This window comes from Lycium ferocissimum, chromosome 5 (assembly GCF_029784015.1).
Source record: "Lycium ferocissimum isolate CSIRO_LF1 chromosome 5, AGI_CSIRO_Lferr_CH_V1, whole genome shotgun sequence".
NCBI classification, from domain to species: Eukaryota; Viridiplantae; Streptophyta; class Magnoliopsida; order Solanales; family Solanaceae; genus Lycium; species Lycium ferocissimum.
The window spans coordinates 1,670,435-1,783,203 of NC_081346.1; the positions used below are offsets into that span (position 1 = coordinate 1,670,435).

General features: G+C 33.5%; 8 protein-coding genes and 2 pseudogenes across 9 annotated transcripts; 6 read left to right on the top strand and 4 right to left on the bottom strand.

The window, feature by feature from the left end:
- The first annotated feature begins 8,288 nt into the window (after positions 1–8,288).
- On the top strand, positions 8,289–21,544 carry LOC132055348 (WD-40 repeat-containing protein MSI4-like). Its single transcript, XM_059447122.1, has 15 exons — positions 8,289–8,444; positions 11,590–11,653; positions 12,243–12,329; positions 12,427–12,489; positions 14,375–14,440; positions 14,578–14,652; positions 14,734–14,809; positions 15,564–15,759; positions 16,170–16,251; positions 17,591–17,664; positions 17,871–17,982; positions 18,089–18,163; positions 18,598–18,677; positions 20,631–20,733; positions 21,116–21,544. The coding sequence occupies exons 1-15, from the start codon at positions 8,317–8,319 to the stop codon at positions 21,206–21,208; spliced, it is 1,374 nt and encodes a 457-aa protein (XP_059303105.1). The 5' UTR covers positions 8,289–8,316; the 3' UTR covers positions 21,209–21,544.
- Positions 18,690–20,072, bottom strand: LOC132055349 (5-amino-6-(5-phospho-D-ribitylamino)uracil phosphatase, chloroplastic-like; annotated as a pseudogene).
- Positions 21,545–22,645: 1,101 nt separating the features above from the next.
- Positions 22,646–26,793, top strand: LOC132055347 (transmembrane 9 superfamily member 7-like). Its single transcript, XM_059447121.1, has 7 exons — positions 22,646–22,753; positions 23,827–23,991; positions 24,096–24,205; positions 24,737–24,845; positions 24,931–25,043; positions 25,116–25,266; positions 25,363–26,793. Exons 1-7 carry the CDS (start codon positions 22,646–22,648, stop codon positions 26,518–26,520), a joined length of 1,914 nt encoding a protein of 637 aa, XP_059303104.1. The 3' UTR covers positions 26,521–26,793.
- A 1,317-nt stretch (positions 26,794–28,110) lies between these two features.
- On the bottom strand, positions 28,111–33,163 carry LOC132055350 (uncharacterized). Its single transcript, XM_059447123.1, has 6 exons — positions 32,409–33,163; positions 29,724–29,776; positions 29,017–29,104; positions 28,820–28,918; positions 28,504–28,631; positions 28,111–28,416 (listed from the first exon to the last, which is right to left on the bottom strand). The coding sequence occupies exons 1-6, from the start codon at positions 33,069–33,071 to the stop codon at positions 28,380–28,382; spliced, it is 1,068 nt and encodes a 355-aa protein (XP_059303106.1). The 5' UTR covers positions 33,072–33,163; the 3' UTR covers positions 28,111–28,379.
- An 11,031-nt stretch (positions 33,164–44,194) lies between these two features.
- Positions 44,195–46,413, top strand: LOC132055351 (peptide-N4-(N-acetyl-beta-glucosaminyl)asparagine amidase A-like; annotated as a pseudogene).
- A 603-nt stretch (positions 46,414–47,016) lies between these two features.
- On the bottom strand, positions 47,017–53,683 carry LOC132055352 (beta-galactosidase). The gene is made up of 19 exons (XM_059447125.1): positions 53,302–53,683; positions 52,894–52,989; positions 52,700–52,812; positions 52,533–52,599; positions 52,327–52,419; positions 52,039–52,182; positions 51,400–51,488; positions 51,167–51,272; positions 50,985–51,072; positions 50,535–50,653; positions 50,283–50,447; positions 49,754–49,926; positions 49,521–49,630; positions 49,179–49,288; positions 48,976–49,086; positions 48,780–48,890; positions 48,077–48,282; positions 47,660–47,996; positions 47,017–47,373 (listed from the first exon to the last, which is right to left on the bottom strand). Exons 1-19 carry the CDS (start codon positions 53,464–53,466, stop codon positions 47,263–47,265), a joined length of 2,514 nt encoding a protein of 837 aa, XP_059303108.1. The 5' UTR covers positions 53,467–53,683; the 3' UTR covers positions 47,017–47,262.
- A 25,233-nt stretch (positions 53,684–78,916) lies between these two features.
- On the bottom strand, positions 78,917–86,974 carry LOC132055354 (uncharacterized). 2 transcript variants are annotated; one of them, XM_059447126.1, is made up of 8 exons: positions 86,668–86,974; positions 85,709–85,830; positions 84,599–84,688; positions 83,924–83,976; positions 81,337–81,439; positions 81,008–81,113; positions 79,431–79,477; positions 78,917–79,168 (listed from the first exon to the last, which is right to left on the bottom strand). In XM_059447126.1, the coding sequence occupies exons 1-8, from the start codon at positions 86,858–86,860 to the stop codon at positions 79,112–79,114; spliced, it is 771 nt and encodes a 256-aa protein (XP_059303109.1). In that variant the 5' UTR covers positions 86,861–86,974; the 3' UTR covers positions 78,917–79,111. The 2 variants fall into 2 exon arrangements, with proteins under 2 accessions (XP_059303109.1, XP_059303110.1); XM_059447127.1 differs by lacking the exon at positions 79,431–79,477 and having other exon boundaries at positions 86,668–86,972.
- A 1,218-nt stretch (positions 86,975–88,192) lies between these two features.
- Positions 88,193–91,916, top strand: LOC132055355 (uncharacterized). Its single transcript, XM_059447128.1, has 3 exons — positions 88,193–88,407; positions 88,480–88,650; positions 91,347–91,916. The coding sequence occupies exons 1-3, from the start codon at positions 88,365–88,367 to the stop codon at positions 91,664–91,666; spliced, it is 534 nt and encodes a 177-aa protein (XP_059303111.1). The 5' UTR covers positions 88,193–88,364; the 3' UTR covers positions 91,667–91,916.
- Positions 91,917–95,253: 3,337 nt separating this feature from the next.
- On the top strand, positions 95,254–100,503 carry LOC132058064 (cytochrome P450 90D2). Its single transcript, XM_059450630.1, has 8 exons — positions 95,254–95,652; positions 96,237–96,561; positions 97,403–97,552; positions 98,105–98,353; positions 99,186–99,275; positions 99,382–99,567; positions 99,670–99,791; positions 100,379–100,503. Exons 1-8 carry the CDS (start codon positions 95,402–95,404, stop codon positions 100,467–100,469), a joined length of 1,464 nt encoding a protein of 487 aa, XP_059306613.1. The 5' UTR covers positions 95,254–95,401; the 3' UTR covers positions 100,470–100,503.
- Positions 100,504–107,811: 7,308 nt separating this feature from the next.
- LOC132058607 (eukaryotic initiation factor 4A-11-like) lies at positions 107,812–111,369 on the top strand. Its single transcript, XM_059451064.1, has 5 exons — positions 107,812–108,075; positions 109,108–109,652; positions 109,778–109,845; positions 110,028–110,464; positions 110,994–111,369. Exons 2-5 carry the CDS (start codon positions 109,132–109,134, stop codon positions 111,144–111,146), a joined length of 1,179 nt encoding a protein of 392 aa, XP_059307047.1. The 5' UTR covers positions 107,812–108,075; positions 109,108–109,131; the 3' UTR covers positions 111,147–111,369.
- The last annotated feature ends 1,400 nt before the right edge of the window (positions 111,370–112,769 follow it).

Here is a 112,769-nt window from a genome sequence, read left to right on the forward strand (position 1 = left end):
TGCAACTTGCTAATGCAGCAACTTAGGATATTATGATAATTTGTTTATGAACTATAATTTGCTCATTTCGTAAGATTGTATAAAAGTTAAGAAAATTTTGATAATTTTCACAAATTATAGGATTTTCATGTTTTCACAGTTGTTACAAAAAATAAATAAAAAAATACAACTTTTGAAATTCAAATGATACGTCGGAACAAAATTCTAACTTCAAATCAACATTTGCCCAAATTATGATTTCAAGTTCATACTAAATATGTTAGAATTTCAAATTAATGTCCAGACAAAATTTTAACTTTAAATCAACCTCTGCCCAAATTAATTATGATTTCAAAATCATGCTAAATATGTCAGAATTTCAAATTCATATCCAAACAAAATTTGAACTTCAAATAAACCTCTACCCATATCATGATTGTATAATTTCAAAATCATAACCAAAAGCCTACTAGTACTAAATACGGCAAGGAGAAAAAAATTCAAGCCGAGCATGAATAAACCTGTTAACTGGTTTGAACCGGACCGGACCGGTAACCGGGTAACAAACCGGCCGGTTTCCGGTTAAAAAATCGGAACCGGCCACCGGTTCTGGTTTAACCGATTCCGATTTACAGGTTAAAAACCCGAAATCGGAACCGGTCCGGTTCAAACACGTCCAAAACCTCTTCTTTTTTTTTGTACAGTACATATATATATATATATATATATATATTATAGTATTTATTAATTTATTGTAGGTATATTTACATAGGTTATATAAGTTTATAAGTAAAGTTTATATATTTATCGACTAACGCAACAAAGAAGGAAAGAATACAACATATATATATATATATATATATATATTAAGTTATATGCTTAAGTTATACATATATCTAAAATATAGTAAGAATATACTTATATATATTAATATACTTAGGTTATATATATATATATATATATATATATATATATATATATATATATATATATATATATATGTTTAAGTTATATGTATATATATATAGTTATAAGTTATATATATATACACACTTATAACTTATATATATATATATATGTGTTTAAATATACTATATATACTATAACTTATATATTATAACTTAAGTTATTTATAGCTTATATATAAATTCGTATATACGTATATATATATTAAGTTATATGCTTAAGTTATATTATATATCTAAAATATATATTATATATATCAATATACTTAGGTTATATAACTTACATATATATATATATATATATATATATATATAATAAGTTATATGTATACTATATATTATAAGTATATTCTTAGTGTATTTTAATTATTTTTCAAGTATATAACTTTCTAATTTTTAATTTAAGTAGATGTATATTATAAGTATATTATTAGTATATTTTAGGTATATTCCTAACTTAATATAAGTAAAAATATGAACACAAGTAAATAGAAGAAAGCTTAATGAGCCATATATTTTATTCATTCTTGGATAACATTTATTTGCAAGTTGTAGTTTTTTTTTTAACTTGCAAATAATACATGAGTTGCAAAGAAATAGTAGAATAATAAAATCACCAATTCTCAATCATTTGGTTAATTTCCCCCATATCATATTCGGCCATGGAGATATCTTCAAAGTCTTCCATTTGGTCCGGTCCACTTGCTATCAAATCTTCAATCTCTTCCTCTTCGCCTTCCTCCGCTTCTAAGTTTTGGCTGCGTCACTCCCATCTAATCCAATCGCGAATGCACACTAGTACTTGCAAGCTAAAGCCGGATAATGAGTGTCTATGGTCTCCAATTTGTTGTCTTCCTTGGCTAAATGCCCTTTCCGAAGCCACGATTGATACTTGAACCGTAAGGATATCTCGAGCCATTCTTGAGAGTATCAGATGACTTGCCTTGTATTTCTTCCACCATGCTAAGACGTCCAACTCATCTAGTTCCTTGATATCCACATTTGGTTGCATCAAATAAAAGTTATATTCATAAAAGTTTGCACTACGAGAAGGAGTTGGCTGTGAATGTAAAACTTTTAAATGCGACAAACCCGACAAGCCCTTTTTGCTACTTTGAGAAGTAGTAGGGCGTGAGTAACGGTGTAGCATGTTCTTCCAAATTAGAATAATGAGTAAAAACTTTTCTAAACTCGTCATCAATAGCGAGTTCAAAGAAAAGATGGTTGAACTCCCTCTTCAATTTATAAAAATGTATAAATTTGACCAACCAATGCTTTAGTATAAGACACTTTTAAACAAGGATTTAAAAGAGAACCAATATAAATAAAGTTGAGATGGAAAAAAAAAAACTTCTTAAATTTGATTATCATATCAAAAATAGCCGCTTGATAAAACATTTATATTTATACTCTTGTAAATCTCTAGCTATTTTAACAAGTAGGCTAAAATTCCGGTATACCAAGATAAAGAGAAAAAGCAAGAGTTGCATTATAAAAAATTTCTAAGAGTTCAACACATTCCTTAACATTTGCCCAAATTATGATTTCAAGTTCATACTAAATATGTTAGAATTTCAAATTAATGTCCAGACAAAATTTTAACTTTAAATCAACCTCGATCCATATTAATTATGATTTCAAAATCATGCTAAATATGTCGAAATTTCAAATTCATATCCAAACAAAATTTGAACTTCAAATAAACCTCTACCCATATCATATATATGTATAATTTCAAAATCATAACCAAAAGCCTACTAGTACTAAATACGGAAGGAGAAAAAAATTCAAGCCGAGCATGAATATACTTGTAATACAAAATGGTTTGAACCGGACCCGACCCATATAATATAGTTATAACAAACCGGCATTTCCGATTAAAAAATCGGAACCGCACTGGATCGGTTTTAACCGATTCATTTATGTTAAAAACAAATTTAATATTACGGAAACACGTCCAAAACCTCTTTTTTTTTTTTTTTTGTATAGTACATATATATATATATATTATAGTATTTATTAATTTATTGTAGGTATATTTACATAGGTTATATAAGTTTATAAGTAAAGTTTATATATTTGACTAACGGTAGAAGTGCCTCCATATATATATATATATATATATATATATATATATATATATATATATATATATATATATATATATATATAGGGATAATAGTCAAAATACCCCCCAACGTTTGACCAAAATTCCAACTACACACGTAACCTTGATCCCTACCCCCCGGACAAATTTTTTCGGTATTAAAATGTGTTTTTTGCATGTCAGAAAGTGAATACACCGCCCGCGGCGCGTGATGGCTTCAAAATTCTCATGTCGTCATCGAAATTTTGACTCCAACCTTAATGATGGAATCATAGATATATTTAAATTCCCTCCATTTTTACACCCAATTCTCATTTTTTAGCAACTTCATCATTTTTTCTCAATCACAACATATCATCCCTAAACACAAAACCCATTTTCCTTTCATACCAAACACTCTAGTTTGGAAATAATCCCGTTTTCTTACCGATTCTTTGCATAGGAAATTAAAGATCGTTATGAGTTTGAAGTGTAAGTTGCAAAGTGAAGATTTGGATGTTTTGGTATCCATCTCCATTTTTTTTGTCAAAATAATATCCATTATAAACAAAAATCGTTATGAAAATCCATATATAATTCCCAACAACTTGTTAAAGAACAACTTTCCACCATAAACGAAAATGCGAAGGAAAAAAAAAACGAAAAATCAAGAAAAAAAAAGGAAAAATTTTGAAAAAAAAAAAAGTTGAAAAATCTAATGTTGTTAAAGAAAATCGATTGGAAGTTGCTTGTTTGGAGTTGCTACTTGTTGCTTGGTTGGAGTTATTTAAGCACTAATTCTTTGAGTTGATATTGGGAGAAAATTAAACTCCATTGCTAGGAATTTGGAGAAAGTTATGAAGAACACCAAATGGATTTATTTAAATTCTTCATTGTTTGATCAAATTAATGGATGAACTTTGTTCTATTAGGTGTTAGGAAGCTTCCTTTCATATTTGGATTTGTTTGGATTAGATTTGAGGAAGTTGGTGTGATTTTTTTTTTTTTCAACTTCTAATGAAATGATGATGATGATGATGATAATGTTGATGAAGATGAAGGAGAATTGGTTATGTTTTTGGATCCTTTCTAAAAATAGAGTATGAAAAATTGAGAGATTTTTTTTTTGAGTTGATTTGGTGTGATTTTTTTTTCCAACTCCTAATGAAGACGATGATGACGTGGCAGTGGGCCGGCCGTGTATACAAGCGCCCAGTAACAACTTAAGTTATCATATTAAACTTTCCAAAAAAGGCAATTTTGATAATGAAAAAATTTGTTCGGGTTTTTAAATATGGACCCATACGCAAAGGTATCACAATTGTAGTTGGGATTTTGGTCAAACGTTGGGGGTATTTTGACTATTATCCCTATATATATATATTAAGTTATATGCTTAAGTTATACTACATATATCTAAAATATAGTAAGAATATACTTATATATATTAATATACTTAGGTTATATAACTTTTATATATATATATATATATATATATATATATATATATATATATATATATATATATATGTTTAAGTTATATGTATACTATATATAGTTATAAGTTATATATATATACACACTTATAACTTATATATATATATATATGTGTTTAAATATACTATATATACTTATAACTTATATATTATAACTTAAGTTATTTATAGCTTAATTTTTTTCTAAGTTTATAAATTCGTATATACGTATATATATATTAAGTTATATGCTTAAGTTATATTACATATATCTAAAATATAGTAAGAATATACTTATATATATCAATATACTTAGGTTATATAACTTACACATATATATATATATATATATATATATATGTTTAAGTTATATGTATACTATATATTATAAGTATATTCTTAGTGTATTTTAATTATTTTTCAACTATATAACTTGACTAATTTTTAATTTAAGTAGATGTATATTATAAGTATATTATTAGTATATTTTAGGTATATATATTAATATAAGTAAAAATATGAACACAAGTAAATAGAAGAAAGCAATCTCTTATATTTTATTCATTCTTGGATAACTCTTATTTGCAAGTTGTAGTTTTTTTTAACTTGCAAATAATACATGAGTTGCAAATAAATATAGAATATATAAAATCACCAATTCTCAATTATTTGGTTAATTTCCCCCATATCATATTGGCCAACCATGGAGATATCTTCAAAGTCTTCCATTTGGTCCGGTCCACTTGCTATCAAATCTTCAATCTCTTCCTCTTCGCCTTCCTCCAAGTTTTGGTATCTTGCCACTCCCATCTAATCCATCCAATAACGCAATGCACACTAGTACTTAAAACAAAAAATCGGATAATGAGTGTCTATGGTCTCCAATTTGTTGTCTTCCTTGGCTAAATGCCCTTTCCGAATTTACGATTGATACTTGAACCGTAAGGATATCTCGAGCCATTCTTGAATTGATCGATGACTTGCCTTGTATTTCTTCCACCATGCTAAGACGTCCAACTCATCTAGTTCCTTGATATCCACATTTGGTTGCATCAAATAAAAGTTATATTCATAAAAGTTTGCACTACGAGAAGGAGTTGGCTGTGAATGTAAAACTTTCTTTAAATGCGACAAACCCGACAAGCCCTTTTTGCTACTTTGAGAAGTAGTAGGGCGTGGAGCAACGGTGTAGCATGTTCTTCCAAATTAGAATAATGAGTAAAAACTTTTCTAAACTCGTCATCAATAGCGAGTTCGGCTTCAGCTAAAGATGGTTGAACTCCCTCTTCAATTTATAAAAATGTATAAATTTGACCAACCAATGCTTTAGTATAAGACACTTTTAAACAAGGATTTAAAAGAGAATCAATATAAATAAAGTTGAGATGGAAAAAAAAAAACTTCTTAAATTTGATTATCATATCAAAAATAGCCGCTTGATAACCGGGTTTATATTTATACTCTTGTAAATCTCTAGCTATTTTCGCTAAGTAGGCTAAAATTCCGGTTACCGTGAGATAGAATTGTTTAGAAAAAGCAAGAGTTGCATTATAAAAAATTTCTAAGAGTTCAACACATTCCTTAACATCTTCCCAATGTGTAAAATTTAACCAATCATTATTATTAATATTATATTTGTTGTGAACTTGTTGTATGGGAATCCTATACTCATATGCTTGTTGTAGCATAATGTAAGTGTAGTTCCACCTAGTCTCAATTTCTACTTGAATTTTCCTAGGTCTAAGGTTATTTTCCACACAAGCATTCTTAAAATCTCTAAGTCTTCCCCTATTAGCATTACAAAAAAGAAACACAACCGCATCTCTAACTTTTTGAATAGAATCGTCAAAACACACAAGACCATCTTTAACAATTAAGTTTAAAATGTGACAACTACATCTCACATGAAAAATATTTTTTAGCGGAGGGTTTAATTCTCTTTTTAAAAAACCAATCGCCTTTGTATTATTAGAAGCATTATCTAAAGCAATACAAAGTGTTTTTCTATAAATGTTAAAAAATCTCATAATAGTAGACATTGAATCCGCTAAAATTTTTCCATCGTGACGACCTTTTCTTTCATCATATAAAAAAGTTATAATTCTTTTTTGCATAACCCAATTGTCATCAACCCAATGACATGTAATAGCAAAAAAATCTAACTTGTTAAGACTAAGACCCAAATCAGCGGTAAGAGAAACATTACAATTTAAAGAATTAAATACATGGCGTAAATAAAATCTATATTTTTTATACAAATCTATAACATCCGCTCTACAAGTACTTCTAGGAATACCCTCAAATAACGGATTATAACAACGTTGAATGTAAGTAACAAACCCCAAACCCGAAGGAAAGGAAAATGGTAAACAATCATAAGCTACTATTTTAGCTATTTCTACACGCTCTTTTTTCTTGTCATACTTAAAATTTTTACCGGTTCGTGGGTCTATCGTCATTTGAATACCCCCCACATTTGAACCCATTTGCTCTCCCCAAATATCCATATGTTTTTTTCTCATATGACCATTTAGTGTACCCGTTCCACCATCCTTACTAGTTTATTACCTAAAAGCAAATACTTGTCCACATAGGGTACATTTAGCTGTTTGGTTTTCCCCATCCTTAGTCATAAATTTTCAAATTTTAGCGGTTGGCTTACGAGTTCTAGGCGGTTTGTCTTGTGTATGTGATTGTGCAGGACATGTATCTCCTATGGAATTTTCGGGGGCTTGTGTTTCATCATCATCATCATCAATTTCATTAAAAGTGTCGGTATAATATTATTGCATTACCTCATGACCTAAAAGTGGATTATTTCTACCAACATCAATACCTAAATTAGGTGTTTCTTCCACAAATGTTTCCTCATTAAGCCCACCCCTAACAATACCACTACTACCGGCACCACGTCTAAATCTCTTCGCCATTATTAAATAGAATTAATTTAAATCACACTCAAATAAATCACAAGAAAATAAATTGCAACAAATTAAATTGCGAAAAATAAAGATAGAGTTGGAACAAAGGTACCAAATTGCGGGACTAATTTTTAAAAAAGTGAAGGCGGCTAGAATTGCAAATCCACCAAAGCTACTTCGGATTGTTGCAAAATCACCAACTCCACTATAATTGCAAAATTAATAATTGAAACTATAATAAGACTTTATAATATTTATTTGAGAGAAATTTAAAGTGGCTAATTGTTGCAAAGTAACTATAATTGAGAGATTGAGATTTGAGAGAAAGAGAAGAGTGAATTGATGTGGATTAAAATGGAAATGGAGAGGGGTTTATATAGGGGTGGGGGATGGGTTAAAGTGTTAAAAAAAAAGTTTGAGGGGTTGGGGGGGGGGGCAAAAAATGAGTTTGGGACCGTTTGGCAACGGCCATTTTTGCAAATGGACCGTTGGTCAATGGTCCAACAGAGCAGCCCAACGGCTCTATTTTTTTTTTTTTTTAATTCCACCGGTTTAACCGGTTCGGTTCCGGTTCCAAAAAAATCGAAACCGGACCGGTATGTAATAAACGGTTAATCGAAACCGGTTGAACTGGTTCTGATTTTACCGGTCGGGTTACCAGTTTGAACCGGTTAACCCGAACCGGTTGACGGGTTTAACAATGAATAGGAAAACCTAGGTACAATTTTCTTTTTGTTCTTCCTAAATGAAGCTACAAAATTAAGTGGAATGCTAAGAGGCATAGAGACACTGTTCCGCGTGTTGTCCTTTCTCATTCTACTAATACATAGCAGTACTAAACTGTGTCTCTGTGCAAAGCAAAGAGGCGGGAAAAAGGCGAGTAGAAAGAGATGAAGGAGAAAGGCGTTGGAGAAGAGGTGTCAGTGGACGAACGGTACACGCAATGGAAGTCACTTGTTCCTGTTCTTTACGATTGGCTTGCTAACCACAACCTTGTTTGGCCTTCACTCTCTTGTCGGTCAGTATACATTCCCATCACTCTCTAGGGTTTTATTTAACTGTTTTTGTTAACTTACACTCCCTATTCTTCCCTGCATTTAGTGTTTTCAGCTGCTTATTGTTAATACACTTAGTAGTAACTGGTTTCATTAATGCCATCGCTGAGTATTATATACTCACATTCCCTTACTTCTATCACTCCTAGGGTTTTGTTAACTTCTTTTTGTTAACTGCATTTAGCGTTTTGAGCTGCACATTTGTTTATACTCTTGCTCTGTAGTCAATATTTGTGTTTTTTTTTTTTTTTTTTTGGGTATGAAGTGCTAATTTGTTTCTTTAATGGCATGGATATGCAAATAAGTTACAAAATGTAGAAGCTAAAAGCAAACAGCCCTCTTATCTTAAGACCGGGGAGCTAACAAAGTTCAGGAGAATCTACCCGGGCTACATTGGCCAAACTATACACACACACACACACAAAAAAAAGAAAAGAGGCGTTTAGCTTTAAGAAAGAGGTTCGAGTTAATACTCTTGCTCTGTAGTGAAAAATATGTGTTTTTTTGTATGATGTACTAATTTGTTTCATTAATGACATCAAGGAGACTCAAAGTTACAAAATATAGAAGCTTTGTTAATACTCTTGCTCTGTAGTGAAAAATTGTTGTTCCTTTTTTGTATTTTTATATGAAGTAATTGGTTTGGTTAATGGCATGGAGATGCAAATAAGTCAAATATAGAAGCTAAAAGCAAAAAAACTGTCAGTCAGTGTTGTCAAAGGCCCCCTTAAAGCGCGCTTAAGCCCTGAAGTGAGGCTCAAAACATGTTGAGCGCTTCGCCTCGCTTTTTTTGCGCTTCAGTGCATCAACAAGGCTCTAAGACATAGTTTTCCTTGACAATGAGCCTCTCTTGAAGAGGTGCACTAGATAATTGATATTTCACTTTATCGCAATGTTTTTACAATTTCTTTGTCAATATATTTGTTGTTCATGCTTATTATTACTAGTCTTGGACTAAACATATATATATTTGTGTTTTTTCACCATTGCGCCTTTTTTTTATTAAAGCCCGCGCTTTATTTGTGCTTTGCGCTTAAAGCCCCAGCGGACCTTAGAACTTTTTTGCGCTTTTCGCTTTTAATAACACTGCTGTCAGTTACTCTTAGAAAAGGCTATCTTAAGACCAGTGAGCTAACATAGTTCAAAAAATTGTGAGGAGAATAGACAGGGGATACATTGTCCTTCCCTCTCTTGTCTGTTCTTATTGTTCGGTGCATTTAGGTTTTTGAACTTCTCATTGTTAGTTAGCGCAGTTGTTTATACTCTTGCTCTGTAGTGAAATTATCGTGTTATTTTTTCTGATGAAGTAATTGGTTTCATTAAGGCCATCTATACAAATATGTTCCTCCATCTGTTTCAATTTGTTTGTCTTACTTTGCTTTTTAGTCTGTTTAAAAGGAATGTCTCTTTCCTAGTTTGGCAACTCTTTAGTTCTAACTTTCCACATGGCATGTTTAAAAACACAAGACTAAAGGGAATTTTTGTAGATTCTACATATCTTTTGGTTTAATAACACAAGATTCAAAAGTCTACTTTACTTTCTTAAACTCCGTGCCAAGTCAAAACCAGACAAACAGATTGAAACGGAGGGAGTACCATGGAGTACCAAGTATAGAAGCAAAAAGCAAAATACTACCTGTTAGCTCATTTTACAAAAGGATATCTTAAGACTCAGGAGCTATCAAAGTTCAAAAACTTGTGAGGAGAATCTACATTGGCCGAAATATATAGAAACAAGAGGCATTTAGCTTTAAGAAAGTGGTTTTGAGTTGATGGTACATCAAAACGTCTTCTAATCCTTTCATTCCATATGCTCCATAAAATACCAGTAGGTATTGACTTCCAGATTTTCTTGATGGTACTGTCAACTTTCCAGCTGCTCCAACTCTGTTGCAACTGAACAGTGCAGAGATAAGTGACTATTGGTTTCTGCATCCTCATGGCACATATATGTTAACTATCTGAAAGTTTGTTTCATTAAGGCTGTCCAGGCTTAGGCATGCCTCATAGAGTGCACTCCAGCTGAAGCAGATGATTGTAGCTAGTAGCTTAGTCTTCCAGAATAATTTCCAGGGCCAGTGATAAGTGATTTTAATGTGAGCTCTTGATAGCTTGTATCTTGCCCAGACTGAATACATGCCACACTGCCCCATTTGAACTTGTCTGCTGCCAGTCCAGTCAATGAGAAGCCATTTAGTGAACTAGCAGCCTGACCAAGTCGTCAAACTCCCAATCCTGTCCAAGTCAGCAGACATAATCTTTTTTTTTTTTTTTTTTCTTCTTGAATATCTTGAGTGGCTGTATGACAATTTTCCTTGGGAATATTAAGCTGTGAAAAAATTCTTTAAAGAGATTGACTAGCGAAAGGTTGAAGTTTAATTCGGTGGTGTTGTTTTCTCAACTTATATTGGTTTCTTTTTTCTTCTTGAATTGCACCTTCTCTTTCCACCATTATTGTTTTCAGAAGCAGTTTTTGAGCGATGTACATGCATGATTATTTGTATGTTGTTATGATCTAGAGTTTCTGCTTTTCCCCCTCTTTCCATTTACGGGTGTTTTAGGTGTGTGTGAGTGCATGGAGGGAAGTAGTGCTTCGTGAAGCTACTTCTTGAGAAACTCGAGTTTAAAGATGTCCTGTCAACCTAGACATCCATGTGAAAATCATAATTAAGGGTCTACAAATTATACACTTGGATTTTACTAACTTATCCACGTAGTCTTCTCTACATCTGTTTTGTGCGAGTACAGGAGCGTATGTGCATAGACACCAGTGATTCCAGTATTTTCACATTGTTTGTTAAGTGACATATCAAATTAATCAAACTCAGCCAACAATTATGTTACTAAGTTTGACAGTGGAGGGTGCTCGCAGAATATTGGTTCATCTATTGTTGGGGGATGCAGGTTGTCTGGTGTATTTGATTGCAGATTCTTTGGCCATTGGTTTATAGTTTTATATTTTTCTCTTTATTTATGTGTCCATTTTGGTCTCTTTAGAGATTCAACTGTTTTATTGACGCGGCAGCCCCTTCATGTTGATGATATTGCTTCTTTGCTTGTTTATCTATGGATACTAATAAATGAAAATTACTGATTTCTCTCTTTCAGATGGGGGCCCCAGTTTGAGCAAGCAACTTACAAAAACCGCCAGCGCCTCTACCTTTCCGAGCAGGCAAGATGATCATTTCATGTGCTTTAATTTTAGAATTGCTTTCAGTTTGTATCCACTATGCACCGATAGGCTTCTTTCTTTGGGTATGGTATTGAAGTGCATAATGATCTTTCAGTGGCAAAAGTTTGCTAGTGTGTCAAAGTATGTTTCACTACCATGAGGGAAATTTTTCCATGTTGATGGTAGTTCATAGAACATTGGAGAGAAGGACTGATTAGTCTTATTCACGCAAAAAATTTGAAGAAAACTCAGCAAATTTGAACAAGAATTTGGAAGTCAAGACGTAGTCATGCCTGAAAAAATGTGAATCAAACAGGGCAGTTTCTATTTGACATTTATATGTTACGTTTTTATGATGGTAAACATGTTAGATTAGCGTTGATAAATGTTCATTTAAGGTTGCTAGTAAAGAGCTTGGAAGTATCAAGAATATTTGTTTGTTCAGTTTTTGTTTAAAATTCCTTAGTGATTGGTAGTTATTGTTATCATCCTTCCAGTTCAGTCATCTCATTATTCTCTTACTTCAATGGTAAATCAACTTTCTCAGAATTCTTTTTTTTTTTTTTAATCTGTTTTCCTCTCCCTACAGACTGACGGCAGCGTTCCAAATACGCTTGTCATAGCTAATTGTGAAGTTGTAAAACCTAGGGTTGCAGCAGCACAACACATATCTCAGGTGTTCTCTATGTGCATAGCTGCAAGCTTTTTCCTATGTCTTCCTGTTGTTCTTTCCACTTTTTCACTTTTTATGATATTGGTTGCCTATTTTTCAGTTCAACGAAGAAGCACGTTCGCCTTTTGTAAAGAAGTTCAAAACTATTATTCATCCTGGCGAGGTACATCTTTCTTTGCCATATCTTACTATGGGATCCAAACATGACTTTTTCTCTTTTTGGTTTCTTTCATAATTAGAGCATCTTGTTGAGATTTTGTGTTACTTTAGAATACAGGCGATGCATTAGTGTTCAGTTAGTAGAATTTCCTGAATGGTTATTTTCAACCGGTAGCTTGTCTCATCACTAATGCACCTGGAGCGTTTAATGCATTTTGTTTTGTCATCTAAAATCACAGTTTAACCCTCTATAACAGCCTAGTTTGTCCGGAACATTTTTGCCTGTTATAGTGATTGGCTGTTATACACCTATAACATCATTACATTTAGATCTTATTTGGCTGTTATAGAGAAAATAACTCAAAACTCATACCTTTCAACAATTGTATCTTATAAAACATTAGAAAAATTATTTAAATCTAAAATTTCAGAAGATATTCAAGTTCACAAGAGGGAATTACAAAATTAATTGTCTCCAATAAAAATAAAATATAATTTATAGATTATTTTTTTGTTATTATTAGATAATAAATATAACGGAAAAGGGCCAAAATTGCCCCTGAACTTTAGAAAATAGTTCATTCATACCCTTCGTTATACTTTAGGGCCAATTATACCCTTACTGTTATACTATGGGGTCAATTATACCCTTATGTCTAATGGCTGCCACGTGGCATCATCCCAACCCTTCAAAATTATTTTACCCTCAAATAATTTTTTACCCACTAAAATAACCCAACCCAACCCGACCCTTTTTTTTTTCCAGCCAAACTAATACGGATTTTTTTTTTTTTTTTTTGCTGGAAAAATTATCCGTATTAGTTTTGTTGGAAAAAAAAATTCGGGTTGGGTTGGGTTATTTTAGTGGGTAAAAAATTATTTGAGGGTAAAATAATTTTGAAGGGCTGGGATGATGCCACGTGGCAGCCGTTAGACATAAGGGTATAATTGACCCCATAGTATAACGGTAAGGGTATAATTGGCCCTAAAGTATAACGAAGGGTATGGATGAACTATTTTTCAAAGTTCAGGGGTAATTTTGGCCCTTTTCCATAAATATAATATATAAATATGGGAGTAAGGATGCTATAGAGAGGTAATTTTTCAAAGGGTGTACCGTTACAATGATGGATGTTACTGTTATACGTAATAAACTGTCATAGAGGTAAAATATAACATAAAAATTCAGATCCAAAGAGAACCTACGTGTTATAGTGAAGCGTTGTAATATAGGGTGGTTGTTATTGGGAGGTTTGACTTTACCAGAATATTTGAATTGATCTTTAGGTGCTTATATTGAATTTTCACATGGTTTCATACTTAAATTCCTGCTCTAGGCTCTGCATAATGGCTTTATTTGTTTAACGCTGTGGAACTGTGACTTACTCACTCTTGCATAGTTATCTTTGGACGAAAAATAGATGAAACATATTGTATAAAGCCAAATAAAATAGCAACATATTTTATAAAGCCAAACCAGGTGTCATTTCCCAATAGGGATTTGGACTTGGAAGAGATTCAATAGGAAGTACTGGGCTTATAAGCCCCAATTTCTGGTTACATTAATTAAACTTCTACCAGTACCTTTTTTCCCTCATTTAGTGGGAAAATAATTTTCCACATAGATTGTTTCCAATGTACTTGCAGCTGTTTCATTCGTCATGATTCTTTCGGTGTCAGTGGAACTTTCTCCTGTGAAGATGAATTGATTCATTCAATCTGGCTGAATCCTTTCAATTATACTAATTGTTCTCCTTCCTTATTCTCACTATACGAATTGGAATTGCTGGACCTGTGTTGCTTAAGAACATCAATTACAGAAGCACTCATAACATGGAATATGTACTTGAAAGACTATAATCTGCTGTCATTCTACAATATGATTTCAGGTGAATCGAATTAGGGAACTGCCTCAGGATAGCAAGATAGTGGCCACACACACTGACAGTCCTGATGTAAGTGTCTGCTTCTAAATATTTCAATTATCATACACGTTTGTTTCCTCCCTGGTGGCTGCTGTTTCTTTTTTGGCGTCCGTATCAGTATTTAGTTTCCATTGAAATCTGGTGACCTTGGAAAATTTTGGAATCAGGTTCTTATTTGGAATGTTGAGTCTCAGCCTAATCGTCAGGTTGCCTTGGGAGCAAATAATTCTCGACCAGACTTGGTGGGTTTCTAAACAACAGGTTCAGTTTGCCAACTTTTGTATTCTTGTAAGTAGTAACTGATAGTCTATATTTACTTGCAGATATTGACTGGACATCAAGACAATGCTGAATTTGCGCTCGCAATGTGCCCTTCTGAGCCTTTTGTGCTCTCTGGAGGTTGACCAACCAGTCATTGAATGTTCTCTTCTTTCAAGGATTTTGTGATTACTTTAATTCCAATTAGCAGCTCATGGTTAACTGTACGTTTATTAATGGATGATGTATCACTTCATAACTGGTAACCAGTTGATCACACTTACAACGGAGTCTTCAGAAAATTTCTAGTTCTTTTTAGCTTTCCCCTTAGTGACATGGTTCTGATTGTTGGTGGCGGGTGGTGTCATATGTTTTTGGAGCTTATTCCTTGGATAACAATTTTCAGCTAACTGGGTAATCCATATTATTCATTACAAAACAATTCCTTCTTTTTGGCGCCTGACTGGATTTAGTGTTGTATTCCTTCTGGCTAGGTAAAATGACACCAGTTATAATGAACACTTTCAACCCCATAGTCGTTTCAAAAGTAACAATATATGGCACAACCTAGTTGGCACAAAATCTAATCAGGGTAGTTGTTGATAAGTTAGTTTGACGAAGAACATCACACGATGGTTTAAAGTCGAATTATTAAATGAAATTCTGTAGTTTCTGAAGATTTTAAGAGTTATATGGTATATATTTCCTTCTAGAAGTGTGTCGCATGAACTGTGTGTTGGAGGGTAACTTTTGGAACGCATCAGAGTTCAGCCTCTTACTATCGCTATGCCTGCAGTCAATTATTATTACCTCCTTTAGTTCTTACCTCAGATATGTTAACTTTTCCGAGCTTGTGTGCAATAAAGTTAATGCAATCATGGATTAATTCTTGCAGGGAAGGACAAATCAGTTGTTCTGTGGAGCATTCATGATCACATGTCTACTTTGGCAGCAGATCAGGGAGATACAAAGTCTCCTGGATCTGGAGGAAGTAATCCGAAACCTTCTGCAGAAGGCCCTACTGTTCAAGCTCGAGGTATTTTCCAAGGACACGATGATACTGTAGAAGATGTTCAGTTTTGCCCTTCCAGGTAGCTTTCACATCTCCCACATTGTATAAGATGTTGAGTTTAGTCCTTCAATTTTTTTTTTTTAGGAGTTGTGATACTTGATGCTGTTTGGGGTTAACACTGTCAAAACCTTCGTGTAACGTGAGCTTGATTGAAGATGAGCTAATGCTTGTATGAGCTGTCATGTTGCATGTCAAACTTCTTATTTTCTGAATTATATCTTAGAAATGTCAATGTGAAACCACTCTATTCCTTTTGCCCTCTTTTTTTGCCTGGATGAAGTAGCTTTCTGACCACTTTTCGAATAAAAGATAAAGAGAAAAAAAATGAAGAAGACCGAAGAAAGAAGGAAAAGTAATTTGTTCATCGCTAATCCTGGCGTAACACGTCCTTACTGGATTCCTTTTTTTTTTTTTTTTTTTGGGATAAAGTGCACAGGAGTTTTGCAGTGTTGGAGATGATTCTTGCCTAATACTGTGGGATGCAAGAACTGGTTCTTCTCCTGCTGTCAAGGTTGTATATATTTCTTTTATTCAAGCATTTGATAACTTATCTTGTTTTCTACCTTTTCTCTTTGTGGATAAGTGGAGGACTTATCTTGATTTGCGCTTATATAAAAATGACCTCTCCTTATTTATAGTGAAATCTGGCCTCTGTGTGTGTGTGTGGAGGTCCGGAGGGGGTTTTCTGTGATATTGCCTGTTCTTCATATTGTAGTTTGTATATCAGGTACATAAGTAGTAAATGTTTTAGTTTGCAACACAGACACTTATTGAAATATTAGAGGTGGGGAGAGAATGAGGAAATTTGACCTCCGATGTATTTTCTTCAACCGGAAAATCAGCAATCCTATCTGCTTGCTATGGCAAAATGCTTTTGTAATTTCTTGTCTTTGAAGTTATAGTTTGCTTGCTTCTGGTCATTTTTCCTTTGATATTTTTGTGGCACATTTATGAGAAAAAACTTGTTTTCTGAACCATCTTCCTGAGTTTATTAAGCTTGAGTAGAGTATATCTTGGAGATATATGGCAGTGAATAAAAGCAGGATTTAGGAAAAATGGTGATGGATAATTGTTAATTATGAGGGGTGGTGATAATTCTTAGATACACTTTTTGTGTATTGCCCTTCCAGAAGAAAACCATATACTGCCAAAGCAAGGCACTTGTTGCTTTCTGATATTGGCTTTTCTTACAAAAGAAAAAAAAAAAAAAAAAGACACTTGTTGCCTTCTGGATTCTACTCCATCCGTCCCAATGTAATAGTTAGTTTGACTTCGCACACTTGTCAACTGAAGAGTTGAAAGTACGAGTTTAGTATTTGATAGGAGAACATGTTGGCCTATCCATTAGAGTTTGGTCTTTTTGGAGAGTATTGAATAGAGAAAATGTCATATTGCAAACAATGCAAAGACCATAATTGGACCCGCCTAACTTTTTTGGTATAGAAAAGGTATTAAATCTTAAGGAGAGAGAATACCAATTCGGGAAGATTAAAATGGCCCCCTAGCTTTTTGGTATAAAAATGTATGAAAACTTTAGCTATTATGAAGACAGCCCACTCTGGGGCTATCTTTCTGTGACTGAAGGATTGTTAACTTTTGTAATAGGTAAATGAAGTCTTACCCCGAAAAAAACTCTCCAAAGTAGATGCATACCATGCAGTTCTTGACTCTGCCACTTGTCATCACTCTTTTCATTAATTATGTATCTATTTGTCATGCATTCCTTGAAATATCTCCTTTCTTTTTCTTATCCTTTCTATTTCTACAATCATTACTATATTATTTGCTGTTTCTTCTGGTCATAGTCATGTCTCTGATTGGACTTTGAGATCTGATAATTTTCCCTGCAGGTAGAAAAGGCTCATAAAGCTGATCTTCATTGTGTTGATTGGAATCCGCACGATGTAAATTATATTTTGACTGGGTAATTTATTGTAACTGTTCTTCATGTTGAACTCAATAAAGATGTTTAAGTAGGTTGATCCTTGGACAGTGCATTAAGCTTTCTGTAATATTTGTGTGGTGTTTATCCTTGTCTTTTTCCCTTTCTGTGAATGTTTGGTTCCATGATTCCATGGATGCTTTTCAATTTTTGTAGAAGCCTTATGATTATGGCTATGCCTCCTTCAGGTCGGCAGACAACACTGTTCGCATGTTTGATCGACGAAACCTCACTTCTGGGGGAGTGGGATCGCCTGTACATATCTTTGAGGGCCATAGTGCTGCTGTGCTTTGTGTACAGGTCTGAGAGTTACTGACATGTTTACTTGTTTTTGCTGTCCACCCTTCTTTATGTTGATAAGGGTAACCTATTTGCATGAGTGTTTGATAAAAATTGTCTGTTCCAGTGGTCCCCGGATAAATCATCAGTATTTGGAAGTTCGGCAGAAGATGGTATCCTAAACATCTGGGATCATGAAAAGGTTAGAGATCCTTATCTTGTTATTTCTTTCTTGTTTTTCCTTTCCTCATGGACCATATGCTGAGGAAGTTCTTCTAATTGACGATGAAAATTAAGTTGTTGACTCTTTAAAAGATCACTTTCATGACTTGCTGAAAGTAATATATTTATATTAACCTATGATTTAGATAATAGATAACCAGAGTTTTTATTCGTAAAACCAAGAGGCTCTAAGTTGATTGCTATTTTGTGGTACTATTGTTGTTCCAAGTAAGGCATCATTATTTGTCAGGCTTCACGATATTAGTAAGCCCTTTCTTTGATCTATCTATTGACTGACATTGTTAACAAGGTTATAGCTTATCATTTGCTTCACTCAGGTGGTGACATTGTTATGCTGTAATTTTTTCGTTCTTATTTAACGGTTAGTAGTTTCAATGAATTATTTTCTCCCAGGTTGGTAAGATGGCGGACTCTGCTGGTAGAAAAGCTCCAAAATCTCCTCCTGGCTTATTCTTTCGTCACGCTGGACATAGGTATAATTGCAGTTTGATTATTTTATACTAAATTTTGTTTGCATGGTTCTAGTTCTCTTTTCCTTCTGGCTTTAATGCGTTAGCGGAGATGCTTCTGACTGATTTATTATTAAAGCCCCCACTCTGTGCCTCCAAAGATAACCAAAAAGAGAAAATGGGTGGGACGGTGGGGGTTGGGTGGCAAGTCCAGAATAAAGAAAATAAAAGAGTAACATCCATGCCAATGATATTTGCTATTGTTGTATCTGTCATCAGATCGTTTCATTGGTGTCAAATTTTTATGGTTGTATATGTAGTATAGAACTATAGATGATGTGCTGCATAAACAAGCATCTCCAGATCAGGATTTCCACCATTAACATCCTCTGTAGCTACTATGACACAAAATCTCTTCCATGCCAATAGTATCAATGGCATCCTCGACATATTTTCTCGGTGTAGACATTAAAGCCATTGGCACTGTATAGAGCATCAGGGTATTGACAAACTCCTGCGATCCAGGTTGGAAGCTATAAGTCCCTCCGCAAGGCTCGATAAATCCCCCCCTTCCAAGAAGTTATTCTGTTCACTTGAAAGGATCTCTTGACCAGAAGTTCGTAACTTGCTCATTCTTCATTCGTTCGATTCTTTTCAAAATAAAAGCTGGAGCAGTTGATTTTCCTCCTCCTTGGGACAGAGCTAACACCTTCTTCTCACGATTGGGATTTGTCTTCAATCAACGCACCTTCCTATTCAAATATAACTGCTAACCATTGACCACCAATCCTTGCTTGTCTAGGGAATGGATTATGAGGAGCTGGATTATTGGTGGCCATAACCCTGGTTTTCTATCCACATCAGTCTCAATAGATAATTGGAAATCCTGAGGTAGTCTGGCCTCGTATCTATATGAATATGCCTCTTTGGTCAATTCCATAGCCTGGCCGCTAATTAATGAAATCCTTACACAATCAGCTCTTAATCACAACCAGAAACAAGCTTTAGCCGAGAAAATCAGCATAGGGCAACTGACATACATCATTGATCATTTTGCTCCCGTTTATTCAACATATATTTGCTATAATAGCCTCCCAATACCAGCATACACCATAAAAAAGTGATTTTCCTACCAATTGATTCAATTAATCCAACAAATCCAGTTGAACTTTTGAAGTTTCCCTAAATCACTACAGAAGTAAAGAGACAAAGGGAACAAAGAGGCGACACATTTTTCAACTGTGGAATATGGATCTGTATCATTAGAATTGGCTGGCAATGAGGCTGAGGGGTTAACAAATGTCTTGACAGTTATTGTATTAGGAATAAAACCAACACCTTCTGCAGCTATACATTGTGATTACCAAACTTCAAATAGCGGTTGTAAAAAAATAAAGCCTTCAGTGGTATAATTAGACACATTTGTTTGATGCATAATGGGATAAATCAGCTGTTTAGATATAGAATCATTTCCGTAATTTATGTATAGTACGTAAATATGGCCACTTTGGTTGAACATTTGTGAAGGTCTAAAACATCGAGGGGTGAAACTTTTGTCTGTCTGAGTCTATGAGATATCAATAATGATAGTTACCTGCCTATGCGAATGGTGACTCATGACTTAGGTTCATATGGCTAAATAATTGGCCATTAGTTGATATGTTGTGCACTATTAAGTTATATTCCTTCTGTTGAGGGGTGCAAAACCTTTGTCGGTTTGAGATATCAATAATGATGGTTGCCGAAATTATGCGATTGGCGATCCCATGACTTACGTTCATATGGGTAATAACTAATAACAAGTCATTAGTTGATCTTTTCCGCACCACTAAATCATTTTCTTCATGTGGTGTGTATAGTGTCTGCTTATTAAAAAAAGGAAAAGCATGTATATTTATGCCTTTGAAGTTAAGCAGAGAGCATCTAGATCTCACTTGTCCCATGTATCGAGTACTGAATTTGTGTGGATGAAAATAGGGATAAGGTGGTTGACTTCCACTGGAATGCAGCAGATCCATGGACTATTGTTAGTGTCTCAGATGACGGTAGTGAAAATACTGGCGGAGGCGGTACATTACAGGTAACATCCAAATTCGTATATTATGCTGGTTTCTTTCTTTATTCACCATACTAAATCCACCTACAGATACATTAAAAAATGCTCTGTATCTGATTAAACTAAAATTTTATTTACACTGTTCCCAGTTCACCTAGAATTCTATGTCGTGTTTACTAAACTATAAGCCTGATAAAGTTGGGATGACGCTGAAAAATGTGTTACTACGGTTTTTGATCTTTTCTTCACCTAAAGGCCCTTCATGAGTTCACAGTTACTACTGAAAGGCCTTGATTTTACCTCATTGTTGATTTTTCCTACTATGTAAAGCCCAAACATAATATGTGCTAGTGCATTAACATCTTTAGTTGACATTTTTTAAACCTCATGGTCCAATCTTTTGCAGATATGGCGAATGATTGATCTCATTTACAGACCAGATGATGAGGTACTAAATGAACTGGAGAAGTTCAAGTCTCACCTGCTTACTTGTTCTTAATGTCTCCACATAGGCGACGGCACTGATGTTCAAGCCATGTTTTGAATTTGCTGACTCGATCAAATGGCTGGCTTTTGATGTTTATGTATTGAATCCCAAATTTAATCTTTTCATAGACTTTAAAGCTTCTAGGGTATAACATATTAAGGGACTTTTAGGGGTTTATTTGGTGCTTGCTTGAAAGAGAATGCCATGTATCTATCTTTCCACTGTTTCAATCCAAAAGTTAAGGCCTAAGAGGTAGAAGTGTGGGATTTCAATGGCTAAAAAAACATTGAAAACTAGTTACCTTATCTCAGAGAAACAGAGTTGAAGCTGTTAGTGTTTTCGACCTAATTCTTATCTCTTCAATCCTTTTACTAGATTTTCCGAAAAGAACATATATCTTGGTAAAACCTCGTAAAATTATGTGGTGTTGTCGATATTAGATTTGATGTTGCATACATCTTAAGCTTTTTAATTGCATAAACTCTTGTAACGATTACTGACTTTTTTTTTTTCTCAACAAAAGGGCATTTGACTGCATTCAGTTGCCCAAAATTAAGATATGACAAATATGCCAAAGATCTGCATAGGAACTTTTTGCTTCTGTAGAAAGAAGATCAAACTGGTAAAAATGTTTCTATTTACGCTCGACAGTTATTGACTTAGTATAATGTCTTTTAAAAATAGTTGCTGCACTAGGCCAGCTTAGCTGGGTTAAAATTCAGTGTACACCTTTCCCTGATTTGGGAACTCGGATTAGAAGTTATTATCAATATATCTTGCAAGATTTAATAATGCAAATGCCAAATGTGGTTACTTAAAAGTTTCACATAGCAATGTTGAAGATGTTAATTTAATTCGTATATATTATACTCCCTCTGTTTACTTTTGCGTCACGTTTTGCTTTTCGAGAGTTAATGTAACCGATCTTCATAGCTAAATTGAATTAGATTAATTTAATATTTTAAAATTAAAATTTAGATGTTAAAAAACTATACAAAAAATACTATAAGTTATAATTCTTCTTATTTTAATATGATAAAAAAAAAAAATCTTAAAATGTTGATAAAAGTTCATGTAGTTTGACTCTGCAAATTGTAACAAGTATACGCGAACGGAGAGGGAGTATTACTTTAAATATTAAAGATATGATTAAAAAAAGGTTACTCCATTATATTAAAGTTTAAGATCTAATTTAAATAGTCAACAGACTTTTATTTATTTGTAGAAGTTACAGGAGGCGTATAAAATAAATGTATTAATGGAAAAATGTTAAATTATTTGATGACATATCAAAATGGAAAGAGTGTGATAAAGGGGTAGAGTAATAGAGAAAAAGAGAATTAAATGGTAGTCGTCAAAAAAAGGAGGTGGAAATAAGAAAGCGTTGTCGTGCATAATAAAAGAAAAAGAAAGAAAGAAAAGGATCCTGGTGTTGAGTGGAATTGGAAGATGGATAAAGGAAGATGGCTGTGGTGGCTCATTGCGATCTTCATTTATCTCGTATCTTGTGCTCATTCGTTCTATCTTCCTGGTGTTGCTCCTCGCGATTTTCAAACTGTATGCTCCCCTTACACCTTCCTTTTTCTTCCTAAATGAATTAGATGGATTCCTCATTTCTTTGAATCATTTAAAATCTTGGGCTTTTACTAATTTCTCTAGTCTGGCTGACAAGGGTTTGGATCTGTTTATTTTGACCAACTGGTCAAATTTTGAGAGAGAGCGTTTTTTTTTTTTTTTTTTTTAATCATGGGGTTTTGTGTGTGTTTTCACCGTTTTGATCTGGTTTTTGTTTTTTTCCCCACTTGGTAATGGGTATGATCTATGATGGATGTATCTGTTTTTGTTGATGGACCAATCCTATTTCGGCAATCAAAGTGATTTGACTGAATACATTAAGCATGAATGATACCTAATATGTGTTTTCCAGCTTAGGTGAACTAAACAGAGCACATGTAGTGTATGTTTATCTCTGAATTGTCATTTCTACAGAGGAAGATGCTATGAGGATCTTATTGATCATCCCTAGTGTTGACTCCAAGACTGAAGTTGTTTGACCTAATTTTCTATTTTGATTCTATAAATATTCAAGTTTCATTTTCAGTTTCAAAAACAAAAAAAGTGTTAAGAGTTTCATTTTTGAATCAAGTTAGACGATACGATTCTAATTAGTAGTTTGATAGTTTAGACAAGAGTTACTAGTCCGACCACAATGACCGAATTTATTATGTACATGCATAAGGATACTAGATTACCTAGTAGACTAGGTTGAAAAATCATCCCAAACCTCCATTATTTCTTTTCTATTGCAATTTATGGATTATTATATTATGGTTTAAGCATAGAATGTTATGGAAATCGTATATAAGTAATTATTGTGCTATCTCTTTCTTAACACTTTGGACTGGTTGCATGGGGTAGAAAAATCAGAAAAGAGTATCAGTTGAAATACACAATTTTGCTACATTTGATTATCTCTCTTTCGGATTTCTATCTACTGTTTGATTGTTCCCCCTTCTTAAGAGAAAAAAAAATAAAAAAATAAAAAAACTTTTCTGCTGGTGCTTCCTCTGTCATGTTTGATTGTTTCTCGCTAGCTTTCTTTTTTGACCTTTTTCTTCTTTTTCTAACAGGGCGATCCTCTTAATATCAAAGTGAACAAGCTGTCATCTACAAAAACACAACTTCCCTATGACTACTACTTCTTGAAGTACTGCAGACCTACCAAGATTTTAAACAGTGCAGAGAATTTGGGGGAGGTTCTTCGAGGTGACCGCATAGAGAATTCAGTTTTTACTGTAAGGATATTTTTCCTTCTAACTAGTCTGAAAGTCTTTTTTTGTCTAATATGTGCTTAGTGTAAACTTGCTGAGTGAATCTATATTTGTGAATTATTTTACAGTTCCAAATGAGACAAGAAATACCATGCCAAGTGGTTTGTAAGCAAAAACTCGATGCTGAATCTGCAAAGAATTTCAAGGAAAAGATTGATGATGAATACAGAGTTAACATGTAAGATTAAATTTAGTTTGCTCTTGCCCCTTAAATTTAGTTTAATCCTCCTGATCATGATATGTGACTCATATTTTATCAATCAATTAAGGCACAAGTTGATAAGTAAGACTAAATTTAGTTTTACTTTTGTCCCCTGAGAATTTAGGGGTCGTTTGGTTGCTCGTTAGAGTTATGTAGGTATTAGTAATACAGGGATTAGTTATGTAAGGTGTAGTTATAGATGTATTAGTTACTCCATCTTCTACCCTGCATAAATTATACATAGATTCCATCATAACTTATACATGTATTAGTTATGTGGGATTGGAAGTTGGTAACCGAATGCTATACTTGGTGTGCTGTATTTATACATAGCAACTAAAATGCTAACAAACGTGGTACTAGTTATGCTGGTTTTAATACATGAATAATTCACTTCCTAACCAGCAACAAACGACGCCTTAGTTTATTCCTACCATGCATGATTTCTTCCTCATGCTTTCACGCCTGAATTAGAATTCAACATTGAATGTTCATCTGATGATGCAGGATTCTGGATAACCTTCCGGTTGCAGTTCTTAGACAAAGGCGAGATGGAATTCAATCAACTACTTACGAGCATGGTTTCCGTGTTGGGTTCAAGGGGAACTATGCTGGGGTTTGTGCTGTGCTTGAATTTCTAGACTGATGGCTTAGTCCTCACAAATTTTAGTCTAACTGTTTTTGCATTCACTTTATGATAGAGCAAAGAGGAGAAATATTTCATCAACAACCACTTGAGCTTCCGAGTCATGTACCACAAGGATCCTGAAACTGATACTGCTCGCATCGTTGGGTTTGAAGTGACACCAATCAGGTTTCATTGCTTTACACCTATACCTTGTGCCTTTCTTTTCCTTTCCTTTTTCTGACGTGATTTTGTTGATAGCATCAATCATGAGTACAAGGAGTGGGATGACAAGAACCCTCAGGTGACCACGTGCAACGAGAACACAAAAAAATTAGTTCCAGGTAGCACTGTTCCCCAAGAAGTAGATACAGATAAGGAGGTTGTATTCACCTATGACGTATCGTTCCAGGTATTCTCTTATTGAACTCTTTTCCTTCCAACGTCAGGCTTGAAGCAGTTATTCTTTGTCTGCGGATATCTTAGTTACTTTATTTTTCTTCCTTAGGAAAGCAATGTCAAATGGGCTTCTCGTTGGGATACATACCTGCTCATGAATGATGATCAGATTCACTGGTTTTCCATCATAAATTCCCTTATGATTGTTCTATTCCTTTCTGGTATGGTTGCGATGATCATGATGAGAACTTTGTACAGAGATATTGCAAACTATAATCAATTGGAAACGCAAGATGAGGCTCAGGAAGAAACGGGATGGAAGCTTGTTCATGGGGATGTTTTCCGTACTCCAACTAATTCCGGGTTACTGTGTGTTTATGTCGGAACTGGTGTCCAAATATTTGGAATGACACTTGTGACGATGATTTTTGCTCTGCTTGGTTTCTTATCACCTTCTAACCGTGGTGGGCTTATGACTGCTATGGTTCTACTATGGGTTTTCATGGGCTTGTTAGCTGGCTATTCTTCCGCTCGTTTCTACAAAATGTTTAAAGGAACAGAGTGGAAAAGGATTACCTTGAAAACTGCTTTCATGTTCCCCGGAATACTTTTTGCCGTCTTCTTCGTGCTGAATGCTCTTATCTGGGAAGAGCATTCTTCTGGAGCGTTGCCATTTGGAACTATGTTAGCTCTAGTGTGCTTATGGTTCGGGATTTCAGTACCTTTAGTATTTGTTGGAAGCTACCTTGGTTACAAAAAACCAGCCATTGAAGACCCTGTCAAGACAAACAAAATTCCTAGGCAAGTACCAGAACAAGCATGGTATATGAAACCGGCTTTTTCAATACTTATCGGAGGCATTCTCCCATTTGGAGCTGTTTTCATCGAGCTGTTCTTCATCTTGACATCGATATGGCTGAACCAGTTCTACTACATCTTTGGCTTTCTCTTCATAGTTTTCCTGATCTTGATAATCACATGTGCAGAGATAACTGTTGTGCTCTGCTACTTCCAGTTGTGCAGTGAAGACTATAATTGGTGGTGGAGAGCTTATTTGACTGCTGGATCCTCCGCGTTATACCTGTTTCTCTACTCCATTTTCTATTTCTTCACCAAGTTGGAGATCACCAAGATGGTTTCGGGCATATTGTATTTTGGTTATATGTTGATCGCATCATATGCCTTCTTTGTGTTAACAGGAACAATTGGCTTCTATGCTTCCTTCTGGTTTGTTAGGAAGATCTACTCCTCAGTGAAGATTGATTGATCAAACGAGAGAGCTCATAGTTTGTGATATTAGTTATAGTGAAAAGGGTCTGTATTCTGAGTTCTGATGATGCTGAGATTAGGAAAAAAGCAGTAAAAGATCAATTGCCAAAGAGTAAGTTTAGGGGTTGGCTTGTAACTTTTCCATCTTTTTTTCCCTTTACACTGTTGTTATATTTCTAATTGTACTTTTTAGAAATGCATGTGGTAGATCCTGGTAAAAGCAGTTTTACTCAGTTTTAAGATCATAGATTGATAAGTTTTCTCAACAAAATCTCATATTACACTTGTCTTTTCACATGGTAGAGAAGCTAATGTAAGGTCAGAGACAGTTTCACTATGTAAAATTTTGCAACGGACCACACATAAAACTTTGATCAACTTAGAAGGTTAATTAATATGCGAGAACATTTATAACACAATTCAATTCTCATGTTTTGATTTTGAACAACTTAAACACGTTCATATTAATATTTAAAAGAAAAAATATTTTCTATAACTTTCTCAATACTCTTAGTACTATTCTGTTGTCAGAAGCTACTTTGGAAGCCACTCCTATTTTAAACAATGCTCGAAATTGTCAAAAGGTTAGCTCTCTAATTCAATTCTAGTAAAATAATGCTCTCTATGCCAATAAGTACATCCTGTCAGATATGCTCCATTATTGAGTCAATTAATTCCAAAAGATATAAGTATTATTTTGAGTTTGGTAAAAGTAGTTACAACTATGGTTTTAAATGGGGAAAAAAAATCAAATTGTCCGTTGGTCAGATACCAGATCAATTTTGAAATTGTGTATAGTAGTCACTTCAGAATAATTTGGGATTTAAGTCTTTTAGGACTGAAACAAAAGTATCCAAACTAAATTCAACTCCTATATAAAGTTTTATTTATCATGTGGGAGTTGTCTTCCTGATGCAAAACCTTTAGTATTTGTTAATAGCAGATTTTTATAGGGACCACTTCCAATAACATGTAGGCTTCAAACTTGATGGCATTCAACGTTAGAACCAAACCTGGGCCAGGGTTTAGTGATGGGTTGGAATCCTAATTTACTACTAGCATATAATTCACAGATATGCAACTGGCACCTAAATGACTGGGGGATACACATCCGTATTTACACCAATTCAATAAAGATCCAAATCTACCTCTAAATTATCAAATTGGTATGAATACATAAATAATTTGAAATATGGCCCTGAAAATTTGAGAAGGTCCAAATAAACCCCTAAATACTTAAAAAGATCCAAATATACCTGTGTTACTTGACCAAAAATTTTCACGCTGAAACTGTTACTGGGGGGGCATATTTGAAACAAAAGATAACAATAAAAGCTCCTATGAGCCGAAAGGTGAAGAGCATATATAAGACAAATCATAAGTGTTTGGGACATACTTTGACCTTTTCCCTCCGATAAATATATAATATGTGCCCTTTACATACACTTTATCATTAAACCTCATTACTTAACATATATTTCATGCCAATTTGTCACTGACCATTATAAAATTAATAAACTCTGGAGTAAACACGAGTATGGATATGTTTTTTTCTTCTCATAACTAGGAAAGGGAAAGAAGAAAGATGAGCTATAACTGTCGTTAGCATATATCAGACCCTCAAAGGCCATAAGTACTGCATACGACCCAGATATTTATCATATGCGGGGCGCATTAGTTTCCATGGAGAGTACCTAGAAATAACACAAAATGTTAATGGCTATTATTCGACCCAAAATCAACCCACAAGCACAGGCACCTAATAAAAAAAATTCCTGTAGTAGGTATGACTTTGGTATCAAGATGTACATACTGCCATTAGTCAAAATCCACCAACTAAAGCTAAAAAATAAATCCTCAGCCGGAGTATATTTTCGTTCTCCCATTCCTCTGCCTGCAATTCAAAATGATATATATCTAGTTAGCAGTCTTCAAGAAAATGAAATGTAGGAACAGTTGATGAAGAGAAGATAGCACTGACCAAAAAGCATCTTTCTTTTCTTGTGCTAATAACTCTTCAAAAGAAATATCGGGCAATTCAGGATCTGTGTTTTCGACTAGTTCACTTGATTTTGCTTTTATTTCCATATCAGCACCAATTTCAAGCATCTTCAAGAAGGAAAGAAAAGGTCAATACAAAGTGGAAAGTACATACTCAAGGAATGAACTTTGCAAGAAGAGATTCTAAGACGACGCAAGGGGAAAAAGAACAAAATGTGGAGATCGAAAGTTTGTCAATTATAGGGATAGAATTTTCATGTTGAATTCGCAACGTGATGTATGGTATGATGTTATACCTTCTTGTATGCTGGTGAGAGCTTCAGCTGTTGTTGTAGCCAATTGTATACAAAAGCATCCTCTTCCAATCGCTTCTGTTCCAATTCTAGCTTGTATATCTTGAAGTCATAAAATTCAGTTATTATTTCTTATTGGGAATCAGTGAATAACAAATTTCCAACTCAAGCAAAATCGATAAAGGGGAGATGTCCACTACCTGCTGCCGCAGGCGAACAAAGGAAGACCTGTCAGCCTTAAAGAGTAAGGCCTTTGTTATTGTGAATCTTCGTTGAATGACCTCAGACCTGTTGAGGAAGAATTTTAATTACTAGTACAGAGGAGCGTTTCACTCACTCTCTCTCTATTCCTCTTTTTTTTTTTTTTTTCTTTTGTGGAGGAAGTTTTTTGTGTGTGGGGGTGGGGTGGGGGGAGCAGGAATGTGATAAGAAAGTTTAGGATGAGAAGGCAAAGAAGTCCAAAATATTGAATACAAGCACATTTCTTTCCTGCACAAGGAAAAGTACAAATATGACATAAAACTCATAGCAAGACTCTTCATCCAGGTGACAATGTTGTCTAGAGGACCAATGGACGCATTAAAAGTAGGTGCTTTGGAAGGTCAGGACTCATTTGATATAATTTGAAATCATTGAATTACAACCCAATAGGAAACAAAAGGCCTGGAATAGAAAGGGCGAGGGTGGCAAAATAAGATATCGTCAACAAAGGTAGAAGATGCATGTGTGACTGTAAAGGCCAATTCAGAACTGGAAAACACTCCAAGAAAAGTTACAAATTCAGTAGTTACACCTTATAAGAGAATCATGCTATTGATTCTGGTAACAGTCATGTTGAAAAGGAACTATCCAACATATTTGTACTTATCCAAGTAAAAAAAAAAAATGAAAGAAATAGTCAACATACTTGTGCTGTAGCTCATTCCTTGCTTCAACCAAACAATTAACAAATTGACCAACCTGCATCATAGTACAACAATTTATGAATCTCAAAAATCTGCACGAGAAAAGCCAACCCAGATATTAAACGAAAGAATGAAAATCCTAAAATGAATTGGGAGAATGACACTTAATAAAGCTTGATTATATTCCATTATTTGTTTCTTAATGAAATAAATTTTTAACTTTGCATTTGAATTGATAGAAGTAGGAGATCAATCATAAATAAAGTTATGTCCTTCAATATATAACTGTACAAAATCCCAAATGGAAACTTCTTCCTCTAGATGTACACATCATATTATTAGAATACCAGGATAGCTATGCCAATAGATTCCTCATGAGTTGCAACTTTAATGCACTAACTACTATGAAGTTCTATCTTCCCAGAAGCGTTCATGGCCTAGACAGATTTAGGCAGAATACGCCACAAGAAGGTTTGACGCCACAGAGTATCTTTCTCTCTCATTTACTTGGAACAAAAAGGGAGCAGACTGCCAAGTCTAAACCGACCCATTTTGTCTACCTTAATGGTGTCACTGTGGTCAAAAGATGTTTGACTCCAGTAATCCATCCAATGGAAAAATCAGATGATTGACCAAAGTTACATCTCAGAAACTTCATCTAATGAATGTTTCTCTGTTTTTTCTTTTTTTATCAAGGTCTAATGAATGTTTTTTAAGCCAGCCTGTTAAGCAATTACCCTACTGTGCATACGGCAAATCAGTTAAGAGAGAAGCATGGATCATCAGTGCCACCCATAAATATGATCACATGCAACCAAGGAGCCTTGACTGAAGTTTATACTTCCAGATCAGTTAACTAACTACATAATTTATTTTCTGCTTCATTGATCACCTCCAAGATTAATTTTCCTCCATGTGCTGATATGTCTCGGATCGAACACAACATATTTACTAGCTGATAGTTGATAAAAGTGTGGGCAAAATAAAAGTGTTCTTGCCGAGCACTTGCTGCATATCTTAAATTCCTAATAAACCAGTGAAAAGCTAATACTCAACAAAGTTTCAAGTAGTCAATTTCTTGAATCCTACTTAAAGTGGATACTCACTCAATGCATAGACACCGGAAAATATTGAGGTAATTTTATTAACAATCAACACCAAGGCAGTACTGACAGATAACCCAAAAAGTGTGGATCTGCCCCCTTTTATAGGTTAGGTATGATCGGGGATTTGCACACTTTGTAATTTTTAATACATTGCCTTGGTGATGTCATACCATTTATAAAATATCATTTACTTAAAAAAAAAAAAAAAAAGACTATTATATGTGTTACATCATCCAAAACTTCGTTTCTGACCAAAATTGTCCAGATGATAAATAATGGAATCGTCCTCAAGCTTTGACTCTCGATCTTATATATTCTGTGTCTTTTTCAGCTGTCGATTTGTTATTTCAAGTCTACTGGTTTGGAACACTTGACTCCAAAAATACTCATAAACATTGACCAAATTTTTTGAATCAATATTCTTTTCCAACTAATTAATTCACTCAGTACACCTAAACAACTCCTTTCATCTACTTCCTCAAATTAATATTTTCCTTCCAACTAATTATGTCAGACGTGTCTTAAGGAAAACAAACTGATCAGCCCAAAAACTATTATTCTTGAAACAGGCTGGAGTAGCTTCAAACAACATATACTACCCTGGATAATCTTTAGTTCCTGTCTTAAGAACAAGACAAAGAAATGGTTAAAAAGGGGAGGAAGCCTACTACCTAACTGTTATGGAGGCAAACAATTTTCAGAAAATGTTTTCCAATTTTCCAATGTTCAGTTGGTCAAATTTTTTGAAAAATATTTTCCGTAGGAAAACAAGTTCTTTAAAATATGCAAAATGGCTTCCCCCGTGGAAGTAGAGAAAACAAGTTCTACAAGTGTCATTTCATATTGATTGTGTCCTTCCCACCCTCCAACACATCTCATCTTCACCTTCACACCCCCACCTCCCATAGTATTTGTCTAGATTATATACAAATGATTTTAGAATAATATTTTTTGCTTATGTATCGAACACAAAAATAAGTAAGAAACCCACTTATTTTCCCAGAAAACATTCGTTTTACACTTTTACCTAGTCCACAATGTATGACAAGATTTAGCCCTATGGAGAGTTAAAATTAAGCCGAACCGATTGTCCAGCTCTGCAGCTCATGCAACCTTAAGGAAAATGCTACTCGTGTTAAAAGTTTGAAGTGCAGATTTTCTTCATGCTGGAGGTTGAACTTGAACATAGAACAAAGGCACAATACATCGATAGTCCCTTAAACTTGCCAATCAATCTCATTTAGACACTCGAACTACTACTTGTTTCAATTGAACACCCGAACACATGATAAATTAGACACTTTCGATTCAAATTTTGGAAATTTTTTGCACGTGTTCTCAAGCATCTGTTAGGTTGTTAAGTTAACCACAGTAAATATGTGATTTCCTTTAATTATAATCAGAATCTCAGCAGAGACATCACAGGCAGATAAGTATGTACCTTTTAGTCATACATACAAAGGAAAGCCTTGTAATGCAACAAACACCACATCAAGACTCAACCTTTACTAAACTCAAACATTGGATATATGTTATACACAATTATAATCAACAAAAAGAGAAAAGGATAGAAAGAAAAACCTGAGCCAAAGTCAATCCATTAGACTCATGAGACTTAACAAGCTCATCATAATGTTGCTTAATTTTCCTTTGAGTTGCACTCGAAGACTTAGTAAAAGGATATAAACAAACCAACTCCTCTTTCTCCTTCACAACCCCACAATCTTTTTTCCCTTCTTCTTCACTATTCGAATCGGATCTTTTCTTCTTGACCCGTTTCTTTTTCTTCACCTTTTCCTTAACAGTTTCCTCATCAAGACCCGATTCAATCTTATTCGGGTCATTAGTAAACAGTTTAGCCCATTCAGGTGAATTAGAAGGTAAGATCTGAAGAAGAATAGAATGGGTCAAATGGGTCGGGTTCGGGTCAGGTTGATGTTGTTTAATCTCTTCAACAAGTTGTTGTTGTTGTTCATCATTAGACAAGTCTTGTTGAACTTTAATTAGGTGTTGATGGGTGTTGTTAATTTTCTTTTTAGTGAGTTTAGAGTAAAGAGAAAAAATGAGAATGGTGAGTGAACAAAATGAGAAAGTGAAGAAGAAAAGTAAAAAAGGAGATAACACTGATTCTTGATGTTGTTTTTGCTGTTGTTGTTGATGAATGTGACAACATGGTGGAGAAAATGGATTATTAGAATGAGAGAAAAAGAAGAAAGAAAAGAGAAAATTAGAAGTAGCCGCCATGGGAATGCATTTACAGAAGAAAAAAAACACAGTAGTACTTGAGAGTTTTGTATATATAGAGAAAGACTAACACCAGTTTCTTCTACACACTGACTCCATACTTTTTAGTCTATCTATCTATTCTATTTTATCTGTTTTGTTATTATTACCACTTTCACTTATTCTATTCTTATTTTTATCTTTTTAAATTTAAAAGCATTGTTTGTAATTTTTTATTTCCAGTACCTTTGGGACTCAATTAATTCGGATTCGCACGGAAAAACAGAGGCGAATGAACATAAATGTACTATTAAAGAAATGAGAAAAAAATGCTTAAGTGAGAATTGATCCTTGTTCTCTTGATCAGCAACTAAAATTTTAACCAAGTTTACAATAAGTCTTTTTGTAAAATGAGTTCCATTAGGTAATATTAGATTAATTCAAAAAAAAAAAAAAAAAAATATATATATATATATAAATATTTAGTTTTGCATAAAGATCATTGGTTCACGTGTCCCAAAATTAACCCTTACAAATGCTCCTGCTGAAAAGTCCCAATTGAGCTCCCTAACAAAGCCAATTCCATACCTAGAACTCGAATCAAAAACCTCTGGGATGGAGGAACTTAATCACCTCGCCACAATCTTTGTTGGTAAAGCATGGTTTGTAATTCTGTGACTACTTCAAAAACCAACAAAAAAAAAAAAAAAAAAAAAACCTGCAGCTTTTGTTTTTAGTTCTGAGGTCTTCTTTTTTATTTAATTTAAGGTTCTTTTTTTGTTTGTGACGTATTATTATTAGCACATTCACTAATTCTACTCTACTGCATTACTTTTTATCTTTTTAATTCAAAGGTATTGTTTGTAATTCGGTAACTACTTGACAACCCGAAGAAAAGGTTTTGGTTCTGCAGCTTTTGTTTTTTAGTTCTGAGGTCTTCTTTTTATTTAATTTAAGTGAAGTCCTTTTTTTAAATAGGAGAGGTAATTGGCCAATTGGGGATCTAGGTAAGATGTTATGTTAACATAATGGGAAAATAAAGATACTCAACTTACAATGCACTTATTAATGTGACTTTAATTAGTAAAAGGTTAATTGACTTCCGACTTGTGATATTACTCAACAGACTTTCTTAAGCTTTAAAGAAAATTAATCATAAGAGAAGAGATTAAACTTTAAATAAAAAAGAAAAAAGAATAAAGAGATTTTTAAACTTAAAAAGGAAGATTTTCTTTTACAGAAAAAAGCAAGACAAAACCCTCTTTGACCGCAACGTATTCAAATTCTTTATCATTTGAAATCACTCAATAGATTACAAAACAATTTTTTTGAAAAATTAGGTGAGGGCAGTAAATGTTCAGTCCTCTAAAATTGTTAAATTTGAAATATGTCAGCAGAAAAGGGTGAATTCAATGCCCTTTAATGTAATCTTGTCGATGTGAATATGACATGGAGTATTTAAAAAGAAGTAAAGCTTCCTAGGAGTATTTATTTCAAGATCATCTTTAGTGAAAATTGAGAAAAGGCCAAATTAACACATTAATGTATCAACAGTTAATTGTTCTAACGGGTTATTTTACATATGATTATTTAACGTATCCAATATACTACCTCCTCATTTTAACTATCGTTTTACCTTTAAAAAAAAAAAAAAAAAAAAAAAAAAAAAAAAAACTATCCAAATAATTGTTACTTTAAGAATTCAAGATTAAATTGACAATTGTTTCCAACCATACTCTTAACATTAATAAAGTAGTTTTTTTAATACTACTTAACTCTCAAAAAGCATATTTAACTATATAATAAGAGTGAGTCTACAGGTACGACGAAGGGCATTCTCGTAAATACTTCTATATTTTGAGGGCAATGGTAATTTAATTCTCACTTGTGACACGTCTGCTATCGATTCTTCCAGAACTTTTGGCTCCAACTCTATACATCAATGGGAGCTCAAAATTAAGACCCACTGTAAATTGAACCTTTGGGTTTCCCCATGACAACCTACTGTAAATTGACACCTCCTTCGGGCTATATCCCTTTGTACCGGCATGATCTACCGGCCGCCGATGAGCTTCATTTGGATATCTTTTTTTTGGTTTGACATTTCTTTGAAATTTGCAATTTTGTTTGCTATTTGGGTTGTAGCCATGTTGCATGACTGAATTTTAGCACTCTTGGCTGTTGACATTACTTATATTGTGTTCTCATCATTCTTTTCGTCTTCCCGTTTTTATTTATAAAATCTTTTGTTCTTGACAGGGTCTTTTGTTTTCAATTTTGTTGGTTTCTCATGTGATAGCATTACAATTACTTAGAGGTAAAAGAACAGTAATTGAAAAAGATGAGATATTGGGAAGGAGCAAAAATCTATTCATTTGCCGGAGAAATTACATTGCAGCTGTATTGCAGGTATCCAGAACTTAATTTAAGTTTTAATAACCTATTTATCCTTTACTATGTGTTTATCATATTTAATTTTGGTCATGTGCTGTTATTGTTTTATAACAGTTGTGTTCATATCGAAATAAAGCTTTATTTCTTGATAGGGAGCCTTAAAACTACCGATCTATTTAGATTTTTCAGAGTAGACTTTAACATTGCTCTAAAAATAGCGAGGACAAATTTAACGTTTTCGAGTAGTCCAAATTTGGACTACACTGAATAATTTGATATTGACAACGGTTGGAGAAAACAATAGCAGTTGCTCTGCCCGCTTCTTTTTTATAACGTGCGCACCAGTGTTAGTCGCAACCTCACTTTACTAGACCTTTATATTTCCCTCGTCTCTCTAAATGTTCAACGATGAAATTCTTATACCATGTCGGGATAACACGCGGATAGACTTATATTAAATAGGTCTTGATCGTGAAAGGAGATTTAAAAGGGGTCTGATGGACTGAGATTTTTACAGTGGACACATATTCCATCTCTTTTGTTAACTTTTTTAAAGGATTCTACACATACATCTATTCGATTCAACCAAAAAAGTATTGGGATTATGATCCCTTACTGTTCGATGGGCGTATTGATTTACTGATTTGTTTAGTTTACACATGAATACTTTTAAGGCTATACGGATGAATTTAATATTTTTTGTCTGTTGATATGTCGTATAACGAGCAAGATGATTTCAAGGTGATACGAAAATTAAGAGAGGAGAATACAACGGCCTATTTCAGGGAATACACTTTTAGTAATGATGAAAAATGCATCATAAAATCCTTAGGCCAGTGAGAAGAGAAAGGTTGGTCTTTTACTTCTTTGCTTTGTAATATTTTCATAATCAATTCTTGTGTTATCAGCTTCTCAGAGTTGACAAGTTACTCATTGTGGGTTGTGGAATTTTATAGTCATTGTGCAACCCTTTACGAGGCTTGAAGATTGAAATCCATACATTTCTATCAAAAAAATGAAATGAACTTTTGTTTCATTTGTCTGTAGAGGTCAGAATCAGCTGGATATATTGGAAATGAAGAATACTTTTAGGACTGAAAGTCAGCATGGTCTACAATTTAAGACTGAAATCGAGAAAAAGATGAAATGAACATGATGGCAATAGAATATTAAGGGGTTCTTTCAGCCATATTGATTTCAGCTTTTACTGGCGTCTTAGAAGTGCAGTCAGTGGTGTGTTGTTAATCATGGTATAAGTGGTCTAATATAGTAGTTTTGAAAGTTATATTCAAGCTTCCCTCCTGTTTGATTCTAGGTATACTTTTGTACTTAGTTTTCTTCTTTCATGTCACCATATGCTTTAGAGTTGAGCGGTTGAGCAAAAGTCAATGCCTATCGTTCTAAAGAGAACTCTTATCCTAATCTTGGATAAAATTCAACACTTCTATAGCCTATTGATCACCTATTTATTGATGATCGATTCATAAAATCTGAGAAATCATTTGATTATTTGTCAGGAGAATCAATCCAAGATTTTGTAGTGAATGCAGACTTTAAATATAGTAATAGTAAATCATGATGGTAGAATTTAGTAAAAGATTTTAATAGATGTTTATCGTTCTTCATTTCTAGGAAATCTTGGTGGTTCATCATCAGAGTCATGTGTTTTTTTAGTAGTTTAATGTACTTATGCTATTTAGAAGTTTTAACTTTTAAATCCCATTGAGCAGACTATATGAGGACGTACAGTGAGCAATCTCAAGCCTTCTGAGCATGTCTGCACTCTGCTCTAAAGAGCCACAAAGAGCCTATGCAGAAAGTCCCAAACTTGTAATGTATGTTACTGGAGAATTATGCAGAGCTAATTCTGATTTTGTTGTTAATACAATTTTAACTAAATTTTGTTAATTTCAGAATTTGGAGTGTAATTTAGTTTCATCAGTCTTTGTTTCTTGCTGCTTCATCTTTCTTCTCTTACAATGGTTTCTTCTTATGCATGTCCCCCCCTTTTTTTGCAATGGATTAATATTTGCTGATATGTAAGTTCCCCTTCTCTTTTTTCTAATCCTTTGTAGTGAATTTTCCAGCAGAAGCATGATAGGAATTGGTTCAAGGATTAGATTAGAGTCAAGTGGTTGTTCTTGATATTACATATGGGTAAGAGGATGCTATGCATGTAGCAGATAGGCATTCCTCCAGTCAATACATGGAGCTTCCTAAAGGAAATAAAATTTGAAGTTTTACTACATACACCAGTAGGAAGAGGATCATGATATAAAAACAACAGGTACGAGCATATGTTTGCCATTTCTGGTTGTCTTTGTATATATGATTTAACCATGTGCTTTTGAATTTACTTGTTCATTGCATGTTGATACCCCCTCTAGGTTAGTTTGACATTTTTCACTCTGATTTTCATTGTCAGATTAAAATTCCAAGCCAGTTCCGAAAGGGAAATCATCAATAATGCAAGTCCAAATTAAGAGAAGTAAAACAAAGGTCAGTGTATCTATTTATTACATAAATTTACATGTATGAAGTCAATGAGTAAAATGTATTTATTCCCATTTATGTGGGCATGCTTTGATCCTTCATTACTCTATTGTGTACTACTCTGTATTACACTAATAATAACACACGGCCTGCTTAACCTATTAGTTAACCAGTTGAACTTTCGCTGAAGTTAAGAGGAATATGTGTTTAAATCATAATATAATGCCTTATCCTAGGTTTATTCTTATTTTCTACTCTTGCATTAGCTTGTTTAGTTTTGTAACAATGGGTTCGGACACTTTTATTGAATATTACCGTAAAGGCTAGTGGAATAATAGTATTTCAAAAGGGCCGCACATACACCACACACACACACACTCACACACACACACATACATATATATATATATATATATATATATATATATATATATATATATATATATATATATTTATAAAGTCGGCAAGTTAGCTATAGTTGTTCAGTTTCCTAGAGTGTTCTATGTTGCAAGTACATTCTTATAATTTGTGTTGCTTCATATTTACTTTGACTAGAGAGAAAAGAGAGCAGGAAAAAGGAAAGGAGCAACATGCTACTACTTCATTGCTCAAGATCAGTTCTATCTAAGCTGACATTGAATAAAGCACAACAACAGAAACATCTATAATTGCTTACAATGAAACCATTTTGCAATCCTTTCTTCAACCCCACTCAAATTGCTTATGGTCAATTTTTTTCTCCCCTCTAATTTTGCTACTTCTTTGTCACAGGCGAATGAAGGTTTTGAAATTTTGATTTCGTATTAATGAGACGCTTCTTCTACTTGGACTGAGGTCCTCCTCTACGTGCTAGACTCCTGAATTGGCTTTTGTATTAGTTGGAACGCCAGAACATGAACAATCTAACTACCCTTAAATGTTTATGGTACTACCGGAAACTTTGTTCAAGACTAAATTGTACAACTTTGTTATGCAAATGAGTGTATATGCTATGAACCAAAATATTTAGTCAGTTTGATGATGCTTCCTTCTTTGAGATAATCTTATTGACAATTAAAACAACTTTGAACCTTTTGGTAAACCGATTTCTAGCACATGGGGTTTCGAGGATTATAACGGCGAGATACAAAACAAGGTAATATTAGATTGTGTTTTCTTTTGGATTTCGAAGGGTCGGCACAGTTTGATTTTTCAGAGAAAGTCTTATGAATTCAAGAAGTTCTTTCCGCAAAGACTCATTCTGCGATTTGTGGGTGTAATTGTTTAAATTTAATGTCTTTTGTTTCATTTAGTCGGAATATAATGGCCGCTCAATTTTGATTAACGGATTTTGAAGAAAGTCCACCACTTTAACTATGAAGAGGTAATTTGTGTGTTCTGTTCACACTGTTGAACCATGAATAGCTCATGCTGTGTGTTTCTCCGGATAGTCATATGCCTTACTGATAGTTTTGCATGTACCTTTGAAAGTATCACCATTTTGTTCCTATCATTGTTGAACTTTTTTTTTTGTGCTGATGTTATATGCTCCACTATGACGCTAAATAGTTGTAATTGATATTTCATGCTATATCGTATCAGATGTATTTTGTGAAACACTTGGAAACTGGTGTCTAACAATAAAAGAAAGGTGGATAGCAACACTAGAATTGGAATGCATAGAAGCTTTTGGGGGACTTATAATACAAATTCTATTGAAAACAGCTATCTCCAGAGAGTCGTATAAAAAGCAGATTCCGAGTACCAAAACATACCATTTAATACCTTCGGAACAATGAACATCATCTATCTGACTGTTTATTTAGTTATTGTTTATGATATCCAGGCCTCTTTACTGGACAAGTGATACCATTTTGTACCGGTAAGCACAATGTAGTGTGTCTTTGTTCCTGCTATCATATACCTCTATAATTTTGATCTATTTGTCTGTTGTTATGTAGTATGAAGATGGTGTATAGCTTGATTACTTGCAAAATTGCCGAGGATTCTGTTTGGGGGGGCAAGAATGTTCATGCCAAAGGAAACTCTCCTGTTAACCAGGAGTCAATCCACAAGAAATTTTAGACACCCAAACTCACAGCTTTGGCAACTCAATTTATTTTGTTATTCCGTCTTTTACGAGGGATCTGATGCTCACTCATTGCATGCTTGCTTCGAAAATGAGAGGAAATAAGGTACCAATTTTTTGGCGTTTCAATGGTCTTTGCGCAAGCAAAATTACTTCATTTGTAAAATAGTACCTCAGATGTTCTGTAAAGAATTGTGTAAAAGTGGAGACCGAGTAATTTTACCCACTTCCTAATAAGAAAAATAATAAGCTTAACATTTTATATTCCTACTACCACATTTTCAAGTCCTTAAACTTTTCGCATGATTGTTCTTTTTTGTTCCCTAAACTTTAGTTTCTGAACATGTGATGGTGCTGCTTTTAGTTCTCAATGAAGTGCCTTCATGTACAATAGACACAATGTAGGGAAGAAGATCTATTTTTCTCTTTTTAAAGGTCTAAGCCAGCGATACTAACATTTGCAATACAATTAAATGAAACTTGGATGGCATAATGATAAGCCTGCAAGATCTGCTGTCTATATCCTTCTATATTTTTCTTTTCTATTGCTTTGTAAATGTTATATTGGTTTCAGTTATGTTGAAAAGCCAAGAAAGTCGTCATATGCATGTGGGTTTCTGTTTTGAGATCTATATAAAGTGGTAAAAGTTATTGATTTCTTGATGGAAAATGGGTAATTTCCATTTCTTGGATACAAATAATTAGATCAGACGAACTGGATCTGTTGTGGAGTTATTCTGCAATGAATTTCACTTGATCTACCGTCTGATTCCTTTTCAAAAGGCTTTGAATGGGGTACAATAGTTTTGTGATTTATCAGTATTTTAAAATATATTAAAAAGAAAAAGAAGAAAGCTTTCTTTTCTGTTGGAAATTGGAAACGGATATGTCCTCCGTAAAACTTCTTGGATTTTTGGGTACTGGTTTATACTGAATATTGTACTTTACATCCTCTTATATTATCTTGTTGTCGTAAGAAGGATAAAATATATTTTTGGCTCTCTTCTATCTATGTTTCAATATCTTTTAATTGATTGGTGTTTACTTTCTATCCAGTCTGCAACTACTGTGCTCTAACAAAACAAACAAACCAGATACGTATGTATATGTTTGTTATCGGTTGTTTAAAGCTGCAGATGGTATTGCCGGAACTGAAAAGATGTGCAGACTACCGCTTGAAGAAGAAGATTTTTCTGAAAACTTTGATAGGCATTCACTTGAGATCAAAGTGAAACCCCATGAAAATACCAGAATTTAAGCTCAGAAACTAATGTAGAATTTTGTTCCTAAATCCAAGAAAAACTATGAAGTGTTAATATGTTGTACACATTTTGCCGAAGTTTCCTTTTTTAGTGTTTTGATATTGAATTTCTTTTTATCAATCTTGTGAAGTGCTAATAATACAAACTTACAAAGGATAGTGTCGGGCATAGGCCCGTGCCTTGCACGGGCACCAATCATCTAGTTGAGCTTAAATTTGTGGCTTGTACTCACTTGCATCATTAGATATGACTGTACCTTTTCTTTTTTACTTGGCCGTTGGATTTGACCGGTTAAGTCCTTTAACGCATGATTTTCATGCGTTATTGGATCTGTTTTTTTTTTTTTTTTTTCTTTTTTTCTTTTCTTTCTTTCTTTCCTTTTTCCTTTCTTTCACACTTTTTTACATACTTTAGCCGTTGATTAATCATGCTTCGAGACTCCAAAACTTGAATATTTTGTATAGAACCTGATATTTTTTTTTGCGTACAATAATGTAGGCACAATACATCAAGGATACATAGACGTTCGGATAGTAATTTTAGGGGTTGAAAAGGTACCCGAAGTAAGTTTTGTTTGAAAAAATTTAGTGTTTTTTCCATACTTTGACCAACGATTAGTCGTGTGTCAAGATTCCGAAAAGTCAACATTTTATATAGAACCTGATATTTTTTTTTTTCATATAATAATGTAGGCGTACATCAAGGATACGTAGACGTTCGGATAGTCATTTTAGGGGTTAAAAAGGTGCGAAGTAAGTTTTGTTTGAAAAAACTTAGTGTTTTTTTCATACTTTGACCAACGATTAGTCATGTGTCAAGACTCAAACGTCAATATTTTATATAGAACACGATATTTTTTTGCGTACAATAATGTAGGTCCCGATACATCAAGGATACGTAGACGTTCGGATAGTCATTTTAGGGGTTGAAAAGGTGCCCGAAGTAAGTTTTGTTTGAAAAAAATTAGTATTTTTTTCATACTTTGACCAACGATTAGTCGTGTGTCAGGACTCCGAAACGTCAACATTTTATATAGAACCTGATATTTTTTTCTGCGTACAATAATGTAGGCCCAATACATCAAGGATACGTAGACGTTCGGATAGTCATTTTAGGGGTTGAAAAGGTGCAGAAGTAAGTTTTGTTTGAAAAAAGTTTAGTGTTTTTTCCATACTTTGACCAACGATTAGTCATGTGTCAAGACTTCGAAACGTCAACATTTTATATAGAACCTGATATTTTTTTCTGCGTACAATAATGTAGGCCCATACATCAAGGATACGTAGACGTTCGGATAGTCATTTTAGGGGTTGAAAAGGTGCCGAAGTAAGTTTTTGTTTGAAAAAAATTAGTGTTTTCCATACTTTGACCAACGATTAGTCGTGTGTCAAGACTCACGAAAGCGTCAACATTTTATATAGAACACGATATTTTTTTTTGCGTACAATAATGTAGGCCCGATACATCAAGGATACGTAGACGTTCGGATAGTCATTTTAGGGGTTGAAAAGGTGCCCGAAGTAAGTTTTGTTTGAAAAAACTTAGTGTTTTCCATACTTTGACCAACGATTAGTCGTGTGTCGGGACTCCCGCGTCAACATTTTATATAGAACACGATATTTTTTTACAGCGTACAATAATGTAGGCCCATACATCAAGGATACGTAGACGTTCGGATAGTCATTTTAGGGGTTGAAAAGGTGCCCGAAGTAAGTTTTGTTTGAAAAAAACTTAGTGTTTTTTTTTTTCACTTTGACTGACGATTAATCGTGTGTCAAGACTAGAAACGTCAACATTTTATATAGAACACGATATTTTTTTTTAACGTACAATAATGTAGGCGATAAATCAAGGATACGTAGACGTTCGAATAGTCATTTTAGGGGTTGAAAAAGGTGCAAAGTAAGTTTTGTTTGAAAAAAACTTAGTGTTTTTAATCTTTGACCAATGATTAATCGTGTGTTCGTTGGTCAAATTATGGAAAAAAAAAAGTTTTCAAACAAAACTTTTACTGTGCACCTTTTCAACCTCTAAAATGACTATCCGAACGCCTATATATCATTGATGTATTGGGCCTACATTATCAGACTTAAAAAATGTCGAGGTTTATACAAAATATTCAAGTTTGGAGTACCGAGCATGATTAATCAACCCAATTTTAAAGTATGTAAAAAAGTGTGAAAGAAAGGAAAAAAAGGAAAGAAAGAAAGAAAGAAAGAAAGAAAGAAAAGAAAAAAAAAAAAAAAACGATCCGATAACGCATGAAAATCATGCGTTAAAGGACTGCTAATCTGATCCTCTCCGTTAAGTCCTTTAACGCATATTTTTGCATGCGTCATAACTCTTTGTACTGCTTTTTTTTTAACATATTTTGGTTCATACCCTTTTTTTTTGGGTTATTTTGGTTCCGGACTCAATATTTGAACCAACCCCTTGCGTCCACGGTACAGGGCAAATGTCTAATGAGAAGAAGAAAATAGACTAGAAGATATATGGTGGCCGACATACCTTTATTAATTAGACATTTGTCACCTTTTGATACTTTGATTAAAGGAAAGAAGATATTTTTGTGTGAATATAAAAAGCTCCAAGTTTCATTGACTTTCACAAAATTATCAAATAATCTATGGCCTATATCTTAATCCCTCCGTTCCAAAAAAAAATCGCCTTTTTTTTTATTACTTTATTACAAAAGAAATGATATATTTTTTAAATTTAAAAATAATTTAATTTTATAAAATGATAAATATTTTAAATCACGCATTTTAAAAATCTTTTTTAATTATCAAGTCAAGCTAAAGATAATATTTTGGGACGGAGGAATTATCTTACTCGGGGACATGTTTTATTAATATTTTATAAAGTGGAGATGAATGAAAATTGAGAAAGATTGCAATCTCCAAATTTCACAATCTTCTCTGCATCTTCTCGCATTTACAACAATCAATCTTGACCTCTATACATTCCTCCATCATGGCAAATCTCCTCTTCCTCCTCTTCATCATCATCAGTTTAACTAATGCTTCACTTTCTTCTTCCCTTGAACACCATTCCCACTTCATCAAACATAGTCTTCACCACAACACTTCTTCAAAGAAATACACAGAAATAACTCGTCCATTACCCTTCGCTAACCTCACTCCTTCCTGCACTCTTCCTATCCTCAAACACCGCTTCAGAAATACGATCGGTCTTCCACCTGTCTCCGTCCCTTATGCTCCTCCAGCGAATTGCTCCTGGACACATGTGGTTCTCCAATTCAACGCTTCTTGCAAAGGATTACAGTATGACCGTATAGCTGCTGTTTGGCTTGACGGTACTGAGCTCTTCCGTACCAGCACCGTCGAGCCTACTGAAAACGGTGTTTTCTGGACCGTTACTAAGGATGTTACCAGGTATTCGTCCGTACTCGTTAAGGAGAATATTTCTCTTTCTGTTATGCTGGAAAATTCGGTCAACCAAGTTTATACAGGTGTTTATCATGTTAATGTTACTTTCTTGTACTATGATGTTGAGAACATGAATAATGTTCCATTATCAAGTAGTACTAATCAGAAAGTGAGACTGGTTGATGATGCGTTCGTGGATAATCCCACAAAAACCAGCAGATTTGATAATTCCAATTTCGGATAATGGAGGTAAAGGATTTTGGTTCCGAATTCAAAGCGATTCGGACTTGCACGGGAAGAGTGTTATCATACCAAAGAACACGTACAAAGCTGTGATGGAAATTTACGTATCATCTCACAGTTACGATGAGTTTTGGTACTCAAATCCGCCAGATTCTTACATACGGATAAATAATTTGACTAGCCAGAGAGGCCACGGAGCGTATAGGGAAGTTTTGTTGAATATAGACATGAATTTGGTAGGATCAGTGGTTCCATTCCCTGTTATTTTACCAGGTGGAATTAATCCTCAGTACTGGGATCCAATTGTTTCAATTGGGGCCTTTGATTTTCCTTCTTACGATATCGAATTAACTCCATTTTTGGGGCTTTTACTTGACGGTGAATCCCATTTTCTGCGCCTTAGGGTGTTGGATAGCCTCCCTTATTGGCTTGTGGATGCGAATTTGCACCTATGGGTAGATAAAAAATGTACAGGTGATTGTGAAGTGCAGGCTAAAGTTATTGATTACAAAACTCCAGAGTTCGAGATGGAGCGATCTTCAGACTTTGAGGGGCTGGATGGATCATATGAGATCGAGATGAAGAGGGAGAGCAAGTATTCCGGGTGGGTGAATTCATCAGCAGGCAATTTGACAACTACAGTTTCACGAGAAATTAAGTTCAAGAACAAGATAAAGTTTCATGACAAGGGAAATGAAAAAAAGGTAAAGCAGAAAGTGAAAGAAGAGATTGAAGTTAAAGTAGAGTCTGAAACAGGTACTGAGATTTCTAAGACCAAAGTGAAGAGGAAGTTCCCGCTAACTATAACCACAAAGACTAAGTCATCAAGAGAGGATGGTACAAATTTGATGAGTTCTGAATTAGAACATGAATGGAAAGAGAAGAAGAAGTGGAGTGTTGGAGATTCAAATTCTTTTTCAAGCAGTTTGAAAAATGAGCAAAAATGTGAAGGGTGGATGGCTGTTCAAGATCACATTGTTCTACAAAGTGGAGCAACCACGGAACAGAATTATTCTTATAAGGGTGAAACTAGTAGCTATTCTCGGGAAATTGCAGCTACCAATGGCAAGCTTATGAATGACGATGCAAACTACTTGAAGTTTGCTTCACTTTCTGATATGTAACACCTTTCTGATATGTAACACCTTTTTGAAGTGAATGGCAGCCCCGGAGCATAAAGTATCCCGCATTAGCAGGACTCAAGGAAGGGCTGCATTTCAAGGGGTGTGATGTAGACAGTCAACCCTAATGCGATAGTGGTTTCTTCGACGATTTGAACCTATAGGTCACATGGAGACAACTTTATTGTTGCTCCTAGGCTCCCCTTTTGTAACACCGTTTTGAAGTATCCTTGTTAAATAATGCTCCCTTCTCCCAACTCTTTTTAGTCCTACAAGGATATCTGTGTATTGTGTGGCATTAGAGCAGATTTGATATTGGGAAAAATACATAGTTTGGTCCTAAGCTTGAGGCGAGTGAACAATAAATTTTTTGTATCTAAAGTTTTATATGGATGCCACGTGTCTAGTAATAAATAGGGGCAAAAGAGCTAAAACGTTAAAAAAGGACGGAGGGAGTAACAAATAAAATCACAAAAATATTATTTATTACATTAAAGTAATATAAGATTAACCACTATAACAGTAAAGTCACAATTATATTGTCACATTTAAAGTAGTTTAACTTTACCCATTTAGCAGCATGGTCATAAAAACCTGGCAATGTAATAGTTGAGTAGTTGTGGTTATAGTTAATGATTTTTGCAACATGTCAGCAAAGAATGTCAGACAAGAAAACTAAATCAGACAGCAACGCTGAAGAACAAGATCTAGAAAACATCTATTAAAGAGACTCTGATGTTATTTCACATCATCATAGTAGCATTTTTGCAGATACAAAGCAATGGAAAGATTGCTATTTTTACATAGATGGAGTAATAAAATACTGATAAGACTTGAAACCTCTTAACAGTAAGAATAACTGCACATGGACTAATCAAGAATCAATGTCGATGTGGGATGCTAAACAGTACTTAAGGCAGACTCAATTATTTCTCCAGAACCTGCTACCTCCAACCAGCAGAGTCTCTATGCACTTGAACCATACTATTGTTTTACAGTTGCAAACCAACACCAACTTGATAGTAACCAACATATGTACAGAATCTTGGGCCATTGAAATTCATATGGGCTTCAAATGAAAAGGTGTGTTGCATATCTGTACAACTTCACCCCCCTCCAAAGCCAACTTTTTGATATACAGTGGCTCTTCAAAAATATCTTCAGAAAGTGAACACTTAAATTCCTATACAGTACTTGAGACAACTAACTGAAAACCACTTTATTTGTTTATCCTTAGTGTCATCAACTGCAAATAACCTCAACTGAGAGTTTCTTCATAACATGTGGACATGGATCGCCTCCAAATATCTCGGGTGTCACAGGTACTGCACATGAATTTTGCCCGATGCAATACTGGAAAAATAAAAAAGAGAGTAGTTCAATCAGGTCTCTACAGAAACGTGAAACACGTTCGTCTAACAGGATAAGAAGATGGAATTATTTCATTTTTGGACTATCGGCTGAAATTAATTATGGGTCCTCGCCGGAATGTACAAAACCTATACATTGATTATGTATATTATATGTATATTTATATTTTTAATATAAAAAACGTATACACTATTTTGTAAATTAGATCACCAAAAGGTCTATTCTACTAGAAATATGGTGGCGTAATGAAGAGTAAGATTTTACATACCCTTTGAAAAGCATCATATGAGTGGAAGGCGTGGCAGCTTCCTTCCCGGAAGCTTCCACAGACACCCTGTGGTGTTCCAAAGCTTGCAAATTTGATTGAAGTAATCTTCTGACCAGCAGCACACGAGAGGTGAGCTTTAGGCCTGAGTGGTCTGTCGACTTTACCAGATGCTTGCATTTGCCAATTCACCAACTGTGGTTGCCATTCGTTTATATCTGCACAAACACTTGCGACTTCTCTTTTTACCAAAGAGATTCCATGAGGTTCTCCTCCCGATTCCTCAAATAGAACTAACAAATTTCCAGTAGGATGCAGCCAAGACCGTGGAACATGATACCTGAATTATAATTCCCAGTTAAATTAGCTCGAGATTCTTGTTACATCAGAGAAAACACCACGAGGTTTCCAATTACTTACCATCTTTGTGAGGCCTCTCCACAGTTACTTAGGCATTTTTTCTCATCAAACCAGCCTGCATAGTTACAGGCACCGCAGTTACCAGATGCTTTATATCCAGGCCAGTAGCGTCCGAGGCTTTGACCGTTTATCCACACTTGGCCTTTGCCCATGGTATTCATGTCTAAAGCCAAAGGCTCATTTCCAGCTGGAGCATTGAAAGTGCTCTGTGTACACAACACGATGATTCAATATTAATTTTAGTCTTTTTAAGCCCACAAACTCAAATTACTTGATAAAATTGTGTTTAGGTGAAGAACACCTCAACACGGAGCTTGTTTGGCCAACCTTTTGGGAAGCAAAAAGTGCTTATTTTAGAAAGTTGAGGTGTTTGGCTAAGCTTTTGGGGAAAAAATAAGTGTTTCTGAGCAGTAGCAAAAGCAGAAGCAGTTTTCCAATGGCTAGAAAAAGTAGCTTTTCCCCGGAAGCACTATTGGAACATTGGCCAAGCACAAAGTACTGCTCTAATATTGACAAAAGAGTTTTTCAAATTGATTAGCCAAACACCAACTGTTATTCTCCAAAATCACTTTTTCGAAAAGCACTTATGACAAAAAGCACTTTTCGAAATAAGTTGGCTTTGGAAGCTTGGCCTAACAGACTATTAATGTCAAAATATACAGCTAAGTTGGTACAGAAGAAGGTTTAAGTATGAGGTACGCACCTTGTACCATGTGAGTGGCTGTCTCTGAGCCACAAAAGAGCCCTCGACCCACTCAACCGACGAGCTACCACTGAGTGAATGAAGACCCAAGGCTTCTCCTTTCATACCAACCTGGTAAAGCAAAAAAGTGAAAGCTTAGATAACCATGCAATGAAGCATCCGGGTTCTATTTTTGGAACATTTTATAAAGACAAACCTTGTAGGACCATTTCTGCCATGTTAAATCTCTTTTCCCCTCGTCAAGACCACTGAGTGAAACTGGACCAAGAACACCAGCATTCCATGTCTCAAAATGTGGACCAATATTCTGCAGTTGAGCACACGAGGAAGGAGGCCAAGTAAGCACATATCAATATGCATATATAATAAAGTAAGAGGCGACAGTGAGAGAGAACACACCGGAAGTCCAACAGCAATACTCAGCAGAGAAATCTTGTTGACACCAGCTCTCAGATTTACAGCTTTACTGAAAGTCAGTTTCGGTTTTTCTAAACTTCCATATGCAGTTCCTGCATGAAATTTGAACAAAGAGAGATGTAAATAACAAAACCGCCACTATGCGTCAGGGTGATGGGGGCTTTAGTTTTTTATTATTACACAAACTGTTTCACTTCATTGTATTTGCTTGATAAGACCAGATAACCTTCAGCTTTTGATTTGTTTTATAAGAAAGAAAAACATATAAGAAGGAACTTAAACTGAAATCATGTCACGTCAAATACAAATAATTATGTCACGTACCGGCTAATTGACCATTCACAAAAACATGCAATGCATGGCCAGCTGACATGATTGTAAGCCAAGGCCATTTTCCGCCATTCAAAAACTTTTCTCTTGAATCAATCTTGACTCTGAGGATAAACAAAAAATCATAAACATGCGGCGGATCCAACGTAATTCAAGTGTGTGTGTGTGTTTTTCTAAATCTAATATGTGAAGAGGCTGGCAGAAGCTACATTGGCATAGGCACTTACTCAGTTGAATACCACAAATAATCAGACGCATCTCTTGTGGTATTTATCTGCTCCAATAACCCAACCACTGTAAAACTACTGTCTTCATAAGATGCTGTCTCTTCATTGAATGACTGCCAGGCAAATCCTCTGCTCACTGGAGTCATCTTCATCTGAGCGCTTTGAGCACCAATCTTCACATAGAATCGAGAATGCTATCAGTATATTGTTTGGGTTGTTAGGTAAGAGGCAAACTAAAAGACTAAAAGTCATGAATATTTTCTTTGAACCATAAGGGAATTTCTCTTTGTTATGCCCTAAACAGCATAATTATTTGGGTTTTTTCCTTTTATGACCCGTCGGCTGAAATTCTTTACTGGCGCTGGCCAAACATATACACTGATTATGTATATTATATGCATATTTATACTTAAATATGCAAAACCTATACATTTTCTGGCTATTTCGTAAATTAGATCAACGAAAGGTATTGGACTGTAATTATCTCTAATTATTTATTTCAGGTAGAAAGTGTATCCTTTCTTCTTACCCTTGCTGTATTAAATACAGTGTTCTTGCAGTTGGGAAGAATGCTGATTGACCATGGTGGCAAGTTGTAATGCCTGTTTGCAAATGCGACAGTAGCAAAAGAGTGTTGGTTGTAGTTTGCAAGGAATGCAGCACAAGAGCCAGACTTCGACCTAAAGACATGGGCCTGTATAAGAAACAATGAAGATCCAGTTACTTTCATTGCGAACTTTGAAATGGTGACTGATTAAAGAAGAATTCAGTTAAATCTCACCTCCTGCTGGTGTCCAAGTGCTGTCACAGTTGGATCTCCAGAAACTAAAGCTGGCTCACAAAGCTTTATTGCTCTATGCAGATCTTTCAGGTGACCCCATTTAGGTTGTCGCAATAAACCTAAAGACCAGATGGAAATTTTTTAAACTAGGCTAAACAATACGTTTCTTCAGCCGCACTTTTTTAGTAAGGGAATTCTTTAAGAGATACATTTCTACCAAGTTTAAGTGTCTATCTAGTGACTGACTAAGTTTTAGTGACTAATGACCATCTTACAAAACGTGCTTGAGAAACAAACAAACAAGGAGTTGACCAATAAAGTTCTGCTTTGGCGCTTCTCACTTTTCAAATTCAAGTGGTTATAGGAAATAAAAGTGGGATTCTCATTTTTAACCTTCTGCTAGCATTAAGAAACTCAATCTAAACCAGATTTCAAGAAAAAGGTGTATACCATATTCATCAAGAGGTGCATCATAGTCATAACTAGTAGCAATAAATGGGCCACCAGCAGTCCTTCCAAAGTTTGTTCCTCCGTGATACTACAAAGCAAAAGGAAATGAAACTCATAAACAACATAATTTTCTTGGCATCAGAAGAAGCACTAACTCTTGAATATCAGAGACGATAAAATACCATGTAATAATTGATGAAGGAACCTCCCTTCTGTATAAATTTTGCAACAGCAAATGCTAAGTCCTCAGCAGGACGGTAAGGAACTGGATTCCCAAAACCAGTAAACCTGCAAAAAAAATTACAACAGAAATTTATCCCAACATGTACTCTAGTTTATCCCAACATTTACTCTAGTTTATCATAAAACTAGAAATTTTATTTATTTAATGCTTTGGAAAGATATATGTACTTACCATGCAGTCCAAGCTTCAGTCCATATCTTTGGTTTGTAATTCTTATTTGGAGAAAAGTAGTCACAGTAGAAACCATTGCAAGCATTAATCTGAATAGGTGAAAACGTATATCAAAGTAGGAAACTGAAAGGAAATGATAAGGAATAAGAAAAAAGTTAACCACCTAGATATTTTAACAACATTGACAAAATAGAGAATTCAGAGACAAATATCTCAAAGTACTGAGCAAGATTAAACATATCAAGACTATTATAATTATGCTCCAAAGAGTGATGAATAATACATTATTTTGCAGAACACTAGCAGGGGAAATTTGGCAGGGTGCATTAGAGATCAAGAGAAAAGAAGATCATTAGTGGGTGATTAATTACAAGAGTCAAACTCCATTTAATACTTGATGAAAAGTCAGGAAACAGATAGTAGTTGGAAAAAAAAGTAACCCATATGCAGAGTAACTGAGTAAGCCTTGCAATTCTTGACCATCAAGGGGGACGACGATTAACCCCACTAGGAACGGAAACATAGCATGAAAGCAATCAACAACTACGACTCAATCCACACATTTCACTCCAATTAAGCTCATCTCAGACCAATATTATACAAAATAAAATATGACAATGTTTAGAGAAAAATACTTACAATAGGATCAGGGGCATCGTCTTGCTTGCACATGATCCATGGGACACCAGTGTTAAGACCCACAGCCATTTTGGCTGCCCACTGTGCATAAGATTTACCGGGTGCTCCCAATTCCCACTCCATGGGTCCATATTCATTCTCAATCTGTCAAAAAGTTTCAAATAAAGAAACTTTCATCAATTCCCCCTAAGTTTTTTTGGAAAATCCTAACCTCTAAACAACCAACAAACTCGACAAGATTACTGAAATGAAGCAAACAGAAAAGGAGAGTGAGCATATTTGAACAACCTGAGATAGAATTATTGGGCCGCCTTGAGTTTCATACAAACGTTCTGCTTTCATCATATTGACAATCTTGGTAGTGAATTTTTGCATTGCAGCCTAAGGTACAATATTTTGAACATGAAAGTGCACAGTAAAAAGATTAGAAACCAATCACATCAAAGAAAGAAACTTTTTTGATAAAACATCAAAGAAAGAAACTTTTGTCTAACCTTGAAAGGCCCATTATCTGTTCTGAAACTGATACCTTTTACATATTTGAGCCACACAGGAAACCCTCTGGAATTGAAACGGGTAAGGTGAGCAAGAAAGAACTTAACGTAATGCTAAAATTGGTATCAATCTTTTTGCAGATAAAAAATGTAATTTTGAGGAATACCCAAAATTCCATTCAGCACAAGCATAAGGTCCAACTCTGAGATGGACATAAAGTCCTGCTTGATGCACCAGCTTAATGAACTTCACTAAATCATATCTCCCTTCAAAATAATACTGGCAACAGAAAGAAAAAATCAACAAAATATCCAGAACTGATATAAAATATAATAAAAAAAAGAGTCTAATTTAACTCACTTTTCCTTGTTGAGGCTCATGCCCATTCCAGAAAACATAAGTCTGAATAACATCCACACCTCCTTCTTTGGCCTTTTGTATAATACCTGGCCACATCTGTATAACCAAAAAACAAAGGAGCAACAACATAAATTCGGAAAAAATCCATTTTGCTTAAAAAGACTCAATTTTTAATATTTAACACACTCATTTATGCAAGGAAAAAGTTTTTCAAGAAAACATGGGACATCTCTGTAGCCCCAAATGAAGGAGCAAGAACATAACCTTTAGAAGAAAAAAAAAAACATTTTGCTAAAAAAGACTCAATTTTAACATTTAACACACCCATTTTGCAGAAGAAAAACAGAATTTTTTGAAACATGGGACATAACATATTAAACTTGTGAAGTACATTTGACATGAACATACCTCAGGAGTGCTTCTTGGATAATGAACAGAACCAGAAATAAGTATTCTCCTTTGTCCATTTACAATGATAGCCTTATGGTCATATGAAACTGAAGCTGTTCCACAAAAAACCCATGAACCCAATAACAACAATAATACATTCAACATTATTAGCTTCCAACCCATGTTGTAATTTTAGCTCAAGATTGTGCCTTTTCAAGGCAAAATGAACTTTGTTTCCACTAACTTTTTTCCCTTCTTTCAAATTGCACTTTATTCTATACTTGATTCTTTTACCATTTGTGTTGTAGTACAAAAAATATAGAGAAAAAAATGATGAAATTATAGAGAATACTGAGAGTGAGTAATAAGTGTGAATAAATGTGTAATTGGGACTTGCAAAATATTGGTACTTTGCAGCTGCATTTAAATACACACGAGTATGGATTATTTGAAAGTGAGTGTGGGGTCCCTTTTTAGAAAGTGGGACCCACTTACGCGGAGTATCATCCAACAAATTAATTTTGAATGAATTTCAGTTTTTCACGAAAAAAGAAACTTTAATTAGAACAGTGCATTTAAAGTCCCTGTTTGGCTATTGCTAGAAAAGTGAATTATAGTATTTAATTAACGTGGGTTTTTTCTCGAGGCTGATGTACAAAGATTCTTTACGGTTTGGTTTCCTGTTTTTGGGCAATAGCGTTAAGGTTGTTGTTCTCGTGGGTGAAACTAACAGTGCGTGTAGTGTATTCGCGAGAATATATCACGCGTATTGGAAAGTGAATTTCACGTGCTTGGGTGGAGCGTAGAGTAGAACCTCTCTTGGTAATTACGGCCGTAATTGTGATTAAATTTTCTATTGGACCACTTTTTGACTGTGTTGTTTTCTCTGCGCAGCCTCACGGGTTAGGTTTAGCGTAGCTTTAATTACCTCTTCAAAATTTCGAAGTATTTCTATATTCCTATTTCTCATTTTCTTTTCAGATTTTCCAATGTAAGAAAAGAAATTTAAAAAGAAAAAATCCTCACTTTAATGACCAAAATACCCCTATAATGATGTAGTAACAAGTTTACCTCTTTTTATGGAATTCTGTAAAACTGAACTTAGAGGAATTCCGAATGCAAATCACATGATATTAGTTCTTGAATTGTTTAGTTCAAACTACTTACCAGTTTTTTCTGGAAATAAGGGACATCGTTTACGGTGAAAAAAAAAATCCTAGTAATAAGGAATTAAATTAACAAATTTATGATACTGGCGTTAGTCGTGTTATTATGGCTAATTTATCACGCACTGAATATCCTTTAACGTTCCCAAGTATATTGATTCTATCGCATGATATTTATGTGATTTATAATTAAAGCGTGAAAAAAGAATTCCACTGAATTACAGTTTTAACAACATTAAATTTATATTCATCTCTGAACGTATTTGTTATAATATGGTAGATTCGTTATCTGATTAAACTCGTTTAGTCTATTAGTCCTACTACAAGTATCTCAAAGTGAAATGGTTTATTCTTCTCTAATCTAATTAGACATTCTTTAAATTAAACATTATTAAGCTTAGTCCATGACCCAAAGAACAAAATTAGGAAACATTCGAAAAGTTGGGCTCTATTTACGTATAATGCTCTCAATTGTTTATAAAAATCAGTAGTAAAACAAGCAACTGACACTACTTTTTACACGGAATCAGACTTCAACCACAAGAAAGGTTAAATTTTGATCTACTTCTTTATTTTGGGTACACAAATCTTAATCTAGTAAATATCATAAGTAGAACCTAAAACATAAATGTTCCCTATATTTTTGCAGCATGGACATATTGATAAGTATTTGTCTCCACCGATGGTTTACATCAAATCAAATAATTTTATTTAATAGTAGTGAATTAAGAATCAAAGTGACAAATGCATATGTGTATGCTTGAAAGACACAGGTTTTACATTTATTGGTTTTGGTGCAAAAAAATTTATCAGGCATATCCTATATATATCCCTCTCTTCCTTTGCCAGCACAATTGATCATGTCACCTAGAATTCTATTTATAGTTTAACTTTTTTATTAATTTATATTTGTTATCACCAAATAAGTAGCAAATATGGTTATACTTTATACCCCTGTTAACTTAAAATTCAAGTTCTTCCTCTATTTTTCCTTTTGGTTTATATAATGCTTTTTGTACGTGACACACAATTATATTGTTGTTATTAATAAAATAAAGTACTTGAACTGTGCATGTTGAATGTTAGCGTGTGAAGGTAATCAAAGGAAAATGCGAAATCTTTCACTTTCAGTAATCAAAAAAAGAAAGAATTCTGTTATAGTTGTTTACTTGCCGGGAAGAGAAAGGAAAAGGGAAAACCAAATTAAGGGAAATCAGTTTTCCTTTCTGTTTTCCGTTAAACAAAGCAATGGGTTTGCACGCACTTCTCCACTACTCACTGCCATGCATCATTGCACACACCAAACCCCATTCCATTTTCCCTTTAAATATTCCTTTTTCTGTTTGTTTCCTTCTTTTTAAAATGTTATCTATACGAGTCGTTTAATTATGGTGTAAGTTTAAGTCAACAAAATCATGTGAAATCACTCGGTATATGGTGAATGGATGAAATTTCTTCACTCTTAAATAAATATTTTGTGTTCGAGCATTGGAAAAGAGAGAGTTCTAGCAAAGAGCGTTTCTTTTTTAATGGGTCATACGCTGCACAAATCCAAACTAATCGAATGGCCAGTAATGCTGAACACCAAACGATTTTAAAAAATCAAAAATAAATTTATGCGAAAACATCATTTCCTTTCAATTATAATCTTATGGTTTTGCCAGACGATTGTGTAAAGAATGATCTTGGGCCTAACTGAAAAGGCCATCAGATGATGCTAGTTCTACTAGAATATGTGTCAAACTAATAAATGTGTCATTCTTTTTAGATGCGTTTTCATCAGTTTACCACGGTCGATCAAGTTTTAATCAAAATCATAGAAAATTAAATATTAGAATAAATATTTTAAAGTTCGTAAAAAGGAGTTTCGATTAAAGAGTAAATGTGAAACCATTATATAACACATTAAAAGGATATATTGTAAAGCATTACTCATACAAGTAATTATTTTATTAATTGTAAAATACTATCTATAGAGGAACTAATTTGTTAATTGTTCAATACTTACTCCACAATGATGGTTCCAAACAATAACAATGGAAGCTATCCAAATTTCCCGCTACGAACCTTCTCTCTCTTGTGAAATTCGATTTCTCATTGCAATTGGATGAATAATGGAAATGATCATGTTGATCAAATGATGTTTGAAACTGCCCAAATAATGGAAAATAATTAGGATTATTATAATTAGTTTATACGGATCGTGGGAAGTTCAAAATTTTGTGTTATTATGATACTAATCACAAAGTCCAATAATAATGTTCTGGGGGGTTCGTCCTTCTGGAGAACACATTATATCTCACTGTAATGCCCGATTAGGAGGTGCTTTATTTATTTGAAAATTAATTCTGGAAATTTTAATATTCTAAAATTGTGTTACTTGATTGGGTCGTGCGACTTTAAAATTTGTAATTATGTGATTCAAAACACCTGGTCATTGGATATTTCTTTATTTAACTCTATTCGTTGCAAGCAGTGATGTGAATGAAGAATTAGAGTCAACTTATTAGTTGATCAGTGAAACGTATTCATTAATATATTACTAACAATAAGCTAGCTAAGAGAATGTTACACCACGTTTCCCGCACCATTCATAGAATTATAATTCCAGTTCAAAAATAATATTGAGATTTTGGACAACTCTACATATTCTTAACTAATTTTATATCATAATGCTATCTTCCAAAAAATCATCTATTTTATATTTTGTCTCCCTTCGTCAGTTCTTTGCATTATAGAGAATTGAAATTCCAACTTAACATGACTGGCAAAAGTAAACACAATTAGGTATTGATAAGAAAAGAAAACGAAAACGTAATAACGAAGTGATTGTAATGTGCAACGCAATCTGCAGCCTGCTGGTGAGTGGGACTGCTTCCAGGCCCATACAGCTTATTTTGATTTGAGATTTAATCATGACCATCAACTAATGTACTCAATCAAATATTGGACACAAAATTAAAGAATACAAAGAAGATGTTTTAATTTTATAGTTATAAATTAACGATGCCTATGACATACCAAAAATTCAGGATAAAATAAAAATACTGAGACTGGAAATTTATTAAATATAAAGGTGATACTTTTTTTGAAACACACTAAAAATGAAATTCTAAAAATGAAATCTAAACAGTTTTTGTTCAATTTTTGTCTAGTTCTTTTGTTTAGTTTGCTGAAAAAATATACTAATTTGCAATTGTAAATAGTTCAATATACATGCAATTCTGATTTCTGAAGATCGAGATAAGGCTTTTTCTTCCAGAATAATTAAGAAACAAGCTTTAAAAGGGGATATATTAAATCAGGAGGTCCACGGGATAGGGATATAATTGGACCAGCTTGCCACTGACAGCAATTTGGCACTAAAAATTAAACGAAGGGCATATTTATCTTGTTTTTAATAATGCACCAAGACTAATTAGTCCCTTTCCATAAAAAGAAGGGCAAAAAACATATATGTACATGGTAGAATATATTTACGAATTTAGCGATATTTTTCGGTTTACAAAATATATCAATAAAGCTTCACAATATCTATACGAATTAGGTAAATTAAAAAGAAGCAAATAAAACACATTAAATAAGGTAAGGAAATCATTTTTACTTATTTTATCTACTTTTCTCTCTCCATTAAAATTTTAGAGATATAGTTCCCTGATTTTTTCCAACTTTTGTTTCCTTATTTCATCCACTTTTCTCTCCCCATTCAAAATTAAGAGATATTGTTACCTAATTTTCTCCAACTTTTAATCAAAAAGTCCATTATAATCGGTAATTTTTATGTACAACGTTCATACACTAAAAAACATATATGTCTAATTTTCGTATGCAATATGTATAACTGTATAGGTTCTTATAATTTTTATATATGAAATATGTATAAAAATTGTATATGTATTTTGATTATTATAACGTACATATAAATTGTATAAAATCTAATCAAAGTATGTATAAATTTTGAGAAAAATATGCATAATAAACTTGTAATTGATACAAACCAGATTCCATACAAAGTTCATACACCAGAAAATAAATATATATTAATTTTTGTATGCAATATGTATAAATGTATAAATTCGTTTTAATTTCTATGTATGAACTATGTATAAAAGTTGTATGTATATTGTGATTATGATAAAGTACATATAAATTGTATAAAATCTGATCAAAGTATGTATAGATTATGAGAAAGTATATATGTATAATAAGTTTTCTGATTGATACAAACCAAATTCCATCCACTTTTCATACACATATAAGTTTTCAACATTTTTAAGACTAATTGATATCGAATTTGTTCGCATTTCATACACATTGTGCCACATATATCTAAAAATGACATATAACGTACTCATACACATCTCATACATATATTAGTTTTCAACATTTTTTAAAACTACAGTTTATATAATTTATACAGATTTCAAAACACACAATGATCATATATATCTCAAAACGATACAAATTAAAATTTATATACAATTAATACACAAGTTAGTAATAAAAAATACTTTGTACTATTGGTTTGAAATTTTATATTAGGAGAAAAGCTGGATTTTAGGTATGAAAATGGTGTCTATCATAGAGGGGGAGAGAGAGAGAGAATATTTAAAAAAAAAAAAAAAAAAAGTTGAATGGTAACTATCCTAGAGTTAAGTCCACACTTAAAATCAAATTTTCTTCCCTAAAAAAAGCCTAAAATCGTGGGTATCCCATTAAGCCCAAATCTGGTATACTTTGTAATTTTATTGGTATGTTTTGTAAATAAGAAAAAGTATCCTTATATTTTGTAATATAGAGTCTTAAATAGGTATTATTAGGTCATTTTCCCTAAAAAGAATGTACACGTTTACTGTAATTTAAACCGATGGCCCAATCATGGAACGCAAGAATTCAGAAGCTTATGTGTTTTAGCCTTGGCTTAATACATATGAAGCCTCCTAAACTTGTAATTTTTTTTCATTTTGGCACTTCAACTAAGTGTTGTTCCTATTGAACTCCTGAACTTGGCCTCAAGTGTGCCAATTAAACACAATCCAACTTACATAATAACATATATGGTAAGTTTCATTTTCTTTAGCGTGAACGTCAATCGCATCCTACATGAAAAATTCAACCAATTAAAATCCCTTACGCATTTTAATTATACAGATCATTAAAATATGTGTATAACGACCTTTTTTTCAAGAACCAAGCAATTCGGCCAACCAAGAATTGAAGACCAGCCTTTTGAGATTGATTTTGAAGCTTTTTGGGGATTTTGGAATAACATAATAGGATCTTGTGTTGCTTAATATTTTTGGCTTCTTATTTTCCAGTTTTGGTTTCTTATTTTTTAGTTTTTAGTTTTCAGTTTTAGTTTCCAATTTTGATTTCTTATTTTCCAATTTTGTTATTTGATTGGTTTAAGTGGTGCTTCTTCACTTGTATAACACAGTAGCGTACTTCTTCTTATCCGATGTGTATAATTAAAATGGGTGCGGTGTTTTAATTAGTTGAATTTTTCATGTAGGATACGATTGACATTCACACGCAAGGATAAAGAAAATGAAACTCACCATATATGTTACTATGTAAGTTGGATTGTGTTTGATAGACACACTTGAGACCAAGTTCAGAGATTCAATAGAAACAACACTTAGTTGAGATGCCAAAATAAAAAAAAGAAAAGAACAAGTTTAGGGGGTTTCATATGCATTAAGCCTTTAATCTTTGATTGCATAAGGAGGCATCAACAGTACTTGACTTTTCACTGGCACAGGGGTTTTTCCAAAGGATGACCACACTAGCAGAAAAAGCCTATTGTGTGACCATTGAGCTTAAAGATATGTAAGTTGATGGCTCAAAGTGGACATAAATAATTTATCAGCTAATTCAAACCACTGCCAAACATTATTGACATTTCAATTTCATTAGAAAGCCTGTGTCAATAACGACAGCAAAAGGAAGCTTTAGAATTTCATTTTAATCTATAGAAAATATGGGAAACTTAAATTGCAATTGATAATAGTAAGAGTAATTATCACGTGTGTCTTATTACTCACTCTTCCCTTCAACAAATTAAATTGGATGGACATGACAGATCAATCGGAGACAATGAGTGATTATTTTTAGCTGAGCTTTATAACGGCCCTACCGAGACCGATAAGAGGTGAGGATTGTTCAAAATCATGCATGGAGATAAATTGTCATCATACCCACCCATTTCGATTACTAACACTTCTGCACACCTAGGCCTGAAGATTAATTATGGACAAGATAATATAGGGGCCCAATATTGGGTGAGACAAGAAATAGGTCGTCCAGTCAAATACCATAATAAGAAAATAAACTTTAACTCAACTTCAATAATAGTTCAAGAGGTGAAAATTTTCTAAGACAAAGAATTTAAAAGATATAAAATATTATAATTGAGAGTCATATATATACATAAAAAATAACTGACATATACGCGACATAATTTTATGATGCATGAGATTTAACCAATCACCGCCTCCGATCCCAGATGGCACAGAAGACATAGCACTATGGAAGAAAGTTAAGAATTTGGGAAATATCATAGGAAGACAACCTTAGTAATGAATTTGTAACCCAATTGGCTTAGCTAGTAACAACTGGATGCAGATAAATGTACTTCCATTAGTTGCTACACAATTATGAAGCAGTTGCACATGCTTATAGACTATTTAATTACTTATTCAAGAATTCAATCTAGTTGAGCGACCCACAACCCCCCAAAAGAAAAATGGATCCACAGTTAATCAGAATTTTTAGGATATTTTCTTTTTGTTTTTCTTGTAGTGTGTGAATTCCTTGGACCACCATTAGACTGAAAAATTTATGAAAAAATATTAGCTTGCGATTGTAGATGTTAGAAGAAGAAAACAATTTAATATTCTATCGGTTCCAAAAATTATATCCGAGCAATTTTTATAATTAAATCATTAAAGACAAAATTTAAATGGTGACTTAACTCCATATTCCTAATCTCATAAATGAAATGGAGACACCCTATCTTTACGGTGGGCCTGCAATTATGTGATAAGAGTGTTAAAGTCAAAACCAAACACAATAAGTAAGTAGTAAAGTAAAGAATCTAATCCGTACGTAGCCTCTTTTCTTTTGTTGTTGCGTTGCCTTTGAACATATGCCATATTCCTTCACAAATAATTACATTTTCTTTTTGATCACCCCACTTGGCGGTATTTATTTATTCGAAATTAAAGAAACTCATGAAAGGAAATAAGAATTTCTTTTTCCATGGAAAGACATCAATTTTATCCATCTGCTAAATAAAATATTAAGCTAAAAGAAAGAACGAAAAACAAATGAGAAACGGAAAAGAAAGAATAACATGGAAAACATTTCCTGAGGTGGATGGAGTGAGTTGCTTATAAGTATTTCCATATTCTGAACGCAAAACATAAATACATATGTGAAAAATATTTATATTTTAATAAATTTCAAATCCGCATTTGAATATTTTCATAGGCAAATCGAAAAATCATATTTTAGTATTTTTGGTTTAAGCGATATTATAATCGCACGGAACCTACTATGTACGCAGCATCCGACTTAGGATATTTGTTCCAAAAATAATAATACTAAGGGGTCGAATTTCTTATCACTTTATTTTTTTTCTTCTGCTTTTAGTCGATGAACTCTATAAGTGTAAACATGTGGATCCTATAAAATGCACCTTTTAACCCCAACCCTCCAAAAATCCATCATTATCATTGCATTATATCCTTCTCTTAGAATATATAACAAACTATATATGATGCATAAAGTTCCCCAAGTATCTTTCCCCTCAAGGATAATATATACTATTCCTCCATCACATTTTATCTGATATAATTTGACTGAGCATAAAAAATTTAGAAAGAAAAAAATATTTTTAAAAATTATAATCTAAAACGAGTTATAAATATTTATACGGCTGTAAAAAGAAAGTGCATCACATAAATTGAGAAACAACAATATCTCTTTTCAATTTTGTTGAAACTATAACTACATATCTGTTCTGCTACGCAATAAAATAGCAAATCTCACCGTGATGCACATTATTTATCCTTCATTTCTACTTTTCTATCCCTCCCCACTAACGCACCAGACAAAGGCCAACAGATAAAACCAAAATAAATGAGGAAAGGATAAAAAATTATTGAAGATTTTTGTAGTTTACTTGAATGGAAGGTATTGATGGGTCATTCACAAAGGACGAGAGAAGCAAGTAAATACAGTGAAAGGTGATTCCACATTGGTTACATGTGCATGTCATTAAAGTATACGCAAAGAACAGGCTATATTTGAAGTGTTCCTTTCATGCTATGATTCAAATAAATTTTATCATGTAAAGTGATCATATTCTTCTACTCCAAACAAAAGAAACAATTATATAATCTCATCATTTACAAGTGTCTTAATTTATATTATATATTCATAGTTGATTCGTCTACTTATCCCATAGGGTAAAATAATGGAGGCGTTAAATATTGATGTTGAAATCGAGTACTATACCTTTTTGAGAAGCGCATACATAAGATGAATTCCTTTCTCATTTGATACAAAATTTAATAGTAAAAACAATAATTTTCAAATATATATATATATATATAGGAACATAATAGTTTATTACTTTGACAAACAGGATCGTCCAATTCATATAGAGCTCATCACTAAATACCCCATCGAACTAATCTACTTTAGAGATTCACCTAGTAGCTTTTAATAAGAAAGCTTGTTCTACCTCTTTGACAAAGTCTTTCTGCAACAACTGGATTAACTGAACCGATGCTATTAATGTGAACGCGAGAAAACAACGCCCACTGCTCGATCAGGATATCTAAACTACAATTCTATTTCCGGCTAAAACTAAAAGAAAACTATAAAAAAAAAAGTCTTTTTTTGGCTGTGAATTTATGGAAACTCACATGCTAATTTGAAGTTCAAAAACAAGTATTCTGACTACGGATTTATGAAACCTTACTTCCTAGTTTGAAGCTCAATTTCTGATCATCTTTTACATTTTTCACTCATCACCTAATTTCTTTTCTTTTTCTGGTTAAAGACAAGCATAATGACCAATGAACCTAGATAACTTAATTATGAATCATAGTCTATTAATGAAGTTGCCTAACTATAGTGCACCTCATATAATCATTTTTAATGACCAAACTTATCTAATTTCTAAGTGAATTGTTCATTAATGATGATTGAGACTAGTTAAAGCTCAATAGCGTGAGCTCAAAACAAGATGAGAATGCTGAGCGCGCAATGGATAGCATAAGGACAGCCACCAGTACAACAACGACAGCCACCAGTCAATTTTTGGGATATTTTAATTGTTATGATCAGACACACACTGGTATTTTTATCATAGGGCAAAGAGTCAAATTTACCCTCCAAGTATGGTTTATAGTTTGAATTTGCTCTCCGTCAAAATTTGAGATCAAATTTGCCCTCTCCGTTAGGATACTTGATAAATTTGCTCTTATATGAATGAAAGTGTGACTTGAACTCCATAACACAAAAAAATTAGCTACGTAAGCTCCCAATGCCTAAAAAGTATATAAACAGACCCATTCATGACAGTAGCAAACATAACTTCATCCATCTTACAAATTCTCTCTGTTACCAGCTTATTAAACCACATAGCATCGTTAATCTTATTTTGTTCAAAAAATCCCCTTATAAGTGTACAGAAAGTAACAATATTAAACTCAACACCACTCTTCAAAAAAAGGCCCAGCTTTTAAAATCCATGTTTAGCACAACCCAACAAACAAAAAGAATTAATCACAATGGTCAAGATATAATCATCAAAAAGAATCCTCAGTTTCCTCATCTCTCTCTCGAAAAAAAAAAAAAAAGAATAATGTTTCATAGTAATCATCACTCTAAATGGTCTTGCAATAAAGCAAACATGGCTACATGGTCTACAATTGATCATGGCATTGTCTAAACAAGTTTTAATGCAAATATATTTAGTTATTTGGCATGGTCCTTTTCTGTACCATATCTAATGAGAATCCAACCTCCAAGAAATTAGATTCGTCGGAGTTTTCAAATCCATCTGCGTTTGTTATTGTAACTGGGGGTGATTCCCACTCTTTCTAAAATAAAAAGAACTAGGGCTGTATGATTTTATGGCATGGGGAAACAGGTTAGGAGTAAAAATAATTGGGGTTGGGAACTTACGTAGAGCCCACGTGGCTAATTTTTTTGTGTTGTGGAGTCCAAGTCACACTTCCATCCATATAAGGTCAAATTTATCAAGTATCCTAACAGAGAGGCCAAATTTGATCCCAAACTTTGACGAAGGGCAAATTTAAATTATAAACCATACTTAGAGAGTAAATTTGATCATTATACCTTTATCATAAATCTAATAAATTTGATATTATCACAACTTCAAATTCTAATAAATCAAAATAAATTTTACAAACACAAATTGCTTCTTTTTAAAAGTATTTTTATTTTAAGTTGTTTTAATAAAAGCGCTTACCAGAAGAAGAAATTTTAAAATCTTCATCTAACATACTCAGTAGAGGCTTAACGACCCCCTAACCAATTCTGCCATCTCGATTTCTTGATTTTTTGATGCCAAACGATTTGTTTTGTTCTTTTTGTTTTTTTTGGCATGCTCATATATTACTCTTATGAATTTTATTTTTTTTAAAAGTTCAAGATCAAAAAAAAAATGATGGATGACAAAGCGGCCACGTTAAATTCACACAATAACTTGTTAGCTTTATCTTATCATAGTAATGGGCCTTAGCTTTGTCATCTGCATCTTTTGGTATACAGATTTGATGGGCCCACTTTCACCTTAATCCATTACAACAGTGACCATCGGTCTCTCTTTTTTAGAACTTAGCTATGAAGGAGCAAAATATGTGGGTCATGTTAAACGATGAAAGTAATTGCCTAACAAGCAGTGATCATCTTTGCCATGTCCTCCTACTCTTTTTGATAAAATTATAAATAAATAGCATCTGAGTATTCAAAATGTAGGACCTCTGCCTGCTCCGATATTATGTTAAAGTGTGTGATCATATGATCCTTTTTATTTATTTAGTTATGTCTTTGACATGATATTCCCTTGCAAATGTCAGACAAACATATTAAATCAAGTTTGAACGAGTTAAAACAAGTAAGTCAATAAAGTAGATCGTGACCTAACTCTTTCAATCTCTTACTGTTAAATACATTAAAGCAAAACAAGTCATAATTTAATACGTCAAACACGAAAAGCTAATGCATCAAAGTAAAGACAAATCCAATGATTAATGTGGCTCGTTCAAATACCCAAAGTTTGAGTGATTTTTCCATTTGCTTGTAAGATCTATGGCATTCATACATCCAATAATGTCGTTTGTTTTTTTTTTTGTTTTTTTTTTGTTTTTTTTTTTTTTTTTTGTGTGTGTGTGTATTTTATCGAAAACTTTCAACTTGATTAGTACTAGTAACGTAATTCAAGTTGATCCAATAATCTTTTAGATGTTGATTTGGACTATAACTATATTTACCCTCTAATAAGTATGACTTGTTTAACCTGCTTTATAAAAAGAACAAAAAACAACTGAAAAGAATAGAAAAACGAAACGAAAGACAACTTCGTAGCATAATTTAGGTCTAGGTACAGTTGTACGTTGTTCATGCTATGACTCTGAATGTCATGAACAAGGCAGTGGTCAATTTATTGCACCTAATGAATGTTTGAAGTTTAAGTTTTCACTGTGTAGAAATACTTATTCAATCATGTCACTTATTAGAGGGTAATTACAGAAAAATATTCAACAATAATTATTAGGTAACTTGACAATATAATTAATTTATTATAATTTACAATATGACGTATTAAACTAACTGTTATGTAAAATATCTCTACACTGTAGGATGTATAGTATGAATATTTTTATAATATATATATAAAAAAAAAGAAAAAAAAAAAGAGGAACAAATCAGTAGTAAATGAATGACCAATATTTGGACGGTATTGAGCATGCACGAGGTGTTTCATTTTGTATGGACCAAATTGTAAAGTGTAAACAATAGGCATAAATAATGCCGTGCCAATAGAGAAAAACACATATCTAATGGGAAAAATAGAATATGTTTTGTAAGGTGGGGGAAAAAGATTAGCGTGCTGCCTTTGGCAAGCATAGCTATTGTTGTTGTCTTTATATTGCAGCTTGCGATTCCTTTGAAAATATAATAGATTACTATCTCAGAATCCAAGTCCATCGAATAGCTTTACTTTAATTATTATAAACCAAAAAGAGAAGCGTACAAATACAAGTATTAATCTAGAGGAGTATTAAAATTCACAAAAGACAAAAGTTAAAACTAAAGCAATCATAGGCTTTGTTTGGAAAAAATATATTACTAAACATAATTTACGGAAAATGGATTAATACATACTTGTTCAATAAAAATATAACACGTGAGAGCAGTAAATGAAATACAAGTAATTTTAGCAGGATATTTTCTTCTATTTAAATTGAAATTGGACAAATATTTTCCCTCCTTATAAACTACTAGTAGAAAGGGACACTAATCTTCTGCAATTGCCAAGGACACATATGGCACATTAAATAAAGAAGATACCTTAGTGTCAAGGGAAAAAACTGCTTTAATTTAATGACTTGTTTGTTACCCTAATGTCATGGATAGCAAGACCTAACAAACCTTGCGGACCACAATAACTCAAACCAACATCTACCGAACCTATCATAGTAGTCTTTATAGAGGAAGCATAATAGTCATAAAAATAATCCGAATCGTAATGTTACGAGTTTGGATTATTACGGGAAAAAATCTCCATCGAAATTCAAACCTATTTAAAAGTTTTAATGCCCCGGGAATTCAAGAAACTTATATTGCAGTTGATTATATTATTATAATGATAGTAATCATCATATTGTTATTCATTAATTGTTCTCTCATTACTTTAGCAAGTAGGATGGACAGGACATATAATTGCTGTTTTATCAAGGCAACAGATAGTGCCATAGGGGGACAATGGGTGGTTGGTTTTAGGCTTTTAGCTTTAGTCTACACAAAGACAACCTTAGTAATGATTCACACCAAAAATGGGCAACGCAAAATTAATTTGAAGGACATTCAGATAATTCTAGTTCCTAGGGGTAGCTAGTAACAACTGGAGGCAGATATATGAACTAGTACAAGAAGGTGATGAAGCCTTGTTTGTTGAGTTCAATGCAATCTCATATTTTGATATGGAACATAAATATATGTGGAAGATTACTACATTTTCACCATATTTTTATGTTTGAACTCATAATTTCAAAATATGATGAATTCAATTGTAAAAATTTAGAAATTAAATTCATGAAATTTAGATTTTAAATCCGTCTTTTAACTAGCACCAGCTGCAGTGCAATTTGAAGTGGCGTCATATGCAATTCAACTACAGATACAAGACTTTAATCTAGTTGAGCACCACAATCTCCAGATTAAACTAAGCTGATTCATATCCTTTTTCGTAATTCATTAATGGAAGGAACTACACTATCTTTATAGTGGGTCTGCACTATGCTTTAACAGGAAAAAGTCAAAAGCCAACACCATACTAGTATTGAGGAATGAAGCAAAGCATCTAATGGGTGATTTCAGAAGTATATTTTTGGTGCCACTATTTAAATTTTGGCTTAGAAAAAATAAACGACTATGAGAAAAATAACATTTTTCTTCAAAATCAGGAGCAAAATGTTGGTTAATCGCCAAGAGACGTGTCTTAACAACAAATTTTGGTGATTTTTGAAGTTTTAACCTAATCCTGGTGATCACCATAATATGCTGTGTAAAATTCACCAACACAATATGTTTGACTGTACACCCTGACGAATCACTGGCAGAAGAGGAGGATAAATTCTTAGCAAATTTATATATATTTGCAAAAGATTTCTTAATGTAGTCAAGTTAAATGTGTATACTTACTTGAGGACACCCCGTGTAAATTCCAGTCTAATCACCGGCCTACTTTCTAGAAGATTTTAAAGTACCATTAAGATGGAGCGGGCCTAGTTGCATTTTTTCTCATGTTTTTGGTTAACAACTTATAAAATTGTAGCATGTGGATCCCACTCCACGCATTTTTTAATCCCACCTCCCAATTCATGATCTTTTTTCAACTCACTATGATTACATTATTATTATATATATATTTCTTCATAACAAACTACTAGTATATTATGCATAGAGGTTCCAACGTACCCTCCCCGTCAAGGATAGTGACAATCAGGAGCAATTTTAGGTACTAAAATTAAGATACGTGAACACATGATCTCTCCGTAATATTAGATATTTTATGTATGTATTTTTTAAAATTAGTATAATAATATCGGCCAGAAGCCATGCTACAAAAAGGCAAAATGATGCACTTGATTGAAGGTTGAGTTATTTACCTAAAGAACTAGGGATCAATCTAACTTAATACATTTTTTATTTTATTTTTTATTTTTAGTGATGAACTCATGTTTCAGAAATTCTAAATTCGCCTTTGATGACATTGATATATTATATATCTGCTCACTTTTGTAAAAGTTAAAACTATAACTACAACTTCAAAATATTCCTGCTACTCAATAAATTTGCAAATTCCAAAAGTGATATGAGGCAGAGATGAAGAAAGGTTTTAGAATGAGTGTGATCTTATTATATATATAATGAATTTAGAACACAATTATGAGCACTTAAAAACATTGTACTAAAATTGAGAATCTATAAAATTCAAATTTAAATCCGTCTTTGAATTTACATAAGCTAAACAACAAGAAGTAGATGAGGAAGAATGATGCAAATGGTTCCATGCATGTGTCAGTGTTACTAAGATTATATTAAACACCGGCCCAATATTGCTAAACAACTTGAAACTCGTTATTTCGACTCTATTCTTGAATAAAATTCAGAGTTAAAATTACATACGCATTTGTGTCTTTTGCGTGATTACACAGTGCAGAATAGTGCAAGCGCCAAATGTAGATGTTCTATTCAATAACTCAATACCTAATCACTTGACATAATAATCCATAAACCAATGTTATCTCATTCACGGGGTTTTATTTAATTTATATTAATTAAATCCCAATATTATCTGATTCCACAGCGAATTACATATTACTGATCATTATTTGAGATTTAAATAATAGCTGAAAGGGGTGAGCTCAGAATAAGATGAGAATGTCAATTCAGCAAAGGATGGCGGACCAAAAAGTACAACAAAGACAGCAATCAATATAATTTTGTGTATTTTTCACATTATGAAATAGTTGATTCTGCCTGACGAGGTCTTGGTTTTAAATTAATTCGAGTCGTCGAATCACACGTTCAAATTCTAATAATTCTCTAACTACTGAGTCTACTTGGGTATTTGCTTCTATCTGAGAACGTAATCTTATGACCAATTAAAAATTGTGTTTTCAATTATATGGTCTTTTTTAAAATAAAAGATCGATAAAGATAACAAAAAGAAATTTTGTAAGGTCATATTTTAATATATTTAATTTTCAGTCGGTCATAGGAGATCTTTTTTTTTTTTTTTAATCACTATTAATAACTATTTTAAAATTATCGATGAGGTTCTTAAAATAAATAGTAGTTTTTTTTTTTTTTTTAAAAACCGAAATAAAGAAGGGGTGATGGTCTGATGGATGCAAAGGGCATGTCAAATTTACCCAATAGCTTGTTAGCTTCAACTTACGTGGCTTTTGCACTTTTGTTCCTGTTTTGTGCTGGTCTTTAATTTTTGCCCTTCAAAATTAGTTGGTCTTTAATTTTTATCCTTCAAAATCGAATTTATGCCTGGAGAGACATAAATTACGCATCATAATATTCACAAGTTATATCAGCTTGCTTAAATAACTCAAGCCCCTCAAGGCATAAGTTCCAAATGAGTCAGGTCTTTCAATGGGCCCACTTCCTCCTTAATCCATTGCAGCAATGGCCAATGGGCCTCTATATTTGACCATAGATCCGAGGCGAAACTGTGTGGGTCATGCTAAAAGGATCAAGTTGCATACCAAAAACAGTAAGCAATAGTTATCATCTTTCACATGATAATTTAAGGCAAAACTACGTATACATATATGTTAATGAGAAATATTTACGAAACCTGATGATAGTTTTTCTTATTTACAAAATATAACGATATTTACGAAACATGACGGATTTTCATATATTTTTAGTTTTTTAATTTTATTTTCAGAAAATATTTTTTTTAAAAATAATTCTATTTTTAAAAAATATTTTAAACTTTAAAAAATACAATATTATTATTAAAATATTTTAAAATATTATTATTTTATTTTTTTGCTCAAAAGGCTTAAAAAATTACCTCAAATTTTTGTGTATGAAAGCTGTATGAAAAATGTTTGAAATGCGTATGTGTAAGCGAAATTTTTAATATAATTTTTCATACACAAAATGTGAATGAAATTCTAAGTCTTGAGCGAGATATACACATTTCATACCATTCTCATACATAAATTTTGAGCGTAATGTTTAAGCCTTGATCGAGATATACACATTTCATACGTTTTGAGCAAATTTTTTAGTAAAACTTACACAAATAGCTACCTTTTAATAGCTTCTAACTAGTTATAGCTACAAGTTGAAGATTTACAATTCGTAGTCGTTTTTGGTCAGTATTTCATTGTATCTCGCATTTTTGAAATACAAGAAATATAAATAAATACAAAACACGTTAGAGTAAATTTAGGCTCTATTTTTGGAACATATTTTTTTAAAAAAAATTCTGAGAGAAAAAATAGGCTATATTTTTGGAACATAATATTCTTTTCCTTTTTAAATAGTAAGTCAAATTAAATCAACTATATTTCACCCAAATCAAATTAAATTTAGGCTCTATTTTTTGAATAAATTTAGGCTCTATTTTTTGAACAGATTTTTTTAAAAATTCTGGGAAATCAAATTAAATTTTCCCTTAAATCACACATAACTTCCATAATAGGACACTAGTTATGAAATACAGAGAAATACGGAGAACACGTGTATTTCAATATTATGAAATACAGAGAAATACAAAGAACGCGAGACATGGTAGAGTAAATTTAGGCTCTATATTAGGATCAAAAAAATTGATTGCAGCTGTTTTCCAAATAGCATTGTTATATTTCTAAACATAATAATGGCCAACATAACTGCTTTGATGCAACACTCTAGATTCAGATACATTGAAATATACTAAAATTAGATAAAAACACAGTGAAATACACACAATCTATGGCCAGTACACTGCTGTAAACGTAATAATGGCCTGTACACTGAAATATACTGAGATTAGATAAAACACAGTGACATACACACAATCAATGACAAAAATAATTAAAATATAGACAGAAATACACTGAAATATACTGAAGTATATTGAATACAGATACAGTTAAATTGAAATACATTATACAAAATAGCTACCTCTCTATCCCCTTCCACAACAACACTGAAATGTACCGAAAATATACTGAAATATAGATACAGTTAAAATTGAAATACATTATACAAATAGCTACCTCTCCATCCTCTTCCACAACAACAGTCAAGTCCGGACGGATCTCCGTGAAAATACAAAAAATACATCGGAGATCTGACCGGTAACAAACCCGATCCATCAAAGAAACCCGTCTTCCTCACTAAATCCCAACGTGAAGAACTCTCCTTAACCGCCGCCATGATGAAATCGCCGAACAAACATACCGCTACGATAAATCGTCGAACAAAAATTGCCGAAGTATCTGTTTCAAACACAACCTTTTCTTTTCATCTAAAAAGAAATAAAAGGGTCTGGGAACTCTTACAGATTAAAAAAAAAAAAAAAAAAAACTGAAATTAGGGTTATGGTTGATTTCTGAAACCAATTCGGAGATCCAATTGTTTTTTTGGAGAAATAATTGCTACAATTGTTGAGTTTTGAAAAGCAATCCATGTTTTGGGTGGATTTTGCAACCTAATAAGGGGGTATAGTATTTGGTCATTATTGTATTTGGCTGTAGATAACTGGAGCGTGAAGGCACTTAGAAGAAAGAGAAACATATGACAGATGAAAGAGAAATATGAATGGAAAAAGGAAGAAACCGTATGAAGGGGAGAGAGGCCGTAAAATACGCTTGGGTGGACGAAATAACCCTGTGTATATTATTATAGCTATGATATGTAAATAAAAAATCCATTTAGCTACTAATAGTTAATTAATTAAATAGTAGTTATAATTCATAAATAAGTCTTAGAGGTAGTTATGCTAGGTAAAAATTCCAATTTTTTAAGCCTTGAGCAACATATACACATTTCATACACAAAATTTGAGCAAATTTTTTAAGCCTTGAGCAACATATACACATTTCATACACAAAAATTTAAGCGATTATTTTAAGTCTTGAATGTTGTATCAAAGTTGTATACAATGTTGTTGTAGTTGTATTAATTTTAGAGAAATCTAACATGAACTTTATACACGAAAATGTGAGCGAAATTCTAAGCCTTGAGCAAGATATAAATTTCATACCGTTTTCATACATACAATTTGAGGTGATTTTTTAAGCTTGAACTAGATATACACATTTCATACAGTTTTCATACACTAAATTTTGAGCGAACTTTTTAAGCCTTGAGCGAGATATACACATTTCACACAACTTTCATGCATAAATTTTTGAGGGAGAAAAATAAAAAAATAAAAAATAATTTAAAAAAAACAAAAAATATTTATAAAAATAAAATAAAAAATATTTATATTTTAAAAAAAAAAGTATGTTTGTTATAAGGTTTGTAATGTTATGTTTTGTAAATAGAAAATTATCGACACATTTCGTAAATATTTCTTCATAATATGTATATATACGTAATTTACCCATAATTTGAATAACTCTCTATAAATTTCAGTTGGATAAGATATTACGATGGGTCAGTTTTAATAAGTCAAAATCAGTGAGTTACTGAATTTGGTTCATGATTAAACTCGTTTTTTCATTTGTTTGATTATTTTGTTTAATTTGTAGCTATACAATAGAGTTGCTAGAAATGAATTATTGTGCAAAAAGAAGAGAAAAGAAAAGTATTATTCCTACGGCATACACCAATTATTTTCTTTTAATGACAACAATTATCTTAATTTGAGCTTAAGAATAGCTATGTTAATTAGAACATTTTAAAGGTTAATTCGTACATTTAAACGTGTTAAATCAAATATTTATCTTTTTCATAAATAAATATATATGACTCATGTAGTTAGTTTCTTGAAAATGAGATTATCCATAACTATAGTAGGAGTATTATAGTAGGAGTATTCGATTCAATCATTATAATTTGAAGTTGTCAAATAGGAATAAATTTCGGAGATAGTTGCTCTCTCTTATCTTGCAAGTTGGTTATATTTACTTGTGCATTTTAATTATATTTAATTTAATGTGAAAGCTAAGGTCATGTCACCCTTTTGAAGATGATCTTATCCGCAGCCAAGATTTTGTCGGGCAATATTCTTCGTCTATAATTTTTTTTGTTAAATTGACCAAGTATTCATTTTCTTTTTGCATGGACATATGCCGATAATGAAGTATCCAAATGAGGAAATAAACTCAGCACGAAAATGATCCTATAAAAATTTCAAATGTTTTATTTATCGATATCTTATATTATACTTCACTAATCCCCAGTATAAGAAAAACCTATGATTAAATTAATATTCGTAATGTTTGAGGGAGCTATTATCAATTTGTACTAGTTGGTAGTTGGTACTTTTGTACTGCTAATAGCATACTGAAATATATTATTGATGGAGGAATGAATAAATACTTTTAACTAAGGAAAGTGACCTTTAACAAATAAAAATTAAAGATGAGATTTCGATTTTTATTAAAACAAATGACTTGTGATGGATTAAGTGATACTTTTTATTTGAATCTAAATTGCATTAGCATATCACATCATCAAGAACAAGTAACAGTGAATTATTGACTGTTTAGGACAAAAAGCTGACCAAATTGATGCACCGTCAAGATACAAATAATAGGAGTAATTTATTGAAGCTGACGCTTCACGTTAATGAAAATAATTGTTTTACGTAAGGACATAGTAGTGTCCATGGCAATATAGCATGATTTAACTAACTTTGAAGATCAAAGTAATATATTGCACTTGCGACTCTTTGAGCATTTTAAGTCGAAGGTAAATTAAAGGAGAATTTGATTTTTGTTACATTACATGAAATGGCTGATGTGAAGGTAATTATTGATAAATTGTCCTGTCACGCTCTAATTTTTTTGTAGTGGAGTATCTAAAAGGTCTATGTTATATAACTAATTTCATATCTGCTATAGAATTATGAATATGATCCTTTCAATTGACTGGCCTGTCATATCATCACCAAAAAGTGATGCGAATATTTACTGTTTAGGATAAGCAACTGACCATATTATATTAATGACCCATCTTAAGATGCAAATTAAATGATGTCTAATATATAAAAGCAGACGCTTCATGCCAAAGCAAAGAAATACTTTAGTGACTTAATCAGTTACCTATGGTAATATAGCAAGATCTAACTAACTTTGAGAATCAAGTAGGATACATTCGAAATATCATTACACTTGCGACTCTTTTGTAGTGTGGACTAACTACTAAGGATTTTATTCAAATATGTATCTTTAACTTCTTCTTTTTTAAGAAAAAAGAATATATATCTATATATAATTCAAGTCGAAGATAGGATGCATGCTACATGCACCTAACTGCTCTTCTTCCTATAACCATTCGATGTTCAAAAACTCACTGGCTCGACCCGGAGTGGATATAAACATATATACCTTGTCCCAAGTGATCTCACAAGACACCACTTCATCTAATACTTTTAATAGATGTGTATATATAGATAAAAAATGAAAATATTGCTCAAAAATATAGAAAAATGATATTGTGTAGCATTATAGCTAGTAATTTATTCATTTGTTGACTGAGGATAACGAGTCTGAATTCGTCACTTATAGGCTAAAGCCTTTTAAAGGGGTAAGTTTCTTTATTTCCAGCTTTTTTACAATTTTGCACCTCCTAATTACAAAGACAAGATCCATTACGTAAAATTAATGTAAATGTTGCTGTCAATTAAGGAGAGATTCTAGAGTAAATACTATGCATGTCCAAATTCACCAGTTAATGATGGGGTTCATATATGGCTCAGGACAGCAAGAACCTGGTGAGTGAAGGAGGAATAAAATGGTTGGTTAAAAACTGGACCAAAGCCAGGTTACTAGTAGAAATTGGGTCTATCGTGACTATTCACCAGCTTATAAGGGGACCATCATGAAATATGAAATTAACTGATGAAGCTCCGATGTTTCCATTTTGTTCGAGACTTTCAATAACCATGTTTTGGTTTTGGTTTTGGTTAGTGAAGTGAAGTATGAAATTAGCAAGGACAAAAGGATGAAATGTAGGGGTGTGGGAAATGCGGATTCGTAATTTTCACTCGCGGTGTTTTAAAAAAAATCAACCTAAATATACGCTGTAATATATGTTCAAATGTTTGAAAAGTAATATACGTACATAAACACATAAAATTTACCCTAAATATACACTCTGTAATTTTTTGTCTGCGGGTGTTTGGGTGAACACCCTGGGCTCTTGGTACATCCGCCCCTGGTGTGGAGCAATGGGCTTCAAGAGATATTATCCGACTGTTGGGACTCAAAAAGGCCAACCAATTTGCACTTTTGGGACCACTATTACCCTAATAATATACTGTCTTCCACTTTTATTTCCCACCCATTGGATCTTTTAAGGGTTTGTACGAGCCACTTTATGTACATCTTAACTATTTGATCAGATACTCGTTACATTTTATGAACATAAATATTTAATAACTTTATCCATCAAAATTTAGACAGATAAAAATATTATGGCAGCCAATCTGCACTACCCACCATATACTTTGTTCCACTTTCATTTCCCACACTTTGGATTTTTATTGTTTCATCGAGCCAATTTATGTATATCTCGACCGTTTTATTAGGCAGTCATCACATTCCTTAATTTCATTAGTATAAGTATTAGATAACTCTGCCCATCAAAACTTAGACATATAAAATATATTATCTAGCATTAATTTTTGTTTTTGTAGAAATTTAAACTCCGATCTTTCCATGATTTTCACCTACTTCATTGACCAGTAGGCTGTATACTTGGGTGCTCGGATCTTTTTATTCTTTGTCCAGTGGAGACATTTTAATATCCGAAGGATCAAAATTCGAAGTTTTCCCTAGCTCGGATAAAGAAGAAGAGTTGCAGAAAGTTAACAACTAGCGTAAAACTAAAAAATTTAGAATCCAAAATTCAAAATTCAAACTTGACTTGGAACTAAATATTTTTTGACAAACAGAGGGAGACCTAAAAACGCAAACAAGTACAACATAATTATCACAGTTTTCTTCTCATTTTTCTAACTTCTATCGAGGGGATGCATTTCATTGAAAAATGTCCAATCTTACTGTTGATGGCAGCCATGTATGACTCCAGTCACCATATATTAAATCGACAAAACCTTTATTAATTTCTTCCATGATCCATTGAAGAATCTTCAATTATTTTTTGACATGAATATTGGAAAATTATGGATAAAGCTTACCATCCTAGTCATAACTGAAAAGCCTTCAGTTTAGCCTCGTTGGAATTCTCATCCATTTAGAACAACACGTAAATTAGATGCTGTGTTTTGAATATGGACGAAACCAATCTCGTTCATTCATTTTATTTTATTTTCTCTATAGTAAAATTAAACCTGCACACATATAACAATAACTATCTCATACCCATCAAGTCGGGATTGGGATATGAATTTCGCTATCCATATCATTCAATTTTTTTTTAAAAAGTCCGTCTTAATCGAATATTATCATCATATTAATATTTCTACACCCTCCTTTTGCTTTGACAGAGGATTAGAGGAAAATAATTAATTCTTAATTCCAATCCAAAGGAAATGTAGTCCTCCCAAACAAAAGTATTATCCTAGTAGTGTTATGGATGGGGTTGCCACATACACTTGGGATTCATAATTGTTATCCATATCAAGATACCAGAATCAAATGGGTCCATTTAATCCATTGCTAAAAGTCGATTCCTTGTCATGGCATAAATTCTGTTGATGGGAAACGTTGGGACCTTTATTTATTTATTTATTTTTTGTTGATATTTGCCAATATTATACGCCACAGACTACTTTAAGGATCTATATGGATATTAAAAATGAGATAAACACCTCTTTTGGGTACGAAGGCATGATTTTCGACAAATATTTCAACATCCATCCCCATCCGCCCATTGTCAAGCTTGACATCTCCCTTAAATAATTTAAATGAATAATTTACTACGACACGCCTTCTTTAATTTTTTTCTATAGTGACATATTTTAGACGAAATATTCTTGGCTAAAATGACAACTCTTTTATTAACAAAAATAAATCAAATGAGTATCAATTAAGGGTATGGTTGGTACGAAGGAAAATATTTTCTTGAAAAATAAGTGAGTTTCTTACTTATTTTCTAGCCCCACAATCTTACACCCCTATGCAACAAATTTACAGTGCATTTAGCTTTCACAAAAATACTGCTCCCCCCCCCCCCCCCCCCCCCTATCGCAATATCAAGAAAATATAGTAAACGAGTGAATAAGTTGAATTAAGTCCGGCCGCACGAAAGTTCATTACATTGATTGCAATTTCAAAATAGAAATCAAAAGAGGGCTCAGGAAGCTATATATTTTGATAATGTCAGACAGCAGAGGGACAATTTTCTTCTGAGAAACGGAATCATGTACGGCAAATCTTTACAAAACCTATACTGGTATTTGGAATGTAAAAGTACTCTCTCTGTTTATTGATTGGCAAAAATCACACTTGTATTATATTATCCTGACTCATTTTTTCCTGCCGTTCTCCCGGTCTGTCAGGAACATGACCAAAAAAAAACAATGGGAAAAACAATATATAAATACCTTCCAGCCATGAGAATAAAGATGATTTTTTTTTTTTTTATGCAGATTCACATCTCCTACATCTTTTAATGTCTATCAAGAAAGGGGCAAATAAGAAAAGGAGCAGGGAAGAAAATGCAGATAGTAAAAGACTAACAAAATCTCAACTTATTCCTCCTCCAGAAATCTAATAGTGTTTTAAAACGTATTCGATGACAAATGGACCTGATACAAAACATATCTGCTTACAAACGTGTCCATGTACACGTACCCTCATGTAGAGAACCATGAATGAGCAATCTAAGCACATTCCTGAATCATTCAGCTGATGCTGCCTATATTTTTGAGATGTATTAAAGAGCACATCATATCTCTGTTGTATGAATGTTTCTCCATTTAAGAACAACCAACACGACACCCTATATTCTATCTTTAAGAACAACCAACACAACACCCTATATTCTATCTGTAAGAACAACCAACACGACACCCTATATTCTATCTAAGCGTTGACATACAAAAGTCACCCACATCCAAGCTCTTGTGAAGTTTGAACGAGAAAGCACATGAAGTGGTAACAACCTTCCTCAAGTCTCCAGAAACAATGTTGTTTTTGAGAAACTCATTTGTTTCACCATGCTATTGGACATATCTGTCTCTTTCAAATAGATTCCGCTTCATGAACTTCATCTCTTCTAGCGACATCACCTTGGTGTACCTATTGCACACAGTATTTGTCAAACGTATAAAATAAAATAAAAAGATTACATCCCGCAGTCACACATTAAAGTGGGGAAAAAGCAACATTAAACAGTTCTTGTCATGGAGCACAGACGTTACAGAAAGAGAAATGGTGAGAACCAGTTTTCCTGCACATATAACGGATTACTAATGTGTTCCAGTATTCCTATAAGCTTAAATGTACTTTTATGTCTTTCCTTTATGGCATAGAAAATGGTAGCACAACAGCCTGCACTCACCAATGGCAAAAGAAAGTTCCACCATCTATCCGATTCCAAAAGTTCAGCTGTTGTAACCATCAGTGGATACAAAAAGAGAAGAAACGAGCAACCAGCAAATTACATGAAAAGGCAGAATCCACGTAGTCATCCAGAGAGAGAGAGAGAGGAACATAGTAAGGGACTATAGCGTTCCACATGAACAGATAAATATAGTTTTTTTTCGACAAGTAGGCACATATATTAGTTTTTCAATTGTGATAATCTTACTTTAAGGAAAAACACATATCATATGCCCCTTGAAACGGGGCTACGTGTAAGTTGAGAATTAATTGAGAATATGAGTCATTGCATGCCTCATAAGTCATCCCATCCTCAATGTCATATAAAGAAAGAGTGTGTGTGCGCATGGGGGGGGACCATCTTGCATGGGAACAAAGCTTATAAGTTAGTGTATTTACAACTTCTGTAGATAGCTTTAAGTTCTTTGGCAAACAAATGTCAAAGGAGTATATTTGACTAATTATGTGGGAGCGAAAACAGATGATGTGGACAAAATCGCGACTAACTTCTTCCATTTTTCAACAAATTTAAAAATCTACATTCCATTGGACTAAAAATAGAAATTGCATAATTACTAAAAGCCCCAGTTTTAGGTGAAAATCTGCCACTTTCAGCAACTTTGGAACAACTCAAAATTAAGAATCAAGACCCCTGGTGTGTAACATCATCAAGGGCAAATGTAAACTACAATTTCTGTTCAAGCGACTGGGGTCTGCCTGATTTTCTCTCCGGCAGGCTCGTATCAGCTCGACCCTGAGCCAGTTCGAATAGCAGAACAAGCTAAGGATACCCGGCTCATGAGCCCTTTTTTTTTTTTTTTGTGCCTTTTAACAGTTCCTCCCAAATGTCTAACAAACCTAAGTACATATTTCAAAAAGCCACAAGTACAGCAGGGACCAACACCCTTTTCTCCAACAGGAGCACCCTGTCCTTGTATAGCTTGGGATCTTCTTTGAATTACCCCATTTTCTTCTACTTCTCACTCTGATATTCCCTTTTTGTCAGTGGAGTACAAATTTTTGGCACCTCAGTCATTGTCCTTAGTGTCCCCCACTCTCCCTCTTTCTCCCATAGTCTCATACTCTTCCTGGCAGATCTCTAATCTAAGCATTTAGGCCAAGCTAGATATGTAACCAAATTCCCCTTTCTCCGGCAGGCAGCCTCTCCCCTCCTCTTCTTTAGCTTGGAATCTTCCTTCAATTACCCCATTTTCTCTTCTTTCTCACTCTCATCTTCCTATTTTCGCAGTGGAGAGACAAAATTTTGGTACCTCAGCCATTGTCCTCAGTGTCCCCCCCTCCCTCCCTCTGGCTGTCATCGTTGATTCGGTGTCTGATGGGAAGATAGGATGATTAATTGTTTATCTGCTGAAGTGACAAAGAATAGAACATAATCCCAAAACCTAAACTCACTGACCCGCGCCATTTTTAGATATAACTCAATCAACCTGCATACATATGGGCGGTCTAGGTGGGCAATTGAAAATAGGTCTTAATTGCCAGCACTAAAATTTTAGAGCCAAAGAAACAGCGTACCATCTATTCTCTCCGCAATTGGCAGCGTAGAGTCACCTATGCAGAAGCCCAACTTCAGCATGATTTCATCAAGCCTTTGCACATTAGTAAGGTAGAGATAACCAACCTGCAACAGAGAAAACTAGACAAATTTTAATTTTTAAGTGAAGAAAATCATATGTGCACTAGAGATTGCACCCCCTAAAAACATTTCATTAGCTTCTAAACTACCAAAAAAGAAAAAAGCGAATTGATTGACATGCATTAATAAACAGCATATGGTAGTCGGCAGATGAAGCACAACTAAAAAGTTAATTCACTATTCTTAACAGATGGTTGAAGAAACTGACAAGCGTTTCAAGTGAAGACGCTCTGTTGTAAACAGCCACACCAGCACGCTTTTTCGTCTTCGTTTTGCTTGAACCAATGTTTTTCCCCCAACGAAGCACACCCCTTCAACATGGAAAGACATACACATGGTCAAAATCACATGGTAAACATGAGGTTTTCTTTTCTTTACAAGAAATACTTATTTTGTAGTTTAATGTGGTTTTATTAAAAGTACATTTAAAAGGGTAGAGATATCTCAAATTAGAAGCTAAACAGCCATTTCCCAAAATATTCATCCAGGAAATCAACAATTAAGTTTCAGTTATGTCTTACTTTTTTTTTTTTTTTGATGACCTAGGAACCCGCAGCCGCTACCCTTCAGGTGCGTACAGGGTAAACCCAGCTCCTGTGCAATAGCTCGCAAACCACACAGGAGAGGTAACCCACACTAGGCAAGCCCCGTGCGACGAGCTCGACCTAGAAGGCAAATCCCCTGCTGTGGTAGGCAGGGGTTTCGAACCTGAGACCTCCATTATGAAAGCCCCATGCTCAACCAACTGAGCCACCCTTGCGGGTCTCAGTTACGTCTTACTTGATATGCCTTTTTTATTCTGCACTGTATTTTTCTAACTTCCTTTTGTGTCATTTGAGCCGGGGTCTTTCCAAAACAGTCTCTTTACCTCCTCAAGGTAGGGGTAAGGTCTGCGTTCTGCGTTCTGCGTTCCCTCTACCCTCCCCAGATCCCTAGGTATGTTGTTGTTGTTGAAATCAACAATTAAGTCTCAATATATATCAATTTATTTTTAGCTTTTTTATTTGATATGATGATGACATGAGTTGAGCTTAAATGGAGAAACATGGTTGGTGAGGATTCATATAACCGATCCCAACTTGTTTGGAACAGAGGCGTAGTTGTTGGAAGAGGCTATTGACATCATGCATTTTTTTTAATAACTGTGGTGTTCGGGCGAGCTTGCGCGCACCACGACTAATTCCACGGGGTACCCGCTACCTCCCACCAACAACAGGTACCAAGTAACTTTGTCCACCAAGACCTACACAGATGGAAAAAAATCACTTAGTGTTTTTGTCTCCGCTGGATTTGAACTTGAGACCTGAGGGATCTCCTCCCACTTCATAGCCCACTAGGCCACACCCTTGGGTTCATGAAAATGTTGGAAAGAGCAGAGGAGATTTATATTTTTTTTTGATGAAGTTAGAGTAGAGAAGATTTATATTCAAAATTAAGGATTAGGGCACTTGTATGCTTTTGTGTTCCCTGTTAATTTGTTTCCATCTCCTTCCTTAGCACAGTTGTTGAATCACATTAGAAAGCACTCATGTTAGGTTGAAATAGAAAGAAAAAAAAAAAAAAGGAATGCCAGCACTCAGCTGAGAATAGAAGTAAGCTATAATTTGCCAAATATATTATATATATCTTGTTTAATGTTTACCAATATAAGTTTTTTTTGGTTGCTTTGTTCAAAATTGTCAGACAACAACTTATTTATTATATCTTGTATAATGTTTACTAATATAAGTTTTTTCGGTTGCTTTGTTCAAAATTGTCAGACAACAACTTATTTATGGCTGTGCAACATTAATATAATCACCCTCCTCCAAGAGTTGGATTTTATTAGAAGAACCAGCACTTCTCAGCCTAAGTATGGCATAAAGCTTCTTTAAAAATTAGGTTGTGCCAAACATATGATAAACAAGTAAATCACTCATGTAGCCCATGTTTATCATATGTTTGGCACAACCTCATTTTTTAAAGAATCTTTATGCCATCAAATATTTGCTAGAAGAAGCATATTTCAAAAGGGTAAGTGTCACTGCAAGATGAAGGCTTGAGTATAAAGAAGATAGGAATATATAACAACAACAACATCCCGGTGTAATCCCACATGTGGGGTCTGGGGAGGGTCGTGTGTATGTAGACCTTACCCCTACCTTGTGAAGGCAAAGAAAATAGGAATATCTAAAGCATTAAACCATTAACTTCAAGGTTATTTGTATATATGTCTACTAAATATATGAAAAAGTAACTTGGGCTTGTTTGAAGCGGGAAAAGTTGCTCTATTTGATATACTCCCTCCGTCCCACAATAAGTGTCACCTTAGCCAAATTTTTTTGTCCCATAATAAGTGTCACCTTAGGAAATCAATGCATATATTGACAAGTTTTTTCCTACTTTGCCCTTAGACAAAAACTGACAAATTTATGTATTCAAGACAAAAAGCACATAGAAACTTGGTATTGTTGGATTCCCAATGTTAAAAGGCTTACTTTTCATGCATGCTCTAATCAAAAGGGAAAAATAACTTATTTTTATTATATAGGGGTAGTTTAGTAAACTTTACATTACATTATTGGTTTCTTAATATGCGTGTTTTTGGCTAAGGTGACACTTATTATGGGACGGAGGGAGTATTATTTTTTATGACGGTGGTGTTCTGGCCAGCTTAGACTCCATTTGCTAGATCATAAATCTGTTAGCATGAAGACTTGAGATTCCCACTAATTCCTAACATGAGGATATATTCACATGTAAATCAGAGACGAACATCAAAAGGAAAGAAAGCAGCTCAAATGCAATATATCTACCTTTCCTCTTCTGACAAAACATTGTCGCTCATAAGTTTCTGCAACATAGCATCCTGCAATGAGCACAAAAACTCAACAACTACACCTTATGAAGAAGTTGACATTAAAAAGAGGAGTATCATACATATTCAACCAAGTATCATCACACAAGAGCAAGACCTCTAAGGCCCATATCCTAGGAACAAAGGAAAGAAGTATCCGCGCAATAGAAACCTAGGCAACTGAGATAAAACAAGTGCAGCTGAGAGAGTGAATTCTTAACATCTCAAAGCATGTATACCCAGTTGTCATGCAAGCAAATACAAAAGATTTCACATATTATGCAGCAAAATCATCCCTAGCATCTCTTTTCTTTTTTAACATCTCAAAGCATGTAATTACTCCCGGAAGACTTCCATAACTACACGGTACAATCATCTCTAATATCGGGTGTTTTTGGTGGGGGACAGGGAGCCAAAACCCCAAGACTCTTGATACCCTTGTAAATCAATAAAGAGGACACAAAAGGATTATCAAGATGTTCATAAAACATATTTGTCTCTTACGGAAGACATCATACAAGTACTCTTACAACAGATTTATTCCTTGAGGAGACATCATATGAGAAAATCATGGCAAGCATATATCAATAGAATGAATCTTCGTAAGGCCTTAAGACTTGTGAGATAACCATACTTGTGCCTCGCAACGTACTACCGCCATGACTCGATCATTGTACTCTTCGATGCTCAATGGTGGGAACAAAAAATGTCTTCTTGCATATAGCTGCGCAGTTGAAAGGTGCAACAAGATTAGATTAATATTTTCTAAGTTGCATCCCGATTGACTCTTCAATTTTGACATCGTAACTTTTACACATAACTACTAGAAGTCTTTAAAAAAAATCATGTGTTCCCAATAGAAACTAATCATGTACCATTTTCAGTAAAATGTAATGGAGTTGTAGCCACCACTGATGCAAGTGAATCTCTAGGAACAGAAATGTAAATACCAATTTTCACGTGCTTATCTACATCCTACATAGAGGCAAAATTGCCCTTAAAGATGTCGAAATGCACTAGGAAGAGAAAAGGAAACACGGTATTTCACATGCACGTCTACTTCCTACATAAGGCCAGAACTTGTCTTTATGGATGTCACGGAAAATGCAGAAAATCTACCCTAAAATGCTGGTAGAGTTTAGAAGCTTGCTAGGTTTCTAAAAGTAGTAGCTCCTCTTGTATCAAGTTATCAGGCTCAGATATTGCAGCAATAGTTGAAGTTTTATTATATCTAGCCTTTCCTGTTCTTTGGAGTTGTATAATCCCTACGTTCACCCCTCCAACTGTATGATTCAAAAAGGGAAAAAAAGTATTTAATAGTACTGCAAATTATTGGTCAAATGGAGCGACATTGTCAGCAAGGATTCATATAGCCCACCCAACTTGCTTGGGATTGAGGCACAATTGTTTTGTTTGTATAGAGTTCGTATGGAGAGGGAGTTAGCTTACTCCGGATTTAGATGCTACTAATCCACCTAAGTTTTCCATTTTTGAGGCTGTTTCTCATCAGGTAAAACATTTTAGAACTTCTATCATGAGTGATCCATGTAGCTACTGGACCTCTCACCTATCAGTATGACCCTTCATCCTATCCTCTATATCAATGCAACATATTTCTCATTGATGAGCAATTGAGCATCACTTCAATACTATTCAATAAACTTCCCAAAATAAGTACTATTTTTTTTTTTCCCCACACACAAAAAAAGAGGAATATAGTCACTTCAATAATAAAACTCAATACCTCAAAGATGCAATCTCCAATATAAGCTAGCGAAGCAGCATTAAACACCGACCGAGGCTTCTCAACTTTAGGTGCACTTGGTAGCCATACGTCGTACCCCATATATGTACCATCCGGTTTCACTATTTCCATGACGAAATATAAGATAAACAAAAGGAAAAGTTACAGCCCAATACCTTTGGGTGATCTAGTTTAAAAAATAGCCAGCAAATGTATAGGTTTTGTATATTTACATTTAAATATATACATATAAGTGTATTGGTTTTGTATAATTGGACTACTACCGGTAATTAAGACTTAATTTAGTGGTATAATCCCTTTAACAGGTTACTAGGATTATTGCATCACAAAATTTGTAACATTTCTACACTTTTGTAATTACTTACTTATCAAAAATTATTAAGTAGTATAGTCGTACATATTGCCAACTTCCACAACAAAAGTTATGGTCATGATATAGAGCAACCGAAACATCGAGATGGAACATACACCAAGACATCGTCTATAAGAAAGTATATTAGGTAACAAATGAATGTATAATGTATTACATGTTTGCACCTAATAACATCAAAATGTAACTCATTATACATTTTACCAACCTAACTAAATTTAGTTATTCAATTTTGTTGGTTCGGACAATATATAATCATTTTATTGCTCAACAAAGAAGTCATTCAAATTGGATAATAGTTCATCAATTTTAGCTTGTATGTTTTCATTTATTTAATTTTTCTGTTACTCATCACACTGCATTTTTAATATAACTCATATCGTATGTACTACTTGCTTGGTACACACGTGTCCAGAAACTAGTATACATATAAGTGTATAGGTTTTGTATATTTTAGGCTACTGTCGGTAATTAAGTTTGGCCGAAGGTACAAAATCCAAACACGCTATCATCAATATGTATAAATACAAATCAAATTATTTACATAAAGTAATTAGTAGTTTAGTACCTTGGTTAGACTTGGGAATTTCACGTCTAAGAAGGTCCGAAACGGAAATATTGGAACGGGTGGTAGAAGGAGATAAGGAAATGGAGGATAGAGAATCGGGTTTTTTGGGAGGTGTACGGTGAGGAGTGTAGGAAAGTCTTTGGGTTGTGTCAACTGAACAAGATATGGTGAACAATGGAAGAAGAATCGCCATTGAATTACTACTAGCCGGAACAGATAATTGTATTCACGGTATTTTGCCCCGTTCTTAGAAACAGTGTGCTTGGTGGGGGTTAATTGTACGAACTGAACTGCCCCTGTTACTTGTTGCAATTGCTGTTTGTTCTTTTTTTATTTTATTTTCCAATTGCATTTAGGAAAGGGAAAATAGATATAGCGAAAAATCGAAAGTATTGGTCGGTATGGTTTACTTTTCATTGTTGTGTCCGGAGTATCAACGTTGAAGAGTTAATGATTTTTGAATTATTGATGTTATACGTGTTGTTTAAGCGATAGTGCTAAAGTAAATGTTATTTAAGCGATATCGCTAAAGTAAATGTTTAAGTGATATCATTGAACAACTAATTTGATTTAGGATAAAATTTAAATGGTAGATGTGAAGGGCTAGATGAAAGTATATATTGAATCACTAAAGTTTAACAATCCATAAGACGAGGGTAGTGTGTATATGGTTGTTAAGATGGATGTACGATCATATATACAAAATTAAAAATGACTACATTTGCTACAAGGTGCAACTAGCACACACTGAAGATAAAACATAAGAAGATTGCTTGGATGGTTTTGGTTGTGTTCTATGTTGACCTGCACCCATTCGAATATGTGAAATTGTAATGAGTGAAATGCTAAAATTAAACGAAGTAGACCTAAAATCAGATGAAAGAAAGTTGTCTTTGAGACCCGCAAGTTTTTTGAACCCATATAGACTTAACAAAATGTATGACACGATGAAATAAAAATGCATACATAGAGTCATTGTGTCGCATGCTTTCTGTAAGTCTTTTATTTGAAGTAATTACTATTTTATTTTATATAATATTAATTTGAGATGAGTTTAAATATATAAATATAATTTGCTGTGATTCATATAGTCAACCCAATTTTCTTTAGAATTGAAGCATAGTAATAATTGTTGTTGTAGCTTAATTATATCTCATTGATTTCAAAGCAGTAATTCAATCACCAATGGCATTAATTACAAATTAAAGCAAGACCACATTAAAAGAGTGTTTGACTGAACTTATAAGATGGTCAAACCAACTTAATAAGTATACATTTTAACCAAAAAATCACATTTTAATAAATTAACGGTCCAATGTGTTTGGTTATATATTAGAAAGACCAAAATTTAAAATTTTTAATAACTAAGTGACCCAAAGTGTTATTATCTCCTTAATAAATTTGTGAAGATTCAGAAGGAGAGGGTCAAATTTGCACGTTTTAATTAATTAAAAGTTAAATATGCTTAACTAAATGTCATAAGGACAAAACTCAGAATTTGCCTATAGTTCAAGGATTAGAAGAGCAAATTCCCTGCATTAATTTTTCTTGAGGAAAAAGATTTTTAATGGGAGAAAAACGGGGCTACGACGTCGTCGTTTTATGCGATTGCCGGCGACTGAAAACTGCAACAGTGTGATTTTTCAGCAGAATAAAGAAGAAAGATAAAAAGGAAGCAAGCTGTAGAACGAAGCGTAATGGCAGTATCTCCAAAATTATACGTCAATAAACCTAAAAAAGGTAATCACCAAATTATTTTCCATAAGAACAAACATTTCAATTATTAATATCTAATTAAATTCGGATTTACAGCGCAGTTAAAGCAAAATCAGCAACAACATGCATCTTCTCCAACGCCGCCGCCGCCGACGTCATCGATGACGTCATCAACTCCACCACCACCTCAGCCACCTAAGGAATCTTTTATTCGCCGTTATAAGTATCTATGGCCTATGCTTTTGGCTGTCAATTTCTCTATTGGAGGTTCGTTTTTTTTTACTCTTCCTGTTTTGCCATTGTTGACCAATATTCCTTCATTTGACTTTAGACTAGGGCATTTCTGGTTGCAATTTTGTGGATCTGCTTTATTAATGTTATGCTGAGATTAAAATGAAAATGTAATCAGGGGAAAGGGTGAAGAACTTCGGGAAAAATTTGCAATCATGCAACTTTTTTTTTTTTTTTTTTTTTTTTGTGATGACATGGGAACCCGCAGCCCTACCCTTCGGATGCACATAGGGTAAACCCAACTCATGTGCAATTGCTCGCAAACCACACAGGAGAGGTAACCCGCACTAGGCAAGCCCCGTGCGACGAGCTCGACCCAGAAGGCAAATCCCCTGCCGTCGTAGGCGGGGGGTTTCGAACCTGAGACCTCCATTGTGAAAGCCCCATGCTCAACCAACTTATCCACCCTTTCGGGTTCAATCATGCAACTTTTATTTAGTACTGTTTTGAGTTTATTTATTGTGTTAGTGGTCATATTACTCAGTGTTTAGCTGTTTTGTTTTTTGTATTTGAGTTAGAGTATAGCTTGTACTCTAAGTATCATGTACTTCGATTATCATATTATTTTATAGTAGTTACGGGCCTACGGCTCCATTTTTTCAGACAGCTTTATCATGCTTTTTATAGTACTTTGCCATGACTTTTCTACTGTTTTGTTGTTGTTCTTGTAGTTAGAGTATAGCTTACATCTCATGTAGTCATATACATAATGCATAAGAGGCGAGCATTTTGCTGCAGCTTTCTTTTCATTGAGAAGTCATTCTAGATGCTTGCTTATCCTGGCTACTTAGGTAGGAAGGCGAGAAGCTTTGACTAGGTAAATTAATGTAGAGATGATACAGGGTTATGCTGAAATAGGCCTAGAGTAACTATGTCTACTCTAACAGCGGATGTCCAGTTTTAGAAGAAAATGATTTACAAATGGGAGAAAACTATGTCATCTTCAAAGTCACTAGTTGTTTTCTTGTCTTTCTTTTAGCCCTTCCTGCTTCATTGTTTCTCTAAATTGGTTTGCTTTCTCTTCATTTTGGGTCTCATTGTACGCTAAAAAACAAACTTTTCCTCATTGCCCTTTTTAGTGTTTTTCGATTGGTGTAATATACTCAGCTTTATAATCACAGAGTGCTGAGACCACGCGGCACAAACAATACATTAAGTTCTGCTGCTTAAGTGCGTTGTTTGTCAAGCCACTATATTGGTTGTTCTTGATTTTTGGCAATGTGATTCATTGGAGGCCTAATCCAAAGAAGTTTAAATCTGAACCGACTGATATAAATAACCAGCAATACAGCTGCCTATATCAGTGAAGACGACATGGCAGTTTTCCTATGAAAGCTTTTGTTTTTTGTGTTTTCTCCGGAATATACTCCCTCTTCCTTGCATTCTTCCCCCACTGAATATAGAAAACTTACCAAACAGTTCATGCACCATATTTGTTGCCATAATTAAGGCGTAGATACCTGTGGATGATTTCTACTCTTTTATAGTGCTATTATAACTTTGCGAGCTCGAGGGCTTTGAAGACCTCGAATCCAAACATGAATGTCTTGAATGGTTTAATGCAGCTGGTGAAGAAAGTGACAGTTTAATCCATCTGATTCATGATGGTTGAATGTAAGTTGCTTGGTCCAAATCTGGTGCAAATTATTTTGGTCAAAGTGGGGGTAATGATCATCAGAAATTTACAGATTGTCTGGAATTGTGACAAGAATTTATCAAAAATAATTATTAGCAGTGATGGAAATTCTATAAGAGACATATCCTTGTAAAAGGAACCATAGTCACACTATTCCCATTTCTGACTTCCATGTTGCAACTGTTAGTGAACTAGTTAGTAAATCTAATTTTATCTACATCCTGCTTTAAACAGTGATTCCCTTTTAGATTTGACCTACCATAACGTGAAAAGGTCCAGAACTTTCACTTGGAAGTTTCTGCAATCAAAGCCATGTTGAACTTGAAAAAGAAGTAAGCACAGTTTGTAAATATTTTGTTTGATGGTGCACTTTACTTGTGATTATATTTGAATATGGAGTTGTAAGAAACTGGATATACTGTGAACTAAGATCTTACTACTTGGCTAGTAGTCCTTGTGCTGCTCTATCTTTTTGCGTAATTGTAATCTCCTAGTGATGGGGTTAGTGCTTCTCCTAGAAATGTATACAAGTGGAACTCCTTTGTGTGCACTATATTCCCTTAATATAAACATGTGATGTTAGGACGAGATGTTTCTGATATTAAGTTCCAGGATAGACTTATGTATGCGTTTGTGATGAAAATTTCACTAATTTGGCCATATCAAGTTATCTTCTTGTGCTCTAATGGTTAGTGGTTACCAGAAAGAAGAGACAGAAAGTCTAATTGATATTGCTGCGTTACTTTCTCAACTAGTTCTTCAAAAGAAAAGGAAAGATTACAGAAAGAAATATTTGTTCAAGTTAACATTCATTGCTTCTTTTCTGTCTCTCATTTCCATGTTACCCTGTTATCTTGTAGAGTAGCATGCTTCTTCCCCGGACCCTACGCTTGCCATCCTCACAACCTTATGATACCTGGACAGCTATCATGCTGCCGGTCTTTCCTGTTCTCTTTTTTAGAATTAGACTTCTGTTTACTTGCTTTTCCGTTTGTGGTAGTTCATCTGTTTTTTTTTTTTTTTTTTTTTTGTGTAGCTTACCTTTTCATGAGGACAAAGAAGAAAGATGTGGGAACTGAGGAAGGAGAAATGCTTGATGTTCCTGCGGCCTCTGTTTCAACAGCAGCTGCTAGCGCAGTTATTGAAAAAGAAATGGAAGTCACTACTCCACCTCCTCTGCAACCTGTGATTGTACGTGAACCAATACCAGAGAATCAACAACGTGAACTATTTAAATGGATGTTGGAGGAAAAGAGGAGAGTTAAGCCAAAGGATCCCGAGGAGAAAAGGCGCATTGATGAGGAGAAAGCCATCCTCAAGCACTTCATCCGAGCCAAGTCCATCCCAGTTTTGTAATTTCTAACTGTCGACGAACTCCAGTGCTCATAGGCTTGGATGAAAGCTTTATCTTCAGGTCGGATTTTCATCTTTTTCTTTTTTCCTAATTATAAACAAATGCTGAAGTAATGAATTTGCTTGGATAATGAAGTGATGCCTAGTTCTATCTCCAAATCTTTGGTTTTGACAAGAAATTTGTAAATACATTTGAACGCTTTAACTATGTAATTTTACTGGCTAGAAGACATCTGCTTGTTGGTATGGACTTTATTCTATCTTACACAAATATGAAGATTGATGCTTCCCAACTAGTTTGGAATTGAGGCGTAACAGTAATATTATCAATAATTGTTGTTAAGACTATTAGAATGTCAACTCACATTGATGGATTGACTAAATCGGGGAAGAGCGAAAAGTTACTAGTTTCAAAAAAAAAGGTTGAGCAAGAACGTAGAGCACTTCAGGTTTTGGATTGGATTATGCACAAGAAAGCATGTTGCTTAGGACATACTGTTCCTACTTTATTTTTAACCGCCTAAGTTAAATTGTTTGATTTGATGTAAATAGCTGGTGCAAATAAGTATTTACCGAGAAGTGATCTCTACGTGCATTTATAATATGGACACTAATGAAGTGTGCACTGACTCAGAAGTCTACTATACTAGCCTTGCACTTTCAAGCAAATGCGAGCCAGGGGCCAAAATCTCAACAATTGCAAAAGAGGATCTCAGTTTCCAAAAATGATCCTTGAGTTCGTTAAAATATTCCGACTAAAATCTCTTGAGCCACGAGTGAGAGGGTCCGCATATCCATAGGGAAACTAGGATATGAAACTTCTTGCTCTTTTCAGCAATGAGTCAATGACCAATGAGAGCAGTAAAAAACAGGAAACAATGATGGATTTTAGCGATAGATTATCTTCAATTGTTATGTAACGATGAATTACCTGTGGAATTTATAATTTTGTTTAAAAAGAAGCAATTAAAAAAATTAATATGTAATGTAACTACGAACTAGTGATGGAAATTGAAATGTGTCGTCAAATAGTGGCGCTAAATTTATGTGTCTACTCGAATGTAACAACAGATTAGTGACGGAAACTGAGCTCCCACGATGTTTGTATCGAATCAGTAATTGCCGTCAACTAGCGGCATAATGCATCAACTTTAGTTCATTCAACAGTTTTATTAATTAATTAAGAAAAAAGATGCAATTATAGTAATGGTGGATCGACGAGATACACCTAGTATGGAAGAAATATTCTCCAGCGATTTTCAAGCTAAGATTTGGTTTATATATTAACAATAAAAAAGAGATGTATCTAAAGAACTTAATGGAATGATGACAACAGAATGAAGCACACGCTTACGCTAATGATTAACGATTATTAACAAAAAAATTAGTTAGGCCATTTGAACAATCACGGAAAGAAGGAATTAATGTTGGGGCATGGAACTTAAATAAGCAGAGCCAAAGTTGATGTGGGTCATACAGAGTTCAAAGGAATCTAGCACTTGCTTGATAACAGTCAAGGGGATCGATATGTTCAAAATCGCATATGTATAACATATAGAGGAGTATGACTATCACAATAGATAAAAACTAAAAGAAAAGAAGATTAGCTAGCTAGTGTTGCACCTTAATTAGTAATTACTCATCAGAAACGCATAAATCAAGAAAGGAGAATGAGATTAGAAGAGAAGTTTGGCCATGGCTCGTGGGGTATGAATATAATTGATTATAGTTAAAGTGTTGGCTGTTTGTACTTAGAAAAATAAACTCACATGCAAGCACAATTGTGCCTCGCATACCATCATGAGCGTAGGGGCTTATATTATTATTTGATAACTAATTATACTTGTATAATATATAGAGTACATACCTTAACAAACTTCTCTTTGTACCTACCAAGAATTTGATTTAGCTTTACGTGTTTTGGACCATTTAATAAGATATTCTTTTTCTTCCATTCATTCCTTCTTTGAGTATTTTATAAGTTGTTTGTTTAAAGAAAAAGGAACTAGTTGCACCGAAGGATATGGTCGTGGTCAATGGAGAACTATGAGATTTCAAGTTCAAATTTTAGCGGTGAAAAAAATACTAGACAATTTTTTTTTTATCTTAGCCTAAATTTTGGTGGAAAGTTACCCGATATTTATATTGATGAGAGATAACAAGTACTCGATAATATTAATCGAAATGTGTGCAAACTGACTCGGCTACCGGGTTGGCCTTCTGGGATATATAAAGTTTCCTTCGAGGCCATGTAACTGTATTTTTTGACCCATAATCCACACACAAACGGCTAGCAGATTACTGGCCGCTTCTTTTAACATTTTAAATAGTGTATAATTGTGGTAATGTAGGATCTATTCTAGTCTACTTTCTTTCCAATGCAATCATATGCCTAGACTCTTTTAATGATCAATGCACCTTGGTGGGTCACTAGAGTCCAAATTAAAGATGTCTCCACATAATCAAGATAGATGCTAGTGATTTACCAGCTAGAGATTGAACCTCCTCATTACTTTGGGAGAAATCTTGAAAATGGCTATGGCCTATATGTGAGCCAGCAGCGAAGATTTAAAATATAGAAAAGTAAATACATGAAAAAGTTAAGATAATTCAATATATATATATATATATATATATAAATCTTATATATAGTGTGATTTTTCAGCGATGAGAATTCAGATAAATTCCTTGCATTCCTAATTCTGCTCATGATAAGAGCCAACAAAAATAGTAGTTGCCCAGCCTATTATCAATGGTTGTTGGCCAATCCCTTGAGTATCTCTTTCACATGTTTCCGTGAATCCTTTTGTTTGTCTTAATGTACTTCTGTCGAACAAGTGTGACATTATGTATATGTAATTCGAGCTGATCTTGTAAAATACTCCAAAATTAACCAAAAAAGAAAAGAAAAGAACTTGACGTACTTGTATCACTCGACGTACTTATATCAGATCTTTGCATACAACCGTACATGATGAGTATCCACGAATGAATATGTGTGCAGGAGTAGAAATAGCGTTCACTTGTCACTCTTCAGTCCTGTAATTGAAAAATAGTTATTGTTGTGGAATTTTAAATTCCGTAGGTAAAACTTCATAACAATGCTATGAAGCTTCATCTGTAAAATTTGAAACTTCATGACAATGGCTATTTCTTAGGAATGGAAAATGATTTTTTGAATTTTATCCCTCTTTGTAAAAGTAGCGCCAAAGGCCACTTTCGGCCATATTAAGGAGCTCTTTATCGAGGTTCGGTTTATACTCCTACTTGATTGGTCTACAAGGTAAAATCACAAAATAGGAAAGAAATAGATAAAAGGAAATGGAGTAGTAATTAGTTAGCTAGCAGACAGACAGACAAGCTGCAGGTAATTAGTACAGTAATTACCCAACGTTAATTAATATGGAAGAATATGGTTTAATTTAGGCCATTTATATGTGTCAGATGAATCATGACTCATCCGACTAAAGTTTGTTGACTCAAGAACCCACTTCCAATTATTGCTAGAATATTGTAAGATTCTAAAATACCCTCTTTCTGCTTTTCCCTCTCATCAATAACCCTACACCAAAAACAAAAATAACAAAAGCGTGTGCAATTACGTGCAAACACAACTCACAAACATACACACACAGAACATCTACAAAACCATTTGTCTCAAACTTAAAAGATCTAACAAACATTCTGTACTTTTGTCAGTAAAGAGCAGAAATCAAAAAGAGAAAAAAATCCAAGAATATGGATAGTACCCTTTGGAGTTTGGTAATGATCTTCTTAATAGTATTGGCTATCATCATCATTTTTCATAGGAAATTCATAATCAGCCGTAGAATGAAAAGATCATCATCATCAAGCTCATGTTACAGAAGAAACATGATTTCACTTCCTCTGGGTAATCTTGGATGGCCTTTTATTGGAGAAACTCTAGAGTTCATTTCTTGTGCCTACTCTCATTCCCCGGAATCCTTTATGGACAAGCGTCGCCACATGTAAGTTAATTAATCGTTTTTCAGAAAAATATTTTTCATGAGAAAATCATTTCTCTCTCGTTTATGATTGAGGAATTTTATCTTTTATAACTCTTTTTTTTTTTTTTTTTTTTGTATAGGGGGAACTCAACGACGAGAGTACCCCTCCAAAAACAGGCGTATGCCACTAATTGCAGCAAGTATACACACAATATTCTTTAGTAAAAGGCATAAGAATGGTTCGCCAAATGCATGTTCACTTTGTGGTTGTGTTTTATAAATTGTAACTATCTTAACTTTTAACGTCATATTGTTTGTTCTTACTATCATTCAGACCATATTATAGATCCTTAGTACAATGAAAACACTTCTCTCTGACTTGCTAATATTATCTTTAACATACATCTTTTAGAAAGAAAAAAGAGTCACTCACCAATCAAACACTGAATTAAAAACATTTTCTGTAGAAAATGACTTCCTTCATACCATACACATTTTTAGATTATATATAATGGTCACTATCATCTTTCAATCTTGTCTCTATAAATGAGTCGTAATCTGCTAATTAAATTACTAATTAGTGTTATTTATTGTATTTTTTGAAGATATGGCAAAGTGTTCAAGTCACATATATTTGGAAGTCCAACCATAATTTCAACTGATGCAGAAGTTAGTCGAGGTATTCTACAAAGTGATGCAAAGACTTTTGTGCCTTTTTATCCAAAATCACTAACTGAACTCTTGGGAAAATCCTCCATATTGCTCATCAATGGAAGTTTGCAAAGAAGAATCCATGGCCTAATTGGAGCTTTTTTCAAATCACCTCATGTTAAAGCTCGAATTACACATGACATGCAGAAATATGTACAACAATCTATGGCTAACTGGCAAGAAAATTGCCCAGTCTACATCCAACACCAAGCTAAAAATGTTAGTTTCGCTTTCTTAGTTATCTAGCTACCTGCTTCCCCATGCTACCGGAAAATCGCTAATTTCCAACGGAATTTGGTTCGTCGGTATAATTATCGTTGAAAATTAGCAATTTTCTTGTAGTGTGATTTACTTGACTATTTTTTTCAATCAAGATTCTATATTTTGTTTGCAAATTACCTTATATAAATGCTGACCACTTAAAAGTAATTTTACGCTTCTATTAGCAAGTAACCTCTCTTTATTTTTCAGGTTATTAATTTTATTTTCTATGAATAATTACATATAGTTATGTTATTTGCCGTATGAAAGTTTCACACGTTATAAGTGTTTGAACATGATTTGGTTGATTTTATTTTTGAAGTTGAAGTTCATGAAAAAACGTATTGGAAGGTTGTGTTGGAACATGAATTTCACTTGGAAAAAACGTTTGAGATTTTATGAGTGGAGATTTGGAAAGCTCTTCATACCTGTTTTCAAACTTCAAACTCTCTATTTCAACAGTTTGAATTTGAAATAACTATTGATTAATTTTAAAACAAACACTTATTTAAAGTAATCTTAAAACATTATTTCAAGTGCTCTAGAAAGATGATTATACTCCAGCTAATTCGTTGTACAAAGCTTTTCCTACAGTGAAAGTTAATGATTATGACCTTAATCGTGGGTCTATGCTAAACTTTCATGAATATAATTTGTTGTTAGTAAAAGTGGAGTCATTTGTTATAATTATGTTTGTGAAATTTATTAACTATTTTTCATATTAGTAAACGTGTTTAATTTCAACTTCGCTAATTTCCTTTTTCTTTTCTCATTTTAACTCTCTTTACACGAGGTTCAGATCGCTTTCCAAGTGCTAGTTAAAGCATTGATTGGGATAGATCCAGGTGACAAATTGGAGCTTTTAAAGATCCAATTTCAAGAATTCATTGCTGGTCTTATGTCTTTGCCTATAAATGTCCCTGGAAGTAGACTTTACCGCTCTTTACAGGCAAGTTGTTAATTCTTTGTGCTAATTTCTTTTGTATACTTGAAAAAATGGCTAAATTTGTCCCTTGGTTTTACTATCAGAAAAGAATTATATATTCCTATAAAAATAACCCTGTCTTTATCTAAGTGACTCAAATATACCACTCCTCCATTAGAATTATTCAAGGTGGACGGCTGATTTAGATGACACTAACATTCTAATGAAGTGGAGACCATGTGGTATGCAATCTTATCGCTCCGAATCCATTTTATGTCATTTTTAACAAACTAAAAAGAAAGAATCATATAATAAAATGAAGAATCCTATCGAAACAAATTAAATCCGATATTCTCTTTTTAAATCTTTCTGACTTGCTTCTACAAAATTATAGTCGAAAAGATTGAAAAAACTAATCATTCACAACCACTTATGAAGGATTCTTCAAAGAAGTACGGATTCGATTTTATACATACACTAGGAAAGTAATCAAAAAGAAAGAGACTACCAACTAACAAAATTTTAATTTTTGTCATACTACAAAAGAGAGGTCTTGAGTTTCTAATTTTGTTTCAGGCAAAAAAGAGAATGGTGAAATTGATTCAAAATATTATCCAAGAAAAGAGGGACAAGAATAATGTGTCAACAGAAAATGAAGATGTGGCTGATGTTTTGCTAAATGATACAAGCGAAGAACTAACAGATGAACTAATATCGGACAACATGATTGACTTGATGATACCTGGTGAAGATTCAGTTCCTGTCCTTATAACTCTTGCTGTAAAATACCTTTCAGATTCTCCTGCTGCTCTCCAACAATTGACGGTATGTGTCACTAGAAAATACTATTTGTATTCAATGTTTACATCAATATTAGGTGTCATAAAATTAGCTCATGAAAATATGAACAATTTAATTTGTCCAAGTTCAATTAACCGTTTTATTTATTAACTCAGCCTATTTAGACCCGCTTAATTCAACCTATTTAAAAGTTAGCTGATATGTTGCCTAAATTGACCCATGAGAAATTTGTCAAAATATTTTTTAAAAAATACTTTTTTATTTGATTTGTTATGCATAGATTAATAAGGTACGTAAACAAATTATAAGAAAATAAACAAAGAAATTAAAAAATAATGTACTAGTAACAATTGGACGGATTGGGCTATGACTTGTTATTTAACTCAATTCGCTTCATAACGCGTCGAATTCACGATTATGTGATAAAGTGAGGGTAAGAATATATATTCAGTAAGCATGAATATATCATCAAGGATTGTGGTGGATGAATAGAAAATTCCTTTGCCCGTAATCAAATGTTTCGGATTTAAACTTAGGAAACATTTTTTAATAGGCTTTATACAACACGAATTCTAATTAATTTAGATCGCTGATATTATCTATAGATGCAATCAATGTTCCATATGCTTCACGACCAAAAAGCTTACTTATTAACACCTTTGGCTTTTTAACACTTCAATTTTTACTAGTACTAAAGTACTAAGTACTAATAATGATTAATGAGAACCTAATAATGATTAATGAGAATGACACATACTTTATACTGTTCTTTCCACTTGTAAATAGTTATTTATCCATTCAATTTCTCTATTACTGTGTGTAATTAATTATTACCATGATGGTACTTTATTTATAGGAGGAGAACCTGAAATTAAAGAAGCTGAAAGAGAAGCAAGGAGAAACACTAGTATGGAGCGACTATTTATCATTACCATTTACACAGAACGTAAGTCATTTGATAATATTTCTTCTCAGTGCTCTTAATTAAGTTCATTCAATAAACATATTAGATAAAGAAATTGATGACAAATTAATAACTGCTGTTGCTATAGGTGATATCAGAGACATTAAGGATGGGAAACATAATAATAGGGGTAATGAGGAAAGCAGTGAAAGATGTGGAGATTAAAGGATATTTGATTCCAAAAGGATGGTGTACTTTGACATATTTTAGATCAGTTCATCTTGATGATAATCTCTATGACTTCCCTTATCAGTTTAATCCCTGGCGCTGGCAAGTAAGCACAAACAATATTTTTGAAATACTTTAATTTTATTAATATTTGTAACTTATACTATTTTTAATACCGTTTCCAAATATATATGATGATGATACACAGAACAAAGACACGAATAATTGTAACTTCACCCCCTTTGGAGGTGGACAAAGGCTGTGCCCAGGACTTGACCTTGCTAGGCTGGAAGCTTCTATCTTCCTCCACCACTTCACTACTCAAATCAGGTTAGAACATGTTTATGATATTTGTGGTTGTAAAGTATGTTATTAAAGGTAAAATTAAAAAAATTAATAACGATTTTAGTCCCTCATTTATTTATAATTTCTAATTCTAATTTTAGTATTTGTTTTATTTGATTAAATACATCTAACCTTCAATATTGATGAAAACGTGCGTTTTTAATCTTTTTGCTCGTCAATATTCACAAATTACTCAAATTATTAGTCGTTTCATGGTTTAGTTACTCATATCTTACGTTTAAGTTAGTATTGTTACTCCATATTTAAGGCTAACATAGTTTTAAAAATAGTCTGAATATAATATATTCCCATATAAACAGACAAAAAACGCATACTTTAACTAATTGAAGGTTAAATAAACTGAGTCATATATCACAAGAACAAAGTAGAATTTATCAATAATTGAGGGACCAAAAATGTTATTACTCCGGAACAATTTAAACAGAATAAAAAGAAAAGAATGTCATATACTAAAATGTAGAGAGGAGTGAGTAATTATATGAAAGCAGCTGAATTAATCTTTTTTTTTTTTTTCTCTCTGCATGTTAAAAATTACGTATATATACGTGCAGGTGGGTGGCTGAGGAGGATTCAATTATCAACTTTCCCACAGTAAGAATGAAGAGAGGAATGCCTGTTTGGATTAAAAGGAGAGAACAGTAGAAAAGATCATGCAACAACATCAATACTTTAGAAGCTAAGAATACAAACAAAAGACTACTAGAAAAGGAAAAAAAAATTGCAACACACGCGTGGAGGGACAATATTTGAAGCTGACATATCTGTCCTTTTCCAATTTGTATGAAGTTTTGCTATGTTTAGATGACTTAGCTTTACACTTAATTGTGTTCCACTTTCATATTCCTGTCATAATCTGTACAAACGCAATAAAAGAGACCATTGAAGGTGACTCGAAGGGCCAATCTATGAGACTATGACTATGTACATATATATAGAGAGAGAGAGAATTAACTGAATATTATTACAATGTTTGGACATATAATATTCAAGCAAAAATTAAAGTTGCATCTACGGGACCAATTCAATGTATTCAATTCGTAGTTACTTTTATACTATATTCAATTTGGCTATATTTGAATAATAAAAATTCACAATACAGGCGAAAAGACCGATATCCTCCAAAGTTACTTTTTCGAAAAGAACTTCCAACAGAAAAATACTTTTTAAAATAATCAGATTTTGACAGTTTCGTCAAATTTGATACTAATAACATTTTGCAACTACTTCTATTATTTTTCAAGCATTCTTCCTTGCAGCTTGTTAGTCTTACATTAAAAATATGTCTTTGGAAAGCTAATTGCTGATTTATTTATTCCTTCTCCAAATAATATGAATTTTTGCTTATGTTTAGATGACTCAGCTTTTACTGGGACCCCATTAGAGATTTTCACTTAATTGTGTTCCACTTTCTCATTCTTGTCACTAATCTGTACAAACGCAAAACAAAAAACAAAAAACAAAAAACAAAAAAAAACAAAAAAACAAAAAAAAAAAAAAAAAGAGAGGATTTTTTGTGATTTTTTGTGGCTAAAAGCGCCAATCAATGACTTTAGAAGTGCACAAATATCCGATTTTAGTGTCACAAACTAAATTTTGCTCTAAGCTTACATATTTGGCAGAGTTGCCAATATTTTAAAAGGCCAAAGCGTGAGACAGGACTTTTTTTTGTTTATTTAATACAAGGTGAGGTGTAAGTCTCCAGATATGTGCCATAAGCTTTGTGGATCTTTAATTTTATAATAAAATGGCATAATACACAAAAAATGTAGAAAGTATATTAAAGTTTAATAAATTAAAGAAACTCATAGAAAACAAAATATCTAGCAATTTTTACAAGTATAAACAATGAAATAGTGTTAAAGTTATCATAAGCTACAGGGGCGGACCCACCCTATTAGGAGGGGGGTCACGTGTCCCCCCTAACCTCGGGAATACCTGTACATATATGGTGTATATACCTTAAAGAATATATATATATATAAGAGGACAATTGAGAGATATCCATTGCTTTGGTGCATTTGGTTGTTGTGCCCCTTAGGTCCTTATATGATAGCTAGGTTCGAGTCTCGCTTGCAGCACCTTTATTTCTATTTTTTGTTGAGTTTGTCTTGTTTCCGTTCTAAACCTATTTTTTTCTTGAGTTTGTCTTGTTTCCGTTCTAAACCTATTTTCGTTTCTTCCAATTTTGAAGTTTATACTTTATACTACTACTTTACCAATAACTTAGCATAATTATTAAGTTTTCAAAGAGTTGCACGCCAAACTTTCACATAATAAGTGACATATTTATATTAAGGCAGTGGTCATTGGTGCCCCCTCTGTGTCAAAACCCTAAGCCGCCTCTGATGAGATACAAATCATTATATTGTCTTAAATTCCAAACAACTGAAAATCACTATTTCTTAAAGAATATTATCAAACTACACATATTATCTCCCTAGATGTAAATGATCAATAAAAGATATCAGTACTATAATTAAAAAAAAATTCTTTCATGAATAAATACAATTTCAAATAGCAAAATAATAAGAGTCTAATAATTTTGAGAGACATAGAACTAATACATGAAAATCAATAAAAAGTGAAGATTTAAAATTCATTGTCTGGCTATTTTCAAAAGGATGATCAAAGGATATTCATCCACGATGTCTCAATTAGTAATTATGCAATATTATGACCATTTATTTGAGTCACTCTTAATATTTATATTTTCATAGGTTAAATTGAACTTTTATTATTCATTTGTTAAAGATATTCTTATTATTCTATTCATAAACTACGGGGAAGATAAACGTAATATCCTAAATTACGAGGAATGTAAGCGTTACGAAACTAAACCTATTTCATGTATACAATATTTATTCAAAACTTTATTTAAAAAACTAATATTATTTTACAAAATAATATATTATATTATATTATCGGCATACACGTGCAACGCATGTGCGGAGAAACTAGTTATACAAAACTATCCATAACAAATTGTTTTAAAAAGACATTTTCCTATAATACATAGGGAACAATCTCGTCCTTTCAAAATTGTAGGTATCCATTAATCTTAGAAATTATTTCGCCTTTATCTTTAATTTGTTTCATATTACGAGATTTTAGAATCTCACCCGCTTTGACCATCCTCCCCTTCACGCACGGGTTCACGTGATTGTCATCAATGCATGAGATTTAAGAAATTTCATCACCTGAATTCCCGTCATTTTTTTCCTTACATTGACTCAATTTGAATTATTATAAAAAATAAAATAAAGAAGACGAGCGTAATATCATAAACCACGAAGAACACAACCGTGTTACGAAGCCAAACCTAAAAAAAAAACTGAAATAAATTCCTATTTTCAAGGAAATATTTCTCGTAAATAAAACTTTTAGTGCAACCAAAACAAGAAAAATTACGAAAACATTCTAGAAAATATTTAAATATTTTTCTAATTATAAAAAATTATTATAATGACAGTATATATACCTTAAGCTATTTTTGCTATCAAAGCACCCCCACCCCTTGTGCTACTGTCACTCAGCGTACTCGGTTCTGCTAGAATATGAGTAGTACAATCTTTTTCTTTCGGTGGGACGGGCTTGGCTATAACGGATTCAACTTCCCTGTTTTCTCAAGGTTTCATTCCTTTTTTATTTTGACAGTTTTTTAAGTCGAGGAAAATCTCCTCTAATTCTTGTGAATGGAGAATTTTAGGGTTTTATTTGTATTAAATTCTTCCATATGATGTTGAATAAAAAGGAATCTTGATCTTATAAATCGGAAATAACACCTGCATGTGTAACAGACAAGCAGAGCACAAAAGGAAAATGCAGCAAAGCATGTTGCTTCGCCAAGTTTTATGGAAGCAAAAGTTTTTTTTTTTTTTTTTTTAAAGGATTCTCTTTTTAGAGAGTTGAGTTTTTTAGCCAGAAAATTGTTTTTGAGTAGTAGAAGAAATTATTTTTCAGATGAGGAAAAAGAAAGGTTTTCCTTGAGAACACTTTTGGAATATTGGCAAAGTTATTTTTTCGAAAAGAACTTCGGACATAAAATAATTTTTTCTGTCTAATAACCGTAGTGTCCTTGCAAGCTTGCACACACCTCAATTAATTCTACAGGATACTTGCAACCTCGTCAAAAAACACTTTTCAAAATGAACAGATTTTGAAAATTTTGCCAAATAGGCTATTAATGACATTTGGCAACTACTTATATTATAGAGAATCATGTCGTTTTGTAGAATCTTTACCTTTTGGTATATCTTTTGCTTTCATCGTGTATTTATATTTATTCAAGACTTTAATATAATAATACTAATACTATTTTACAAAATAATGTACTATATACTTCGGCATACATGTGCAACGCACGTGTATACAAAAACTATCCATGGCAAACTGTTTTAAAAAAAAAAAAAAAAGACATTTTCCTATAATAAATAGGGAACAATCTCATTCATTAAGTGGTAGATATCCATCAACCTCAGAAATTATTTCACCTTTATGTCTATTTCATAATATGAGATTTTAAAATTTTCACCCGCTTTGACCATTTTCCCCTCACGTGCGTTTCATGTGATCGTCTTCAATGCATGAGATTTAAGAAATCTCATCACCCGAATCTCCCGTTATTATTTTTTCTTTTTCTTATATTGACACAATTTGAATTATTAAAAAAATTAAAATAAAGAAGGTGAATGTAATATCATAGACCACGAAGAAGGTACGCAACCGCGTTACGAAGCCAAATCTAAAAGGAAATTTCTTAAATAAATTCCTATTTTTCAGGAAAATATTTAGTGCAACCAAACAAGAAAAATTACGAAACATTTTAGAAAATATTTGATAGTGATAACGTCTAAATCCACTCCTCAAATAAAAAGTGTACACGGTTATATACAATATAATTAATTCAACTATGAGTCGGGGTCGAATCCCACAGGGAACAATATACTAGGCGATCAAGCAAGTAAGAAATTTTCACTTTCTACGTTAAGCTAAACACTTGATAATATTTTGATTTTCAGAATATAACTAATGCGGAAATATAAAGTAAAATGATCAATGGCCACAAGCATAAATACAAGGGCCTCTCAAGTAACGATTTTAAAACCAAGAGCGAGTCTATGTTAATTGATAATGATTTCTAAAATCTCATTGAAAGTCTTCCAACCAAATCAATGAATTTCACTCTAAGTTTTTCCCAGCCTTAGAGTATGGTATTAGGCACAATCAATTTAACCTCAAGTTAACTATCTTATTCCTAGCTCAAGTTATTAAATGAGGTTTAAAGTCCCGAATCGTTGTTAATTAGTTTTTTCCAACCTTAATTTTCCTCTTCCGAGCTCAAATCGAAGTAAATGGGCGAGTCTTAGGGTTAGCTAATCCCTTGAGAAATATTAAATAACAAGATTATTTAAAGAAACAAAGACTCACTTCATTAATTGTTCAATACATAAGCAAAACAAGAGATTTAATCCAACACTTGATAATGAATAATCTCATAAACAAGATTCCAGTGAAAGAATACTAAACACTTAAATATTCAATACAAAACAAGGAATTGAAGAAAGGTTTAAGAAATTTCTCATTAAAGTGCTCTATCTTCTCCTCCAATGATGCAGTTGATGAAACCTTAGCTCTCCAAGATTTGTATGTAACGGCCAAAGATGAAGATTCCCCCCCCCCCCCCCCCCAACCAAAAGTCTTGCTTTTATGGATTCCCAATCTTCTCAAATAAAGATATGATCAAAACGGCCCCAAAATTTCAGCATTTAAATTTTGGCCCTTTTTGCATTTCTAGTCACTTTTCACATTTTAATCAATTTTGACTTCCTTTTTACTTGTTTTCACTTGATTTCTTTCCCGATAACTTCTAAATCACATAAAAACTATAGAATGGAAGTAAACGACCTTAAATGCACAATTTTATCAATCAAGCATAGCAACAATCTAAGATTAAAGAAGAAATAAGTTGGTAAAATACCAGCTTATCAAACCCCCAAACTTAAATTATTGTTTGTCCTCAAGCAAATCAAAACTCACAATTTGCTTCAAAGGAATCAACATTTAAGCTCAACAGTGCATCAACATCATACCAAGTCAAAAAAAAAAAAATCCACTTTAAGAACAAGCACATGACTTTGATTGGTACCAACAATTAATCCAAGACATATGATTCACCAACAACTTCTCAAGAATTTCATTTCATTCAAGTGCTTAAACACCAAGTTAATCAAAGTAGCAATCAAGTCATGATACTAAAGCTTAAAAGTTTGCCTCATTATTGCAAAACAACTTTCTTTTATTCATTCATCTCAATTGAATATGGAACAAATTCACAACTCAAATTCTCATGTGCCATCACAATAAAGAGAGAATCCCAATCCATAAAATGCAATTCAAAATACAAATAAGATATCAAATGGAAAGAATTAACTCTCTTCTCTCACAAAGATGTTCAAATGCACAAGTAGTACCATAAGCTTGCCCTTCATGTATTTCTCCATTAATGTAAACACACTTGGTTCAAATTCAATTAGAACTTAACGAGTTGTAATGTAGGCTTTTGGTTAAGGTAGGAGCATAATTTGAAAATAGTGACTCAAAACCTCCCTAAGCATTACAATTTTCAACAATCAAAGCATACTTCCTTTAAAACTTTTCCGCCCTTTTCTTCATCTTTTCATTTCAACACCTAATCTTTCATTTATTCACAATCATTTATTCTTCCTTTTTTTTTTCTTTATTCTTTTTGTTGTTGTTTTTTTTTAAAAAAAATACAGGAAGGTTCCACTTTTTTTTTAATTTTTTTTTTTTTTTTTTACCCTTTCTCCGTTTAACCAACTTCCACACAACTTTTCCAGCCATCACCCCAAAACTTCAACAAAGCATGTTGCTTGGCCAAGTTTTATGGAAGCAAAAGTATTGCAAAAAAAAGATTCTCGTTTTAGAGAGTTGAGTTATTTGGCTAGGCTTTCAGGAATAGTATTTTTGAATAGTAACAGAACTCTTTTTCAGAAGCGGAAAAAGAAAGGTTTTCGCCAAGAACACTTTTGAAACATTGGCAAAATTATTTTTTTGAATTGATTAGCCAAATAAAAATTGCTATTTTCCAAAGTTATTTTTTTGAAAGGAACTTCGGACATAAAACAGTTTTTTTCTAATAACCGTGGTGTTCTGGCCAGCTTGCACGCACCTCAAGTCCTCAACTAATTCTACAGGATACCTGCAACCTCGACAAAAAATATTTTTCAAAATAAGCAGATTTTGAATATTTGGCCATAGGCTATTAATGACATTTTGCAATTACTTGTATTATAGACTTATATTATAGAGAATCATGTCTTTTTGTAGATTCTTTGCCTTTAGTATTTCTTTTACTTCCATCTTGAATATTATATATATTCAAAACTTTATTTTAATAATACTAATACTATTTTAAAAAATAATGTACTGTATGATTCGGCTCCGCACGTGCGTTTATGTACTGTATGATTCGGCTCCACACGTGCAATGCACGTGCGGAGAAACTATTTATACAAAAATTATTCATAGCAAATTGTTTTAAAAAAAGACATTTTTCTATAATAAATATGGAATAATCTCGGTCGTTAAGTTGTAGATATCCATCGACCTTAGAAATTATTTCGCCTTTATCTTTATTTCATATTACAAGATTTTAAAAATCACACCCGCTTTGACCATTTCCCTGCGCGTGATCTTCATCAATGCATGAGATTTAAGAAATCTCATCACCCGAATCTCCCGTTTTTTTTTCCCTTACATTGTCGCAATTTGAATTATTATAAAATAAATTAAAATAAAGAAGGTAAACGTAATATCACAAACTAGAAGGAAGGTATGTAACCACATTACGAAACCAAACCTAAAAGAAAATTTCTGAAATAAACTCCTATTTTCAGGAAATTATTTTTTACTTAAGCAAATAGTTTTCCAAATACTTAGTTCAACCAAACCAAAAAAAAAAACATTTCAATATCTTCCCGATAGTATAAAAACTATTATTATTATGACAGTATATATACCTTTAAGCTATTTTTGCTCTGGTGCTACTATCACTCAAGAGTCTCAGAGTACTCTGTTCTGTTAGAATATCAGTTGTACCATCTTTTTCTTTCGGCGGGACGGGCTTGGCTTTAACGGATTCAAAATCACTCTCTAAACCATTCTCCAGCAGGCACCTCTTCACCAGCGTCCGGGGTTTGTCGTTGTTCAACTTCCCTGTTTTCTCAAGGTTTGAAAATCCTATCTTTCCCCTGTTTCATTTCGTTATTTTTTATTTTGACAGTTCTTTTTTAGTCAAGGAGAATATCCTCTTTGTTCTTATGAATGGAGAATTAGGTTTTTACTTATGTTTTAATTCTTCCATATGCTGTTGAATAAAAAGGAATCATGATCTTATAAACTGAGAATAACACCTGCATGTGTAAAAGACAAGTAGAGCTCACAAGGAAAATGTAGCAAAACTTGTTGCTTGGCCAAGTTTTATGGAAGCAAAAGTATTCTAAAAAAAGATTTTTGTTTTAGAGAGTTGAGTTGTTTGGCTAAGCTTTTTGGAAAACAAATTGAGTGGTAGCAGAAACCGAAAAAGATAGTTTTTCCCCCGAAAAAAGTGTTTCTCGAATTGATTAGCAAAATAAAAATTGTTATTTCCCAAAGTTATTTTTTCGAAAAGAACTTCGGACAAAAAATGATTTCTTTTTATTAACCACGGTGTCTGGGACATCTTGCGCACACCTCGACTAATTTCATAGGATGCCTGCAACCTTGACAAGAAAACGCTTTTCAAAATAATCAGATTTTGTCAAATAGGGAATTAATGACATTTTGCAACTAATTCTATACCGTTTGCAATTAATGTCTTTTCATAGATTCTTTACCATTTGGTATGGGTATGCGGCCAGGTTTCTGGCCATCTTTACGAATGAAATTACATTTACTTGATAAAAAAATTAGTAGCTTGTATAATTTCAGGGCCTTACTTTTTTGTTTTACTCTGGAATAAGAAAAGTTTCGATATGATTTTGTCCGTCCGGCAGGGGTTGTAAACTTGTAATACTGTATACTGAACTTATGTATTAGTCTATTGTGAGTATTTGGAAGTCCTATTTCATAGTTTTGAGAACTTATTCTCCCTCAGAAGGTTCTAAAGACTTTCATAGGACATTGATAAAGACTTAATTGAATATTGTATCATTCATATTGTTGTATCATTCATTTGCTTTTGGGCTGATTTTTTCTGGTTGATTGGTCTAATTTTTTGCAGTTATTCTATAACAGCACGTGCAAGATGGAAGGAAGGAATGACATTCCTTGGAACACATTTGATAACCATCAGGCTTACCCTGCAGCACATATTGCCCCGAGTCCTATGCCACCGCCACCCAGACCTCCTCCCATACTTCTGCAAATGCCTCCGCCCATGCCTCATGTTGATATGCAACATGTTGAAATCCATATACTTTTGGATGAAAACCGGAGATTGGTTGAAGATCGAACTTCCCTGCAACATGAACTAGGTGCTGCTAGGGAGGAACTTCGTCACATGAAGGCTCAGCATGAAATCGAATGTATGAAACTCATGGGAAGGGGTTTGGAGCTGATAAACGAACTCGCAGCTACTATACCTCTTCAAAATGAGATTAATCACCTCCGTAATGAAGTTACGAGGCTTTTTACCATTAAACAAGATCTCTCTAGCCAGGTAGAGACACTCACAGAGGACCTTGCCAGGCTGCAAGTTGAAAACGAACAGATACTTTCTTTAAGGGCTGAGATAGATGGACTGCATCGACAACTTTTGTGTGCTAGGTATATTCTATATTATTTTGAGTCCTGATGCTTCTGTAAATTTGATTAACATGGAAGATTTTTACTTTTCAAACCTGCGATGTGGCTATCAAGAGGTAATATTAAGTTTGTCTTATGACATCTAGGACTGCTGCTGAGTATGAAAATAAAGCTAAAATGGAACTGATGGATCAGATACAGACAATTAAAAAAGGTTTGTTTTCAAAAGATTTAAATGGAAATCCTTTTTATTTGTCTCATTATTTAGGCCCTGTTTGGGTTATCTATTTGTATAGGTGGTTAGTCTTTAAAATTCTTCTCCTCTTGTCAATTCCCGCTTCTCGTCGTCTAATTCATTTAGCTGAATGCATAATTAATTTGATGCTTCTATTGAAGGTCTTGAGAAAGCATCCACGATCCAGCAAAGAGATATAGATCCATTCTGCAGGGGACTGGATGTAATTCAGCGTCTTCAGTCTGTCTCGGAGAAGATAGCTGTATTTTGTTCTGAAATTATACAGCAGCTCAACTATGGTTTAGTTCGTTGCCAAGTCTTGTTTTTGGTACCTACTCATGAACGTGCACAGCAGATTGAGAATCTCATGCGAGCTCTTGGCAGCCACCTTGGAGTAAAGATCCATGCTAGTGTAGGTGCTACTAGCGTCGAGGAGGATAAGCATATTATATTAGCTGGTGTTCATCTCATTGTTGGTACACCTGGGCGTGTATTGGACATGTTGCGGAGACGAAAACCAGCTCTCCGTCCTAATCATATTAGAATGTTTGTGCTAGACGAGGCTAATGAAATGCTTTCAATGGCATTTGATGAACAGGTAGTTTATTTTACAGTTGTATTTTACGATCAGTTTTCGTCTTTTCGACTATATATGCTTTCTGAACATGTTTAGGTCTGAGGGTGGCAGGGTATTCCCAATTTTGGAGTATCTCTTTTATTAAATCTCTTGAATAACCAGTGTAGAAGATGTGAAATTAAATGATGTCAACATGGAAGATGTGAAATTAAATGATGTCAACATGTGCTTTTTCTCGTTCCATTAACCGCAGTTGGGATTAGAAATAGAAGTTTCAATGTTATGTACAATGTTGGCGGCACAACATTTGGTCATCCATCTGCATCATATTCAGTTAGTTGCTAAAGCTATGGACAAACAAGTTTAGTGCATTTTCTCCTCCTGTAGACCCCTGTATCAATCCCCACCCCGTTCAATTGTTGAGTTGCTGCTTCTCATGGAATGTTCTATACATAGTCATATCTTTCCCCTACATTTGGCAATTCACAATCTCATCCTACATTTGGCACTTCACAAATTCATAGTTTTGTTTTTTTACCTTTATTGGCAGATATATGACATTTTGCAGTTTTTGCCTGCCAAAGTTCAAGTAGTGCCTATTTATGACACCATGCCGGCAGATGTCCTTGAAATCACGAGGAAGTTCATGAATAAGCCAGTGAAAATCTTGGTCAAATTTGATGAACCGACTCTTGAGTATTAAGTTCCTTTTTCCCCGCACGAGGAGACAACCACACTATTGGTTTAGCTTGTTTAGATACAGAGATTTGCGAAGGAAATATGTCATCAATTTTCTTAGTCTAATATCTTATTTACTTGCATATAAGTTCAGTAGGTAGAAACTTCTTTTCAATCAAATTTTTGTTTCACTCTTTCCATATATGTCACATAATGAGAGGTTCTACAATGTGTTCATTGACGAATAAATGTTGTTGATTTGTGAAAAGCCTTTTTGTGTTTGTGGTGTAGATAGCTAGATATATATTTATGGGAAGTTCGACTTCCTTAATGATCTAATCTTTTTCTGGGCTGGAATCTTTTGGTTATTGCGAACACAAATGAGGTATTTGCGCTTTTGCATGATGATGCAAGGGAAAAACTTACCCGCACTGGGCGTATACACCCAACTCAGTTAAGTTAACCATAGATAATAAACTAAGGCTTAAACTCCTATTTTTTAATAAAGTAAAAAATTTAAAACAAGTAGCAAAATTAACGTCACATCGTTAAGCTAGGGTTGCCGTCATTGGATCAATTTTCTTTGCTCATTCCTCTTCTAGCATTCTGCCTATTCGAAGCTTTGCAACATTCTTGGAGCGGGTGGGGATTTCAAATTAAGCTTATTAGGAATAAGGAAATTGGCTTCAAATAGGTGATTCCTTATTAACTTCATACGTAAGTCTATATGCATGTAAGCTATTGTCTATATCTCGTTATATTTTAATGAATTATCAAGCATTCTTCTTAATAATCTTAATTAGTTTCAACTATTTGATCATCAAATATTATATACGAATTTTAACCAAACAAGCTAATGTCTCTTTTCTAACACTCTTGCTTCCTTTTATTTTCAATTAGTATTAGGTTAGTCTTTTATATTTTATTTCATGAACTTGAGGGAATTTTGATTATTGTTGCATGTATATTTCTCCTTTTCTATGATTATACTTGTTATAAATATTTTCTCCTTGTTTGAAATATCGAATGTCAACTTTTGAGAAGGCAAATAATCTGAGAGGACGCAATATTAGAAGATATTAGAGCGGAAGATGAGAATGAGAAAAAAATCAAGAGGAAGTTTCGTAAGATGTCATAATTGAATTAGAAGGAAAATGAAAAAATCAAATTGTTAAAGCAGAAAGAGGCTTATATGTTATATTGTGAATATGCACATTCCAAAGGTTTCAGTGTACGGAAGGATAAGCAATATTATTTTCAAGGTAGCGAAGTGGTTAGAGAAAAACGTTTCGTATGCTATAGGCATGGGGAAAAAGATGAAAGGCTAAGAAAATCCAAGAAGGTGTCTTGCAATCATATTGACACGCGATCAAAATGTCCCGCAATGATAATCTTTAAGCGTCAAATTCCTAATAGTCCTTTCACGGTGGATAGATTTATTAAAGAGCATAACCATGAGATGGCTTCACCGAAAAGAGACATTTGCTAAAATCGCTCGTTCTATAACTAAAGCCAAAAAGCTAGTTATTGAAAATATGGTTAATCTTTGGTATAAAGCCAATCGCAACCTATTCTTACCCGGCGTAAGTTGCTGGAGGGGCTGATGTTTTAGGCTATTCAAAGAAAGATTGTTTTAATTTTATAAACC

What these genes read in the sequence shown, in the direction of transcription:
- LOC132055348 (XM_059447122.1), top strand. Translation starts at nt 8,317, where the DNA reads ATGAAGGAGAAAGGCGTTGGAGAAGAGGTGTCAGTGGACGAACGGTAC. An exon ending in GTTCAGTTTTGCCCTTCCAG is followed by an intron (nt 15,760 to 16,169) that starts GTAGCTTTCACA and finishes TTTGGGATAAAG; the next exon opens with TGCACAGGAGTTTTGCAGTG. An exon ending in CTGCTGTGCTTTGTGTACAG is followed by an intron (nt 17,983 to 18,088) that starts GTCTGAGAGTTA and finishes TGTCTGTTCCAG; the next exon opens with TGGTCCCCGGATAAATCATC.
- LOC132055347 (XM_059447121.1), top strand. Translation starts at nt 22,646, where the DNA reads ATGGATAAAGGAAGATGGCTGTGGTGGCTCATTGCGATCTTCATTTAT. An exon ending in TTTGAAGTGACACCAATCAG is followed by an intron (nt 25,044 to 25,115) that starts GTTTCATTGCTT and finishes TTTTGTTGATAG; the next exon opens with CATCAATCATGAGTACAAGG. An exon ending in CCTATGACGTATCGTTCCAG is followed by an intron (nt 25,267 to 25,362) that starts GTATTCTCTTAT and finishes TTTCTTCCTTAG; the next exon opens with GAAAGCAATGTCAAATGGGC.
- LOC132055350 (XM_059447123.1), bottom strand. Translation starts at nt 33,071, where the DNA reads ATGGCGGCTACTTCTAATTTTCTCTTTTCTTTCTTCTTTTTCTCTCAT. An exon ending in AGGAATGAGCTACAGCACAA is followed by an intron (nt 29,105 to 29,723) that starts GTATGTTGACTA and finishes CTTCCTCAACAG; the next exon opens with GTCTGAGGTCATTCAACGAA. An exon ending in TTGTTCGCCTGCGGCAGCAG is followed by an intron (nt 28,919 to 29,016) that starts GTAGTGGACATC and finishes TATGACTTCAAG; the next exon opens with ATATACAAGCTAGAATTGGA.
- LOC132055352 (XM_059447125.1), bottom strand. Translation starts at nt 53,466, where the DNA reads ATGGGTTGGAAGCTAATAATGTTGAATGTATTATTGTTGTTATTGGGT. An exon ending in ATCCAAGAAGCACTCCTGAG is followed by an intron (nt 52,990 to 53,301) that starts GTATGTTCATGT and finishes TTGGTTATACAG; the next exon opens with ATGTGGCCAGGTATTATACA. An exon ending in TGTGAATGGTCAATTAGCCG is followed by an intron (nt 49,289 to 49,520) that starts GTACGTGACATA and finishes AATTTCATGCAG; the next exon opens with GAACTGCATATGGAAGTTTA.
- LOC132055354 (XM_059447126.1), bottom strand. Translation starts at nt 86,860, where the DNA reads ATGGCGATTCTTCTTCCATTGTTCACCATATCTTGTTCAGTTGACACA. An exon ending in AATTCCCAAGTCTAACCAAG is followed by an intron (nt 85,831 to 86,667) that starts GTACTAAACTAC and finishes TCATGGAAATAG; the next exon opens with TGAAACCGGATGGTACATAT. An exon ending in CGTCTTCACTTGAAACGCTT is followed by an intron (nt 81,114 to 81,336) that starts GTCAGTTTCTTC and finishes TCTCTGTTGCAG; the next exon opens with GTTGGTTATCTCTACCTTAC.
- LOC132055355 (XM_059447128.1), top strand. Translation starts at nt 88,365, where the DNA reads ATGGCAGTATCTCCAAAATTATACGTCAATAAACCTAAAAAAG. An exon ending in CGTCAATAAACCTAAAAAAG is followed by an intron (nt 88,408 to 88,479) that starts GTAATCACCAAA and finishes TCGGATTTACAG; the next exon opens with CGCAGTTAAAGCAAAATCAG. An exon ending in TGTCAATTTCTCTATTGGAG is followed by an intron (nt 88,651 to 91,346) that starts GTTCGTTTTTTT and finishes TTTTTTGTGTAG; the next exon opens with CTTACCTTTTCATGAGGACA.
- LOC132058064 (XM_059450630.1), top strand. Translation starts at nt 95,402, where the DNA reads ATGGATAGTACCCTTTGGAGTTTGGTAATGATCTTCTTAATAGTATTG. An exon ending in ATGGACAAGCGTCGCCACAT is followed by an intron (nt 95,653 to 96,236) that starts GTAAGTTAATTA and finishes TATTTTTTGAAG; the next exon opens with ATATGGCAAAGTGTTCAAGT. An exon ending in CTGCTCTCCAACAATTGACG is followed by an intron (nt 98,354 to 99,185) that starts GTATGTGTCACT and finishes CTTTATTTATAG; the next exon opens with GAGGAGAACCTGAAATTAAA.
- LOC132058607 (XM_059451064.1), top strand. Translation starts at nt 109,132, where the DNA reads ATGGAAGGAAGGAATGACATTCCTTGGAACACATTTGATAACCATCAG. An exon ending in CGACAACTTTTGTGTGCTAG is followed by an intron (nt 109,653 to 109,777) that starts GTATATTCTATA and finishes TATGACATCTAG; the next exon opens with GACTGCTGCTGAGTATGAAA. An exon ending in GATACAGACAATTAAAAAAG is followed by an intron (nt 109,846 to 110,027) that starts GTTTGTTTTCAA and finishes CTTCTATTGAAG; the next exon opens with GTCTTGAGAAAGCATCCACG.